Source organism: Myxocyprinus asiaticus, chromosome 2, assembly GCF_019703515.2.
Source record: "Myxocyprinus asiaticus isolate MX2 ecotype Aquarium Trade chromosome 2, UBuf_Myxa_2, whole genome shotgun sequence".
NCBI lineage: Eukaryota > Metazoa > Chordata > Actinopteri > Cypriniformes > Catostomidae > Myxocyprinus > Myxocyprinus asiaticus.
The window spans coordinates 49,861,696-50,004,233 of NC_059345.1; the positions used below are offsets into that span (position 1 = coordinate 49,861,696).

At 38.2% G+C, this 142,538-nt stretch overlaps 4 protein-coding genes across 9 annotated transcripts; 2 read left to right on the plus strand and 2 right to left on the minus strand.

Annotated features, from left to right (window-relative positions):
• Positions 1–25,785: 25,785 nt before the first annotated feature.
• On the plus strand, positions 25,786–82,408 carry LOC127451449 (potassium voltage-gated channel subfamily KQT member 1-like). Of its 3 annotated transcripts, XM_051716190.1 has the most exons (19): positions 26,305–26,330; positions 27,272–27,432; positions 32,999–33,089; positions 43,195–43,321; positions 43,433–43,511; positions 43,623–43,719; positions 44,783–44,923; positions 45,060–45,170; positions 45,262–45,357; positions 45,474–45,584; positions 46,461–46,599; positions 46,812–46,835; positions 48,398–48,451; positions 48,601–48,730; positions 71,408–71,483; positions 73,897–73,991; positions 74,218–74,264; positions 74,467–74,528; positions 80,718–82,406. In XM_051716190.1, exons 2-19 carry the CDS (start codon positions 27,347–27,349, stop codon positions 80,937–80,939), a joined length of 1,788 nt encoding a protein of 595 aa, XP_051572150.1. In that variant the 5' UTR covers positions 26,305–26,330; positions 27,272–27,346; the 3' UTR covers positions 80,940–82,406. The 3 variants fall into 3 exon arrangements, with proteins under 3 accessions (XP_051572134.1, XP_051572141.1, XP_051572150.1); XM_051716174.1 differs by lacking the exon at positions 27,272–27,432 and having other exon boundaries at positions 25,786–26,330; positions 80,718–82,408; XM_051716181.1 differs by lacking the exons at positions 27,272–27,432; positions 46,812–46,835 and having other exon boundaries at positions 25,786–26,330; positions 80,718–82,408.
• A 5,496-nt stretch (positions 82,409–87,904) lies between these two features.
• Positions 87,905–89,365, minus strand: LOC127411502 (cyclin-dependent kinase inhibitor 1C-like). 2 transcript variants are annotated; one of them, XM_051647151.1, is made up of 3 exons: positions 88,705–89,365; positions 88,510–88,603; positions 87,905–88,300 (listed from the first exon to the last, which is right to left on the minus strand). In XM_051647151.1, coding segments are annotated over exons 1-3 (633 nt in total). In that variant the 5' UTR covers positions 89,243–89,365; the 3' UTR covers positions 87,905–88,299. The 2 variants fall into 2 exon arrangements, with proteins under 2 accessions (XP_051503111.1, XP_051503101.1); XM_051647141.1 differs by having other exon boundaries at positions 88,510–88,624.
• Positions 89,366–94,306: 4,941 nt separating this feature from the next.
• On the plus strand, positions 94,307–115,891 carry LOC127455812 (transient receptor potential cation channel subfamily M member 5-like). The gene is made up of 26 exons (XM_051723959.1): positions 94,307–94,384; positions 96,502–96,569; positions 96,935–97,085; positions 97,208–97,388; positions 97,910–98,076; positions 98,549–98,726; positions 98,828–98,895; positions 99,039–99,224; positions 99,959–100,055; positions 100,226–100,344; positions 100,706–101,035; positions 101,200–101,328; positions 101,725–101,848; positions 103,157–103,302; positions 105,178–105,290; positions 105,382–105,480; positions 105,579–105,840; positions 107,513–107,631; positions 107,712–107,844; positions 108,274–108,448; positions 108,900–109,068; positions 109,261–109,439; positions 111,058–111,190; positions 112,425–112,497; positions 112,589–112,679; positions 113,469–115,891. Exons 1-26 carry the CDS (start codon positions 94,358–94,360, stop codon positions 113,576–113,578), a joined length of 3,627 nt encoding a protein of 1,208 aa, XP_051579919.1. The 5' UTR covers positions 94,307–94,357; the 3' UTR covers positions 113,579–115,891.
• Positions 115,892–121,418: 5,527 nt separating this feature from the next.
• On the minus strand, positions 121,419–135,333 carry LOC127411867 (TNF receptor-associated factor 6). Of its 3 annotated transcripts, XM_051647718.1 has the most exons (8): positions 135,282–135,324; positions 132,865–133,285; positions 131,623–131,909; positions 131,354–131,504; positions 124,283–124,435; positions 123,985–124,056; positions 123,766–123,843; positions 121,419–123,626 (listed from the first exon to the last, which is right to left on the minus strand). In XM_051647718.1, the coding sequence occupies exons 3-8, from the start codon at positions 131,829–131,831 to the stop codon at positions 122,757–122,759; spliced, it is 1,533 nt and encodes a 510-aa protein (XP_051503678.1). In that variant the 5' UTR covers positions 131,832–131,909; positions 132,865–133,285; positions 135,282–135,324; the 3' UTR covers positions 121,419–122,756. The 3 variants fall into 3 exon arrangements, with proteins under 3 accessions (XP_051503678.1, XP_051503669.1, XP_051503686.1); XM_051647709.1 differs by lacking the exon at positions 132,865–133,285 and having other exon boundaries at positions 135,282–135,333; XM_051647726.1 differs by lacking the exons at positions 132,865–133,285; positions 135,282–135,324 and adding an exon at positions 135,115–135,251.
• Between the last annotated feature and the right edge of the window lie 7,205 nt (positions 135,334–142,538).

A 142,538-nucleotide genomic window follows, 5' to 3' on the forward strand; every position in this document is an offset into this window, starting at 1 on the left:
GATTTCAATTCAGCCTCCCTCATCCCCCTAGCTATTTTCACATACTGTGAGCACTGGGTTGTTTCTATGCATGTTGTCCTATTTTCATTCAGTCCTGTCTTTTCCATACCCAGTAACGCATGCTCATTTTAGTGAAAGCTCCCAGATGCTGAGATTGCAAGCATCATGAAGCAATGACAAGCACATCAGTGTGATTTCCAAATGCCTTACTCGCTTCTGTTTTCTTCAAATAAAGCTTTCTTCTGCTAATAATATGTTGGCAAGGAGGAAGCCTCTCTTTTTCAGGAGAGATTACATGCTTAAGAGTGTTGTATGGCTTGGTAAGTGGTGTCTTTCTGGGATTATGCCATTACATCTGTGTGTGTCAGTTGATAAATGAAGTAGCTCTTCTGTGCATGTCTGATAAAATATCCAATTAAAATGAATCATGGGGCAAAAATTTACTTTCTGTCATTACATTACAGTCACATGTGGGTATGTAGGAGCAACCTGTGAACTGGCAAGTTACTATAAGAATCTTATTGTGCCCTTAAGCAAGGCACTTAAAAGTAGGTTGCAATGAGTTTATGCCATTTTGTATGGAAAGCCGTGGAACATCATATTTTTCCAAAGTTTCTTATGCTTTATATATCGTCCCCATGTTTTGTTCTTTTTTGTTGTTGAATGAATTGATACCAGCCATTTTTATTCTGACTAGCCCCAACAGTGACTCCCATAACCCACACAGTATCTTTCTTATGAAAAATATTCCCTACATTACAGAAATACACTTTCAATTTGATTTATTCACTGTTGCAGAAAATGGAATGCATTTTAACTCATCATGCCTCAGATTCCATGTAATCAGGCCATTGATTTGAAGTTCTGATCTTGTTATTAAGTTGTACTCTTACTAAGTTTAGAGATTTTTTTTATCCTTGAGGGATAAAATAAAAATTTTCCTCAATATCTTAGAGGATTCATATGATGGTTCTTTCTAAACACACTAATCACAATATCTATACATATTTTTTAACGTAAATAAGTATAAGATGTTGATGTTTTCATGCTTGTATTAAACTGAAAGATTTACATGATTTATAAGAGTATCAGGCTACTGTGCGTCCACATTCATCTGGATACATCTGAAAACAGCGTTTTCGTTTTTGCAATGCTCTCCATCCACACTGCCATTTTCAAGCATTAAGGTTGCTCATCCAGACTGAAACGTATGAATACTCTTACTGTGCATGTGAAAAATTGCTGTAAAATGTACGCTCAAGTGCAATTGTCGCTGGGCAGCAATTCTGAGTAAACTTCCTGTCGCCTTTGAAGGAATGCAATGTGAAGGTTGTACAAAGTAACTTTTATCTTTACCAATGCTATCAAAGTAAATATCAGGCACAACAACACCACTACAACATGGGCCACCATCTTGATTTTTGGGGGGTGAATAGATCACATGACAACAAAAACGTCATTATTTCCGTTTTCCCGTGGAGACGGCTTTTTTTAGATGTATCCACTTGGGAGAGCTTTTGAAAAGCTCAGATTTCACTGTGAAAAACACCATTTCAGTGTTTCTGTAAGGCCAAAACGTAGAGAAAAAGATATTTTCAAACAAAAATGTATTAGTGTGGACATGGCCTCAGTGTCAAAGATCACTTTTGGGATGCCTGCAACCCTGCAAAAATTACATTAAAATTGCATAGTCAGGGCAGAATGATCCCATGTCGAGTATTTGGTGTTTTAATTCTGAGTGGTGCATCTTTATGTATATTAGACAGCACTGAAGACACAATTGATGAGTGTTGTAATGTAACTCTGAGAAAATATTGAAATAAGAGATCTTTAAATATTATTGTAACAGGGTAAAAGGGAAAGGAAGAGGCGACAACCGGCTTGACAATATAAATAATAATTTTATGATCAACTTAAAGCAAAAGACATAAAATACAAATGCATCCAGGGCAGCTGCCTGTAGCTCTCTCTCTCCCGAACTGCCGCCTCCGGCCGCCTTTATCCCTCTCGTCGGCTTGACTGGTCCCCAAAATCCTCCTTGCCACACTCCTCCCTCCTTTGCTTCAAATGGCATGACGTACGGACCTGGCATGATGCTGGCAGGTCTTCCCCGCCTACTCGGACCTGGGTGGGAGACAAGGGGAGGGAAAAACAACAACAAAAAAAGAGAGGGAAAGGCCAACATGGAGCGACAGCGAGAGAGAGAGAGGAGAAAGCTGCCCCTGGTCCAGGCGGTCACAGTGAGCCCCTCCCCGCTCGCAGACGGCGGTCTTCTCTTTGATCTCACCACGTTTTAGAGGCCAGTAGGGGTCTCCTCCGCCCCTGGCAGCGGCCTGACCACTGCAGGCGGTCGGTAAGGAGCCCCTCCTCCCCTCATGGTCGGCAGTCGTTCCTCCGCTTCCAGGTGGCCGGGTTCCTCCGCCCCTCCGGGGATGGCCGTGGCTGCTCCTTTGGGGTGGATGGTAATGGCGAGGCCTCTACTACGGCGCATCCCTCCTCCCTCCCAGGCCTCGGCACCAATGTAGAAAGGTTCTTAGTTCGGGGCAATGGAGGAGTCAGGAGACAATGAAGAAGGTTCAAGGTCAGTTCTTTAATTTGCAGTTTTTCTTTCACACAAACGACGGTAACCGTCATTATAAAAATAAAGGTAATAAAAATGTAGAACACTCTCAGATGCTCTGGCTGTTGTGCTTTCTGGTTACTCTCTCTCTCTCCTGAACTGCTGCCTCCGGCCGCCTTTATCCTTCTCGTCGGCTTGATTAGCCTGATTATGGGCCGGGCCGTGATGACACCCTCCTCCTTGCCACAATTATAAAACAGCAAGCTGAGTAAAATTGCATTTTACGAAAGCAGATAGCACTGACTATATATTCTGATTGGATGAGCCGTATTCTCCCCAATTTGGCTTGCCCAATTCCCAATGTATTCTAATTCCTTGTGGTTGTGCAGTGACTTGCCTCAATCAAGGTGGCAGAGGACGACATCAGCCCACGCATCTTGTCACGTGGCTTGCTAAGCAACACCTATCGCGTTTGAAGGCTCACGCTATTCACCGCGGCATCCACGCACAACTTACCACATGCCCCACCAAGAGCGAGAACCACCTAATTGCGACCACAAGGAAGGTATATTGGTTGCTTTGGAAGCATGGCTGGAGTCACTCAGCACTCTCTGGATTCCAAATCGCGATTCCAGGGGTGGTAGTCAGCGTCTTTGCTTGCTGAGCTACCCAGGCCCTCTTGAGCTGCATTCTAAGCCATTGTATAATTACTGTAAATGCACACATGTGATCGCACATTCAGTTTAATACACCAAGATATGATGTTGCTTGACATCCCCAAAGACTAATTTTATGTTTTTTGAATATTGGTGTTGTTCATCAAATTGCCTTTGCCACTGTTTTATATAAAGGAATAAGCTATTTGTGTCTGTCTGTTACAGTGATTTTACCACAGGATACAACCTGTAACACATGGCCTCTAATGGCTAATTGCTTTATTATAGGACTGCCACACTCAGCAGAATTATGTTAACAATATGTTAAGAGAATGTGTTTTACTTGAAAGGCTGAAGTCCAGTTGTGTAGCAGTGTCCTAGATGTGTTTCATAAGTCATGCAATAGCAGTGTGGGAGTTCCAACAGTTCAAGGAAAAAGCCAAGAACTGACTAGAGTTGTTTGTCATGGTAGATCAGTTTCTTCTCATGTTTTCACAAGGGAGTTGACAGGACTGGGCTAATTTGCATGAGTCTCATCACTCACAAACACACATTCTCAGGTAAATGGATGTATAGAACACAGCACCCTGAGGTTTCATTAATAAAGGGAATGATAGGAATAGCCATAGCCTAGAAATTACAAATCTAGGCTGCCTGTTGTAAACAGATCCCCCCTGCTGGGTAACGGGAGTGAGCCAGCAACTGGAGGGTTACGGCCATCATGATCCATCTCCACTGTCAATAAGTCTTTGAGAAAAGCACTTATATCTAAACTACTCCATGGAGACTGTTCATACAATTAATCTAGTGCAAGTTCCATTGCAAAAGTGGCTGCTAAGGCAACATCTTGCATTTGAAATGACTTGGCAAGAGGGGAAGCTCAGATTTGACAAGGTGAAACATCTGGTGTTCGGTGGGTGGTAGGAATACAAGTAGCTACTGGCGGGCCAGTAAAACTCTCCCTCTGTGCTTTCAGTGCATTCTGGTTTCAGTACAAATTAAGCTCAGTCGACAGAATTTGTGCAATAATGTTGATTACCACAACTATTCATTTCGATTCGACCATCCTTTCCTTTAAAAAAAGCAAAAATCTGGGTTACAGTGAGGCACTTATAATAGAAGTGAATGTGACATATCCGTAAAAATACTTAAAATACTTACTGTTTCAAAGGTATAGCCATAAACAATATGCATGTCCACATGATTTTAGTTTGATAAAATCGGTAACTACCCATGACCCTACATAGGACAAACGGCTTTAGAAGATGGATGGATGGAAAATTGCTAACTAACCTTTTCTGCATAGTTACCTATATCCAGTATTAAAACTTTCTTGCCATGATGATGCAATGCCACAAACTCTAAAAACTAGCATAAAAGCGACTATTTAAAAAAATTTGCAGCTCAAATAATACACACGTTTTAAAAGAAGAATTAATTTAAGAGCTTTTATACAATTTTAATCTTCACATTTCTGCCTTTAAACCCTCCATTCACTTCGAATGTAAGTTGTCATTTTTATTTGTATAGCGCTTTTCACAACACACATCATTTCAAAGCAGCTTTACAGAAAATTATGCTTTAACAGAAAAAGCTGTAATATAGTAATATCTTCGAGTCATAATAGTGCAGTTTAATAAAAAAAATAAATAAATAAAAAAAAAAAAAAACATGATTGTAAATTGCGCCTTAAAATAAATAATAAAAAATAATTGTATTTAGATTTAGACCAGTGAGCAAGCTTAAGGCGACTATGGCAAGGAACACAAAACTCCATAAGATGGAGAAAAATAACCTTGAAGGGAATCAGGCTCACTGTGAGGGCCAGTTCCCCTCTGGCTAAACAGTATGAATATAATGCCAATATTAGTTATTTATGTGTAGTACATGTCAAGATTTAAAATTAGTAAACTACGTAAGTGTTAGCCAATGTTTAAACAAAAAGTGCAAACAGATTGTAAACGAATGAGGATGGTATCCATTCAGCCGACTGCCAAAGGGAGCCCTCTCCCGAATACTAGCCATGAACTGTTTCTTTTACGGTTACTTCCTGTTTGCACTGTATATATAGCCATGCCTTTCCATACCTTGCGAAGTATTGCCAGTTAATTCACTGCCTTACCGAGTGTTTTTCCATTGCCTGTTTCATTGCCTTCTTGTTATGACCATTGTGCCTGTCTTATTGGATTACCGATTGCTGGATTACTGTTTTGCTTTGTTTGCCTGGTTGGACTGATTACTTGTCACTACTACTTTGCCTGCTTCATCGACTACGTCTCTGCCTTGTGTTTTGGATTTGTCTGCTGATTTTATTAAACTTCATGCATTTGAATTCTACCTTCGCCTCTATGTCGAGTCCCTCACACAAATGCATTGTCTTTTGTTATTTGGCTGATGACGGCTTTAAATGGCAATTCATTTATTATCTATGTATTCCATTTTAAGAGTGTAGTCCATCCTTTGACCAAGGTGATGCAGGCAGGGGTCAGTAAGGTGCACTGCAGTTTGACTGTAAACTTGCGGTAAATTAATTTCCGGTGGAGTCCATATTAAGTCCAAGTTTCAGGCAGTGTCCAGTGAAGTATCCTATGTCTGACAGTGGTGCTGGCATTAGTTCATCCTCTGTGAAGTCCATCATAGTAGACTGAAGTGATATCTGGCTGGCACAGGCTGCAGTTAGTCATCATCACTCAGCAACACGTAGTAATAATAATGTTAGTTGTTACATGACTAGGCAGTAAAGAAAGCCATGCTAAACAGGGAATAGATTTTTGGTCACCAAAGTAAAAATATTTAGTGAATTTGAGAATTATGTGGCACCAATTTGGTTTACAAAATAAACAAAGTATATCCATTAAAATTGCATAATACAGTGTGAAACAAATACACCACACATATTACAAAGTATATCTTTGGTATAAATATTCTTCTAGGTTGCATGAAAATCTAAACAGCTCAACAGCTTATGACTGAGTTATGAGTGAAAGAATTGTGGCATCACTCCAGAGGACCTGCCAAGACTATACAGTAGCAAAATAGTTTCTAGCCCAGTTTAAGGTTTTAAATATTAAATGGATTATCTATTATTCACCCATATATCTGAGAAAAAAAAATATTGTTTATCTGGGTTATGCATCTGTACCAGAAATAAACAGCCAGTCTCGTGGACTTTGCAAATTCACTTTGCAAATTTGCTCCATGTAATGCATGTACCCTGTCGCCAAACATTACTCTGTGGGAAAAGCATAAACTCTGGAATGAGGGAAATAGCTGTCTTGGAGTATTACTTTCTGCTCATGCCAAACTATGTTTGTCGGAGGTCAGCCTGGGGTAGCAGCTCACCCTGGTTGAGGTTTTAAACAGTGCACAGAAAGATGACAGACATAATTACCACTGCTAAGTTTTCAGTGTTCCTTGTTTTCGCTCACAAACCAACAGCGTTTGCAAGGTCCTTGGCTTGACTGTCAGGCCTCACCATTGTTTCCTGGCTCTGCCCTGAAGCAATGGGCCTGAGCAGTGCATCACAGATGACATGGTCCCCTCTGGGTGCTTATTGAGGGAGAGAAGTGCAGAGAGAGAAAGAGAGACCCTGGGTCTCCATAGCCAGTGCAGCCTCCAGGCATAGCAGCAATATGGTATCAGTAATGAGAGTGCTTCAGCAGAGCATGGACCAGCCACTCTCTCTTTTCCTCTGCAGCAGATGTCACCGTAGGGACAGCTGAGCAGCAAAAAGCCATCAGACAGCCTCCTTGTCCTGTGCTGCTGAGATACAGATGTTGAAAGAGGATGGTTCTGAGCAGTGGTTAATAATGGGATAATTGCATGAGTGTTGTTAGCAGGCTTGTGATAAGTTACAGGCTATTCTGAAGAGGCTGAAATGGAGCAAAGGGATTTTACCCCATAGTGCTGGAGAGTCCAAAAGAGACATGTTCATCACTCAGACTGTTCTATGGATGGCGATAAGAAATAGTCCTTTGACTGAATGTCACAAGAAAAGAAGTCACTAGATAAAATTGTGGTTTGACGTTATATATATACATATATATATATATATATATGCTTGCTATGGTATTTTGCTGTTGTAGCCTATTCACCTCAAAGTTCAATGTGTTGTGCATTCTGAGATTTTATTCTGCTCACTACAATTGTACAGAGTGGTTATCTGAGTTGTCGTAGCCTTTCTGTCAGCTCGAACCAGTCTGGCCATTCTCCGGTGACCTCTTTCATCAAAAAGATGTTTCTGTCCGCAGAACTGCTGCTCACTGGATGTTTTTTTGTTTTTGCCAACATTCTGAGTAAACTCTAGAGACTGTTGTGCATGACAATCCAAGGAGATCAGCAGTTACAGAAATATTCAAACAAGCCTGTCAAAAATCACTGAGATCAAATTTTTCCACATTCTGATGGTTGATGTGAATATTAAATGAAGCTCCTGACCTGTATCTGCATGATTTTTGTCACTGCACTGCTGCCATACGATTGGCTGATTAGATAATCACATGAATAAGTAGGTGTACAAGAGTTCCTATTAAAGTGCTCAGTGAGTGTATATACACTGATCAACCATAACATTAAAACCACTGACAGGTGAAGTGAATAACATATATTATCTTGTTACAATGGCACCTGTCAAGGAGTGGGATATATTAGGCAGCAAGTGAACAGTCAGTTCTTGAATTTCATATGTTGGAAGCAGGACAAATGGGCAAGTGTAATGATTTGAGCAACTTTGACAAGGGCCAAATTGTGATGGCTAGGTGACTGGGTAAGAGCATCTCCAAAACAGCAGGTCTTGTGGGGTGTTCCCAGAATACTGTGGTTAGTACCTACCAAAAGTTGTCCAAGGAATTACAACTAGTGAACAGGCGACAGGGTCATGGGCGCCCAAGGCTCATTAATGCACGTGGGGAGCGAAGGCTAGCCCATCTGGTCCGATCTCACAGAGGAGCTACTGTAGCACAAATTGCTGAAAAACGTAATGCTTGCCATGATAGTGCATCGCAGCTTGCTGCGTATGGGGCTGCGTAGTCGCAGACTGGTCAGAGTGCCCATGCTGACCCCTGTCCACTGCCAAAAGCGCCTAAAATGGGCACGTGAGAGTCAGAAATGAAGAAGGTGGCCTGGTCTGATAAATCACATTTTCTTTTAGATCATGAGGATGGCCGGGTGCGTGTGCATCGTTTACCTGGGGAAGAGATGGCAGCAGAATGAACCATGGGAAGAAGGCAGGCCGGCAGAGGCAGTGTGATGCTCTGGGCAATGTTCTGCTGGGAAACCTTGGGTCCTGGCATTCATATGGATGTTACTTTGACATGTACCATCTACCTAAAGATTGTTGCAGACCACGTATACCCCTTCATGGCAACGGTATTCCCTGATGGCACTGGCCTCTTTCAGCAGGATAATGCGCCCTGCCACACTGCAAAAATTGCTCAGGAATGGTTTGAGGAACATGACAAAGAGTTCAAGGTGTTGAACTGACCTCCAAATTCCCCAGATCTTAACCTGACTGAGCATCTATGGGATGTGCTGGACCAACAACTCCAATCCATGGAGGCCCCACCTCGCAATTTACAGGACTTAAAGGATCTGCTGCTAACGTCTTGGTGCCAGATACCACAGGACACCTTCAGAGGTCTTGTGGAGTCCATGCCTCGACGGGTCAGAGCTGTTTTGGTGGCACGAGGGGGACCTACACGATATTAGGCAGGTAGTTTTAATGTTGTGGCTGATCGGTGTATGCTTTATAAATAGTGCAAATTAAAACTGAGGGTTAAATGCATGTATTAATTTAAAATTCAAGTCCCCCTTTTTAAATCGGATTTGACAATGCACATAAAATAAACAGTTTCCAGTCCTGAATGCTGATTGGTCAATATAGCATTCCAGCCATGCTAACATTTGTTTTTTTGTTTTATGAGGGTCTAATTAAAACTGAATTGGAAACTTTTTACCAGGACTTCATCATTTATTTTTTTTACTTTTCAAATGCCTTTTATATTAATCAGTGCATAGCTTTCCCCTATTACTTTCTTTCCAGTGTAGCACAATCTTTTGGTCTAATTTCACAGGCATACTGCGTAGAGGACGTGGTTCCGACCAGAACAATACGGATCTATCCGAATCAGAAACCTTGGATTAATAGCGATGTTCACGCGGCACTTAATGTGCGGACCTCCGCTTTTAATTCCGGGAACGCGGAGGAGCATAAACAAGCCAGTTATGCCCTCCGAAAAACTATCAGAACCGCAAAACGCCAGTACAGGAGCAAGATTGAAGGACAGTTTAACACCACCAACTCTAGAAGCATGTGGCAGGGAATTAACATCATCACGGACTTTAAAGGGAATAAAAACTCCGCCATAAACACCGCTGCCTCTCCTCCGGATGAGTTAAATACTTTTTATGCTCGTTTTGAGGGAAATAACACCACCCTCGCGGAGAGAGCTCTCGCGGCTAAAGCTACAGAGGTTAGTTCACTCTCCGTCTCTGTAGCGGATGTAACCCGATCCTTCAGACGGGTGAATATCCGCAAAGCCTTTAAAACATCCACCATTGCGCCTGTTCCAAAACAATCAAAAATAACTTGCTTAAATGACTGGCGTCCTGTTGCTCTAACCCCCAAAATCAGCAAAGGCTTTGAGAGACTAATCAGAGATTACATCTGCTCTGTATTGCCTCTCTCTCTCGCAGTTTGCTTACCTCAACAACCGCTCCACTGATGATGCCATTGCATCTACAATACACACTGCTCTCTCCCACCTGGAAAAAAAGAACACTTATGTGAGAGTGCTGTTTGTAGACTACAGCTCAGCATTCAACACCATAGTGCCCTCCAAGCTAGATGAGAAACTCCGGGCTCTGGGCTTAAACAGCTCGCTGTGCAGCTGGATCCTGGACTTCCTGTCAAGCAGACGCCAGGTGGTTAGAATAGGCAGCAACATCTCCTCCTCACTGACCCTCAACACTGGAGCCCCACAGGGCTGTGTTCTCAGCCCACTCCTGTATTCCCTGTACACACATGACTGTATGGCAACACATAGCTTCAATGCCATCATTAAGTTTGCTGATGACACGACAGTGGTAGGTCTGATCACTGACAATGTTGAAACAGCCTACAGAGAGGAGGTGCACACTCTGACACACTGGTGTCAGGAGCACAACATCTCCCTCAACGTCAGTAAGACAAAGGAGCTTGTGGTGGACTTCAGAAGAAAAGACAGAGAACACAGTCCCATCACCATCAATGGAGCACCAGTGGAGAGAGTCAGCAGCTTCAAGTTCCTGGGTGTCCACATCACTGAGGAACTCACATGGTCCATCCATACTGAAGTCGTTGTGAAGAAGGCTCATCAGCGCCTCTTCTTCCTGAGACGGCTGAGGAAGTTTGGAATGAACCGCCACATCCTCACACGGTTCTACACCTGCACTGTGGAGAGCATCCTGACTGGCTGCATCTCCGCCTGGTACGGCAATAGCACCGCCCACAACCGCAAAGCACTGCAAAGGGTGGTGCGAACTGCCAGACACATCATCGGAGGTGAGCTTCCCTCCCTCCAGGAAATATATACAAGGCGGTGTGAAAAAAGCTCGGAGGATCATCAGAGACTCCAGCCACCCGAGCCATGGGCTGTTCTCACTGCTACCATCAGGTAGGCGGTATCGCAGCATCAGGACCCGCACCAGCCGACTCCATGATAGCTTCTTCCCCCAGGCAATCAGACTTCTGAACTCTTGATCTCCCACGATCAAATACATCAGCACTGCACTTTATTACCCTTACTCATATCTCACACCGGACTGTCATAAATTATATTATTATTATATTATATTCTCTCTTAACAACTGACTATCAACCGACAGCCTGAATGTCAATACAGTACAATACTGTACATTCTATATATACTATATATACTTTTTTATATATTTTTATTTTTTATTTTTATTGAATAATGTGTATCTATATAGTGCGTATTGTATACTGTACAGTGTATGTTATTATTTGTATATTGTTGAGTGTAATTACGTGTATATTAGATTTTAAATTGTGTTGTAAATCTGATGTTTATTGTAAATTAATATATGTCTCATCACTGTCAAGACTGCTATGTTGATAGGAACTGCACCCAAGAATTTCACACACCATTGCACTTGTGTATATGGCTGTGTGACAATAAAGTGATTTGATTTGATTTGATTTGATACGATACAGGTGAATGTTCTGTGTACCGATTGTGCTAAAAGTTGAATTTAAATTTTAAGGCACATTAAGCTTCTCTTGTGCCTCTAAGGAAAGAGAATTGTCTTTTGTTAGTCTTTGTCTCCCCCAGACTCTCTAACCATGTTATTTTAGTCCATGTCAATCCTTCAAGATGCAAACCCTATATCATTTCATGCCTCTCAATCATTAAGCCTTCTAAGAAATTATCGTGATCCTGGGCTGAGAGCAATGAATTTCTTCTTCTCATTATCTGTGACATGACATAGCTTTGTCAGTGGAAAGTTGCTATAGGCAGATAGAATTCAGTGTCTGTCCACTAAAATTTGCACAATTCTGTTTTAGCTTTCTGTGGGATGTTGACAGGTTCATCTGCTCTTCTTTGGCATATCTCACAATGACTCTTTCATGATGAGCCTCACAACTGTTCCCTCACTAGAATCCATTCAACGGTGCATATCATGGTTTCAACAAACAGTGCAGCCTTTGTTGTGTTTACTCTGGGGTTTCCTTTCCCCATTGATCTGTCATTTTCTCCATTTAGGGTTTTATTGATGCTCCCTCTAATAAACAGAACAATAGGAAAAATAGAGTTTATGATGCTACTTGTCTGCCAAAAATAATTTGCATGTACCACAAGAGATCATTTTATGTATTAATTCAAGCGGCATGCATGCTCAAAGATGCCAAAGCTCATTTGCTATTCATCAGCAGTCGCTGACATTGGCTTCCTGGTTTAGAATCCAAAAGGGCATCACAGAGCACAATATGTCTATTCACTCATTATCATTAGTGGGCCACTTTGGTTTTTATTATAGTCTAAAATTGGAGGCAGGCTTGAATACTACCCAGGCAGCAAGATATCACTGCTGTACTGATAGAGCATTTAAATGCTGAAACGTATTTTATATTATATGCATTTATATAGGCTACATATGTCTCTGATAACATGTTAAAATGAATCTTGCTGAGGCAGGCAAAGAATAAAGGCATGTTTTCAATCTAAATGTGTGTAGTTACTTTCAGAGACACATTTAGAAGAGGTCTCTAGAAGGGCAATGAGCACGACAAACTCTGTCATGTGCTAAATGTCACATCTTGCCCTTATCACAAGATCACCTCAGTGGCAAGTTATCTATCTATCTATCTATCTATCTATCTATCTATCTATCTATCTATCTATATATATATATATATATATAGATGGAAATTATTCAAGATGTTGTGATATGCATTGCAACTAATTGATCTGCTGTCATATTAACGTGACTACTAATTACCTAATTTATAAATAATTAGCTCATTTTCTGCACAGACTTCAAATGTTATTGTTTGCCATTCACTTATTCAGATATCACAATTTAAATTTGAATAAACTGTTCACCAAACATTGGAAAATGACACACTTTGTTTCTGTCTGTTAGAATCTCAGATGGCAATCTCAGATCATCGCAATGATGGTGAAATCAGAACTTCAATAGCATGTCATACACAGTAAAAAAAAAATTACTTAAAGGGATAGTTCACCCAAAAATGAAAATTCTCTCATAATTTACTCACCCTCATGGCATCCCAGATGTAAATGACTGTCTTCTGCTGAACATAAACAAAGATATTTAGAAGAATATTTCAGATCTGTAGGTACATACAATGCAAGTGAATGGTGACTAAAACTTTAAAATTCCAAAAGTTCATAAAGGCAGCATAAAAGTAATCCATAAGACTCCAGTGGTTAAATCTATCTTCAGAAGCGATATGATTTGTGGGTGAGAGACAGAACAATATTTAAGTCCTTTTTACTATCAATTTCCACTTTCATTTTCACTTTCACGTTCTTGTTCTTTTGTTTTTGGCAAGTCACATTCTTCGTGCATATCGCCACCTACTGGGCAGTGAGGAGAGTTAATAGTAAAATATGGACTTAAATATTGATCTGTTTCTCACCCACACTTAGCATATCACTTCTGAAGACATAGATTTAACCACTGGAGTCATATGGATTACATTTATGCTGCCTTTATATGCTTTTTGAGCTTCAAAGTTTTGGTACCCATTCACTTGCATTTGTATGGACCTACAGATCTGAGATATTCTTCTAAAAAACTTTGTGTTCTGCAGAAAAAAGAAAGTCATACACATCTGGGATGGCATGAGGGTGAGTAAATTATGAGAGAATATTCATTTTTGGGTGAACTATCCCTTTAAGGAGGTATTGCTACTTGATCTAACCCATAAAGTTAGTTTATTAGTTTTCATTAGTTTTGTTGATGTAACCAACTAGAATAAAACCAGTTAATTTAGTTAAAGCTATGTAATTGTTTGCCCTTTAGTGGTTGGAGCATAAAACTGCAAGTTACTTGCGGAGGAACATTGTTTTGTTAATTACGTGAGTTGGGCTTTGGGCTTTTTTTTTTTTTTTTGCGTGGATGAATCTGATGGTTTGAGAAGTACTGGTGCAACCATGGTTACAGGTGATCATCTTATCAGAGGGAATGTCATGAACATTGCGAATGACAACAAATATGCAAACGACAACAAAACTCGACCCATCCCCTAAAAAATAAAATAATAATAAATAACAAAAGGAAGAAAAAGACAGATATCCAAAAAATATGTCTTTTGAGCAGATAAGTAGCATATCTTCCGCTGTTGTTTTGACTTATAGAAAACAGTTGTTTGAAAAGCATTACAAAAGGTAGGCAATGATGACATTAGACATAACGACTGCTAATCATATCAGATAAAATCAAATGGTGAAAATTATTATAACTTAACTAACAGTTAAATAGACCAAGGTAGGAGCTGGTTTAGAGATTGGCATTGTAACCAGCATAAAAGTAAAAATATTTCCATTGTCCTTCCTTCCTCGAAAATTAAACTGAAAGCACTGCAGTATCACAATCCATAATAAAATGCCCCATTAGATTGGCTAATGCTATCTAACGAACTTCAGCGCTAAGAGAACTACCTGGCTAACTATCGGTCCAATAAATTATCCTACCTGTCCAGCAAGAAAAACTCCATATATGGGACGGTTGTAAATTCTTTTAAGATCTCTGAGTTGTTGTCACCTCTGGAAAGCCAATCAATGTTGTGTTGTGTTTTATAATGGGCTCTGTCGCTTTCCCTTTTTGCTTGCAGACTCTTCTCGCTTTGAGGTTTCTTTATTTTGAAAACGGTGATTCCCCAGAGGGTTGCCTTTTTGAATGATCCATGGTCAATGTTGCTCATTTCTTGTGGCTACAAGTTTTCAGCTTCAAACTACTACCACACCTATCACCGCACATACTGTGTACACGCGCTGTAGTAGCTGGACATTATTTTCTTTACAGACATGACATAAACACGCACGGACAAATGATGGAAGTATTCAATTTTCTGCCAAATCCATGTCGATCGCTCTAAATATAAATCATTATTATAGGCTTTCCATATTGAATCGAGGTAAGGCAAAAACATTGTTCGGAAGATGGATTGTTAGTGTACTTGCTCATTAATGAAATGTTCATTTCTAACCAAAAAATCTAACATAGTGTAGCATTAGTTTAGTTATTTACCACACAAAGCACATTTTTGGTTACCGCAGTTGTTACCTTAATGAGCTATTTCTGCTTGATCTAAGCCATAAATTTGGTTTTGTTGTAACCTAATGCATTCGGGTTAATTCGACAATAATTAGACAATATACAGTACACTGATCAGCCACAACATTAAAACCACTGACAGGTGAAGTGAATATCTAATGTGCCATAGACTTTTGCACAGTACTGTACAGACAGACAGACAGACAGACAGACAGATAGATAGATAGATAGACAGATAGATAGATAGATATAGATAGATGGGTACAAGGCACATACATTCCCATAGGGCAATCATACAAGACACTGCAGGAAGGAACATGCAGTCCAGTAGCATTACATGCACAGCCAGAAATGTTATTGGTTAAAGGTAATGGGTCCTTGCATGGGCAAGAGTGACCTTGTTCAAAGTCATTACTCCTGACTGGGAAACCACTGGAGTAATATGTGGGCACACACATGAGGAGACAGTATTGTACAGCCTATCGGCAGCAGGCAGGAAGGATTCCCAGTAGTGCTTCAACAAGCCAGTGGCTAAAGGGATAATGGATGATGGAATGGTTATGAAGAATTGTTTATTATGAATTTTCCTCTTTTCTACCATTACCTCATGTGAGTGCAGAGTTTGAGTCTGGTAATGGATCTGGCCTCCCTTACAAATTCAAGCAAAAAACAGTTTGTTTTGAATGAAACTAAGAGCAAATCCATGTTTCTTCCTATGCAGATTAGTTTACATGTTGTCATAACAGAAAGGATTCAGAGTACCTCTTATTTGTTATGCATCACATGTTGTTTATTTCAAATTTCCTGAGGCATAAACAAAACAAAGGCTACATTTGCATGGATCTGGTGATTGATCACAACACTGCAAGAATTCCATCCTGGCCACATCAGACAGGATGTTTAATTTGCCAGCCCCTCCTTTGAAACCCATAAGTCACCTCGTGCCATTGCCTGATGGCTTCTGTGACAGTAGTGCGAGCTGAGAGCCATACCCTTGATCTGTCTGACACTGGCATATTCAGTTGCTGTAGTTGTGCTGTGTGCTGATCCTATTAGTTTAACAGCATGGAATAAAAAGTGTCTTGGACGGAGAGTGACTCACTAATCTATCCATGTCTCTCCTCAGCCATTACCGTGTGATGTCACAAAATGGTAAACTCTTCCATTTCACACCTCATGGGAGGTAAAGAGTCCCCACCTGCATGTCAACATGAGTGTGTTGTTGGTATGTGTATGTGTATGTGGGTGGATGTGTGTGTAACCGAAAATACTTACTAGACAGTGAATCTAAAGAGTATACAAAAATCAATAGAAACAAATACTGGAAATCAGTTAAAGTTTAGATGAAGCCAAAGCATTGCTAACAACACAAATTATATGCATACTCAGCATTACCAGATTTCACAGTATAATATAATGTTATATATGTGTCAATGACAAATAAGATTGTTCGAGATGATTTTGTGTCCATGTTCATCTTTTGTTTTTTTGATTTTTAAAAAACATTTATAGCATTTTTTATATTGCAAGATTTTTTTATTTACTTTTTAAATGTCAAGTGGTGTAACCATCAAGTAAAATGTATTAAAATATGTTACTTGCCTCTTGAATACACAACTTAAATGTATTAAAATATGTTACTTGCCTCTTGAATACACAACTTTCAAAAAAGTTTTCAAACAAAGTTTTTTCTTTATTTTTTAAACAAAATGTGCCCTATCATAACATTTTTTAAATATATGATATTTTTAATAATCTTTGTGTCCATGTTGGTTTCATTTTTTTTTTAAACGTGTAGAATGTCGCCCATGCCTAAATCCGCCACTGTTTAGAGGTGTATTCAAGTAATTGTTTTGTGTGAATTGCAAAAACAAAAAATTTGCGTCACGTCATTGACCACTTTTACACAAGAAATGTACCAGGTTAAGAGCAAAATAAACAAACATCTCATTGAATATTTGGTTGCACTTTATTTTACAGTACGTGTATTTTCAATATACTTAAGTGTATTTTCCAAGAAAGTACTGAGTAATATTAGGTAACTACATGTACTTATCTGGGTTAAGGTTAGGGTTAGGATTAGGTTTAGGGTTAGTACATGGTAATTACTATAATTGTTGTAATTATATAGTACGTAAATGTAGAACAGTACTGTAAAAAAAAAGTGCTGCTGAATATTTATTAATATACTGTATATAAACATTAAAGTAAAAAAAAAAAAAAAAAAAAAAAGGTAAAACATACTTTCCCGCTACTCTCTCTAGATGTACTAAATCTCTTCTCTAATGGATTCAATGAGAAAGTATTTTATTTGCATTTCAGTTTAAGAATAGTTTTTTGCTAAACAATGGTCTGAGACAACAGTTTTATTTTTGCAGACATTCGCTTATCATCTTTTTTGCTATTTTCCTGTGCACACTTTACACTGTGACTTGCAGCTAAGACCATTTATAAGTCATTAGTCTGGATGTATTTTGTCTCGGCAACATTGAAATGTGAGGAGACGTGAAACCACTTACACTGCATGAGGAAATAGATGAGCAAGGGCGCACCAAAAACTATTCCATTCCAATTCATTGCAGGTGTAAAACATCTTGAACCACATTAGTATTCCTGATGTTAGCAGTGAATTCTCTACTTTCAGTCAGTAGCTGTTCAAGGTTTTGTACAGCTTCACCTACCACCCCGGGGACTGTATCCCAGCCAATCGTTGACATACTTGACATGAAATGCATTGAAGATCAATGATTTCTGGCATGAATGGCAGACGCCATTGATTCCCAAGCAAATATGCTTGTTCCTCTCAGGACAGGAGATCTGTTCATAACCCACCAACTCATTCAAAGACGCTTTTGGGAATTTATCATTTATAACAAAACCTCTTTATCTCATGAGGATGTTTTCATAATTCAGTCCTAGCCCATGCTGTTTTAACCCAGCACTGTGGATAAAAATATCCAGTAATTATTATTTTTTTTCACTTGACTGAGCAGCGTCTCAACACAACCCAGATTACACTTACAAAGTTGTATATACCAAGGGGTTTGGTTTAGGTGTGAGTGAGTGAAGTGAGATAACTGCACTTGAGGGCTGGCAATGGTTAATATTACGTGACTCAAAAATGTGAAAATTGACAGTGTCTGCATCTTCTCATTTGGAAAGAGACACTTTTCTAGGTAATACATAAAACATGTTATCAAAAGCCACTTCAATTGTAATGAATTTGAGCGCTGCAGGACTCAATAATTAAAAGAGTCAATACATGCACCCCAATAGGTACTTTATGATACAGTTCATTGTATGGCTAGTGCACAAAGGCATTGCATTAAATCCACCATAAAAAGGTGTTAATGTCATTTCAGCAGCCAGCTCTTCTCTTCAGCAAGTAGGTTTTTGTAGCACTAGCATCTGACATCAACTGACAACTACCTGACATCAAATCAAACCACATTAAAGAAAAACAAAATGGATCATTACAGATCCATACTCTCTCATTTAGATCCAAAGTGGCAGATGGGCCTAATTAAAGCCTACAGCCAGTGTTGAAATCATGTTTGCAAGCTAAGGGAATTACATTGCCATTCTGCAGCTAAGATTACCACTGTTTGGTCTTTGGGGTCAAAAAGTAGGTATTTTTATTTACCTATAAAAGGTCCAGAATTAAACAAATTGGGAAAAATACTAACTAGTAAAAGAATCTCCTGTTACTTATGATGAAGATCTTTAGACAATCTGTTTCACATTCATGGTTCTTTCTAAGAAGTGCTGGAAGAAGGAAGAGAAGTCAAATCTGAGCAATTACATCATAGTGAGGTAGTATGTGCAATTTCAGTTTTCATTAAACTGTTTAATATGTTGGTTATTGCAAATAACTTTCACTATTGCTGTCGATTATAAGCACATCTTAAATGAACAATAGCAGGTCCCTATAGCTGCCCTATTACTCCTAGTCTCACGTAGCCAGACCTATGATTACGGCAAAGGTCTGGGCTCTATAGCAACTTCGATTGGCCAAGAACCGCCCATTTAGACAGGAAAAGCCATATAACTGACATGTTAAGTGAGCAGTTCAATCACAGTCATTTTTGTCATTACGGGGTGTTTAGGGGCAGGTTATCGGAGATGCATCACACCATAATAAAAGCCAATACAAACCAGGGGAGACATTTTTTTTTATATAATGGCATGCGAGTCTCCATGTACGATTGCTCAGAAAACACACGATAAAATAGTGGAAAATGTGTAGAGAGTCTAAGTACAGCACAGAAAACCTCATTATAGAGAATCTCTCAGACAAATAAGTAAACAAAGCAGAAAATGCAGCTCTGCTCGCTGATATCAGCTTCACTTTCTGCTACGTGCCTCAAATGAAATTCTGAATATCTTTAAAAGATTTGATGTCACTAACCTGGCAAACTTGGGCAAATTCTGTGATTATTTTGTCCTCTAAAGAGCTCACTGTGTTAACACGAAACCTTGTGAACACAACTCGCTTCCAGACGGACTGATAAAACTGTCAGAGCCGGGAATCAAACTTGGGTCTCTGGCACAAGAGTCTTAATTTCTACCACTGAGCAATTTCTTACTGACAATCACAAAAAAACAGAAAAATCTTTAGTCCAGAAAAGGATCCGAAAGGAGGGAAAAATAATCTCCAAAAAACTCAGGAAAAAGACATCAAAAAACAGCAAAAAATAAACACGGGGAAAGAACAAACCAAAAGGCTTACAAAGTTTAGTACTTGGAACTAGAGCAGCCTTACGGCAATAACTGGCTAGGAACATCAATAACCAAGCAAAGAAACAAAGGGAGTGATCAACTTAAATACACAGTCCAGAAGGAAGCACAGATGAAAACAATAGCACATGATAAAATGGCGGGAAACTGAAATGAAACACAATGAGGGCCTCTAGTGGCCAAAATAAAACATTAAAGCAAAAAACTCTGACAAAAATGTCCAGTTTCCATCAAACTAGCCAATCAGATTTGCGCTGAGTTGATTGAGAAAGTGTTTTCCAGTTTTGTGTGCTATAAGCATCAGACGGTTAGAGAACAGACTGTGGGACATCTGAGGCTGAGACTATATTAATCCTATCCATTACATTATGGGATGAGTGGTGCTGTGAATTTCTTCTCTTTTTTTTCTTTCTTTTTTTTTTTTTTTTCAGAAAGAAGGTTTTGTGGAGCCTGTAGGTAGAAAGAACATGTGTGACTTACCCTTTTATGAATCTTCATTTCTTACTGTTCCAAAAGAGAAATGTTCAGGATAGCCCCATCCCTCTAGGCTGCAAACTTTTTTTTTTTTTTTTTTTTTTGTGACCAGCATGATGTTGTAATTACATTAAATTATTTGATGTGCGTGAATGTTTATGTGTCACACTTGTATCTCAAACAATGTACATATTCACACAGTGTGGAGTGATGATAAAGAATTCTACTCTCATTTGTAAGGTGCTGTCTCCACTTAAGTTTTGCTAGTTGCTACATTCCCCATTGCTTACAATTGTTTTGTCAGACCAGCATCACACTTCATGAGTGCATGAACTGTCCAGGATTTATTTATTTTTTTATTTTTTTATTATTATTTATTTATTAATTTATTTTGCATTTTCAGTGTTAGTATACTGCTCAAACTACTTACACTTAAAAATGATGTAGAATAGTGCAGAAGTGTGCAGTTTGGGATGTACCTAACAAGTGTAGGGTAGTCTCACATAGCCAGACCCCGAGTTGAGAGGGTCCCAAATGCTTAATTATTAGTGATTTGCGTAACTAACCTAAACATACCTTTAAAAAGAACTTTTAAAGCAAGTATTGGTATATAGTATCTGTCTTGTTTTGAAGGTACTGTATCTTCTGTTGCAGTATAAGGCCTTGAGTATTCTTGAGTAGTTGAGTAGACTAGACCTGCTCTAGTCTTTAAAAACAGGCTGCATTGTTACATGAAGGATTCAGTATTTAGTCTCTATTTTGATTTGCTTACAAGCTGATGCTATTTTCACCTATGGGTTAATATACTGGTATATACTGCTCGAAGCAACACTGCATTGAGTCATTAATTCACTATAAGCATGTAAGTGTCAACTCAAACTAAGCATTATCAAGCCAGTGAGAGATCAGATGAATTGCTAGATCTGTCAATGTGTTTCTGTTTTGAAAGGAGGGAGGGAGGACAGGTCAAGGCTCACTTCTAAAATGCTGCACTCTGCTGTACATTGTAAGACACTGCAGCTAAATTTAAAAACAACGTGAATTGCCACATTCAGGGGTCTGAGAACCTGAATTTACTTAAAATGAAAAAAGTGATTTCATGTGTCACTTTTAATGCATCCAGGTAAACCTTTAAAAACCAATTGATCTTAACCTAAAACCTAAAAAGACAAGACCTTTGCCGAGACCAGAGCCTGTGTGACTCAGCTTTAGAGCAATCCACAATACTTTTGAATCACAACATAACAGCAAAATAGGAAAAGTTATTACTTTAAGGTACACTCTTTCATACAGTTTTTCAAGCTTTGTTCATTATATGAAATGCATCTTATAAAGTCTAAAACTTGATTCAGTTATTCCCTAAATAGAAGCTTTGTACTGGTAATCCCTTAGATCAGGTATTTTAAGCCTGTGGGGTGTGAGAACCTATCAATGGGGCAAGAGATTACAGGGATTTTTGTTCATCCCACTGACTCAATTCTTTTGAATACAATTCACCAAAGAGATTCGTTCAGATTTGTCTACTAATGCGTATAATAACATCAATTTCTTTACGCCAGTAGGTGGCGACAAATGTGTGTAATGTGTGATTATTCAGTCATTAGGCGTTTTTCCACCATCAGGCCAAACAGTTCCTATTGCAGGACCATGTATGGCAAGCCAATTTAGCTTTTAATGCATCCAGCATTACTTGTTGTAATTGTATTTGTACTAGTAATATTTCAATTAGAGAGCTCTACAATATATTTTCTACTAGTAAGAATTCCAATTACAGAGCTCTGTAATGACATTTACTATGTTTCCATCCAATGATTTTTTGGCAAAAAAAAGTTTTAGCGCATCAAAATAAAGCAAATTATCGGTAAAATTTCACGAGTGTCGACATAATATTTTTCCGTTTAACTCTAGCGCATAAACTATAGGTCGATACTTCAAATGTCACGAAAAACTGGTTTGGAAACACTTTTTGTCAAGAAAATTGGCAGTAATGCAAAAATGATACATGACAGAATTTACCCCAATCGTTAGCCTGTGTTAATCATGACGACGGTATACATCATTGAAAGCCAATTTATTGTACATGATTATGGACTGATCTTAAAGGCATAAAGATCCGATGCTGCAAACATGACACTTCCAGGAGTGCCTACACAAATATCTTGTATCATGCACATCGTCAAGTGCACGGAGAACAAATGAATGGCCACTCTTTGTGATTAATTTAATCATGGTAGACATCCATTTATTAATGAATGTTACTTTTTCACACCATTCAAAATATAGACGGCAGTCATGGAATTAGCCCACAATACAAAAAAAATAAATAAATAAACATGTAATTTCTGTGCACAAAGATGTTTTAAATTAAAAATAAATGCACAGTACTAGGAGAAAAGCATCAGTGTGCTTTTTTGAACACTATATAGCACCAATTCTATGAAATTATTGTTTAACTTACTTTTGAAAAGATGCTGGCAAAATTTCCTGTATTAAATTAAATAAGTTAGCAAAAAAAAAAAAAAAACAAAGCATTACATTAAAATAATTTGTTACCAAATGAAAAAATATATATTTTTAGACCTATATATTATTTTTCTTTACACAAACTTAAATTAGCCTTACCCTGTTCTCTGTAGATGAAAAAAGTCGGCTGAATGACATTCTCAGAATGTTCTTCACTTTTTTCAAGACTACAAACTAGCTATTTGTCCAATGCAGAGTTCTCTTTCAGAAAAATAGCTTTTGAACATTTTAAAACGTTTAAATATTTTAAATCTAACCCTCTTTACCTCGGATCGCATTTGCTGAGCTTCTTCAGAAAATGTAAATTGCATTATGACGCTAAAATTAATTTTAGTTGACAATCAAGTTCAGCTGGTCATTAAAAGTTGCTGGACAAATATACGGGACATAATGCAGTTGTGATGTCGATGCTTTAGATTAGATGCTTGTTCAAAATAGCCTATTGAATATCAGGAATGTATCATATATGTAAAACCTGATATTACACTGCATCAATATTTCTTTAATAGCTGTGCACACAGCATATACACATTGATTGATGGTCCTTATCCTAAGTCCGAAAGTTTCCCCCAGCTACTTGGTGTAGGTTGCCAGCTTGAACAGGGCGATGAAGATTTGCTTTCGGGACTGTAAGCACAACATCAGGACCAATATTACAGTCCTATCAGAAGGGCAACTGTTCCCTTTTGATTGCAATTCCTCCTCTTCTGATTGCATTTATTTGTGAAATTAAAATGACAGTAAGCTGTCTAATTTCAATGAATTGTCTCAATACTCTCCCCATTTTACCAAAACTTTGAAGGGAAAAAAAATTAGGGACATTTTGGAGGCTAAAGGTACAAAATTAGTGACATATGCACATTTCTGTATGGAAACGGCTTAAGAGCATATATTTTTTATTTTTTTGCGATAAAACAAAACATATGTGACAAAGTGGTTTTTTAGGCATGACGTCATCACGCACACCATTTTTATCAATAAAAGGCCATTTGAATGGAAACAGGCAGAAGACGGCAAATTCCCCAAACATTTTTTTACGCATTTTCAATTTGTTGATAACAAAATAGCGCAGAAGTGGATGGAAACTAGTTACTAATTATTGTTACTAGTAAGAATGCAATTGCAGAGCTCTACAATTGATTTACAGAGCTCTACAATGGCATTTTACTAGTAAAAACTCAAATTAAAGAGATTTACAATTGATTTTTTACTAGTAAGAATTATAATTACAGAGCTCTGTAATAACATTGTTACTAGTAAGAATGCAATTGCAGAGTTCTGTAATTGGAATTCCTGTAGTAAGAATGTAATTGTAGAGCTCTATAATTGAATTACAGAGTTCTGCAATTACATAATTACTAGTAAGAATTGCAATTAAAAAGCTCTGCAATTGCATTCTTACTTTTTAGAATTCCAATTAGAGAGCTCTACAATTGCATTCTTACTAGTAAGAATGTAATTGCAGAGCTCTGTAATTCAATTACAGAGCCCTGCAATTAAACATATCATTAATGTGATTTTTTACTAGTAAAAATGGAATTACAGAGCTCTCTAATTGGAATTCTTACTAGCAAAACTTCAATTACACAGCTCTGTAATTGGAATTCATATTAGTAATAATTCAATTAGAGAGCTTTTTGATAGGAGATCAAATTGATAGTAAGATTAATTCTTACTAGTAAAAATGCAATTATGATGAGTAATGCAGGGAATATTATTGGGGATAATTTGGCTTTTCCATGCTGTTCGGTACCGATATGGGCCTGTTGGCATGGTTGTGCTCTTTTTTTCCACTGTGGTGCTGCGGGACCAATCATGACCACGTCACTAAAGACATTCCAACAGCACTCTGTCCTGAGGACAGTTAGCTAACCGTACTGAAAATTCCAGGCCGGGAGCGGTTTGTAACCGTACCGTACCGAACCGTGCTCAGAACCATCTGGCCTGATGGTGGAAATGCGCTTATTGAATCTTTGATCAACTGGTTCATTTAAAAGTCAAGAAACATCTTGAGTCGAAACAATCTAGTGAACTAGAAAGATTTGTTCTCTTAAAATATTTGCTCAAAAACACTAATTCCTTTGTTCACATACAACACACAGTTTTAGCCACACACTCAAGTGAAGCAGGAAAAATAGTCAAAATGACAATGAGAAGCCAAACCACGGTGCCAAGCCACGTTACGGTTACGGTAAACGTCAAAAACAAGTAGACAACTACTCACGTTTATTGACAGTGGAGGATGATTTATGACTAGGCTACTGACTCGTTTTTACCACGAATTGGCATGATGGGACAAAGAGAAACATCAGTGTAGTTCTTCCACTGTCGTTCATGTAAGCCCTGAAAAAGCACTGCAGAATTTTATTTTGTGGCAGCTGCATGAATTAAATCATCTTATTTGACCTTAGAACAAGTCTCGTCATTGACTTCAGTGAATATTTGAAGTTTTTGAGAGTCGGCTATACGCTCTGCTCAGATGATCTCTGCCTATATCTCTTCCTGGCTTCCTATCTTAATATCTACTTGACAACAGTATCTGTCACCACTTCACTGCCACACGACAGCAATTGAAACCTGCATCTCAGCGAATCAATACCTTCCTGAATACTCAAGGGTGAGGCAGCAATTCAAGGTCATACGGAATGAAACTGCACCTTCACCTTTTGCAAAGACAAATGTTCTCTGATATAACTATTGAACTATTTTTTTTCTTTTAACACATTTTAGTCTTTATTATTGTAGCTGTTTGTTTTGTTTGAAAGGTACTCTAAAATATTACTAGCCTTTTCAAACCTGGCATTTAATCTACAGAAATGCACTATAACATATTAATATTGAAGCTTCATTAAACAATATTCACTAATTTCGCCTCTATTGTTTGCACTGGCATGTTCAAATGGCTGACTCTGCTTCCTGGTATGTCACTGTTGGGTTATGAATATTGATGCATGGAGTTTCATTTAGACACAGTCATGTGCCATGAGGGTTGATGCGTTATGATGCTTACTCACATGTTAGCTGCACCTACAGTATAAGATGCTGCTGTTCATTTCGAAAACACGAAGGAAGCGATGCAAGAAGTGTTTTTATAATTGTTTTGAGCGAAAGAGAAGCAGAGGATAAAACCAATCCTAAAACAAAGTTATCATTTGTTTCTGTTTCCGTCTCATTCAAATTGTGACAAGTTTGTTTTGGAGTCGCGTGGGAGATTACGCGTGAAAGTGTGTTCTCGGCAGCAGCATGGCCTCTCCACCTCAGAATACAGCCACAGACCCTTCGTGGACTGTTAGACCTTCTCCTCAAACAGAATTGGAAATGAGCGAAACTCTACATATGCAGAGGGACAGTGTACGGTTCGGCAGGTCCCGCAACGTGACTGTGGACGGCAATAGTCGCAATGAGTACCCGACTGTCCAGACAATAATCACTCAGCGCCGGGCATCCCACTTCCATCACCGCATGTCCGTGCACAGCAACACCCGTCCCATCCTCTCTAGATCCTTCTTTCAGGGACGTGTATATAATTTTTTAGAGCGACCATCGGGTTGGAAATGCTTTGTTTATCATTTCACAGTGTGAGTATATTTTCTGTGATTGCTTCAGAGAATGGAAAAATTTAAGAATGTCATATTTGCATTTTCAAATAGGTTTTGTTTACTTTTGTTAGAAAACAGAGGCAATGTATCCATCCAAAAAGTTATTGATAAGAATAGTGTTATGCAAGCTGATTGCTCAAGGTCACTTTTCATTTAGCAGGAAATAATTTGCCTTTCAGTGCAACACTTCAGCATACTTTTATTATTATTATTATTATTATTATTATTATTATTATTATTATTATTATTAAACTTAGCCGTCACATGGTACATTTTTTTTCTTTTTTTCATATAGAGTACATATTAATTTAAATAATTAAGTAGCTAAAGAAAGGGAATGTGAATGGTGCATGATGATTAATAAAGAAAACTGTTGCATGGAGATCTCTTTAAAGGAATATTCCAGGTTCAATACAAGTTAAGCTCAGTCAACAGCATTTGTGGCATAATGTTGATTACAACTAAATTATTTCGACTCGCCCCTTGTTTATTAAAAAAAGTGGTTACATTAAGGTGCTTACAATGGAAGTGAATGGGGCCATTCCATAAACACTAAAATACACATTGCTTCAAAAGTATAACTACAAGACGTAAACATTATACATGTTAACAGGATTTTAGTGTGATTAAATCACTTACTAACCTTATCTGTAAAGTTACCTGTAAAGTTAGATCCAATACCATTATTAGAGGGTTTTGTTGTCATGACAATATAGTTGTGATATTGCATACAACTTTACACAGATATGGTTAGTATATGATTTTAACACACTAAAATCATGTTAACATATATTGTTTATGTCTTTTAGCTGTACTTTTGAAACAATGTGTGTTTTTTAATGGTCTGACCCCATTCGCTTCCATTGTAAGTGCCTTACTGTAACCGCAATTTACGAGTCTTCATTTTGTTTTTTTTTTAGAAATCAACATTATGAGCTTAACTTACTGAACCCGGACAAAGTCTTTCTAGCAAGACAGTACACTGGCGGCCAACAATGGAATGCTCCCGGGAAGCTATTTCCAGTCATGAAAGTTCAGCACCTATCTACTTGAACAGGGAAAGACTGAAATTTCCAAAACGGTTGGTCAAAATTATGATCAAAGAACATATTTCAAATCTCACATCACTGGTATCATACAAAAATTGTGCTTCTTTACCTCAGATTAGGGCTGCACAATTAATTGAAATAATAATCGAGATTACAATTACAGCTGTCGCAGTTATATAATCACGAAAAGTGTCAATTACAGCATTCCAATTAGGTGTACTCTTGTTGCACCAAAATGTTCTATTTACAGCATATTCTTTGGGCAGTTGTGTGCATGAATGCAGAGGTAAATCTGACGCATTTAAAATAGTCTGAAGGCATATCAGTAATGCTCACTAGCTAAATTATACTGGGTGTAATGTTTTTCAAAATGTGAATAATGCTTTTTGCTTTACATGCAGTTAAAATATTGAAGCAATTCAGGAACACAGTTCTCAAGTTGTTTTGATGCACAGCCTATATAAAGAATATGGCATGCACCTGCCCCACACAGTATAAGTATTTTAATGTAAAATCTATTAATCGAAATTACAATATCAAAGGAAATAATCGGCAATCTTGATTTTCATCATAATTGCGCAGCTCCACCCCAGATTCCGTTAAAAATCTAAATTTTCCTGGCTTGTATAGCTAATGCGCATGTGCATTCTTGAGTTGATTGACAGGCGATGTCTGTATCTAAAAGGTGATTGGCCCCTTTTACCTGTAAGGCGGGACCTCTTTCTACATGACCGTTGGGTGTTCCAATTTCTCCATTTATTTTAATAAAAGTAGCCCGTCTCTGCTAAATAATCTCTTACCCAAAATATTCCTTTAGTATCTCAGATGTTTCTCCTAGACACTCTTTGAAATACAATGGAGAGCAAATGGAGACTTTTGCCTAAGGTCTGATTCTCAGGTGTTTCTATAGAGAACCCCCCCCCCCCCCCCACACACACACACACACACACACGTCACATGTCTTCTCTAGAGTTTTTCTCAGAGGAGATCTCAACATTGTCTCAAATAGTGCTCAGATTTGCCAACGTACAAAAAGACTGCAATAAAAAAAAAAAAACAACAAAAACGAAAGATTTCCATGTGAACTCAAAGATTCCTCATCAAATTCATCAAAAGAGCAAATTATTAGTTATGCTATCCACATCATTTTATAGCTCTATACTCTTATTGTATGTTAACAATTGACTCATTAGTGTCTTATTTTTATGTCTCCTAAGAGAGTTTTAGGAGAAACATCTAAGACAAAGTTGATACTTCAATGAAACATGACTGAGAAGTCTCCTGAGCTATAAAATTCACCTCTGGGAAGCTTTGCAACTGGATGCTGTTTTGCAATTCTTAAAATGACAGAACACACTCCCTTGTATGGTCTGTATCTCTAACTGTAGAGGAGGTGATAGCGGGCAGCTAAACTTGGCTGCAGAGGTGGCTCTCTTCAACAGGGCCCCTGTGGGTTCGGTAACCCTGTGACTCAGTGGTGTTGGGTAGAGATGCCAGGAGTACATGAGAATCTGAGTGTGAGAGTGTCAAATACTGTACAGAATCTGCAGCAAGGACATCTCTAATATTGGACTATTTAACTGATAATAACTGATACTGTACTTCTTACATTAGACTGAGGGTTGGGGTTTACTCTGTAATTAACTGCTTGCTTGTCATTTAACAGATACATTCAAAGTTTTCAAAGTGATTTGCAGTGCAATAATTTTGGGGATAGTCCCTATGGAGACATTTGTGGTTAATTGCCTCGCTTAAGGGCATAACTGGGCTCCTTAATGGATAATTCATCCCCACCTGTTACTTTACTAGCCCAGGGCCTTCACCAAGAGTCTACCACTCGGCCACAATGTTCAGCAGAAAATTGAGGGGGGTCTCCACTGAATTGATTCTTCTATTTTTTCTTCTTTTTTTCCTTCTTCTCCCCAATTTGGCATGCCTAATTCCCAATGCGCTCTAGGTCCTCGTGGTCGCGTGGTGACTTGCCTCAATCAGGGTAGCGGAGGACGAATCTCAGTTGCCTCCGCGTCTGAGACCGTCAACCCGCGCATCGTTAGCGCAGAGACATAGTGCATGTGGATGCTTCACGCCATCCACCGCGGCATCCACGCACAACTCACCACGCACCCCACCAAGAGAGAACCACATTATAGTGACCATGAGGAGGTTACCCCATGTGACTCTACCCTGCCTAGCAACCGGGCCAATTTGGTTGCTTAGGAGACCTGGCTGGAGTCACTTAGCACACCCTGGGATTTGAACTCACGAACTCCAGGGGTGGTAGTCAGTGTCTTTATTCGCTGAGCTACCCAGGCCCCCAGTGTGATTCTTCTCTTGAATGAGAGTGTAGGAAGCAGGGTACAGTAGGTTAGCCAAGAATGTGCACATGCTTATCACTGCTTCAAAGGCTCTAAAGCCTGGAGGGAACGAAAGGCACTTATCGTCAAAGCATGACCCCTGTTTGTGTACATGTGTATATGCTGTTGGTAAAACTAGTAATTGTGCTCTGTGCATTTTCATTTTTATCTGTGCACCAGAGTGTAATATGTGAGCGAGTGAAATTGTCTTTGGCTGCCATTCAAGGTCTTTACTAAGCACAGAGGGTGTCTGAAGACAGCACAGATATGCAAAACAAAGATACAAGTAACAATAGTGTATAGCAAGAGAATAACCAATTAAATCATACAAAATAGAATTCAGTTACAAAACTGTGTAAACTCGAATCAACAGTTAATGCGAAGTACGATGAATCCCTAATTGAATATGGGTTTATTTGTCCATCATACCTCTAATAAACAGTGAGAGGTGAAAATTTTAATTATAGAGCTCTGTAATTGGAATTCATACTAGTAAAAATGCAATTCTGATGAGTAGCGCTGGGGACATTTAAAGATAATTTGGCTTTCCATAACCATGCTGTTCAGTACCGATATGGGCCTCTTGGCATGGTTGTGCATTGAGAGATTTTCAGACCCGCAGGTTAAGTCCTACTTTCAGTTGTTTCTCCAGGTATGAATGTTTAAATGGCTGATGAATCAAATTTCTTTTTAAGGCCTCTCATCAATGTATTATTTCACATTGTTTTGATTGCTGATATTTCACCTCTAATTGCTGTGAGCAACATAGTCATTTGCAGTGTTTATTATCCCTGACTAACCGCTGTGGATTGGGAGATCAATTATTCTAGCCACTAAACCCTAGCATCACTGAGCTGATGAGTCTAGCTGCATCGTGACATAGCCTGTGGCATGTTTATTGACATGTAACTTCTCTCACAGATTGCTTGCAGCAGATTCAAGGTCATTCAACAGTAGTGATTACATAATAAGATAGATATTTGTCAACCAGCCATCTTACCCCAAGGATATGCTTGTTTACATCTCTGGCCCCTCCCTCTGAATTTGTGATGACAGACAACAGCTGGGCTCTGTTTGTTTGTGGCAGCTGGGTTTCATACCTCTTGGTGTTTCATTTTTATTGTTAATACAATCAGACTAATTAATTATTGAGATGATAGAACAGTTGTACAATTGGTTCCAAAACCAAACACTGACTAGCAATAGCATTTTATGGTAAACAAAATGCTGTTTTTCTTCTCTCCTTTATGTGCTGTCGGACAATATGATCATTTTAGTTAAAAAACGTAAGGAAAAAAAGTGTGGAAAGCCATAATGGAGGTTTTAAACACAGGAGCCATCTTGCGGTTTGTAGAGTTTTCCCTGTCAGATTAATAGTGTAGTTGTCTGTGAAGTACTCTTATCTCTCCAAAAGAACACATTTATCATTTGTCTTAAGAGTTACAACAAAGCCTTGGTTAATCCAGTCTGAACAAAGAGTAATCAACCTTGCTTGTGCTTAAAGGGATAGTTCTCTCATGATTTACTCACACTCATGCCATCCCAGATATGTATGACTTTCACTTCTTCTGCTGAACACAAACACATTTTTAGAAGAATATTTTAGCTCTGTAGGTCCACACATTGCAAGTGAATGGTGATGAAAACTTTGAAGCCCCAAAAAGCACATAAAGGAGCACAAAAGTAATCCATAAGACTCAAGTGGTTTAATCCATGTCTTCTAAAGCAATTCAATCAGTTTGGGGTGAGAACAGACCAAAATGTAACTAATTTTTCACTATAAATCTTGACATCAGCAGTCTCCTTTGTGATCATGATTTCAAGCTCGATTACACTTCCTAGCGCCATCTACCACCTTGTGCATGTGTCAAGCACTAGGAAGTGTTTCGAGCTTGAAATCATGTTTGTGCCTAGAGACTGCAAAACAAGATTTAAAGTGAAAAATTAGTTAAAGTTTGGTGTGTTCTCACCCAAAACCGATTGGATCGCTTCAGAAGACATTGATCAAACGACTGAAGTCATATGGATTACTTTTATGCTCCTTTTATGTGCTTGTTGGAGCTTCAAAATTTTGGGCCCTATTCACTTGCATTGTATGGACCTACAGAGCTCAAATATTTTCATACAAATCTCTGCTTATGTTCTGCAGAAGAAAGAATGTCATACACATCTGGGATGGCTTGAGGGTGAGTAAATGATGAGAGAAATATTCCTTTAACCTTAAACTCTACTGTTACTGAAGCTTTTTGATTTTGCTGTAGATGCTGTTACAGGGGCTTAAACACTAACCTGTACCTTTTACAGACCTGAGGTATTATTGTTTTACTTTATAAAACATAGTCTGGCACAAATATCTGATTTCTCAGAATAAATATTACTATTAATTTCTGTGAATTTGGAAAAATAACAATCCTGAAATGGAATGAAGAATCACTGTTTTTATGGCTGCATTTTCTTTGTTTACACATTACTTAAGATAAGTTTATTTACACTGCCAGTGTTCAGTTCACCCTGTAGATCAAGTTTTGCATTTCAAGTTAAGTGGAGTGGGTAAATTGGTAGCCAACCTGATTGTCCTAACAGTCCATCTACATTCACAGTATTCTTAATGCACTATACAAACCAAATCTGACCTAGCTCTAGGCCTAATTTATTTAATAATATTTTATTCAAGATAAAGTGGGACAATGAAAGTTGGTCCTGTATCTGCACTACCAGTCAATAGCTTGAACATACATACTCTTCAGGCCCAGCCCCGGCTCTAAGATGTAAGGTGGGCAATAGGACCCCTCGGGAGGGCCGAACAGCTGGAAGGGTGGGTGTGGTTGTCAAAATGGGATATGCTCATGAAGGGCCCCCTGTGGAGCCGGTCCTGATACTCATTCTAAGTCATAAAACACAAATGGAAGTATGGCAAATAAGACCAAAAATTGTTAAGCAAAATCAAAACTATCTATTTATATCTTCTTCAGAGTAACCACTCTTTGCCTTTGCCAGGGTATTCAACCAAGGGGCGCGAGTAGGCTACCTGTCAATCGGAGCACAACTCGTCCATGTCGTTTGAATCCTGTAACAAAAAAGATTTGTTTAGTCAACATTTCTGCAGTTGACTTCTACACGCCAGTAGGTGGTGACAAATGAGAGTGTTGGTAGTGTATTTAATTGATGTACTCATACTCACGTGAACATTTATATGCATCTTTATATAAATGTTAAAATGCTGTATCTTCCTTTCCTTCTGCAGATTCCTCATTGTGCTTTCTTGCCTGATCCTCAGTGTGCTGTCTACCATTGATGAGTATCAAACACTGGCTAATAAAACACTATTTTGGGTGGTGAGTCACACTGCTTTAGACTTAGAATTTGTTAAATAAAATAAATACATTTGTAAAATGTAATAATTTTTCAGGTTGTGCCCTAATGTAGATGTAGGTTAATCTAATGACATTTTCCAGCAGAGGGCATCAGTGCATCATTTTTTATGTTCCCTTGATGGGTTTGAGGCTTGAAAAACACGGGAAGAATTATATTATTTAGCAATCTCCAAAATAACCTCAGAGGATAGTAATCACAAAGTCTGTACTACACAAGCAGTTGAAAACCAGAGTTACTCATGATGGTGCTTTGTTGTCTACTGGCAGCTTACAATTATTAAATCATTCTGTTTACTTTGTTCAATAATCCATTGCAGCATTTCTGCAAACCCTCAATTGCTTGAGGCTACCTTGTTAGTCTATCTAAAGTTTTGTTTTGATCAGTACTCAGATCACAGTCTGTCAAGTAATTAATGTGCTTGCTCAAGCATTTTCTATCGACAGAGGCCATGATAAATATGAACATAATCAATACCATGTTCAAGACAAGAGGGTCCAGAGCCTCAATGCCATATGTCCAGATTAGTCACTGTCCCCTATGCAATATTATGTCTGTTTGCAAGCTTACACTGCCTTTTTACAGGCTGTGGAACAGAGACAAAAGGAGGAAAAAGATCAATTGTCTAAGACCAGCAGAAAAAGGGGAAAGGGAGGGATAGAGATTATAACGTGGTGACTGGATGTCAGAGGTCAACCCTGCCACCGGCTAATGGGATTAAATCTGCGCGCTGTGTTCATTAGACAACGCCTCACATCACAAGTTAATTCCACAGAGTCTAGGGCTTGATGCAGAAAAAACCTTTTGGATTAACTATCCGGCATGACTAGCTAAAGCAGCCTAGGGCTTAACCAAGCTCACAACAGGTGTTGTCTATTGTGTGTCAAGGGTAACTTTGCCATCAACAATCAAATACCATACTTTAAGCATGAGTGAATACCAATGTCAGAAATTATATTTATATTTAAATATATATTTTTACCTATATGAGAGCATATTTTCCCATAAACATTCATAAACACGTCACCCATTTATGTCAGATACATCAGTTAAATCAATTCATTTAATTAAACCACTTCATATTAGCAAAGCATTAGACAACACTTGCCTCAACACTGCAAATGCAGGTACTATCTTACCAGACTGATCTTACAGGTCACTACAGTGTGTGTAAAGTCACTAAACCCACTAGATAGGCCAAGAGAAGAAAATAATGAAATATACCAAATGTTAATATGAAAGAAAATAAAAAAATCTGAGGAATTCACCACAGGGGCATTTTTGCATCTACATTTTAAATATATTTTTGCAGAGGTATAAAACGTACTAAAAACCTTTAAAAAATAATTGTTAAGTTAAAGTATTGTATGGCTGGGACAGTAAAATGTATGTTTTTCTTAGCTTTAAGAAAAGAGTGATGACATCAAAAGACAGTGACAGATTTTCTTATTAAAGTAACTTTAATGCATTGATTAAGCTGATCAAACAGATGGTTAAACTTTAAATTGAAATGCTGATTTTATAGTTATATAATATTTGAGTATATTGTTTTTTGACTGGTCTCCAGTCCACATTCGATTCAAGTTCATCCATTTTACAGTGATGTGGAAAAGTCCTGATTTCTTCTTTTTCTGTATATTTTTCATACTAAATTGTTTTAGATCTTCAAACGAGATAACATAAAACAAAGGCAACCTGAGTAAACACAAAATATAGTTTTCAAATATATATATATTTTTTATTGAAGCAAAAAAGTTATCCAATACCTATATCACCCATGTGAAAAACTAACTGCCCCTTAAACTTAATAGCTAGTTGTGCCACCTTTAGCAGCAACAACCGCAACCAAACACTTCCGATAACTGGAGATCAGTCTTTCACAACGCTGTGGTGGAGTTTTGGCCCACTCTTCTTTGCAAAACTGCTTTAGTTCAGCCACACTGGAGGGTTTTCGAGCATGAACTGCCTGTTTAAGGTCCTGCCACAGCATCTCAATCGGGTTCAAGTCAGGACTTTGACTAAGACACTCCAAAACTTTCATTTTACTTCTTTTGAGCCATTCAGAGGTGGACTTACTCCTATGCTTTGGATCATTGTCTTGCTGCATAATTCAGTTGCGCCTGAGCTTCAACTCACAGACTGTTAACTGGACGTTCTCCTTTAGGATTTTCTGGTAGAGAGCAGAATTCATGTTTCCCTCAATTATTGCAAGTCACCCTGGCCCTGAAGCTGCAAAGCATCCCCACACCATTACATTACCACCACCATGCTGCCAAAATGATGTTTTTTTTTTTTGTTTTGTTTTTTATTCTGTGTTTGATTTACACCAGATGTAATGGGACCCCTGTCTTCCGAACAGATCCATTTTCGACTCAGTCTAACGAACATTCTCCCAAAAGCTTTGAGGATCATCGAGGTGTGTTTTGGCAAAATTCAGTGGTTTTTGCCTCGCCACTCTTCCACGGATGGAATTTTTGGCCAGTGTCATTCTGATAGTGGAGTCATGAACAGTGACCTTTATTGATGCGAGAGAGGCCTGCAGTTCCTTAGATGTTGTCCTTGGCTTTTTTGTGACTTCCTTGATGAGTCGTCGCTGTGCTCTTGAAGGAATTTTGGAAGATCGGCCACTTCTGGGAAGGTTCATTACTGTGCCAAGTTTTCTCCATTTGGAGATAATGGCTCTCACTGTGGTTCTTTGGAGTCCCAGAGCCTTTGAAATAGCTTTGTAACCCTTCCCAGACTGATGTATTTCAATCACCTTTTCCCTCATAATTTCTGGAATTTCTTTCGACCATGGCATAGTGTGCTACTGGGTGAGACCTTTTAGCCAACTTCACGCTGCTGAAAAATTTCTATTTATGTGTTGATTTGAACAGGGCTGACAGTAATCAGGCCTGGGTGTGTCTAGTCCAGCTGAACCCCATTATGAATGCAGTTTCATAGATTTGGGGATTTAGTAACTAAGGGGGTAAATACTTTTTCACACAGGCCCAGTTGATATTGGACAACTTTTTTGCTTCAATAAATATTATTATTATTTAAAAACTGTATTTTGTGTTTACTCAGATTGCCTTTGTTTTATGTTAGATTTTTTATTTTAACAGTTTATTATGAGATATACACAAAAACAGAAGAAATCAGCAAATACTTTTTCACAGCACTGTATGTGATGGTATAATCAAAAGGCTTTGCCTTAGATTAAAGACTGTGCTGTAACTGATTAAATATTTCTATAAAAGGACGAATGATCATAGCAGAGTCCAATTCATTAACCCTTATGCACAGTTCTGTCATTTTTGACCGAAATCGATTTTGTTTCTTCAATAAACTGGTTTCCTTTATCTGATGGGTACGAGACGAGAGTTGATTTGATAAATCTAAGTGATAGGGGGAAAAAAAGTCTCACTTGTACTGTTCCCGGTCAAAAATTAATTGCATAATTAATTATATAACATAAATCAAAAAAAAAAAAAAAAATGCAGAAAAAACACACACAGACATGAAAGGGAGAGACTACCAAACATCAAGTGTGCAAAACACCCACACACAGTCACACACACACACACACACACACACACACACACACATAAAGCCTAACTGGTCATACTATAAAACAAAACAATTATTTGGAAATTTGTCAAAAAAAATAAAACACTCAGCCACAATGCAGAACACACACACCAAAATGAATTGGTGAGTCCATAACACATCTACAATGCTGAACACGCATACACACACACACACACACACAGATCAAAGACATATACAGATCAAAGGGAAAGTTTACACTTTTTGTAACACCATGTTCAGGGTTGACTAATAATAATGTGGCATTATTGCAAAAATAAATATACAAAAATAACCTCAAACAAACCAAACAAAATGCTCAACTTTGGCAAAAGTATTCTTTGATAATGTTTAAATATGTATCTAAATGCAGAACTTGACAAAATCTATAAATCATCTTTTCTTCAACCAGGGATGAATAAGTAGTTCTCTGCGGCCACCTGGTGTTTATACTTGGAATTTCATCTGGTTTTCATATATTTTTATATTTTTAAAAATGGACTCCACAGTTTGATTCTTGAGACATTAAGCTTTCAAATTGTTTAAGGTTTATGAGGATTGGATCAGTATTTGAGAAAATTACACAGAGTTGTTACATTTCTTTCATAGCAATTAAAAAAATTACACTTAATGTTTCCGGTCACTTTTGACCGGGAACAACTGTAATGTGATTAAATAATTAAAAGGCATAAGGGTTAAATAAAAATTACTTTTGCTGGATCACATTTGATTGGCTTGTTAACTTTAAAAATATTTTAAAAAGGAAAAATTTCAATATTCCAGGTACATTTAATGTCTAAATAAAATTAGGGAGGGAGCAAAAATTATTAAATTGTTTTGTCTTGAACACATAGAAAATGTGCAAGTCTGAATAGTTAAAATACTTGAGTAAAGTAAACAAATTCCAAAAGAATTATTTGTATAATAAGTACCTAAATATAATAATCAAGCACAATAGCATAAGTTTATTTTGTCACTTTTGGTTGCATTTTTGTCTAAGCCTTGGTTAATTTCTGAACCTGATAGATACTAACACAGTCACATGAGGGAGAAAGATGTTCTCACAGGAAGTAGAACCCCTGATTAAGACCAAAGTGTACTTCGGTTTTGATGCGAGTGCTTAGCGTCTGCGTACAGTGAACGCTCAGCCTTTCAAAGTATACTTCATTTGACTGTGGGAACATACATGCTGCAACTGTTATAAGAGACTGGACTATTTCTCTTCAGGAGTTTAGACCAATAAAAATGCCTTTTTATTCCTTCAAAATCGAGTTATACAAATTCAGGTATCTCCTGTCTTCCTTACACATCCACTGTTGTTGTTTCCACATTTGTCTCCTGTTGTTTACTGGTGATTTCATCTTCTTCTAGCGCTACTTTGTGACAGAAACGGCTCAAATGTGTGTTGCCACCTTGTGGACCCACTAATTAGTGCAAATAATTCCAGGCACATGCGCATACATTCAGAGTATGCGTGGTTGGAACAATCAGGCTACAGGCATTGAGTGCACGAGCGCTCTGCTGAAGATGAAATTTGCATCATGCTTCCTGTATGCAGACGCCTTGCGTTCGCATCTGAGCTAAGTATACTTTGGACTTTAAACCTAACCACCATGTCACCCCTTCCCCTACCCGTCTGTTCACACCCCTATTTTAATGAGACATGGGCCTCTACATTGCGTCTCACAGCTGTTGAGGCAAACAAAAGCAGACATGCCCCTTTTTTACATCTTTTCTTGATGGTCAAACTGCTCGCCAAGCCATGATCAAAAATTCTTTGTACAACACAAAGATTTTTATGCTACTTGGCTTTAGCAATGGAAGCGTATCATGATGTAGTTCCCCCCAAGTCCCCTTTTGAGTGCTTTACATTGAGTAAGTGAATATGTAAATTAAGCTAAAGCTTATTAGGCAAGTCTTGCTAAATGCAGATTAATCATTAACATGGATCAGTTGTTTAGCTCCTTCTCCAGTGTCAGCCAGTAATCGTCTTGATGGGCCCTGTTAATCCATATTAACATGTCATTGTTTCACCGTGAGCTGGGAGTGCTTCTGGACATTAGCAGTACAATCAGAAACACATATGCCTCTGCCACTTATTAACTGACCCTATTCTATGGGGGAAAAGCATTTTGTGTATGTCACACTTCTGGGGGTGAAGCCTCAGAGGTTGATCATTACCTGTGCAAGAGCGGTAGGCGGTGGAAGTCACACAGGATGTTACACTGTGCATAGGTACTGGAATTCACACAGGACACTCTACGCTCTTTGTGAAATTCCAAACTAAATGGTTGTGATTTCACATGCTTCCCCTTTCCCCATGAAGAAGCGTCAAAACCAAATGTCTTATATGCTAAGTGTGATAACACATCATCAAGCTCTGTCACAAGGTGCTAACTCCTACTCCAAAAAATGTTCAGCTACATAGAACCCTCCCCTAATTGGACAGAACACAGATGTTTCTCTCTTTGTCAGTAAGAGCCTTGTGTTAACCAAGGCCCCCAGGAATGGCTAATAAAACTGTAAATAGACAAAAGCCCCAATGATTATGAAATGTTTCCTAGTTGAAACCACCACAAATGTGCAATTTGCATTTATTGCTGTATTTTAGCTATTCGTGGTGATGTTTTAACCCTGGGACAATAAGGTTTTTAGCCTTTTTATGATTCATGCAGCTATGGCTAATAGAAACTAAACATTATCCAGCAAACTTTAACTTTCCAAAAGATGGTCCTCTCCTGACAAAGCAGCAATTAGGAATGAGGTGTGGTTATTTGCGTAAAGGTATACAAACTATTATGAGGTGAAAGGACTTCCTAACCCCTGGAGTTTTTAAATATTCATTTCTAATGCTTGGGTTACTCAGGGTGTTAGGACAAATCACCTTAAACCCTTTTACACTTTCACTGATAAGAGACACTGCCGTCAGTCACCCCTCCCCCGCCACAGTAGCTAATGCCTTTCTTTTAACAGGATGTTTAGGCCTGTAGAGAAATAGATAAGACTGTGTATCGTCTCAAACAATGTTTTACTGTGTCACTTTTTAAATCAGAGGAGTTAAAACCTCACAAAATCCTCAAAAAATCCATATAAATCTTTAACACTGCCACACCATTAATGTATTTGCTTTGTGGCTTTCCCTTCAGCAGTGTAAGGAGTTAGTTAGTGCTATAACAGGTATTATTTGTCAGTGGACTTCAAGTGTTTGCATAGGCTAGACTAGAGCATAAGGAGGCTAGCCATTCAGAGAGGCTTAATGATGCAGTTCATAGTAAGTCCATTTTTAATATTTAATGTAATATTATGAGATTAATGACTTGGGGTCAGCTGGCCCCTTGCTGTTACTACAGTGAACCCTTCCGCTGCGCTCCCTGGCGACCGCATTCCACCTGCTTTTTGATGGGATATCCCATTGCTATGGTAACTGAGAGAGGCCCTTGCATCTGGGGTCTTGCTTCCTCTGTCCCACCCCCCACCCCCGAAAAGCTGAAATTATGGCCTCTGTCGCCCACTAGCCGTATACCCAGACCTTCCATGTGACAGCTGGTCAGTGTGATCACAAGCCTAGATTTAATTAGATACCAAGTGGAGGAACCAGGAGCATGGAGTGAACAAAATAGGTACCCCTAATTAGATATATAATTAGAGGGTTAGAAAAGACTATTTAAAACATTGACACAACCTCAGATCATTTTAGTTAGTGGCAGTGTTTATCTGAATATTAATCTGTTTTTTGTTTAGTTGTGATCAATAGAACAAAACACACTGTACGGTAACCTAAAAAAGTTGCATCATCTAAATTAACTATTTTTTTAAATTAACTATAAATTATCAAGTCAAAAATGTGATTAAATGAGGTCATAAATGTTATTAAGTGTAAAGTCATCCTGAAAAATTAGGTTAAGTCAAGTAATGTGATTTTTTGTATAGCACTTTTCACAACACATCTTTTCGATGCAGCTTTACATAAAATGATGCTGTAATGTCTGTAATGTCTTAAAGTCCTCATTAAGTAGTTTAAATGAAAAAAACGTGATTGAAAATCATGCTTTAAAAATTAAATCATTACTTTAATTTCTATGGGTGTTAACAATTGCAGGTTACTATTTTGTTCAGTGCAGTACAATACTATAATACTTAGTGAGCACAAATAACACTAATAGTAATACCTAAATATCACAGTAAAATTACATTATGTAGTACAAGGCAACATAGCAGAGAGATACAGTCATGTTTTAATTCAAAATTACTAGATAGTTGACTGGGATTGTCATCCAGCAATTACAATTTTTTACACAGTAGACAGAACAAAAAGAAGTAAAGGAATATTTTCTATATGGACATTTCTTACATTCCATGTTAGCATAAATTGATATTGTCTCACAAGTTTATAAGAATGAAATGGATTGTATTGAATGATGGGAATGAAAACGAGACTGTGAGGAACTTACAGACTGTTCATTGGGTTGTGCTGTTGATTAACTTGGTGTTGATCGTTCAGCTTACGACACATTTTTAGTACACAAAAAAACTTCAGAAAATACACCTTGTGAAAATTAGATGTGACCTAGAACCTTTATACAGTTTTATACAGTGCATGACATACACTCACCGAGAACTTTATTAGGAACACTATGGTCTTCTACTGTTGTAGCCCATCTGCCTCAAGGTTCGACGTGTTGAACATTCTGAGATGTTTTTCTGCTCACTACAATTGTACAGAGTGGTTATCTGAGTTACTGTAGCCTTTCTGTCAGCTCAAAACCAGTCTGGCCATTCTCTGTTGACCTCTTTCATCAAGAAGGCATTTCCGTCTGCAGAACTGCCGCTCACTGGATGTTTTTTTTTTTTTTTTTGCACCATTCTTAGTAAACTCTAGAGACTGTTGTGCATGAAAATCTTAGGAGATCAGCAGTTACAGAAATACTTAAAACCAGCCTGTCTTGCAGTCAAAATCACTAATTTCACATTTTTTCCCCAATCTGATGGTTGATGTGAACATTAACTGAAGCTCCTGACCTGTATCTGCATCTAATTTTATGCATTGCACTGCTGCCACATGATTGGCTGATTAGATAATTGCATGAATAAGTAGGTGTACAGGTGTTCCTAATAAGGTGCTCAGTGAGTGTAGAAAAGACTGTAAGTCTATCCCTCACAGCTTCGTTTTCATTCCCATCAAAAATTAAATATGGTGCTACTCTGAATAAGGTCTATTGCCTGAAATATCATATTGCATTTTAAACAGGGAGCTGGTCTACTTTCAGTCTAGTAAGGATTGCTTGTGGCATCTTCTCCTTTGGACTCAGAGGTCTCTCTCTTTCTCCCTCATCTGCTGTGACCTCTGCTTGTTCCAATGACTTTTCAGCTACTGTGTGTTGACCTGCCTCACCTTTCTCAGTCCCGTTTCACCTCTCATGCTCTGTCTGTTCCCACAGGCCAGGGCTGTGCCTGTAATTTCATTTCATTTTTTGGGAAGCTTTAGACAAGCTGGACAAGCTTACCCATCGTCTATGTGCCAGGAGCTGTTCCCACCCAGGCAGCTGACCAAGCTCCATCTTAGTTCCTTCTCAAACTGAGACGTAGCCTAGATCCAGCTCTCCAGACTGTGCTGCGACAGAAGGCCTCACAGCCAGCCTCATAACTCATACATGTCTGGTTCCTCACAGCTCTCAAAAGGTCTGCGCTCAGCAGACTCTCAGCCCTCTTTTGTTTTGCCATTTTTAAGAAGGAGACAAGGGCAACTGCTGTTAATGGCCATGACCATGAACCACCCGTCCTGTGTTTTCACACAGCCCGGCCTTAATATGCATGTATTAAATGCATCCCCCCATGTATATCAATATTACTCAAGTTGTTTTGTAAATGAGGTATGTGGTTCATTTTTCGAGCATATCATGTTCCAAAAGATGTATGATCAAATTATCAATTAAACTTGAGCTTCCATCCCCCACAAATGACAAATTCAATGGATTGTTTTCCAAAAAGCTGTCATTATAAATCTCAGTCATGGGATTGCAGCATTGAGCTGCAATATGTGCACGGTACACAGAGGAGAATTTTGTTCTGGACATACCTCATGAATATTTGGGAAAAAAGGGCAATTATTTTCCTAATGAGGTGTTTCTAGATCACTAAAGAACTCTACAATGACAACTGTTCACATTTTCCGCATAATAAAGCTGTATTGTGAAGCCCATTCTCAAAGCAAACTCATTGCTCAAATAAACCTCCCTATATTTAGTGTTGCGCTTCAGCAAAGCATTTAACATTATGTCTTAGTCGCAACTTTTCTCATAGTCAGGAATCAGTTCGCACGGTGTTCACAGTAGTTTCTAATTGTCAGGAGTGCATAATGTCAATGCTATATGCATTTAATTCCCTTTTGTGTAAGCACAGTGTCTCTCTCTCTCTCTCTCTCTCTCTCTCTCTCTCTCTCTCTCTCTCTCTCTCTCTCTTTTCTCTCTTTCTCTCTCTCTCTCTCTGTCTATCGTTTTGCAGGAATTAGTGCTGGTAGTGTTTTTTGGTGTGGAGTATGTGGTGCGCCTGTGGTCAGCAGGATGCCGAAGTAAATATGTTGGAATTCTGGGAAGGCTTCGCTTTGCTCGAAAACCCATCTCTGTCATTGGTGAATGGATGAATTTATGTTCAAAATTCTGGTGCATTCATTAAGAAGTGTTGTTTCACACTACATTTTGCTGTTGCATTTTCATACGTCTTTCTATTTGCTCTCTGATAGATCTGATTGTGGTGGTGGCCTCCATTATTGTATTGGCATTTGGCTCTAATGGTCAGGTTTTTGCCACCTCTGCTGTCAGGTAATGTTATTCAAGTCATAAAAAATCATTTTGCCCTGAAAGCACATCCTTAATCAGACTTTCATGCAACTCTCATTGCATTGTATTGACGCCATGACGTGTGTGTTACAGAGGAGTCCGCTTCCTGCAGATCCTACGAATGCTGCATGTGGATCGACAGGGAGGAACTTGGCGGCTGCTTGGATCTGTGGTTTTCATACATCGGCAGGTGGGGGATCTTAAACAGCACATTTACAAATGACACACTACAGTGTTTTAATGATCGGTAAAACTTCACAATCTTTAAAAGGTTCCAGTTAGAACCTACAAGGTTTTTACAGGACGATGCTTTTGATGTTCTTCGATGTTCTACAAAGAATGTTTTATGCTCTAGTTCTTTTAAAAAAATCTTTGTACTGGTTCTTTGAGGAACCCCGATACCAATATTAAAGGCTTAAGTCCAAAGTATACAGTAGTTAGGTTAGATGCGAAACACTAGGTGTCTGCATGCAGGACGGGTGATGCAAATTTCGTCATCAGAAGCGTGCTTGAGCACTGAACGGGTGCAGCCTGATTTTTTGTAACCGCACATACTCTGAACCCACAGTATGCATATGCGCCTGGAATTATTTGCACTAATTCGTGGGTCCACAAGGTGACAACACTCACAATTGAGCTGTTGCTTTCACAAAGTGCAAGAAGATGTAATCGCCACTAATCAACATGAAACAAATGTAGGAACAACAACAGTGGATGTGCACATAAAGAGCGTGTTTGAAAAGGTCAGGAGATGCCTGCATTTGTATACCTAATTTTGAAGTACCATAAATACAACTTTATGGGTCTAAACACCTGAAGATAAATAGTCCAGTATCTCATAGCAGTCGTAGTGCATGTTTGCCAACTGCCTGTGAATGCACGCACAGTCAAAAGGAGTGTACTTTGAAAGTCTGAGCATTCGCGTCAAAACAAAAGTTTGTGGTAATGGAGAGCGTTTTCTAAATGCTCAATATTCGGTTCTTGTTCCATTCAGTTTGGTTTAGTTTAGAACAAAAATAAGAGTGAGCACATGATGACAGAATTTTCTTTTTTGGGTGAACTATCACTTTAAGAACTTTATAATCTCAAAAGAACCACATAGCCAACACAAGAACCCCATATAGCAAAAATCATTCTTGATAAGAGGAGGGTTCTTTACCTCTAAAGGTGATGATGCTAAAGGCCATTGAAGAACATTTATTTTTAAGAGTGCTGTAAAAAGTCTGTTTCTAGGGACTGTTTCCTCTTTCTAGGAACTGATCACAACTCTTTATATCGGATTCCTGGGGCTCATCTTCTCTTCCTACTTCGTTTATCTGGCAGAGAAGGATGCGGTAGATGATCACGGTATCACAGAGTTCAGCAGCTATGCTGATGCTCTTTGGTGGGGTGTGGTAGGTAGATCCCCACCCATGCCTTTCACAGACACAATGGCTATTGCATGGATAATTGAAGGCACATAGCCTTGAACCGGATTGTGTTGAGTAATGGGTGTTGAATGTCGAATGTCTTTTCTGTGCAAATGCTCAGGTGACAGTAACAACTATTGGCTATGGAGACAAGGTCCCTCAGACCTGGATTGGGAAGACCATTGCATCATGTTTCTCTGTCTTTGCTATCTCGTTTTTTGCCCTCCCTGCTGTAAGTTACAAAGATGTATTTTAATAGCCAGAACAATTGTTCCACACACAGCAGGCCAGTGTATGGGAATAATGACAGTATGTCCCCACAGGGAATCCTCGGCTCTGGTTTTGCTCTGAAGGTACAGCAGAAACAGAGACAAAAACACTTCAACAGGCAAATCCCTGCAGCTGCATGTCTGATACAGGTATGCCTTATGGTTGCCTATAAACGTCATATTCCTTATTATTTGTCACTCATGATTTTCCCTGATCAGAACTTCCAGAGTCAATAAAAAAAAAAAAAAAATGTTTTATGCTTAAGGCCTCCTGGAGGTGCTTTGCCCTAGAGAACGATGATTCTGCTACTTACAAGTTATTTGTGAAGAGGAAATATGTGGCATCCAGCGCTTTAATGCCCAGCCCTAAATTAAAGGTAGGCTACCTACCTATTTAAAGATGCTTGCACTGATAGGCCTGACTCAGTTAAGCAACAAAAGCACAAAACTGTGTCACTCACGAAAAATAGTAGAGAACTTAAAGGGTACAAAAATGAAAATTCTCTCATAATTTACTCACTCTCATGCCATCCCAGATGTGTGACTTTTTTCTTCTGAAGAACACAAGCAAAGATTTTTAGAAGTATATTTCAGCTCTGTAGGTCCATAAAATGTACGTAAATGGTGACCAGAACTCTGAAGCTCTAAAAAGCACATAAATGCAGCATAAAAGTAATCCAAACAATTCCAGTGGTTAAAGCCGTATCTTCAGAAGTGATACAATAGGTGTGGGTGAGAAACAGATCAATATTTAAGTCTTTTTTTACTATAAATCTCCACTTTCACTTTCACATGAAAGTGAAGATTTATAGTGAAAAAGGAGTTATATTTTGGTCTGTTCTCACCCAAAACTGATTGGAATTCTTCAGAAGACATATTTTAAACCACTGGAGTCATATGGATGACTTTTATGCTGCCTTTATGTCCTTTAGGAGCTTCAAAGTGGTCACCATTCACTTACATTGCAAGGACCTACAGTGCTGAAATATTCTTCTAAAAATCTTCGTTTGTGTTCAACAGAAGAAAGAAAGTCATACACATCTGGGATGGCATGAGAGTGAGTAAATTATGAGAGAATTTTCATTTTTGGGTGAACTATCCCTTTAAAAAGATGTATACTGTACCTCAGTCATTCCACTGAAATATTAATATGTAATATGTCATAGCAATAATAGTAATGAAAAAGTTAAATTAAGGTCTGTCAAGGGCTTAGATAAGTTCTTCCTCAATTCTGTTCTGTTTACTTTGGGTAGGTAAAGATGAGGAGAAAGATGAAGAGTTATGAGAGAGATAATGGGCCCAGTTCTCCCACCATACCCACCATAACCTACGATTCTTTTGATGATGCAAAGGATGTCAGTCAAGATACATTGAGCAGCATTCAACAGTCAGGTAGTACCAACAATAAACTGGGATAGGATTTTTGTTTCACATGTTGACCTTTTCTCTCAGTGTGCAATGTGTTTTGCTGAAATTTCACCTTTCATGCTGTTGAAGTTCCTCAAAGTGCATTGTATAGCATCTTTACTCTGACATCTCTACTTTTACACTCTGTCAAATCTTTATCCTCTGTATTTTTTCCCTCTCCGGTGTCTGCACATCAGGGGCAAACACATTCAGAAGAAGTGGTGAGCTTCAGTTAGTGTCTATTGCTACCTGTGTCTTATCTAATCTATGTGCTATTTCCATATTTCTGTGTGCTTTTATTTGTTAATTTTTTTTTTTCACAGATAAATTCATAGTGACCCTTTTATTTAACCATGTTGCATATTCTAACTTTTTAAGGGGTCATATCATATTATTTTCCCCAATATTTTCCTGAGGTCTGCCTATAACATTAGTAAAGGTATTATTTTGTCTGTCTCAAATCTGCTAATAATTTAGTTGTTCATAACCATTTTCCATATAACTTTCTCCTTATTACATCACCTGACTGAGCATGCCAACAGGCATGTAAACGCAGATGGTCGCTTGTTGATGTATTATATCTGACGTCAGAAAGTTCAAGAGTTCAGAATGAGTTGTTTTGGCAGCTCAAGCTCAATAAATGCTCTGTTTTTCAGTGGAAAATAAGTTCTTAAAGTTACAGAATTTTTCATATTACATCATACTCTTTACACCTTTGATCTAGAAAGATCAAGAAGAACTGGATTCCTCATGATATGACCTCTTTAACCCTTAAATGCATTGGTGTTGTAAATACATTATGACATACTCGGGTCTATAGAGACGTATATCCATTGGCACATACTGTATATCTATCACAAATGGATCTGAAAAAATGCCCAGATAGTGTTAAATTTTCAAAACATTTTCAAGACCATTAAAAAATAATAGAATGGAATATATTCTGATATAGTTTGATGTTTTATTTTTTATCAAAGAGATGATGCAACAAATCTAGAACAGGATTCAATACTTTCACACTGACATTTCATGAGACGCAACTGGCTGTCAAACACATATTTAGCTTCACATAACACATAATCTACACATAAGCTACACATAAGCTACATGTATGTATTTTCTCAGGCACTTACTGAGTCAAAATAGATGCACAACTTACATAATTTCAGCAGTACACCCAAATGAAAATAGCCAAATCATACTGTTCATGTGTTACACTTACTATAGTTTACTTCCATGTTGCTTGTCCATCAAATAGCAGTTTTTAAAGTCAATCACTGACACATTAGCTCCACCTTGAGTAAGAAATAGCTTGTATAATATGTATGTAAACATGCATATGGAATACTGATAATTCACCATTGTCTCACAGAAAATCAATGTGATATAGTAGTGATTTGTATGAATATGGTACTCATTTGTCTTGTACTAAACAAAGAAATATATATCCTGTGATAGTAATGTATATAACCCAGATAATATTATATATCTAGGGTGTTTAGTGACCCAATACACTTTTGGTAATTTAGCAGTTACTGGTATACATTTTATTTTATTTTTTATTTATTTTTTATTTATTTTTTTCATTTTTAAATAAATGGATGAGTTTCAGGTGTTGGAATGAGGTCCAGGGTCACTAAAGACCCAAGGTGTGCATTAAAGGGTTAAGCGTGCATGTCCATCACGGCGTAATTATTTAACATGAAATAACATATACATGGACTCATCAGTCTATTTGCAATGTTCAGTTTGAAAGCACTAAGTTAGATCTCTCTCCTCACAGAGCGGGAACAATCATGGAATTCTCTATCCACCTTCCAGTTCTCCCCACCTCCAGGTGTGTAACAGAACTTTGTGGGCTTGTTGAAATTGGAAGAATTCATAGATGACGTTACAGACTTTCCAAAGGAAAATTTATTTAAACAAAAGAAAAGAAAAGAAAAGGGCTCTTTCAATCTGAAATCATGTGTATATTTGTTTGTTCAGGGAAAAAATCCCCTGGGTTTTTGGACGTGCAGTCTCGGCCAACACTCCAGAGGAGCAGCAGCTTTGCAGATGATATGGAGACTGAAGCAGAGAGAGATAGTTCACTTGTTCCAGTCACTCATGTGTCTCAGTGAGTACGAATTTTTAACATAATTTAAACAGAGATTCTCTGCCTACCATAGACGGCAGATAGTCAATTATTATGTTCATCTGTGTTCCCACTACCTACAATCTTTAAGAACCGTTTCAGATGTCATTTCATTTTCGAATAACAGTGTTAGATTGATGGCGTTAGGGTTATCCCACCCCTTTACCCTGCAGTTCACACTCACAGTATTGTCTCTGTGAATGCAAACAGGATATAATCAGCCTGCTAATCTCTTCAATTATTGGATTCCCAGCTCAAATCTTTCTAACAGGTTAACACATATGCGCCATCTCTGTTGGAACAGATCTCAGATTTCCAAGCCCACCCACCACAAGCGCACTAGTGTTTTTGAAAACATGGCTAGAAAATGTGCATATTTCCGGGGACCAAAGCATTCCCATGAAGAGTGGTTATGTGTCAGGCTATGGTTTACCTGAGAGTGGGTCATTATCAGAATCTCTGTGCCCCATTAGCTGTTCAGCATGTGGAACAGCGCTGGGCCTGTACACTGCAAACCATTTATTTACACAAGCAATGGACCGATCCACTCTCTGAAAAGTCTAATGAACCATGCCTCTATTGGGGGTGTACAGTCCATTAGATTATCTAGAGTGTGGACCATTCTATTTTTGATGCTTTTAGCACTCTCCAGTATCTAACCTTAGGCCTTTGTTCTATAACACTCTAAATAATGTGAAAATGCAAACTTTCCTTTTCAAAAATTTGCTTGAGGGGTTTTCCCTGCACAAGCGTTTATTTATTTATTTGGAAGACCACAAGAGGGCAGTGGAGGTGTTTTCATTGAACAAAATCCTTGCTATACTCATAACTGTGTTGAGTTTCTCTTGTGGATTATTGGGGAAATCATAATATTGCTGTATTGTATGTACATAATATGTGTGCATGCAGGCGATGTAGGAGGATATAACATTATAATAAAAAATGCAGAACAAATAGCTCATGATCTGTACCTCAGTTTCCATACACAAAATAACACAAATAAATCTTTTGAAACACAAATCAGTTTTAGTCTGAGCTAGATTTTATTATAGAATTGTTGCACTTCTGGAGCTAATCACAAATTTGTACTGTGCTTGTGCGTTTACAATGACCTTGATCAAGCTGTGATAATAGTAATCTTAAAATGTGATATTTTAAAGTAACACACAATGTTCAAGTGATTACACATTTACATTTATTTACATTTACATTTATTCATTTGGCAGATGCTTTTATCCAAAGCGAATTACAAAAGAGGAATTATATATCATAAGCAATTCATCTTAAGGAGACAGTAGTATGAAAAAGTTCTGCATTACAAAGTTGCAATTGCATTTAAGAGTGCATGGCCAAGAGTGCATAGAAAAGATGTGTTTTTTTAGCAGATTTATTTGTAATTATTTAGCAGATGCTTTTATCCAAAGGAACTTACAAAATAAAGAAGGATATAATGCAAACGATTCATCTTAAGGAGACAGTAACATTAAAAAAAATGCTGCATTACAAAGTTTCAAATGCATTAGAAAAAGTACTAGCCAAAATAGAGATTAGAGTGCAAGAATAATTTGTTATTATTATTATTATTATTATTATTTAGTCTATGGTGTATTGAGTGTATGACAAACTTGCTTGTACACTGAGATTAATATAATCATATGGTTGCTGAAAAAGTTAGGTGTTTTCCACTGAAGCAAGATTAGAAATTTTAATTAGACGGAAGGTATAATTTTTTTCCCCAACATATAGGAGTCTCTTCTACAAAGAAGCCTTGTCACTACTAGCTTCATTTGACCTTTGAAGTTTAATGAGCTGTCATTCACCTCACACTAAGTTGCAATGGTAACAGCTGGCTTGTCCTCATTTTTCTGTCCTGCACTCACTCACTCTCTCTCTCTCTCTCTCTCTCTCTCTCTCTCTCTCTCTCTCTCTCTCTCCCTCCCTCCCTCTCTCTCTTTCTTCTCTTGCTCACTGTGGGTGTGAGTGCATGTTTATTTGTTTATGTCCAACTGAGCAGGGTGGGGACTCAGAAAAGACCAGATCCACAGCGTCCCCTTGTATTTCCTCTCCTCTCCTCTCCTCTCCTCTCCAGGTCATGGAAAACCTGGAAATATCTGGGAATTTTAAAATTTTGATTTCCAGGCCTGGAAAATTCATGGAAATTACTTAAGGTCATTGAAAAATCATAGAATTTTTTTATAGTTCATATATTTGTATTTATTATGCTCTGTCCTAAAATATATTAACCAGGGTGTTACGTTGCACTGGATTAAAAACACATGGTGAAGAGTTTAAAATATTTCATGTTATTTAGATTACCTGGCCAATTAGGGTGCTTTCACTCTAGCACTTTTGGTGCGCACCTGGGTTCGAATGACACCAAAGTTCGGTTCGATTAGAAAATGTGAACACTGTTTTTCGAACTTGGGTGTACACGTTGCTGCTGATATGAACGCAATCATACCAAATCACGGAAGTGAACTAAGGCTGGGCGATATGTAAAACTATGAAAATCTTATAAATAAGCACCTCCCCAAATCCAAACATTCACTGTCTCCAATGGCCGCATTTGCCATCACACAACTATACATCAAGGACAACAGGTGGAAAATTACTAATAGCCTACAGATTAAGAACTAAAGACAATTATAAATGTAAAGATGATAATAATCATAATAATAAAGCCTAATAAATTCCCTTGTGTTCCCAAAATAATGCTGCTAAATGTGAGTTCTTATTGAATTTGTGTTTATATTGTGTTTTGGTAATACAGTTAATGCTGCCTAAAGAAAATAAAATAGAACTAAATTTTAGGTTCAAGGTGAATGTGTCTTGTATTATTTTATGATTTAATCACTTTCATCTTTGTTTCTTTAATACAAAGAAATATATTACTAAACCTGAAGAGATGTGTTCACAGTGCATGTTAAGCGCAAACTGGTCCGTGGAAATAAAGCAAACTAAACTCACAGCACCTCCTGAGATGATCGGAGATCATTCTTATAGACGACATTATTCTTGTAAACAGTTTTCAGATGAGTGAAACGGAGAAAAAAAGAGTGATAACTCTTTACATGTGCTTATTCCACGAGACAGGCTCGTGGTGCACACCTCTGAACAAACAGCGAATCAGACATGAGCATTGATGTCTTTTCTTAGACTGTTCTTAAAAATATAATAAAATGTGTTTATTCAAGCACGCGTCTTTGTGTCTAACAGCATTTCTTGTCATGTGTCACTCTGAGATGTCTTACAGGTCGCCTGCCTGTTGTGGGTAGAAGAGCAAATCTACCCGCGCATGAAATACATTTGGACGAAGAGCTTGCGAACTTGATTCAGCCTCATTACATTTTGTGGGTGCTAGTTTCACACCATGGGCAACTGTTTAATATATTTGCTGACTTCCCAGATCCTTGGTTTTTCCATTTCCCGATATTGTCGATCATCTTCGGTCAATTGAGTATCACAATCAGCATCGGGTTCTTTGTAAGATATCGTCGATATACAATTACATCATCCTATTGCCCAGCCCTAAAGTGAACCGCTTGTGATGACGTATAATTCGCGTCTTTGCAGGCTCCCGATCGCAATTATTATGGTATAATGCATTTCTCACACCTGCTTGGGTCAAAATAAATCCCCTTCAGAGAGCAGCTCACATTCTTCACATCTCTTGCAACGCATCTGCAGGCTCGCGGCAGACAAACGCTAATTTTCATCACATCATTGCACATTCAGTGTATCCTTGGGAGACAAACACAAGTGTCGTTTTGTGCATGTAAAGTTTTGGTTGTAAATCCAAAGAGATTAATTAACTTTAATAACACAGCGAAGCTGATGTCTTCTTGAGTTGTTGCCTAGTTACAGTGGTAAACAGCTGCTGTTTGTACTCACGTTGATGACGTAACATGGTTCGGACCAAAATAATATAATGTGAACAGAGACAAGTGGGGGCAGGGGGAGGAGCGAGGAAACAAACCCAGATGCGGTCCAAGCAATCGAACCAAGTGTGAAATCACCCTTAGAGACAACGATGTGCCATTAATCCCTGCCCATTTTAGGATTCACGCAATGTGTTTGTATGGGTTAAATTTAAAATTAAATGTTTTCAGTTGAACTTTTATCAAACAGTGGTGTGGTTTTGTTTTTTACAAATTTGTGATTATGTGATTTCGGTGCCATTTTCAGAATGGAAGGCTAAATGTTTGGGCATGGAAATTATCTTTTAAGTCATGGAAAAGTCATGGAAATTCATTGGTTGAAAAGAGTGGGAACCCTGCCTCTCCTCTCCTCTCCTCTCAGGACATTTGTCCTGCTCTAACCTTTGACCCAGGCTGTTAACTCAAGAGGTGGGAGAGGCATAAAGCCCTCCTCGTGCCGGCAGCTGAAACAGTTCGGCTGCATTGGGGGTGGGGAAAGAACAATGCCACAGAAACATTTCTCTGACTGTGTACTCCTAACACACACACATTGGAAGGTATCAACAGTCCATGAAACACTAACTAAACACCAAAACAGTTTCTTAAAATGAGTGGTGTAAGCTTAAACAGGATATTTTTATGATACATTGAGATATGGACTGAAGTGCCGTTTTGTACAAAGTAATCATGTCACATCAAACACAAAGTCACCTTTTGTGGCTTTCAGGATCAAAGAATATAAACTCTTGTCCAGAGGGACACAGGTATAAAGCTGAAATCAAAGCAAACGCTGGTGCATCTAAAAGTGCCCATTTGTACTTGCACATATCTGCTGTAGCAGTCTTGTAGTGGTGTGAGGTTTATCAAAGGAGACCCGGCTGAAAAGACTGATTTATTCTCAGTAAACAGAGAAGGATTTCTAGTGGTAGAGGCAAAGCCAGGCCGTCTACACTGGTCCAGAGACAAAGAGCCATTGTCTGCGGCTCTACACACGCCAACAATAGCCTGATTGACAAGCAGCTCTAGTCAAAATGGGCTTTTGGGCTAAACTCTGCAACAGTGACTTTTGTAAGAAACACTCTTATTTTACAGAGCAATAATCTTCATGCTGGCAATTTCACAGATTTTGTATATATTACTGGGTGTATTTAGGATACATAAAATCTTAGCTATGAAATGAACCTTTGTAAGGCAAAGGAGTTGTCAATTTTATTTCAAAAACATTAAAAAGTGTCGTTTCTGTCACTCTCATTTCCACCACAGAATTTTATTAAACACAAATTTTCATTACTTTCAGAAAAAATGAAAAAAAACAAAAACAATGACATAAACCTCCTGTGATGCATGTACATACACTGTTGGACATTATTTATATAAGAACATGAAACTAGTGAGAAAATACAGTACAGACAAGACTTTACTTTCTAAAAGTCCACAGTGTTAAAAGTACCAGAAGTTGACAAAACACATATAAGGCCCAAACATATGTACTCAAAGTATGTGAACGCAGACACATCTTGCTACGCAAGCTCGATTTCACGTTGCATCGTTGCGTTGTGAAATGTGTCAGAGCACAATTCACATCCTAACGCAAGTACGCACTGTATTCTCAGTGTTGCCGCAAAGGGCATGTGGTGATGGGGCCGTAGCCGAGCGCTGGTTTGTGAATGGAGAGCAAGGCCAGGAGGAATGAATGGGAAGGGAATTTCTCTAACAGCTGTTCTGTGTTTCAGTGAGCGACATTGGGGAGATAAAGGGGAGACAAGAAGCCCAGAGGAGAGAGAGAGAACTGAACCTGTGTGTGTGCTATGGCTGAAAAGCCCAAACAGAGTTTAATTGTTCAGAGTGAATAAAGTTTTCGTTGGAGTGTTTAAGATGGCTCCCACTTCCTCCTTTCTACACCTACAAAGGGATGTGTTACAGTGAGTCCTTGCCCTTCGCCGAACCTATCAAGACCCTCGCCAGCATCCACCAAAATCAACATCAGACTCAGGAACAGGAGCAGCACTTCCAGGCCCTCCTGCAAGCTGAAGCGGACGATCGACAGGTGCTGCGGAGCTTGATAATCCAGGCGGATTCTACCGATGCAACCCCAACCGCTGCCCCCGCCATGTCCCACTTCATGCTCATGAAGATGGGACAAGAAGACAACCCAGAGGCATTCGTAGAGTTGTTTGAGCGGGTGGCGGAAGCATCGGGATGGACAGAGACCCAGTGGACGGTCAGGCTGCTGCCACTGCTGTCGGGAGAACTGGCCGCACTCCCAGTCGCCAACCACCTGGGGTATAAGTACTTGAAGCAAGCCATCTTGCAACGGGTCGGCCGGAGTCCAGAACAGCACCGACAGCACTTTCGCTTGCTGACATTTAGCGAGCTCGGCCGCCTGTTCACATTCGCCCAGCAGCTCCGTGACGCCTGTCACCGGTGGCTGCTGGCAGAGGAGCATGACGCTGACGAAGTGGAAGATCTTGTGGTGCTGGAACAATTAATTGCCTGGTTGCCGAGAAGAACTGCGGAATGGGTCCAGTGCCACTGTCCGGCATCACAAGACCAGGCTGTCCAACTGGCGGAGGACCATCTGGCAACGTATCTGGGGGCCTCTCTCTCTCTCTTTCTCTCACCCTTCCACGTCTCCATCCTCCCCCGTTCCTGCTCCCAAAACCTGCTTTCCAGATCCGGAGCTTCCCCAACCCTCCTGTTCCATCTGCGGCTGTCTCCTCTCCCTCACAGGTTGGCGACTCCGCAGCCACTGGGCCGGTCTGGGCTGGTCTGCTGGCTCTGTGGGAAGCCTGGGCATTTCCAGGACCAATGCCAGCTGATGGAGGTGGGGGCGTTGGTTTGGATTCCACAGGCCGCTCAAGATCGAGCTGGGACGTACCGGATACAGGTGAGTATCCAAGGGGATACATATCAAGCCTTGGTGGATTCAGACTGTAATCAAATCTCAATTCATCAACGCTTGGTCCAAGGTGAGGCTTTGGATGCAGCACGCTGGGTGAGGGTGAGGCGCGTGCATGGGGATATTCACAATTATCCTTTAGTGCCTGTCATTATTCAATTCAGAGTTAAAAAGCATAGAATAGAGGCGGCAGTTAGTCCCCACCTCACCTATCCACTAATTTTGGGGTACAAATTGGCCGGAATTTACAACATTATTGAGGTGAATTTGTGTTGATGGGCCCATTAACAAAGTGTATCAGTGTGTGGTGTGCGATTCACTGGCTGGGGATGCGGTGCTGGGGCCATCTACATCAGCTCCACGTCAGGATGATGCAAGGGATGGGGAAGCCGCTGCCCCTGCCCTTAGAGGATTCCCTGCAGGGGATTTCTCTCTGGAGCAGACGCGAGACAAGACCCTTAGTCATGCCTTTGACCAAGTGAAAGTGACTGATGGTCAACATCTCCAGCCAGACATTGCACTCTCATACCTGTATTTTTCGATTATTAAGGATTGGTTGTATTGAGTTATGCAGGACACTCAGACAAAGGAGGATACAACCCAATTGTTAATGCCAAAGAGCTGTTGGGAAATGCTGTTCCAGAAGGCTCATCATAATCCAATGGCGAGTTACTTAGGGCAGGAAAAAACACTAAACCATCTGATGGCCAGTTTCTACTGGCCGGGCATTCATGGGGATGTGTGCAGGTGGTGTGCGGCATGCCGTGAATGTCAGCTGGTGAATCCCGCAGCCACCCCAAAAAAACCTTTGCACCCCCTTCCATTGATCGAGGTCCCCTTCGAAAGAATTGGCATGGACCTCGTCGGGCCATTAGAGCCATTTGAATTATTGTACGGGCATCGAGCGTGCAGCGTGCTCAACGTCCTGCCAGAAAATTGGGAGGAGGGACCTTCAAACAGCAAAAACAATATTCAATACGTTCTTGACCTGAGAGCAAAACTCCACACACTGGGGCAATTAACAAAGGAGAATTTGCTCCAGGCTCAAGAACATCAAAGCCGGCTGTATAATAGGTGTACTCGGCTACGAGAATTTACACCGGGAGATAAAGTTCTTGTATTACTCCCCACATCGAGCTCTAAATTACTCGGCAAGTGGCAAGGACCCTTTGAGGTCACATGGTGAGTCGGGGAAATCGATTTTGAGGTTAAACGAACGGATAGAGGTGGAGCATGTCAGATTTACCACCTCAATCTCCTAAAACCATGGAGAGAGGCGGTCCCCGTTACTTTGGCGATGGTGGTTCCAGAGAGGGAGGAGCTCGGACTGGAGGTGAACTTAAAAGCCACCGATCAAGTCACCTCGGTCACTTGCAGAGACCACCTCTCACCATCACATGTCACGGAGGTTGCCAGGTTGCAAGGAGAATTCTCTGACATGTTCTCGCCTCTTACCGATTTTACAAATCTCATAGAACACCACATTGAGACAACCCCAGGGGTGGTAGTGCGCAGTCGCCCCTATTGGTTACCCGAACACAAAAAACAAGTGTTACGTGAAGAAATCAAGTCCATGCTCGATATGGGGGTAATCGAGGAATCCCACAGTGACTGGTCCAGCCCAGTGGTCCTGTTACCCAAGGCCGATGGGTCGGTTTGGTTCTGTGTGGATTTCAGAAAAGTCAACAAGGTGTCTAAATTCAACGCGTATCCAATGACCTGCATTGACGAACTGCTCAATCGGTTAGGTGCGGCTCACTTTTATTCAACACTGGATTTGACAAAGGGATATTGGCAGATTCCCTTAACTCCCATGTCCTGAGAAAAAACTGCATTTTCCACTCTGTTTGGCTTACACCAATTTGTCACCCTTTCTTTCGATTTGTTTGGGGCCCCAGCCACGTTTCAGTGCCTCAGGGACAGAATTCTCCACCCACACTCTGCCTATGTCGCTGCTTATCTTGATGACATTATTATTTATAGTAATGATTGGCACCGGCACACTCAACATCTGAGAGCTGTCTTGAGGTCACTGTGACGGGCGTGACTTACGGCAAACCCTAAGAAGTGTGAAATTGGACGGGTGGAAGTACGGTATCTGGGCATCCACTTGGGTCATGGCCAGGTGCATCCCCAAATTGATAAGACCGCAGTAATTGCGACCTGCCCGAGTTACACCTACAAAGGGCTGTGTTACAGGGCACTACAGCAGATTTTCTTTTTTCAGTCAACAACTGCCATGGCGGAGCAGCAAATTGAGGAGTGTCTTGCCAAACGCAAACGCATCTTGCTACGCAAGCTCGATATCATGATTCGTTGTGTATTGTGTCAGAGCGCAATTCATAACATAATGCAAGTACACACTGTATTCTCAGCATTGCCGCAAGGGGCACTACTGCAGATTTTCTTTTTTCAATCAACAACTGTCATGGCGGAGCAGCAATTTGAGGAGAGTCTTGCCGAACAAGTTATATTATACAAACATATTTTTCTGTCGTCTTTTTAGCAAATACAAAAGCACAGTCCTCATCTGTTGACTCCACCACATCCAGTTTTGTGGTGCCTAAAAAACTCTTTCACCCCCTTGTGGTCCAATGTTGGCAACCGCCAGAGCAATGCACGAGCGTACATAATGTATGTACAACGGGACCATGCTGTCACGTTTTGGATTCCTGTTATGACTCTTATTTTGAAAGTTCCTTTGTTTCCCTCCATTGTCTCTGTCTTCAGTTCCTTCCTTAATTATATCCCAGGTGTTCCCCATTTATCTTGTTATCCCATGTGTATATATATACCCTCTTATTCCTTGTTCCTTTGCCAGTTCTTGTTTGTATGTAGTGTGTTATTTACCAGCATACTGCTGCTGAGTTTGTGTTATCTTCATTGTTGTTTCCTCTTCTGTTGTTTAATACTAAAGTTCTGCGTATGGATCTTCACTCTCTCATCTCTTCCCTGCATAAACCCTGACACACGTGTTGACCATGCATTGGCAAAGCGCTCACGTCTGCTTTTGCATACTTGCGTGAAGTATGTTTGGGGCCCATACAGTGCATTCAGAAAGTATTCAGACCCCTTCATTTTTCACATTTTGTTATGTTACACCCTTATGCTAAAATGCTTTATATTATTTATTTATTTTTTCACATCAATCTACACTCCATACCCCATAATGTCAAAGCAAAAACCCAATTTATGATAACTTTGCAAATTTATAAAAAAGAAAAAACTGAAATATCACATTGATATAAGTATTCAGACCCTTTGCTATGACACTTTAAATTTAGCTTAGGTGCATCCCATTTCTCTTGATCATCTTTGAGATGTTTCCACACTTTGATTACCACCTGTGGCAAATTCAATTGACTGGACATGATTTGGAAAGGCACACACCTGTCTATATAAGGTCTCACAGCTGAAAATGCATATCAGAGCAAAAACCATGCCATGAGATCAAAGGAACTGCCTTCAGAGCTCAGAGACAGGATTGTGTAGAGGCACAGATCTGGGAAAGGCTACAAACAAATTTCGGCTGTATTGAAGGTTCCCAAGAGCACAGTGGTCTCCATAATTCTTAAATGGAAGAAGATTGGAACAACCAGGACTCTTCCTATAGCTGGCCTCCTGGCCAAACTGAGCAATCGGGGGAGAAGGGCCTTGGTAAGAGAGGTGACCAAGAACCTGATGGTTACTCTGGTTGAGCTCCAGAGATCATTTGTGGAGATGGGAGAAACTTGCAGAAGACTTCTATCACTGCAATACTCACTGATCTGGGCTTTATGGCAGAGTGGCCAGATGGAAGCCTCTCCTCAGTGCAAGACATGCTAAAAAACACCTAAAAGACTCTCAGACTGTGAGAAACAAGATTCTCTGGTCTGATAAAATGAAGATTGAACTGTTTGGCCTCAATTTCAAGCATAATGTCTGGAGGAAACCAGGCACCGCTCATCACCTGCACAATACCATCCCAACGGTGAAGCATGGTGGTGGTAGCATAATGCTGTGGGGGTGTTTTTCAGTGGCAGGGACCTGGGGACTGGTCAGGGTTGAAGGAAAGCTGAACGCAGCAAAATACAGAGATATCCTTAATGAAAACCTGGTTCAGAGCACTCAGGACCAAAGGTTCATCTCCCAACAGGACAATGACCCTAAGCACACAGCCAAGACAACACAAGAGTGGCTTAGGGACAACTCTGTGAATGTCTTTGAGTGGCCCAGCAAGAGCAAGGACTTGAACCAAATCGAACGTCTCTGGAGAGACCTGAAAATGGCTGTCCATTGACGGTCCCCATCCAGCCTGACAGAGCTTGAGAGGATCTGCACAGAAGAATGGCAGAAAATCCCCAAATCTAGGTGTGCAAAGCTTGTCGCATCATATCCAAAGAGACTTGAGGCTGTAATCACTGCCAAGGGTGCTTCAACTAAGTACTGAGTTAAGGGTCTGAATACTTATATCAGTGTGGTATTTCAGTTTTTTCATTTGAATAACTTTTCAAATGTATCAAAATTCTGGTTTTTGCTTTGTCTTTATGGGGTATAGAGTGTATACTTTCTGAATGCAATGTATACCTATGCCCAACTGTACTGCATAATTTTAAACTTATTTATTCCTTTTAGTGCACTTAATTTTCAAAAGTACAGTTTTGGGGAAGTTTCTGAAATAACTTTTAATTAAACAATTTCATGTAATTTAAATAAAATATCTCTTGGTCATAATAAGATTAAGAATATATATGCCTTTTACTTTTGCCTATTAGAACTTAGTATAATATGTGTAGGAGTATGTGTGTGTGATTTCGGTGTGTGGAGGAGTGTGCGGCGTGCTGAATGGGCATGGGACAGAAACATTGGCTCACTAATGCCTCTTCAGTGCGGCTTGCCAGCACAAGTTTCTTTATTTTGCCCGTCACGGCCCCTTTTCTTCCCCCCTTAACAGTAATTGTGTTTCGTTACAGTGTGTTAGAGCTAACGAGGGACATGGAGTGAAAGTCAGCCAAGCAGTGAAAGACAGAGAGACAGACAGAGAGAGAGTGAGTTTCTCAGCAAGAAAGAACACATCCCAGATGATTCTCTCATTTGCTGTCAGACCAAGAGCACAGCAAGACTCTCTGTAGAACTTTGTAACAGAACACAATGTACTTGACAAGCATTCTGACAAATTCCAGTGATCAGCAGTTGGCGGCAAGCTTTCAAATGCACAGTAATTTTGTTTTCAACTACTCAATTGAAAACAATCAGTATTGCAGTTTTGTCAACATCATTTTCACAAATAATACTTAAGCTAATAATTTGTTGCCTTAACAATACAAAAAGTGTTTGTTGTCTATAAACATCAGTATTTCTGCTTTATTTAGTGAAATTAATATCAATGTGCCATATCAAGTTACTTTCAAAGGGCCCGGTGAAGTTAGTGTCTTTGTTAGTTGGCAACATGATATGACAATAGGCTGGGAGGCCCCTAGTGATGTCTGAGAAGCTGCACTGAAATGAATGCTGTCACTTTTTTTGGCTGCTGTAATGTTTAGGAGTATATAAGGCCACAGGTTTGGGACATGAGCCATTTAGTTATGGTATAAAGCAGCAGCGGACTCAACGTCAGAGTGAATGCTGCATCCCTCTGTGTCACTCTTAGTAAGGATATTTAATACTCTCCGTACTAGCCTGGCTCTTTGATGATCAGGATGAAAGAGATCTTTGCTTGGCCATAGCCACAGGGACCCCTGCTGTGTGTGTGTGCATGTGTGTCTTGCGCTCGCACGCCTTTGTGTCCACATATGTGTGTGTGATGGCTTCTGGCCAACAGCCCAGACCGTGCCCCGGGCTCTTACCATTGTGCAATGTCCGGCCTCTGGTCAGTGATTATCAGTCATTACAGCCTCAGTGGCCCTTATCTCAGCTGACCACTTATTAAAATGTCATTGAGGCATTTGAGCTCAAGGAGAAAGACGGAGCCGATACTTGTGATAGTGTCTTTGACTGCGCTGAACCCCCTAAACCTTGTGATTCCCAGACTGTGGCTAATCATTATGCTCTTCCCCTCCTCTTCCAGAGAGCTATTCTTAGAAACACAGGGCCCCCGTGAGCCTTTTAGTGCCATAGTGCCACGATCCTGCAGCCTGTGGCGCAACACCACCACCACACAAAGGTCCTCATCTTTTGACTCGCTGTGATGAGTCACGAGCGCACATGGCCTCTGTGGGGGACATTGTGGTAATTGACATGTGTTTGCCATTCATCATATGACGTAACAAAATGTCAAAACAAAACATGCTGTAGCATAAATGTAGCATAAAAGTAATCCACACTACTCCAGTGGTTCAATCTATATCTTCAGAGGCTATATGATTAGTGTGGGGGAGAAACAGATCAATATTTAATTTCTTTTTTACTATAAATTCTCCTCCCTATGTAAGTCACCAAAAACAAAAGAAAAAAGTGAAAGTGAAAGTGGAGATTGATAGTGAAAAAGGACTTAAATATAGATCTGTTTCTCACCCACACCTATCATATTGCTTCTGAAGATATAGATTTAACCACTTAATGTGCTCTAGTACTATATGAACCAGTGAACTTGTGAACTGTTATTTTGCACACCCCATACTCTCATTATATATTTTCACCTCTGTCTGTGTGAGTACCACTCAGTATGTTTACATACACAGTTATAATCAAGCTACAGTGGGGTTTTGTGTAGTCGAGATTCAATCATCAGTCTGTCTGAGCATAGAGTACATCAAATATTTCAAGGAAGGATGTTAGCTGAAGAAGTGCCAGTAATACATTTTGTGCATCATTTCTGTCTTTCAGAGCATGAGCACGATGAGGCCAATTGCTGTCTGATTAACGGGTATTATCTAGGTCTGTTTGTCCAACTTTGTAAACATCGGATGATTTCAATTGGACTGAAGCATTTACATGACATTTTAAAAACACAAATTATTGTTCTAGTCCGACTGAAATGTAACTTTTAAAGTGCATATGAATGTACTGACCGAGGCAATGCTAGTGTAAAACAGTGTGTGTGTGTGTGTGTGTGTGTGTGTGTGTGTGTGTGAACATGGATACTGTTTAACGATAAGATTAGAGTGAAGCCCAGTGATTGTTATGTTTCCTGTTTAGCTTCTTTTGATTACACTTAGATTAGCAGGGGCACTTTGAGGAGAAGTTAAATGACGGATCCCTTTTCCCAACTAAAGCACACACATGAAATAAATGATCATTATTTTTCAGATCAGACTGGCAGATTAAATTCTTTTAAAGGGATATTACACTTAAAAATGAAATGTTTGTCATTATTTACTTCTCGTTGCAAACCCGTAGGACTTTTTTTCTGTGGAACACAAAGATAGATATTAGGAATAAAATGTAAGGGAATGAAAGCCTCAGTCCCCATTCACTTTCATTGTATGCAAAAGAGCAGCATCAACATTCTTCAAAATATATCCTCTTGTGTTCCTTGGAAGAAAAAAGTCATAATGCGTTCGAAAGTATATGAAAGTGAGTAAATGATGACAGAATTAGCAGTTTTGGGTGAACTATCCATTTAATGGCACATAGATATTTCTGATTGTACCAGACACAGTATACAAGATAGTTAACCCAAAAACTAAAATTCTCTCATCATTTAACCTCTTTTTGATGATGAGTATGAGTTTCTTTCTTCAGCTGAACACATAAGGTCCATACAATGCAACTGAATAGTGACCAGATCTTTGAAGCTCCAAAAGCACATAAAGGCAGCATAAAAGTAATGCACACAACTCCAGTGGTTAAATATTTATCTTCAGAAGCAATATTATAGGTGTGGGTGAGAAACAGATCAATATTTAAGTCCTTTTTTACTATAAATTCTCCTCCTTGCCCAGTAGGTGGCGATATGCACAAAGAATGTGAAAAGGACTTAAATATTGATGTTTCTTACCCACACCTATCATATCGCTTTAACCACTGGAGCCTTATGAGGAACTTTTACGCTGCCTTAATATGCTTTTTGGACCTTCAAATTTTTGGTACCAGTTCACTTGCATTGTGAGGACCTAAAGAGCTGAAATATTCTTCTAAAAATCTTTATTTGTGTTCAGCAGAAGAAAGAAAGTCATACACATCTGGGATGGCATGAGGGTGAGTAAATGATTAGATAATTTTTATTTTGGTTTGAATATGCCTTTAATTCAGTCAAAAATGTCTCACTCAGTCCTTATCTCTCTTAAGCTTCTCCTCTTAATTTCTGCCAATCTCCCCCCAGCATCTCATCAGTTTAGCTCTAATCAATACAAAAGATGCTGCACATGTTGCTTTTGTATCAGTCCCCATGGGTGCAAGTCTAAGATCAGGTGATCTCTCCTCAATCCTCCACTAATGAGAATTGGTAGATGAGAATTGGTAGATGAGAGATGCACAGAATGGTGGATGTCATTGTTCTGCATTGCATGTGGAGGCCAATCTGAGATCACCTCCTCCGACCAATGTTGTTGAACACACCCTGTTAGTTAGGGTTAGAGTTAATTAGAGGAGGGGAGGTAGACGCTTTGGCCTGAAGTGTTGATGGTACTAATGACACGCCTGTCCCACAATGCACTTCTTTGATCTTTATTTGGTGTAGTCATTGTCACAAGAACAACATCAGTCGCTATTTAGATGACCAAGCATGCAAACTCAGTTCTTTAGGCAATTTATATAATCTATAAAACATAGAAGGGCAGCTTTTGATTGGATCATCTCTTGCCATTAAAACATGCGCAAATAGATTGATTTTGGTTCACAGGGCACAATAAATTCTACAGTTCATGCAGTTTCTGTTCAGATTTTATTTGTGGTCTGTACATTAACGTGTAGAACAAACACCTTAACAAAAGGCAACACTCTTTAATCAGTTTCTCACCGGAAGTGTTGATTCTCATAGGTGAATTATTTTGACAGTTTTTAAAGATGAAAATGTCAGTACATTATGATACACAATGCAGTTTGTAGAAAAGCTGGTTGAGTTATTGGTGGCCCTTCAGTGGATATGCAATTGCTTCCACATCTGGCTCCCATTGTTTAGCAGACAGACTTCACAAAAAATAAGATTTGGAACGGAAGAGAGTGTTGCAGTTGGCAGAAAGAAGGCCTTATACTATCTCCTTTTCTTTTACTCTCTCTCTCTCTCTCTCTCTCTCTCTCTCGCTCTCTGTGTCTGTTTGTCTCCCTCTCTCTCTCTCTCTCTCTCTCTCTCTCTCTCTCTCTCTGTCCCAGTGGGAGCCTTTCTCCTTTTTGCGCAAGTCTCCACCAGTGTTCACCATTAGCCAGGCTTTGTGCCAGCACTAGAGGCAGATGGTGACCCTGCTGAGGTCATGAGACCAGCGTTGCTATGCTGGTAACCATGACTGGAGAGAGGAAGTGGCGCTGCCTCAGGGACAGATGGGGTGGTTCCCATGTTGTATCTCTTGTGTCCTGTCTCTCTCGCTGTGACTGTCTGTTTTCCATGCTCCATTGGAATGACAAACAGCCAAGGAGGTATGATTCCTGAACTCTGTGTAGACTGCTGGATGATTCCAGCTTGAAATGATCAATTTATATTCTGAGGTTTGCATTGACATTCTGCCATTAAATCTGCCGTTAAAGCTGTGTCATAGGTTTTGTGTGAACACTGGTGGAGACATGTTTAAAATCTTTAAAAATCTGCCTTCATAACATAGCTGACCATTGCCTGCAAGAGAAAACACATATTTGGACAACTAGACTTTTAACTCTAAATCTTATCGTTACTGAGATGATTGTGTCAACCATTGTGACAACCTTCACCTGTGACAACTAGCACCGGTCTCAGTATATGCAGTATATACGGTATATATATATATATATATATATATATATATATATATATATATATATATATATATATATATACTGGCAGCCAAAAGTTTGGAATAATGTACAGATTTTGCTGTTTCGGAAGGAAATTGGTAATTTAATTCACCAAAGTGGCATTCAACTTATCACAAAGTATAGTCAGGACATTACTGATGTAAAAAACAGCACCATCACTATTTGAAAAATGACATTTTTTATCAAATCTAGACAGGCCCCATTTCCAGCAGCCATCACTCCAACACCTTATCCTTGAGCAATTATGATAAATTGCTAATTTGGTACTAGAAAATCACTTGCCATTATATCAAACACAGTTGAAAGCTATTTGGTTCATTAAATGAATCTTAACATTGACTTTGTGTTTGTTTTTGAGTTGCCACAGTATGCAATAGATTGGCATGTCTTAGCTTTTTCTAGAAACTCATCAGTCAATAATTGTTTTGAGGAATGAAGATTATTCAGTGCTTGATATTGCCAAAAAAATTAAGATTTCATACAAAGGTGTACACAACAGTCTTCAAAGACAAAGGAAAACTGGCTCTAACAAGGACAGAAAGAGATGTGGAAGGCCAGATGTACAACTTAACAAGAGGATAATTACATCAGAGTCTCTAGTTTGAGAAATAGACGCCTCACATGTCCTCAGCTGACAGCTTCATTGAATTCTACCCGCTCAACACCAGTTTCATGTACAACAGTAAAGAGAAGACTCAGGGGTGCAGGCCTTATGGGAAGAATTGCAAAGAAAAAGCCACTTTTGAAACAGAAAAACAAAAAGAAACGGTTAGAGTGGGCAAAGAAACACAGACATTGGACAACAGATAATTGGAAATGAGTGTTATGGATCTTAACCCCATTGAGCTTTTGTGGGATCAGCTAGACTGTAAGGTGCGTGAGAAATGCCCGACAAGACAGCCACATCTATGGCAAGTGCTACAGGAAGTGTGGGGTGAAATGTCACCTGAGTATCTGGACAAACTGACTGCCAGAATGCCAAGGAGTTTAGTAGTTTAAGAGTTTAAGAAGTTCTGAACATTTTTTCTATCAGATTGTAATAGTAATTTTTCACGTTATTAATGTCCTGAATATACATTGTGATCAGTTGAATGCCACTTTGGTGAATAAAAGTTCCAATTTCTTTCCATAAGAGCAAAATCTGTACATTATTCCAAACTTTTGGCCACCATTGTGTGTATGTATGATATATATATATATATATATATATATATATATATATATATATATATATATATATATATATATATATACACTATATTGCCAAAAGTATTCGCTCACCCATCCAAATAAATGAATTCAGGTGTTCCAATCACTTCCATGGCCACAGGTGTATAAAATGAAGCACCTAGGCATGCAGACTGCTTCTACAAACATTTGTGAAAGAATGGGCCGCTCTCAGGAGCTCAGTGAATTCCAGCGTGGTACTGTGATAGGATGCCACCTGTGCAACAAGCCCAGTCGTGAAATTTCCTCGCTACTAAATATTCCAGAGTCAACTGTCAGTGGTATTATAACAAAATGGAAGCGATTGGGAATGACAGCAACTCAGCCACGAAGTGGTAGGCCACGTAAAATGACAGAGCGGGGTCAGCGGATGCTGAGGCGCATAGTGTGCAGAGGTCGCCAACTTTCTGCAGAGTCAATCGCTACAGACCTCCAAAGCTCATGTGGCCTTCAGATTAGCTCAAGAACAGTGCGTAGAGAGCTTCATGGAATGGGTTTCCATGGCTGAGCAGCTGCATCCAAGCCATACATCACCAAGTGCAATGCAAAGCGTCGGATGCAGTGGTGTAAAGCACGCCGCCACTGGACTCTAGAGCAGTGGAGACGCGTTCTCTGGAGTGACGAATCACACTTCTCCATCTGGCAACCTGATGGACGAGTCTGGGTTTGGCGGTTGCCAGGAGAACGGTACTTGTCTGACTGCATTGTGCCAATTGTGAAATTTGGTGGAGTGGGGATTATGGTGTGGGGTTGTTTTTCAGGAGCTGGGCTTGGCCCCTTAGTTCCAGTGAAAGGAACTCTGAATGCTTCAGCATACCAAGAGATTTTGGACAATTCCATGCTCCCAACTTTATGGGAACCGTTTGGGGATGGCCCCTTCCTGTTCCAACATGACTGTGCACCAGTGCACAAAGCAAGGTCCATAAAGACATGGATGAGCGAGTTTGGTGTGGAAGAACTTGACTGGCCTGCACAGAGTCCTGACCTCAACCCGATAGAGCACCTTTGGGATGAATTAGAGCGAAGACTACGAGCCAGGCCTTCTCGTCCAACATCAGTGTCTGACCTCACAAATGCGCTTCTGGAAGAATGGTCAAAAATTCCCATAAACACACTCCTAAACCTTGTGGTCCTAAGCCTTCCCAGAAGAGTTGAAGCTGTTATAGCTGCAAAGGGTGGGCCGACGTCATATTAAACCCTATGGATTAAGAATGGGATGTCACTTAAGTTCATATGCGTCTAAAGGCAGATAAGCAAATACTTTTGGCAATATAGTGTATATATATATATATATATTAGTGCTGTCAGTTGATTAAAAATTTTAATTGCATAATTTTTTGTAGTTAATCACGATTAATCGCAGATTTTGAAAGTGCTAAAATCTGACACTATATATACTTATTTTCTTGTCAACATTCATTTATTTACATTTTAGGAAAGAAAACAAAACAATATGTAACAATATAATGCTTTATTAAAATTTTCTAAACAAAGCCTTCCACAATATAAAGATAGAAATGCACTAAAATAGCACCAATTCAAATAACATTAAACATTTCCCAAAGTCTTAGTGGGAGTTGACAAATTAAACGAACTAGCCCCCAAATAGGTTGCATATTCATTGCAATGGCCATTAAATACCTTACAATCTCATCCTCCACAATAGTAATCTGCCGGTAGACTGTGGTTATCCACTTTGTTAGAGCAATCGTGAAGCCGCATTCATGATTCGCATCAGAGCGTCAATGCCAGCGTTGAGCGCCGCTTTGAACTCCACATGAAAAGCACTTGCAGACAAAAAGCCTCATTCTGCATTTTAGTGATAGTTAAGACTTGATGTGCTTCTGCGGTAATTAAAATAAGCCTTACATAGGTTGGAAAATACTTGATTTCTATCACAAGTCCCATCTGGACTTGTTTTGTACATCAAATAGAGCTAAGAGCTCATTTCTCCATCATTTTATCACTGACAGGGAAGTACTGTCAGAGATTCTTTTATTTACTGAGATAACAACCTCCATGGCTCTATCATAGAAGAGAGCGTAACAGTCAACTAGTGTGTTACAACAGTACCGCCCATAGAATGTCTGTGGGACTGCCACGTTATATTGTTTTATGCTAAGCTTGCAGGCTCCTCTTGGTAGAAGGGCTCTGGTGCCGTGTTGTTTATGTTTGTGGCATGTGAGTCAGTGTAATGACTCCGGGCGGACACATTACAAAGGTTTCGCCCTTCACACCAGTGTTTATGCTGTATTAACGGCAAATGCGTTAATTATGATTAAGAAAAATTTAATTAGTTCTGACAGCCCTAATATTTATAAACACTCACTTAGTACTTTATTTGGAAGAGTATGGTCCTAATAAAGTGCAATACATGGTCTTCTGCTGTTGTATCCCATCAGCCTCAAGGTTCATTCTGAGATGTTATTCTCCTCACTACAATTGTACAGAGTTGTTACCTGAGTTACAGTAGTCTTTCTGTCAGCTTGAACCAGTCTGGCCATTCTCCGTTGACCTCTCTCATCAACAAGGCTTTTCCATCCATATATCTGGCACTGACTGGATATTTTTTGTTTTTGGCACCATTCTGAGTAAACTCTAGCGACTATTGTGTGTGAAAATCCTAGGAGATCAGCAGTTACAGAAAAACTCAAACCAGTGTAGATATATAGTATATTGAAGGCAAGACTGTGTAGTAAAGAAAAGCAGCCATCAAGTGTTCACCTTACACTGCAACTCCTTCAATACTGTTTAAAAAGCATCCCTGGTGGCTTCTCATGAACTTGGTTGGGAGAACAAAGTGCAAAGTGCAAAGCTGTTATTATATTTTGAATAGTCTAAAATACTGTATAAGATAGTTCACATAAGATAAATAGTTAACATTTTTGGTCACTGCATAATTCCCATTCTTCCATTAGTTATTTCATAGCTTTGATGACCTAAAATAGTGATAATAAAGAATGAGTGTGTCTTTAATCATCCTATCGACACAAACATAGCTTCAGTTGGAGTTTTTGCATTACCTTCTTTTCTCCTATTTCAATGCAAATTAATAGACATCTGCATTGCTGAGAGTATGATAATGCTGAAAGGTAAGAAGGCCTGCACTTTAACCACTGGCAAATAACCCAGAGGGATTTTGGTTGAAGTCTTGAGTAGGGCACCAAAGAGCAGTAAATTGGCAGTTGCCTGAAGCATGGCATATGCCTTATCTCTCATTTCCCTGTAGCCCCCAGCCAGGGAGAAACCAGAAACTGTCAGCCAGCCATGTCCATTAAGTCAATGAGGCTTGATAGCCTGCAGCCAGTCTACAGCTAATGCATTTAAAGGAACTTGTGTGAGTGCACTCAGTCCTTTGTCAGAGTGACGTGCAACAGACACGGGCCTTAGCATGCTAACATGATACAGGCACGTATCACATATGCACGTATCACATATAGACTGCCACGCAGTAGTCTGCATGCAAGGGAAAGTGCACCAATTATAATTTATCCCCTAGATAACCTTGAGTCTCCAGAGAGGCAACCCTCTTCCCCCACCCAAATCTCATTTCAGTGTTTTTTTTTTTTTTTTTAACCTTTGAAAAGCAGAGAGCCTAGTATTTTCTCTCAGACACTATGTCCTGGTCATGACCCTCATGCTCAGTGGCCACTTGCAGAAGTCCTGTCCACATGACCAGCATCTGGAGTGTCTTTGAGCTTCACCTGAGGGCCTGCTAGAGACTGATAGGATTGTTTTGCAAATGATATTGAAAATGTGAAAGGTCATGGTATTGATTGTGGTAAATTAGGGATGTCTTATGAAAGCATGATGTCACTGCTGTGATCCTATAAAAAACAAATATGTTATAAGATTAGTTATCATTTCCTTAATATGTACTTTCACAGTTATATTGTGATGCAGTATTGTAATTTTAAAATGTGGTTTACTTAATATAAAATCTAAATCAGTGTTGAGTGTAATCTAATTACAAAGTAATTAATTACTGTAATTGAATTACTCTTTAATACAAAAAGTAGTGTAACACATTACATTTTAAATTATTGTAATCAGGTCACAGTTACTGACTTTCAATTAAGTTAATTACTTTTAAGAACATTACTGGGTTTGTAGATATTTCTAAAATATTTGTATTTATGTAGAATACATGTAAAACATGTTTGTGTTTCTGTGACAGTCGAAAGGTGTGCGGCCCCTAATTATTCATTGTAAGGGAGATACCCATGGTCCTGAGGGTGTGACTTGTGTGCTAAAATAAACCAGGAGGAAATATAGACATTATTTTGAATTCATTGGGCCTCATTCATGAAACACAAGCAGAACAAATTTTTGTGTAAATCGTTCGTAAAACCGTTCTGACATAAATTGTCAGATTCGTGAAAGTTTTCATATTTTCAAAATGATGTGAATCTGGCGGAAATTTTTTGGGAAGGTCCTTTTTATGCGCAAATTACTCTGAATTTACTAAAATATTTACAAATGTTTCCTGAATGAGGCCCATTGAGCGAAAAAAAACTATTTTTTTTTTTTTTGAAAATAACTTAATTAGTAATGTGATTATTTTTCAATTAAGTAATCTGTAAAGTCAATAATCTGATTGCAATTTCATAGAAGTAATCAGTAATTTGTAGTGGATTACTTTTTTAGTTACTAACCCAACAGATCTTGATTTAAATCAATAGTGGCTTAAAGTTTCTTTCTCTGTTTCTCTCTCATCTTGATAATAATCGCAACACACATATAAACACACAGGTTGCGTGATTCCCACAGAGCAGCCATTCGTGTGATCCAGAGAATGCACTACTTTGTGGCAAAAAAGAAATTCCAGGTAAGATTATTTTTTTATTTGCAAACAAAAACAAATTCTCAGCAAATCTGAAGTTTGTATGATGTTATGGTACTACTAAGAACATAAATGCTTTTTGGACAAATGTTTTACTTGATTGTGGTATGAGATTTACTTTCAGCCACAACATTAAAACCACCTGCCTAATATTGTGTAGGTCCCCCTCGTGCCGCCAAAACAGCACCAACTTGCATCTCAGAATAGCATTCTGAGATGATATTCTTCTCACCACAATTGTACAGAGCGGTTATCTGAGTAACCATAGACTTTGTCAGTTTGAACTGGTCTGGCCATTCTCTGTTGACTTCTCTCATCAACAAAGCATTTCCATCCACAGAACTGCCGCTCACTGGATGTTTTTTGTTTTTAGAGTTAACTCTAGAGACTGTCGTGCGTGAAAGTCCCAGGAGATCAGCAGTTACAGAAATACTCAAACCAGCCCGTCTGGCACCAACAATCATCCATGCGATTATCTAATCAGCCAATTGTGTGGCAGAAGTGCAGTTCATAAAATCATTGTGATGCAGATACGGGTCAGGAGCTTCAGTTAATGTTTTCATCAACCATCAGAATGGGGAAAAAATGTGATCTCAGTGATTTGGACTGTGGCATGATTGTTTTTTGAGTCTAATCAGGGATTAACATGTTTTTTTATACATTTTGAGTGGAAGACGTTGAACAAGTTGAGAAGAGTAAGTTGGTTCTCAGTCACAGCAGATGCCCTTGCTGGATCCTCCAAAATACATGCTAATGTCAGAGGATTGCATTAATTGCTGTCCTACACACTTTCTTCTCCGTTTTTTGCGATTGTGCGTCACTTGATACTCGTTACTGCACTTTGTTTGTCTTTTCCCTTTACCCTCCCATCCTCTCTGCATCCTTTCATTTCACTTGCTTGCCTCAGTCCTCAATCTTCTTATTTTCTTCTTGTCCTTCTCCCCTCCTCTCACACACTCTTGTGACGTAGAACACACGCTTGGAGTGTTTGTCAGATGCTGCTGGCTAGATTTGCTGTGCCTGATGTTTACTCTCCTTTCAATGGCTCAAGTTTATCCTGAATTGGTTCATTTGTGCCAGAGATGTGTGAATGTTTGTATATTTTACTGACACTGATCAAACTGAGCTTAAGTTCTGTAGCAAAAGTTGAGCTTCACACATCTTCCACATGTTAGTTAGTAACTTCAAGTAAAGTCAAACAGCCAAGAGCGTCATCACCTGTTTGATCAGAGCGTACGCTTGGTGTCAGCAGATGTGAGTCATTTTCTTCAAAGGTGACAATCAAGAGAAAATCTTAGCCCTCTGGGCTCGTTGATCTAGGGCTGGTAATATCACAAGTTAAGAGAGTTCATCTTTGTGATGATCTGATTCTTTCCGACTTCATTGATCAAGGGGTTCACTCACATCTACCAACTGATTCATTATTTAAGGATTAATTCACCCAAAAAATTAAAATGATGTTATCATTTGCTGACCCTCATGTTGTTTAACCAGTATGATCTTCTGTGGAACACAAAAGGAGATGTTAGGCAGAATGTTAGCCTCAGACACCATTCACTCATGGCACCTTATTTCATACAGTGAAGTGAATGGCGACTGAGGCTAGCATTCTGCCTAAGGCCCTGTTTACACTTGGTGTTAAAATGCACTTTGGCCGATCTAATCACAAGTGGAGAAGTGAGATATATCACCATTTAAAATTGGTCATAATATGCATCTCTTTTGACCACTTGTGTTTGGATTTCGAGGGGAATGTCTCTGATTTCATGACAGCATACATCAATCATTATGTTCAGTGTATTTACTGCATGATAATAAAGCACAAAAAAAGTAAAAGAAGAAATATAATGCACTAAATATATGCTGCACAGTCGTTCTTATTTATACTTGCATTTAATTTATGCACAAACATGATGTTTAGAGCAGAATTCTCAGTTATTTTAGTACAGTGCCTGTATTAACTGAGCTTTAAATGTGTGTGCTTCACATCGGTGTCTCTGCACATTGATATCAGACACACCAAAGGAGTTCCGTGAAGTGTGCATGCACATTCGCTTTTTCAAATTTTCAGATCGGATGGTAATTCCCTTTTAAAGCCACAAAGTTTACCACCTCTGAGTGTGGTTGAAGTGGACAATTCTCAAAAAGCTTTGGACCCCATTTGTACCTGTTTTTAGCGTTGTCCCGTTTCAAATTGATTACCCAAAAAACATTTTAATTTAATACCAGGTGTACAGGGCTTATCGTCTGCTTTTGTGTTCCACAGAAGAAAAGAAAGTCATACAGGTTTGGAACAATATGAGGGTAAATTATAATTTCTGATATCCAAAGGTCTTTAATAAAACTGTTACTGATGAGTGTACATTACATTAGCTGGTTTGTGTATGTGTTTCTGCAGCAAGCACGTAAGCCTTACGATGTGAGAGATGTAATTGAGCAGTATTCTCAGGGTCACCTCAACCTCATGGTGCGTATCAAGGAGCTACAGAGAAGGTGAGATGAGAACTCAATTTAGGTCATGTGATAGCAAGTCATGAGGAAATTGTTTACCTTAGCATGACTGTGCATATATAAAATTTCATTGAAATAATAGCTGTTTAGATTACTATTTGATGACCTTTGGAGTTCTAGGTACATCCATCTCTTTAACTATTCCTCTCACATTCCATTTGCCATTTCTGTTCATGAACATTTCATGTGCTGCAATTGGCTCTGACAGGCTGGATCAGTCCTTAGGGAAGCCGTCTCTCTTCCAGACAAGTTCAGGTAAAGCTGGGTCATTCATTACACTCTCTGCTCGCTTATCCCTCCACCCCCACAGTGTTTTGCTATTGTGCAGCAAATCAAATTGGACCCTTTCTTTGCTTTTAATGTTGCTGTTTAGTGTTGTCTTGTAGTCTTAGTACACATTCATGGTTGTGGAGTATTTTATTATGTTTTAACTTGCCGATGTTCTTGTCTTCTGTAGAGCGCCTGAAAGACAAAGGCACGAACACTATTGGCTCCAGACTCAACAGGATGGAGGACAAGGTAAGCTCTTGAATATTTGTGCTACAGCCAGATTCGAGTTTGGCTAAATTTACTGAGAAGGAGATTTATGGCATTTTTGTGCTGGGGATAAAAAGTATAGGAATAACATGCCTTATCTTTAGAAACTTTTGAGGATTCATACAATATCACATACTCTTGAATTTCAGTAATCAATTTGGTCAAGATTGGTCATAACCAAGCCCTTCCAACAAGGTATTCATCGGTATAACGAGATCAAGCTCCAGCTCTTGAAATAACCACTAAATGCATGCAACAAAATTAGATTTACTGCAAAGACTCCATAGATAAAGATCTCTAAGCTTCATTCATCAAGACTTAACCTAGATGAAGAGTGAACCTCTCTTTTTCTCTGCCTTCACTTAAACATCACTTTTTGATGACTTTTTAAGCATTCTCTGTGAGTGATGTGTGCTGATAAGGGTGTTAAGGCTCTAAAAAGAACAGCATTCGGGCTTGTGTGTGTGCATGCTAAAGTAAGAGGTCTATTGGCCTCCCAGAAAGACGAGGATTAAGGAGCTCTACAAACACTCACTCTGCTCCTGTTCATTTGCCACTCCAGCCATAAATCCTTTTACAAACAGATCTCATCCTAGACATGAACTCGTAACAGCGCACACACTCTCTCTCTCTTTCTCCCTCTGCCTTTCTGTTTCTTGTAGATGTTTAACTAAATTGCAAATTGTCTCTTTTTATGGAAACCCTGTTGAAAATGTAAAAAAAAAAAAAAAAAAAAAATCTTTAATGAGAGTGTTTTGAGGCCATTTTAAGAGGAATGTTATCTTTTTTGCTGTTTAAAACAAAAAAAATGTGTGGATCAGATTACATTAAACTCATTTAGAAGGACTGGTTGTCAATACTGGTTGACACATACATATATAAATTGAACACCTCTGATTTGCCACTTCATTTAGTTGCACAATGAACATATCTGTGATTGGTTACATTTAGGGCTGTCGATTGAATGCGTTAATTCAACACGATTAATAATCTAAAAAAAAATAGTGCATAAAAAACTATATAATTACTCAATTAAAAACTGAACTAATCATGTCCTCGACTGTAATAAGGAATATTCCTACCATCAATTCAAGCAATTCAAACCTGTTTTCAGCAGGGGGCAGTAAGCAAAACTCAAGCTGTACATGCAACGCACAGCTGTGCTGAGAACAAACCACAATCAAGGTCCTGGTATACTTTGTTGTTCTGTGTTCCAGATCGGATCGTGCACGGCCGACCGGGTTGCCTTCCAAAGTATACTTTTCTGACCACGAGTGAATACGAACGCGTTCGACGCATGCACACTACTATGGTTTGTGATACTCTTTTAGTACTGTCAATGGCCGGCGCATGCGGCGACAATATGCACAGACAAGGACCGTGTCGGCGGGTCAAGAAAATCCGGGTGGGGCGCGGTCAAGCCGCGCGGCTGCGCTGATGACTAAATTTGCGTCACACATACTGTGCACGGAGTGATCAGCAACACGAACAACTGAAGTATACTTTGGCCTTCAGGCTTGCTTGACACTAGCGAAAGCACAAGATGAGATAGCGTCCTTGCATTCAAACACAGCTGGACGTCCAATTCCGAATGCAGGGATGTCTAAAAGTGTTTTTCTAAGTTTCAAACTACATTAAAGAGCCACGCTCTCACTACATGACTACCTGAATCACATTAAACAACAAGGTTTCTTGTCATCTGTCATCTTCTTGTCTTAGCAGCGCACATACTACAGATCCCAGACAAGGTGCACAAGTTACAATATCTTTTGCCAAGAGGCATCCCGGGCCAACAGTGAACAAAACGTTTTCTCACATAAATCACACAAGTTTTTCCCAAAATAAATGGTTATGATCAGCTCGCTGTCCAAATTTTTTGTGTACTGATTTTGTCTGAAAAACAAATGGAGAGATGAAAAAAGCAAATATGGCAGAAACAATGATTGGGAAGACATAGGCAGGATGTCTGTGTCTGTTTTGTAAAAAAAAGTTGGAGGTAAATAAAACAACACAATGTCAAGTAGAGTGCTCAGACCATATATTTAATAAAACACAATTATGATCAAATTGTGGCTTTTCATTCCTGTCCAAAGATGCATGATAAGATGTGATTGGCTGGAGCAGTTCGCCATTGTCACTGCATCACTCACACTACAAGATTATGTGGCGATAATATCAGATCACGTCGCTGAACTGTTATGTGGCTCAAATCATGTCACAAAATTGCTCATAATTAATGAGCATGGCCAACCATAGCAAGCACCGATTTAGCTGCAATCCTGGGGTTTTGTCACATTGTCCCCCATGGTGCAATAATGTAAATATATCTCATGTACATATGTAAATACACATATTTAATTCAATAACTGTACATACCCCTTGCACATATATTACAACTTGCACATGTACATACGCCATTCTGTTAAATGTCCTATTATTTGTATGTCTATTTATACTCTTACCTTGTTTTATATTGTGTCTCACTGTAATGTTCTGTGTGGACTTGTTTCTTCTATCACCAAAAAAAAGAAAATCCTTATGTACGTGAGAACACTTGGCAATAAAGCTAATTCTGATTCTGATTCTAATTAAATATAATTAAAGCTGCACTATGTAACTTTGTGCTATCTAGCAATATCTGTGGTTGAAATTTAAAATTCCAAGCAATTTGCGGAAGAAGACATTATGTCCCTTTCGACACTGCTCTTCTGGCAGATGAATCTCATGATTTGAGGTTACCTGGACATCGGCTTTGTGTAATAATGACTGAGAGATATTTAGAGCTAGAGTTATAACATGCTATTTTCATGTTGATATAAATATATTATACGATTAAACATTTAAAAATGAAATATTTCTTGCTTTAATGAAGATAAACAACACTCTTATTTACATATTTTGAATGAATGAATTGTACACTTTTCTGACACTACACTCTACACACTTTTACATAGAGAAAAGGGGACTCACCACCAGATGCAAGTATATTTTAATATGATTATTCAAGTGTTTTATATACTATTAATGTTTGTATTGTATTGTATTATCAATTTAAGAGGTGAAACTCGTGATACTGCTGATTCGAGTTCAATGTAAGACTTAATTATTTTTACATTATTAATCTTTTCAACGAAATCAATGAAGAAAACGTTTGATGAAAAAGGCGCATCATGAAGATTATTAAATATTTAATTAAATATTTGATATTTGATTTGATTAAAGTTTGGTATGTTACAGTTTGACAATTTTTGTCCATTTTGCACACCATCAAGTAAAATATATTATTTTCGTTGATTAAAATTTTATGTCATTTTTGTAAAACTGACTAAAACTAATGAATATGACATGATGAAATACTGCCTATTTTTAAGGACATTTTTGTCAAAAGAAAACTGTGACTAAAACAAAAAACTGAAAAAACACGGCAGTTGATAAAGCAAGTGAAACTGTAGGCCTAATAACACTGTAAACTAAAAACATAAAACGAGCAATAATGGGGATAAAACCTACTTTATTAAACATGAAAATAATATGTACAAGGAGTCAATTTCAGAAGTCATATGTATTAGTAAACATGCACAGTAACTTCCCCTGACAATGGATTGCGATCGGTAAACACGAGTAATGCTCGATTCAACACAACATACTGTATCCAATTCCAAGCATTATAGCAGGTAAACAACTTCGCCAAACGGATAACAGATAAACATCCATCCAGACTGCAGCGATGCTGTTCTGAACTGAGTTGAACAGTGTCCTCAGCTGGCACTTTTTCCTGTGTTTACGGACATAACGTCATGACGCAAAGAGGAACGACATAACCCAGCGATTTCGCACCAAATCCGACCCAACAGTTCAAAATAAAAATAAAAATGTTTATAGGCTTACCGAAATAAATCCGGGGTAAGGTAAGGACATTGTTTTGAACAATGATTGTTTATGTACTTAATCAGTAATGACAATTTGTTCATTTATAACCAAAAAAATCGTACATAGGGCAGCTTTAAATATAACTATTTATAATTAAAAATTGTAATCGATTGACAGCCCTAGTTACAATGCTCAGGCACCACAAAAAAAAAAAAAAAAAGTTTTATATTGAAAGATTTGATGCATCTGCACTAGATCTAAATGAAATACTGTAATTTGACACTTTTCACAATTAGTTATTTGCAACAGCTGTAATCTCGATTATTTTTACGATTAATTGTGCAGCCATAGTATGATACTATTTTACTGAAATAGTGAAAACGTAGAAGACTGTAGATTTCATTGATCTCATTTATTGTGCCAGGCATCTTTCTGTGGCGATAGTACTTGATGTACTGAGAAGCCACATTTCCCTGTGCAAAACCAGTGGGAAGCACAGTGTTTGACTTTTGTCTGTATGAAACTGTTTGAATCTACTTGCCATTTGTTGTAGATTCTGTGTTGACAGCATTCAGTTAGGACAGGATGCCCTGCCCCTTACAGTGTCATTCTTTTTCCCATAATTCTGTGGTAAACAGGAAGCAGGCAGTGTCTAGCATAAACAGGAACAAATAGCCTTAACTTTTTTTGCAAACACCCGCCTAAGCAACTCATCAGTGTACTGTTAGCACCGTATTCTGCTTCCATGCGTCCTTTTCTGATTTAGGACAGAAAAATGTATTTTTGATATTCCATTAAAATTTTTAAACTAAGTAACAAAAATCAAATACATTTATACAACATGTATATTCAGGCAAGAAAAAAATGAACATCATTTATGGCTCTTTATAGTTTTAGTTTTGATAGATAATCGTTCCATGATTTGTAAGGACAAAGCTGTAAATGTTACCTTTTCTAGGATTACAACAAGCTTTTACGTGATTTTTTAGGATGGATGTAACATGCTAGTTATGGATCATGTGTGCTTGGTCACATCTAATTGCTTTAAGTTTCCACGCAAGTTTTTTTTCCCCCTCTTTGTATAACAGTGTGCATATTTGCATGCCTCTCTACATGGGGAGTGACTATATGTTTACATGCTGAAATCTGTGTATTTGTGCATGTGTACATGTGTTTGTGTGTGACTGTGGTGGCACTATCATTGTGTAAACTGTGGTTCACCAAGGAGACACTCGTCTGGTTATTTCTAATGGGGTGTAGACAGCCCTGGCTCCACACATCACTTAGCTTAAACCCAGAGGAAAGAACCTCATGACATTTGCCTCCCCAACTGTAGAAGAATTGCAAGTATGCGTCTGATAATTTTCTTCCTCTCAAACAAGAATCCCTTAAATATTTAAAACAACAATCCCTGCATGACTTCTTCAGGCACATAGACAATTGCTCTGCCATGACTTTAAATAGTTCATATATGGACTAAATACTTAATGATAAGTTAGTGGAGTCCTGAGAGGATAGATTTGCACCAAAGTCTTTCTAGCAAGTCAGTCCACTGGCGGCCATCTTTGGAACGCTCTTGAGAAGCTATTTCCAGTCATGAAAGTGCAGCAACTATCTACGTGAATGGGGGAACACTGAAATCTCCAAAACAATTGGTCAAGATTATGACCAAAGAACATATTTCAAATCTGCAGTCAAATCTGACAACAATGGAACCATGAATTGTGCTTCCTTACCTCAGATAATGCTAAAAAAAATTACATTTTATCTTTGTTTTATCTTATCTTCTTTATAAACGAAATATCATATAGATAATGCACATGCCCATTCTCGACAGGCGAGGTCTGTATCTAAAAGGTGATTGACTCTTTTACCTGTAAGGCGGGACTTCCTTTCTACATCCATTGACCATTGGGAGCTCAGTTTGTCCCATTAATTTTAATAGAAGTGGCCCATCTCTGCTAAATAGTCTTTTTTTGCACTCAACAAAATTATGTGAAATCACCCTTCAGTTTAAACAAATCAGAATGGCCTGATCGTTTTATTTAGCCGAAACTCTTTAGACTATTCATCATCATCTCTTTGATCAAACCAATTCATGTTGCCTAATCCCATTCACAATATATAGAAGAGTTGATGTGTTTGCCTTTGCTAGTCCATTTATACAGATGGGACATTTTATCATTTGTTCTTTTATGTTTGGTATTGGCAGATTGTCTGAAGTTTATGACATATGTAATTATGCAGGCACTGTAACTATGTTATTTTAGACAATGTTGTCACACACTCGTTTCTCCACAGATCACACACATGGACATGACACTCAACCGCATTGCTGAGTCTCTGAACCTCCTGTTGGTGAGAGAGAGAGAGTCGGATTTAGCCAGACGGCAGGAACGGGGTGGCAGCATCCACAGACAATCAGAAAACCAGGGCCTGACAGTGCCAGACAGGCAGGACAGCCTAACTTGCTACCAGCAACTCTCCACAGAGACCTTTAACCTCTCCCGTGAGGACAGCTGAGTGACTTAAGTTCTACAAAATCACAAAGTGCCTGATACTGGCTCAGTTTTGGCTTGAATTAATAAAGAAGGTTTTATTTTGGGTATAGGAACATATGAATAAAGCTCATCTCAGGTTCAGAGTTGGCTGTCCAGAGAATGTACCAAATAATCCTATTGATTTTACTGTAATTTTGTTGGACAGTTGGATTCCTTCTAAAGCAACAAGGCATGTATACATATTTTAGCATACAATTATGTAAGTATTATGTTGGCTTTTTGGTATTATCCAATTGATGCTTTCCTTTTATTTTTATTTTTTTTTTTTAAAAAGAAGAAAAAAAAAGAAGAGAATACTGGGCTCAACAATAAGGATGTCCCGCTGGCCCAGGGCCAGTGTGAGAGAGTTTCGGGCCAGTTGATGGAACTGCCACTTGCCCTGTTAGGCCAGTGCTGCAATGTCACTAAATATTGCATTCGCTGATCTTACTGTTGTTTTTATTATTATTATTATTATAAATTATCGATATACTGAGTATTGTTCTATTCAGTTTTAGCAGCATTGTGAGAGTCTTAGAAGCGTTAGAATGGGATGAAAATTATAAACCAGTCATTAATGTTTTGATTTGTATATTGTTTTCCAGCAAAGCTAGTTTTTGGTAAAGAAAACTTAACTTTAATGAAAAATATTATTCCTGGCACACATATACAGTACATTAGAAAAAAAAAAAAAAAAGAAAAGAAAAAAAATATATATATATATATATATATTGTGGAGAGGCCAGTGAAAATGTTGGCAGGGCAAGTAAAATCTGAACTACTGGCCTGACAGGGCTAGCAGAAAAAAAAAATCCTTACTGTTGAGTCCTGGAAAATATAATTTTGTGACTAGTTTGCCCTCTACCCTCTATATACGAATGTTACAAAGAACACATTATTCTGAAGTGTAATGAATTGACGTTTTTATTGGGTCAATGAATACTACTGAAAATTGACAGGAACAAAATATCCGATCCTGTTTATAAAATGCTAATAAACTGTTTAGAGGAGTATAGATCTGTGAATAATATATTGAATTCAGCTTCTTTTCACTTACCTCTGTCCTCCAAATTAAGTTTATATTTATGTCAATTCACAGATGTACAAATATGAATGTGATTTTTTTAAGTATCATATCTTTCAAGCAATACTACTGATTCAATTCTCCAGTAAACAGTTTCATCCAAACTGTGATTTTTATAAAGTACTGTTTTTGTTTTGTTTATTCACTTTGGCAAAGATGCAATACTGGCAAAAAAAAATTCTGGTTTTATCCTGAATAAATAACTTGTCGGTCCCTTCCGTCTCCTGTTTGCGGTGCTTTCATTTTCCCCATGTTTCCAAGGGGTCAAACATCTTCAGTATTCAAACACAAGTGTGTGGGCAACCCAGGTTTCCGCTCTTTACCTGCACCATCAGACCAGAATGGTGCTATTTATGCTTGTGTGGAGGCATTTATGGCATTCAGGAGCAGTTGCTACCCTTTTTCTAAAAGTCTTTCAGTGACGCTTTCATAATTCCTTTAGAGTATACCGACAGATCAATGACTTATGCAGCACACGACCATATGGGGAGCACTGTGACCTCTGATCTTATGACAATACATTTGCTCTCAGGGGTGAGGGGCGTTGTTGCTATGGGGATGACAACATGTGCACCCTCTGGCCTTATCTTGGGCAGGAACACGGCTGTCCACTCTGCCTTTGTTCACGCACAGCATCTCATATGGGCCATTGTCACCTGTAATATGTGCAACAAATCCGACATTCCATCACATACGCTCCTGAAAAGCATGACAATTTTGTCTTTCTTGACTTACCATTATAATTGAGTTCTAAGGATTATGCACCAGGAAAGGCAAAGTAGCAAACCAGGATATCCATTCACTCATAACCGTTAATGCTGACTTAATCTTTAATTGAAATAACCAGACATACCATGCCACTTATAAATGGTCAACCATAAGTAGACTAAAGTCCCAAATGGGAAGAGGAATAAGAAGAGTGCTTTCTACTCTTTAAAATATACCTCCTCATGGTAGGACAACAATGGAATCAACAGGACAACAGTATTGGCAAGCAAAACAGAGAGCAGGCCTGCAACAGAGGGGTCGGGCCCATATGCCAGCAGATAAATGATAAGCCTTTGTTATTCGTTTAAAAGGATGTACTGCTGTCACTGTCTCTGAGACTACTGAGCAAACTTTGGGACCAAATGCCATTAATTCAAGCTAGTGAACCCATAGAGGTGTATCCAGCCTTGAAGACACAGCTTGTCAGTGCCGCCACTAGTTTTATGGGGTTTTTGAGAGAAAGAGAAGCAGCTCAGAATTGGAAAGGGCTATAAAACAAAGATTGCAGGTGTTTATGTGAAAGAGGGAATAGCGATGTTGGGAGGGTCATTTCCTTGTTGTAGAAAAATAAATAAATCAATGAATAGCAATGGAAAGTAAAAACGTGTCTGTATTTGATTTTCATTTTTAATATTATTTTAAAACTGACACTTTGTTATATATATGTTGCCAGTTCTAGTTTGACTCTTTTTTTTTTTTTTTTTTTTTTTTTGGATAAAAGTTTTGGGGGGAAAGTTAGAAAAAACATTCTTTAGAACTGGCTCTGATAAATGAACTACTCAACAGTTATCATATTTATGTTTTTATCAGCAATACTTATAGTGTGTGCTAATGCAGTTCTTATATTCAGAAGTTTGCATTTACATCATTGCACAGAAAAGGAGTCAAAATCTCAAATTGGACAGATTGTATGGGCTGAATGAATGTGTCTCGCTGGGATTTCCTGATAAAAGTGGAGGTCCCATGAGCCTGACGAGGTAATCCATTTTCTCAGAAACCCAGCTGAGCTATAACCGAACATATTGGAAACCCTGACAATCTGGACATAATGATTTTAGTGTAAAAGCCCAAATAATGAGGTCCCATTTAAACCCTGGGGGATCCAATGTCCTCACATTACAAATCGGACAATTACGTTTATTAAAATCGTTTTTCATTAATAATTATGAGGGGTAGTACAGGACGTGGTGTCTAATAACATTTGGCCAATGATCGATGCTGTATAGTTACATGGAGATGCAGCTTTCGCAAACGCAATACCACATTTGATACAAAACTATTTAACAAACGGAACGCAAAAAAAAAGTCGTTTAGATCAATCGAAGCAGTTTAAACTGCTTGATAATGTTTAATGTGATGTCAAATTGCTTTCGCATGCTTACTATGTAGACCTATTTATTTTGAATGCCTGCTTCTAAAAAAAAAAGCCTTCGTTAGTGTTATTACAATTGTAGTTAATTATATGTACATGCATAGACGATGTTTACTCTATATTGTGCTACCCAACAATCTTTTCTGCGTTAAATTTGTTTCATCGTCTGAATTGCTGAATTGTGTTCAGTCGCTGGCATGACAAGACAGGCTGACGGATTGGAGTATCTCTGTTTTCTTGCACACGACTAGATACGGACTAGAAACAAAACCAGACAGGATTTGTGAGCACCGAGTGCTTCTGTTAGAGCACAAAGCCTCATTTGCAGGTGAATGCGATGGCACTCGCTTCGCCTTACGCCTTTAGCTTCCTTTGTTCCATTTCGCCTTTTTTTTTTTTTTTTTTTTTTTGGTGCCAGATGGTCATGGAAATGGGAACTCCTTTAAAGAAAGGCTATATCTGGAGAATCACTGGCACTTTTCACTATACTCTAAACGAAATTAGAGGAAATATTTGGGAGTATGTAAAATTAGTTAATTGTGCATATAATCTTATTTTATCAGCCCTTCCCGGTTTATTATGATCATAGTTCCAAAGAGTATTACACTGTAGAGAAAGTGATCTGCAGTTTTTACACTGAGATTTATTTGGTTTGATATATACAAGTTGCTTTCATTGGTGTAACCTAACGTGGTCAGGCTGATTTCCGTCATATTAAATAAGCTAATAATTTTGACTGAACAAAACTAGTTAACTTAAATGATACTGCGTGGAGCACTTTTTAAAACCTTGTTACAGTGTAGGCCTGCTTTAATTACACGCCTGTGATTGTTCCTAACAGTATTAGGCTACACTTGTAAATACTAGTTGTATCAAATTAATACAAATAAAAAAATAGTTGACTCAACTTAAGCTTTATTTTGACTATTCTTCAGAATCAGAATCAGAATGAGCTTTATTGCCAAGTATGTTTACACACACAAGGAATTTACACACACAAGGAATTTGTCTTGGTGACAGAAGCTTCCAGTGTACAACAATACAAAACAGCAACAAGACTTTTAAAAAATATATTAAAATTGAATAAAAAATAGATAAATATTGAAAAGAAAGTATATATAGAATACACAATAGACAATATATATATATATATATATATATATATATATATATATATATATATATATATATATATATATATATATATATATATATATATATATACACACATATATATATATATATATATATACATAAATATATACACACACACACACACACACATACATACATACACACACACATACACACAAACACATACACATATACACATATATGAATATATATACATACATACACACACACACATATATAATATATATATATATATATATATATATATATATATATATATATATATATATATATATATATATATACATACATACATACATACACATACACACACACACATACACACACACACACACACACACACACACATATATATATATATATATATTCATACATACATACATACACACACACACACACATACATAGTACAAATCTAAATACAAATATGTTATATACAGATAGTGCAAGGGAATGTAATGGCAGAAGAGATAAGATGTGTTGGATAATATAAAAAAAACTAAGCTGTATATTGCACATTAATTATTGCTCAATGGGGCAATTTAACTGTTCATGAGATGGATAGCCTGAGGGAAAAATCTGTTCCAGTGACTGACGGTTCTGGTGCTCAGAGCTCTGAAGCGTCGGCCAGAAATCAACAGTTCAAAAAGATAGTGGGCTGGGTGAGTGGGGTCCAGAGTGATTTTTCCAGCCTTTTTCCTCACCCTGGAAGTGTACAGTTCTTGAAGGGGTGGCAGGGGGCAACCAATAATCCTCTCAGCAGTCCGAACTGTCCTTTGTAATTAAAACTTACTAGTTTTAATTAAGTTACGTTACCCTCTAAAACTAAAATTAATAACAGAGACTATTTATTTAGGAGAGACAGGCCACTTCTATTAAAACTAATGGGATAATTGGAGCGCCCAACACTCAACGGATGTAGAAAGGAAGTCCCGCATTACAGGTAAAAGAGCCAAATCACCTTTAAGATACAGACATCACCTGTCAATCAACTTGAGAACGCGCATGCGTATTAACTATTTTTCATTTATTTATTTTTTTTAGCATGAGGTAAAGAATCACAATTTATGATACCAGGAGGGCCGTAGCTAATGGGGTGAAAGGTGATAACGATTCTAGGGACTCGTAGGTCCAGGGAGGGCCCACAACAAATTTTAAACTGTATATTTTCATATGAAAGGGGCCCAGAGCAAAATACAGTCAGGGGTCCCAGAATTCCTTGCTATGGCCCTGGATACCAGTATGTCAGATTTTGCTGCTGATTTAAAATATGCTCTTTCATCGTAATCTTGACCAACCATTTCTGAGATTTTGGTCTTTCTCCATTTAAGTAGATATGACTGGAAATAGCCTCCCGAGAGTGTTCCAAAGATGGCCGACAGTGGACTGACTTGCTAGAAAGACTTTGTTAATAATCAAGTGTTCCTAATTAAACAGTACTTGAAATGTCACATTTTGGAATCATAATTCAAATGTATACGTTTTTAAACTTTTGGCTTCAAGTACAACTTACTCAAAATTATCAAGTACAAAATTGCTGCTCTGTGGGACACCAATAAGCCCTTGTGCTTGAAGAAATGATGTATGTTCGCAAGGGAACTTGCGGAGAAATATATTAATTGTTATTAAGAAATAAATATAGCCTAGATTTATTTCTTATGACTCTTGTTGTTGTTTTGTTGTAGCTGGTTGATATGTGACTGGTTGAAAGTCACCATTACTTGACATGTAATTGTGATTGCTGTTATTCGTTAGCCTAAAGTAAAACTTGATGGATACTACATTGACGGAGGCAATGACATCATTTAAGAGCTATTAATATGAGCAAGTAGACATATGGCTACTCAACAACCAAATGAAACGAAATGTATTTTGTCAACCAAAAATATATATATATATATATTGTATTGATATCAAAGTTACATATACCTAGATTTTGAGCACAATTACATTTCATTTTGTTCAATATATTTGATGTATCTTTTTGTTCTTGTCTCATTTTCCATACGCTTTCCCCCTGGCTCAGTGACATTAAAGATTTGGCGTGTGGTGGTATATCTATAGTAAATGTTATTCACTGATAGTGTGTAGGTAGGGGGAGGGGAGGCAGGTGGTTGGCGTGTAAATAGAAGGAGCCCATTTTGTTCAAGTCTTGGTAAGTGTTTCATTAGCGGGATAGCTGAGAGGGTGCTGAAAATGAAGGTCTTATGTGGACAAAGCGGGGTTCCAAGGGCACCTGCCTCCTTCATAATGGAAAGAAAATGGCATTTAAATCCTCCCTATAGCACGCAGCTGCCCGCATATCCCTCCCCACAAACACTGAGGGCGGAACAGCTGAGGCCGTCCCGTTTAGAGGCCAAACTTTACACTTTTTGTCACCGGCAAAATGCTGACGCCCCAAAAGTGTTGGGCAAACATTTTTCTGTCGTTTACCCACATCCCATCCATTATCTCATGCCTCTCTGTGTTGAAATGTACTGTAAGAGTACATACACAAACACAAGTGAATACGACCAGGTTAGCAAAAATATAATTTAATTTACATTTTGATTCAAAGATACAATGCGAGCTACAGAATATATTTTCGAAACACGGCTCAAAAATATTCTTTACATGATGCTGCAAATTAAACACAACATAAAATATGGGCGAAATAATCAAATCAATAACAATAGCTGTAAATAATAAAGTGTAACAAACTATCAATGAAACATAAATAAAATAAGTTAGTAGAATATTTCAAAAGAAGAAAATTCTAGTCTATTTAGAGCAGTGTGGCCTAGCTCTCTACACAATTAAAACAAAATAAATATAAAATTGCACCGTTTAGATACTGTAACACTTCAACAAAGTCTCTTATTGCTGCATGCATCTGAGTTCAAGTTTCGTCCACTTAATCGTTTCCTTTCATCCGCTCTGCAGATAAACTCAGGTGGACTGCTGTATTTTCAGTGGAGTGCAAACATCTGTAAAGCAAATAAAATGACACAAAATTAAAAAAAATAAATAAAATAAAATAAATTCCACCCCAAAGAAACAAGCATTTGACATAGACGTTAAAATGTTAATTCAACTCTTGAGAAATGATCACGACATTTCGCGTCATCAGAAAAATACAGACAAAACGATCACTACTAAAAAAGGAAAATCACAATATTTGATAGCCTATACGTACCATCTTATTGTTTTACGTGGCGTTACTTCGCGGCTGGCGGATGTGCGTTCATCCTGCTTGGACTCCAGGGTCCTTTTTCTCTTCGGGAAGAAGTCTGATGGCAAATCATGATCTGCTGTTAGACATGCAGTTTACATTAAAATGAAACCCATTTGAAAAAGCTGAGACATGTAAATGCAGTTGTAGGGTATTTACCTGTAATTGGAGGTGGGCTGTTTCTGGAGGACTCTGGCGTGAATGTTCTTTTTCGTCTATTTCTTACGAATACAGAGGGAGCAGGTCTTGAGTTGAGAGCACCGGAGTGATTCTCCTGGTTAAGCTCGTTGGATCGACTCGGCATGTCGGCAGATTCTTGAACCGGACCGCTATCCGTTATCGATATCGCATGAAATCCCCAGTCAACGACGGATGCATCTTCTGTTGCATTCGCAGACACCGCGGCCCGCGCTCTCTTATTTTGCATTGTATCCTTATAGAAAAATGGCAAACTGTCCTGTGATATCGCTTCCCATTCGTAATCTCCAGGCAATGGCGAGTTGGTCTCAAAGTTAAAATTCCACCGGCTCTGGTCTCGCTCGGAGATCTCCTGCAGTTTGAGTTTCATTTCACAGTGCAGTTCCTCGTGGTCTACGGGTCCGAAAAGGTTGCGACAAACCCTTGTCCGGGCGAGAAGGGGAAAGGTTCTCCGTGCAACATGACGCTCCGGATTGTTAGATATGTCCACGTTTGCCATGGTGCCTTTAAAACTCAGTGCGTGGAGACGGAAAGCGACGTTTGTTTGGTACTTGTTGTTTGTAGTCTGTTTATATCGGTGCCGGTGGTTAAAGCCCAGGGTTTGTACGAGCAAAGGCCTCCGATTGGCTAGATGGACACCTCTCCCTGTGTAATAAACCCCCCACCAGCATCAGCACTGTCACCTTCCCCTTCGAGTAGTGCATTTGGAAAACCAGAGTGCGAAAATTACGGCCCATCCACGAATACCAAGAAATAAGCTATTTTTTTTTTTAAAGTAATAATAATAATAATAATAATAATAATAATGTTAAATTTGTATAAACCGGGATATGTAATTACTGATGTTTAAAGTGTAATTTATATAGAACATAGAGAGAGCAACATCGATATAACAAAGCTGTCTTATTTAGAATAATCTATTTAAAACAAAGGATATAGATGCTTTGGTTTATCTATGTATTGCCAGATTTCTTACAAGTCTTGGCTATAAAAGAACTATTGAACATTTCCCCCGTTATTGACCAGTGGGGGGGAAATGAAAACCTTAGTGTGTTTGTAAAATCTTATGGGGTAAGTTGTCACTGTGGAACCATTAAACAGCAACATTTAAACAGAAAACAATTATAAAACACAAAACAATTCCTTAAACAACCATGTAAAATGTAGCTAACCTACAGAAATATAAAACCATTGTTTTTGCCAACATATATTGTAACTATATTTGTTTTGAATATTGTAACACGTTACAACTTGCCCCGACCTAACATTTATGAAAAATACCCCTGTTTCGGTTCAAATCTACCTTAACCCTTAAATGCATGGTAATTTCCCCAAACACTCTTACATATTCAGATCTTTAGAGACACGGCACTTATATCTAACTGAAATGGATCTACAAAATGCCCAGATAGTGTCAAAATGTAAAAATATTTAATTAGAATAAGACAATTAGAAAAGAATCAAATAAAATATATTTTGATATATTTTGATGCTTTATTTTTCACAAGTTAAAGACATAATGCAAAAAATCAAGACAAATCAAGAACAGTATTCATTATTTTCACACTGAAATTTCATGAGATGCCACTGGCTGTTAAACACATATTGAGCTACACATGTGTAATGTGTGTGTAGCTTATGTGTAGCTTATGTGTATCGTATATGTATTGCACTTGTTGAGTCTAAATAAGATGCACAACTTACATTATTTCAGCAGTACACCCAAATGACACTAGTCATATCATACTGTTCATGTGTTGTACTTGCTATAGTTTACTTCAATGTTGTTTCTACGTCAAATAACAATCACTGAAACATCAGTGCCACCTTGAATAAGAAATAACAAGTATATTATTTATGTGCATATGCATATGAAATACTGATAATTCACCATTGTTGATAATTCATTGTTGCACAGAAAGTCAACATGATATAGTTTATTTGTATGAATATAGTGCTAATTTTTCTTGTAATAAACAAACAAACAAGAAAATAGATATCCTGTGAAAATAAACTTAAATAGATATGAAATAATTATAACAAATATAATTTATGGAAGAGCAAAAAAAAAAATAAATAAAAAAAAAATAAAAAGTCACTCTTACACACACCTTGGGTCTCTAGAGATTTTTTACACTTTTGGTACTTAAACCATTATTACAAAATTTTCATTTTTGCAATTTTGGCATTTTTTTCCTGTGTCACACTATTAATAAGACATAGACTGAAGAATACTAATGAGGTGTGGGCACAACTGCAAAAAAAATGGATGAGGTACAGGTGGTGGAATGAGGTCTGGGGTCACTAAAGACACGAGGTATGCGTTTAAGGGTTAAATAATATAGTTGACACTTTCCTGAATGTACGCAAGTGTGGTTGTATTGTGTTCACTTGTTTACCAGACAAAAAATAAATAAATAAATAAAAAATAAATAAAAAAAATTAAAAACAATTATATAGCAAAAATTTGATAAAACTTGAACTTTTGAATTATTTTTTTGTAAATAAATATTGCATGTAGGCTACTTCACCCTAATTTATTTATTTGTATTTTTTTGCTCCAATAGTAAAAACATTCTGTGGCGCAAATGTTGAACTTTATAGCCTATGCTGTAGTCTATAGAACTGCTAAATACTTTTAGCTCGAACAAATATGGAAAACCATATGTTGTCAAATACCAAACTTCAAAAACGTAGAATTTGGTTATATTATATTTAAAAAATAATAAACTTTAAATTTAAATTGAACACCTAAATCTAAATGATAAATATAAATCTATGCGTTTTATCAGAATTGAGAGCAAAACGCCAATTTTCTGATACCCTGGGCGGAGTCAACCTAATTGCGCGCGAACCTCCACCGACGCGATGACGCGTGGATGACGTCAGGCTCACCGGCGAGCTAAAGAAGCGATACTCATCACTGTTGGACGATGAGAATGCGTTTAAACGCCCATTGAGTGTGATATATGTCTCTCATTTGAATAATGATTAAGCGAGTGATTTTAATCATTTTACTCATGTTTAACCACGATTAAAGGCTCGACGTAATGGCATAGCTCATGGAGAATCCCCCCCCCCCCATTATACTGTATATAATATAGTGTCTTATTATAGCAACGGAAAAGTTAATGATAATATCGCTGCACACAAACGTGGCCGCTTAAATGTAGTGTCCAGTGCAGCCTTGCATTTTAACTCTACGTGTTTACACTGTTTAGGTATTTATAATAACAACATTTCTCTTTAAATTGAATATATGGTTCTTAAATAATTAGATCACCCTGAAAGTTTAAAATATGTTTGAAAAATTCCTTTTAAAAACGATTAGGACCTTGCTGCCTAGTCAGTCATCATGGATTTCAGATCTGCTTCAGTTGCCTTCATGCCTTCCCACCTCATATACTGCATATTGCCGTATACTGCCTCCTAAGGTAGCATGTGCCCGCTGCGCATTCGTGTAATAGTTTGCTATGAGTTGCTGACACCCCGTGGCTGATACAAGTAACTACAATCGTTGCCACTAAAATAAACTCCGTAGATGTTGTCTTCAACCGAAAACGAGGCATCTTACTTGCTGCTCTGCTGCCTAATCAGTTAATGGCTTAACAGCGTTTTAACTTGAATGAAAGTTAAGAACAGGTTGAAAAGCACCTTATTTTCATCCTGCCTTCGTACACAGCCTCCCAAGGCAGCATTTTGCAGTTTTCGGACGCAACCAAGGTCTCAAAAACACCATCTCCATTTGGTGACAAAAGTTAATTTTTATGCCTTCTTTTAGCTTCTAATGTGTCCAAAATTGTAGTTTGTCGAAATCGGAGAATTCTGAATCTGTTAAGAAGCCTTCATCTTAACAAAAGCTATTTTTAGCACATCATGGTGCGTTAATCACCCACATTTGCTTTGATCAAGACCTCCGGAGGATTTTTAAATCAATCAAATCAAATCAAATCAAATCACTTTATTGTCACACAGCCATATACACAAGTGCAATGGTGTGTGAAATTCTTGGGTGCAGTTCCGATCAACATAGCAGTCTTGACAGTGATGAGACATATATTAATTTACAATAAACATCAGATTTACAACACAATTTAAAATCTAATATACACGTAATTACACTCAACAATATACAAATAATAACATACACTGTACAGTATACAATACGCACAATATAGATACACATTATTCAATAAAAATAAAAATATATAAAAAGTATATATAGTATATATAGAATGTACAGTATTGTACTGTATTGACATTCAGGCTGTCAGTTGATAGTAAGTTGTTCAGAGAGAATATAATATAATAATAATATAATTTATGACAGTCTGGTGTGAGATATAAGAGTAATAAAGTGCAGTGCTGATGTATTTGATCGTGGGAGATCAAGAGTTCAGAAGTCTGATTGCTTGGGGGAAGAAGCTGTCAAACAATCAAGCCTTTTAATTTTTCATGATTTTTAAAGTCAGAAAGCAAATTCTCGCAGCATGAACTATACAAAATAATAGGCCTGTAAGCATTGAAAATAACCCTAAAAAGGCTTTTGTATTGTGGGGGAGACAAACATTTTAGAGGCTGGGGAGAAAAATATTGAAAATGGATACCTGCAAATACTAAGGACATGTAACTTTATAAAGTTTGGCATGAACTCACAATCTTTATCTTAAAGTAATATGGCAGCATATATATATATATATATATATATATATATATATACACCAATCAGCCACAACATTGAAACCACCTGCCTAATATTCTGAGTAAATTCTAGAGACTGTTGTGTGTGAAAATCCCAGGAGATCAGCAGTTACAGAAATACTCAAACCAGCTTGTCTGGCACCAACAATCATCCATGCGATTATCTAATCAGCCATTCGTGTGGCAGCAGTGCAGTCCATAAAATCATGCAGATACAGGTCAGGAGCTTCAGTGTTTAATGTTCACATCAACCATCAGAATGGGGGGGGATGATCGCAGTGATTTGGAGCGTGGCATGATTGTTGGTGCCAGATGGGCTGGTTTGAGTATTTCTATAACTGCTGATCTCCTGGGATTTTCACACACAACAGTCTCTAGAGTTTACTCAGAATGGTGCCAAAAACAAAAAACATCCAGTAAGTGACAGTTCAGTGGATGGAAACCCCTTGTTGATGAGAGAGGTCAACAGAGAATGGCCAGACTGGTTTGAACTGACAAAGTCTACAGTAACTCAGATAACCGCTCTGTACAATTGTGGTGAGAAGAATATCATCTCACAATGCTATTCTGAGATGCGGGTTGGCGCTGTTTTGGTGGCAGGAGGGGGACCTACACAATATTAGACAGGTGGTTTTAATGTTGTGGCTGATCGGTGTATATATAAAGGCCTATATTTTTTATATTGGCATATTTTAACAGTGTCCTTTTTGCTCCATTATATGTTTAGGGTATGGTTTGGTAATCAAGGGGAAGTCAGACTGAAGCAGGTGAGTGGTTGAGCTCATGTAGCAGCGGTTGGTTAGGGAGTGGTTTGTTAGAATAAACCACCTGTTTCACTTCCTGGTGGCACTCTAGAGCTGCCCAAGGCCTACAGTAGACTTAAAGGATCCAAGAGCAAAGCCAACATCCAGATATGCATGGGCTTCAGGGCACTCCTCTGGTAAGTGACCTCTTTCAGCACAAAATATGGCATCAGGTTTTAGAAAATATCTGGAGGGTTGTTAGAAACTTCTAAAATTTTCTTAGAAATATAGAAAATAATAGAAAAGATGCAAAGAAGGAATCACATGAATATAGGAAATAATTCCTTTAAGACTTAAATCATTTATCATCTAGTCAAAATAGGAAGAACTGTTTATAGATTTAGTAGACATAACATGACATTTTGATTTTAAAATAATTAGTAATCATTAGTAATCATTTGTACATACTTACATAACCATAGAGTTCTCTCAAATGTATAGATAATGTTTAGGACCTCTATTTTAATTTAATTTAGTTGTTTTCCAGTTAATTGGCTTTTGCTTAAGTACAACCATTAGACACTTCTCACTAAATATTTATGACTAGAAAAATTATGATATTTATAATATTGATACTAGTAAAAACATAATTCATTGATGTAGTGACACAAGAAATAGCTTATTTACACATGTGTTACTGTGTTGGCAGGTCTGTTTTCTGACAGATTTAATGTCATTTTGATGTATGTGATCTTTAATGCAAATATTTGTGTTTGCGTGCTTCATTTTCTATGGCATTTCCCTCTCTCATTTTATCCATCTTATCCCCTAGTCAAATCATGGCCAACTCCTGCACCTCTCTCTACACACACACACACACACACACACACACACACACACACACACACACACACACACAAAGATTCCTTTTGCATAAAAGTCAATGATACTTATCAACACCTGACAAAGTTCTGTCCCCCTTGTGGAAAAAGCTTGTATTGCCATGTTTTATTTAAAAATAAATAAATAAATAAATGTGTTTATTGTTGTAAATACATTTGCAATTTCTTTTAGTACAAAAAATGCCGAATTAGATTTATAACATAAGAATTGCATGGCAGTGTTGGATTAGAATTAAAAAAAATATATAGATGAAGTTAATTGGCTTAAGTTTACAGTAAAAACTGGGCAACATCAGGATAAGACTTCGACAGAAGTTGGATGTCCGATTAGAAAAATGATTTATTGTAATCTAATTACTTCTTAGTTAAAAAGGGTAATGTAGCCCATTACATTTTTAATTCTGGTAATCAGATTACAGTTACTGACTTTCAGTTAAAGTAATTACTTTTAAGTACATTACTTGCACTAAAGTAATATGTACTGTATTTTACATTTAAAATATTAATTCATATTTACGTCTGTTAGCGTTTCTGTGACAGCTGAAGGGTGTGGGTCATTGAATGAGGGAGGAAATATAGACATTTTAAATTTGAATTTAAGTGGAAAACCAAAAACTTTTCTAGGAAAAGTGATTTAGAAAGTAACTTAAAAGTAAAATAATAAGTAATGTGATTACTTTTTTAGATTCATAGCATCATCACATATTCTCTTGTTAGGATAGCTTGTGTTTTTATGGCTATGAAGCACTGATTGTATCACAACTGAAAGATTTTCGAAAAGTGAAAATAATGAAGCTATATATTATTCTCATTAACTGAACATCAGTTATAAACCATTCTGGCTTGAAAAAACCTGATAGATTTTGAATAAAAACTTGTTGATTGAAACAAAGTTAATCATATTGTTAACTGCCTGAGATACTATTTTCTGCATTATGCTTCTGTTCTAGACTTGTTTTACTATTACCCTATCTGTCTGTGTGTCTTCAACTGCATGAGGGAAACTGACCTAGAATCACTGTTGGCCAAGATGCAAATAATCAATAGTTGGCAATTACATAGACACATTGTGTGAATTATCATCTTTGCCTGCTACGAGATTGTTTTACTGTATTATATTTATTCATATTTGCATATTCAATACATTTCAATGTCTGTCTGTGCACCTCCTATCGATGCATATCAAGTGGGTTAAAAGCACATAGGTTTCCCAGAACATCTGTGCCTCAACCTCCTGAGGAGGAAGGGCTTTTTGCATTTGTGTAAAGAATGAAAATTAAAATGGTCTCTGCTTTACATAAAGACATTCAACGATTTAAAAGAGCCTGAACCTCACTCAATAGAACCGCAGCGCTTTGCTAAAATTGATTGGACTGTGATGCAGATGTATTTTATCGCAATTCTGTTCCTAGGGCGTGTTACGGCAGGGCAGGAGATGTGGGCGATGTGGAGAACTGGTGAATGAGTCCCAAGAACACAGGTGAGACCAAGGGCGTGTCCAGGATTTTTTGCCCGTGGTTGCAAAGGGGTGGCAAGAGTCGAGTAAGTGGTGGCATCCAGTAATTTCGTCTTGGAGGGTGGGGGGTGGGGGGAGGTTTGGATTGGGAATTGCGGGATTGTCTGCAGCGGAGGTTTGCTTGACACGAGCGGGGTTCGACTTGGGGTGGCAAAACTCATTTTAAGGGCGCCAGCTGCCACCCTGTGCCACCCTTATGACCCCGCACCTGGGTGAGACTAGTGGCATCACTTATTCAAAAAATAATGAGGGCAATTTCTGCTGTGGGTTGGTGGTCTGCAATGAAGTAGAATGTAGGTATGACGTCTTGTGTCACTGTAAATTTGCAGTTCTCTGGCGAGATGTCAGTGTTACGCCCCACTCACTGAGTCTGTTGGTCGTGTGGGTGAGAAGGGGGATGAGAGATTTACTAAACCCCACTGGACAGCTGGACGTTTGGGAGATATTGATTTTACCAGTGCCAGTCGGACAAGAGGCAAGGTATGTTAAGAAATATTTACATAACAAAATCATTTGCAGGAGAGCTTTTTTTGTGAAATGTTGCTGTTCTTGATGAGCTAGAGCTTATGCACATTATTGACAGACTTTATTTGTCAGTTCAGTTTGTCAGGGTGCCCGGCTCCACAGATCCAGCTGAAATCTATGAGATTTTGACCAAGAAGTGGGGTCTTGCTCCTCCTCATCTGGTGGTGGCACTAGTGGGAGGTGATGAGCTGGCTCAGATGAAGCCCTGGCTGAGGGACACAGTTAGGAAAGGCCTTGTGAGGGCCGCACAGAGCACAGGTGGATAAATTCTGGATAGATAAATAAGTGAATTACAAAACACAGCCTCCTTTTGGCTGTCACCAGTGTTGGGTGTGTATCTGATAACAATGTAATTAGTTACTGTAATCAAATTACTTTTTAGTCGAAAAAGTAATGTAACACATTACATTTTAAATTCTAATAATCAGATTACAGTTTCTGACTTTCAGTGAAAGTAATTACTTTTAAGTACATTACTTACACTAAAGTAATATGTACAATACATTTCATATGTACGTCTGTAAGCGTTTCTGTGGCAGATGAAGGGTGTAATGCAATGAATGAGGAGGAAATAGACATTTTGAATTTGTAGGAACTTTTGTAGGAAAAGTAATTTAGAAAGTAAAACATTAAAGTAAAATAATTAGTAATGTGATTACTTTTAGATGAAGTAATCAGTAAAGTAATCTGATTGCATTTTAAGAGAAATAATTTGTAGTGTATTACTTATTTTGAGTAACTTACCCAACTCACTGACGTCTGACTTTTGACCTACATAGGTGCGTGGATCCTCACCAGTGGTTTGCGTTTTGGCATCACCAAGCACCTGGGTCAGGCTGTAAGGGACCACTCACTTGCTAGTACTTCCTCCAAAGTGCGAGTGGTGGCCATTGGTGTTGCACCCTGGCACATGATTCAGAACAGGGAACTGCTGCTTTCTGCAAAGGTGACGACTTCCTGCCTCACATTAATTTATGCCTAGTCAGTTCTTTTCTTCTCAAAATATGTAAGCTTCGATATAATGTTTTCCGTTCTCCCACATCTACATGATCAGCAGCATGTGGCATGTTAGCAGCACAGAAAAATTAAAGGCATAGTTCACCCAAAAATGAATATTCATTCTGTCATCTTGTTCTAAACTTTCATGGAACACAAAAGGAGATGTTAGGCATTATGTAAGTCTCAGTCACCGTTTACTTTCATTGCATCTTTTTTCCATACAGTGAAAGTGAACGGTGACTGAGGCTGTCATTTTGCCTAACATCTCCTTTTGAGTTCCACAGAAAAAAGAAAGTCATACAGGTTTAGATGAGGGTGAGGAAATAATGACAGAAGATGTTCCTTGAACTATTCCATGTCCTAATAACTCACTGAATTATAACATGCATTAAGATTTGTTTATTGTCACTTTTGTTTAGCCTGATCATCCAGCAGCATACCCAACTGAGGATCTCCCCCATGGTGCAGTGTATTCCCTGGACTGCAATCATTCTCATTTTGTCCTTGTGGATGAGGAGTCCCAAAGACCCGGAGCCACTGCTGAGATGAGAGTCAAGATGCTTAAGCACATCTCTGAGCAGCGCACAGGGTATGGAGGTGGGTCGAGATACTTTTTGCTTCAAACTGTCTTTCAATATTTAGCTAATTTTTTTCTTCTTGTGGTCTGAAATCTTTATCAAATGTATTATATGTTCTAGAAGGTACAGGCAGTATAGAAATCCCTGTTTTGTGTCTTCTGGTTCATGGAGAGCCAAGGATATTACAGGTTACTCTTAAATTTTTTTTTCATACAATATAATTGATACAGTGTATTATGTTAATTTAGAGTTTTAGGGAAATTAAACTATGTTTATTGTAGCAAGTTGTGCTGACATTGTGGTTAAATCCTCTTTTATTCCATTCTTACAGAGAATGTACAAGAATATTCAGAATTCTATACCGTGGCTGATTTTGGCTGGTTCAGGAGGAGTTGCAGACATTTTGGTGACCCTGATGACCAGAGGATGCTGGGATGCCAATATGGTCCAAGAGCTGTTGATTAATACCTTCAACAATGGCCAACACAGCACTGAAATCACTTCCTGCGTTAAATTGGTAAAGAACAACCTTTGTTTACAACAGCATTTAAGATACTATACAATATGTACATTGGCACAATTAAAGGGATAGTTCACCCAAAAATGAAAATTCTCTCACCATTTACTCTCATGCCATCCCAGATGTGTATGACTTTCTTTCTTCTGGTGAACACAAACAAATATGTTTAGAAAAATCTCTCAGCTCTGTTTTTTGAATGGTGACCAGACCTTTGAATCTCCAAAAATCACATTAAGGCAGCATAAAAGTAATCCATTCGACTCCAGTGGTTTAATATATGTTTTCTGAAGTGATACAAGCAATTTGGGTGAGAAACAGATCAATATTTCAATCCTTTTTTTACTATAAATCTCCACTTTTACTTTCAGAATGTGAAAGTGGAGCTTAATAGTAAAAAAGGACTTAAATATTGATCTGTTTCTCCCACACACCTATTATATCGCTTATGAAGATATGGATTTAACCACTGGAGTAGTGTGGATTGCTTTTATGTTGCCTTTATGTGCTTTCTGGAGCTTCAAAGGTCTGGTCACCATTCAAGAAACAGAGCTGAGAGATTTTTCTAAAAATCTTTGTTTGTGTTCAGCAGAATAAAAAAATTAATACACATCTGGGATGGCATGAGGGTGAGTAAATGATGAGAACATTTTCATTTTTGGATGAACTATCCTTTTAACACAAAAACAGTTATTTGTGTAAAGACATTTGATAAATACAATTTTGTCCATTAGATCCAGAGAATTTTGGACCATGGTCACTTGTTGACAGTGCATGACCCAGAGCAGGACTCAGAAGTGGACACAGTAATTCTTAAAGCCTTGGTTAAAGGTGAGTATGAGTTACCATGACTTTTAACTAACAACTATAACCCACCTATTTACAGACACATATGGGGGTATCGTTTCTTTCCTTCTCATTTTAATGCTTTGAGAGGTGATAGATTTCTGGACAACGATGTCAGTGAGATTATTGTTGTTTTTGTGGTTGTCTGGGCTCAGCGTGTAAGAGTCAGAGTCAAGAAGCGCAGGACTTTCTGGACGAGCTGAAACTGGCTGTGGCCTGGAATAGGGTTGACATCGCTAATAGTGAGATCTTCAGTGGAGACGTGGCATGGAGTGTAAGAATTATACTTGTGTTTTACTTGATTATAAGCTGATGTAAGCGGTTAATGCATAAAATGTCCCTATGTTTGACACTGACATCACTGAAATAGGTATCCTGAGAAATCACACCTGTGTCTGTGACAGCCCTAGGCTTTTTAAACAGCATAAAAAGAACCAGGGGAGAACCCAAACAATCCAATCATAAACACTCTTTGCCTGTGAATCATTTTGCACATTCAGGTTTGCTGACATTGGGGTTGCTCAGTTTTGTTCAATTCAATTCATTTCAGAAAGCATTGTAGATTAGACTTGGAATGAATATTATGAAATTAAATTAATCAGTAAATGTTTCATCTTTTTTTAATGCTCTCTTAGGCACAGGACCTGGAAGAGGTGATGATGGAGGCATTGATAAACGACAAGCCTGACTTTGTGCGTCTGTTTGTGGATAACGGAGTGAACATGAATGAGTTCCTAACTTATGGCCGTCTTCAGGAACTCTACTCCTCTGTGTCTGAGAAAAGCCTCCTTCACACGCTGCTCCTAAAAAAACAACAGGAGAGACAGGTTAATCTGGCCAGCACACGGGCGTCTGGATACCCCAGCACTGAATTGGGGCCTCGTTTCACCTTCCATGAAGTCTCCAAAGTCCTAAAAGACTTTCTACATGACATCTGTAAGGGTTTCTACCAAAAACTTCCAGTGGTGAGTGGGTCTTTAAGATCTTTTTATGGAGTGGATCAATATTAAGATATAAGAATACCTAAAGCATTTTCCCCCTTAAATCATTCCAGTGGGTGAGCTACTATGTGATGTACTCCACTTAGACATAGCCCAACATACAACTATATTATTTGTATCTGCTACAGGAGCGGGTGGGGAAAGGCCAGAAAGACCTCCCAGACATGAACAGATGTTGTGAGTACCCTTGGAGAGACCTCTTCCTTTGGGCTATCCTGCAGAATAGGCAGGAAATGGCAAACTACTTCTGGGCTATGGTGAGGCTATAAACCAGTTTGAGTGATGAGTTAGTTTTCATAATCCAAGTCCATTTACATGTTCACATTTTGCTCTTTAGATCCACTCTTATCAGGAGGCTAGTACCTAAAATCCAATGGGTAGTAGTGTATCACAAATGACCTCAGTATCAGGGTTTACAGATTAGACTTTATAAACATCAATGAACGAAAAGCCTACTCTCTACTGCTCTTCTATATCTGCTGTTCCAAGTTGCATGACCAAAACAGAACATCTATGCAGACACTAAATAAATCGACTTATATCGTTCTTATGTCTTCTCTTTCTTCCTGTTCATAATTGTGCTTATTTCTAATTTAAGTACAGTACTTATTCAGTACATTATTCAGTGTTTAACCGCTCTTCGTGTGCCTCAGGGCCCGGAGGCAGTGGCTGCTGCTCTGGTGGGCTGTAAGATTATGAAGGAGATGGCTCACATGGCTACTGAAGCAGAGTCTGCTCGCAGTATGAAGAATGCCAAATATGAGCAGTTCGCTATGGGTGAGAATCACATCCCTAACAGTTGTCTACTTAACAACCACAGTACGCATTACTTAAAGTGCAGTACCCAATTTTATGTCACACCACTTAAGAGTTGACTAGCTAGGTGATGTAGTGACGTGTCAGTGTAACTCAAATAAATCTCTTTTATTTATTTATGTGCTAACTAGTGTAAGTAGATGTTAGCATGCTAAATACATGCTGGTTGGAAGCACTACGGAGTGTAGTTTAGTAATTATGCTATGGTTAGCACAGCAATTACTCAAAGAAGTGAACAATACATTTATTGTAAAACATCTACCTGTCCTCATTGTTAGATCAAGCTCCACTCCACCATAATGGTAACCCCAAAAACTCCAACATAACAAAATATTATACACTAACAATGAGGTGAGAAGATGGGGAAAGACCATCTTTTCCACAGCCAGAAAGACCTCCAGGACATGAACAGATGTTGAGTACTGCTTGTGACTTCATATTATCTTGAACAAAAACACATAAAATAACACTAAATTTTAACATTTTATCAACTTATCAAGTCCCATTCAAAGCATGCTGGTGAATGGAAATTCCCTTCCCAGTTTCATCAATGCTACATTAACATCACAAAAAAAAAATAAAATAAAATAAATAAATAAATAATAATAATAATAATTTAAAAAAATGTAGTCCCAACTCAAATGGATTAAATAAACTTTAAATTTACACATTTAAATGGATAGAATGCAATGAGATCAAGTTGTGAGAAAATATTATAGAAGTGTGTTGCTTTAGTTCATTTTAATTCAGTAACGTGAACAAGCAGCAAAAATCCATTTTGTTTTTTTTTGTTTTTTTAGTGTAATCTGTTTTTAAATGACAGTGTCATAGTAATAGTCTATGACATATTCCTTAAGGAACATATTCATAATATATTACAGTAGTTATACACTGTCTGAAGTGTGTAATTTCTACTAGCGTCATCAAATGGAATTGCAAAAATTCACAGTTTTCACCATGATTTCAGAATATTCATTGGTTGTACATACAGATAGTCCCACCCCAGACTCACATCATTGGTTGAGCCAATGTTGCTGTTTCAGGCTTGACAGTTTGCCCAAACAGAGGAATATTTTGATAGAGCCAGTGTTACACTTTAAAGTGAAATCAACCTACAAATGACTTAATTAAGCTTAACTCTGCAAATTAAATTTTAACATTGGAAAAAAATGACACACATTAGCAGGGGTTTTCAAATTTGACATTGTTAACCCAGGGTTCGGTGTAGTCTGAAAAGCCATACTGATACCTGCAGTATTCTTTTGACAGATCTGTTCAGTGAGTGTTATTCCAACAGTGAAGACAGAGCCTACTCTCTTCTTGTGAGGAAAACATGCTGTTGGAGCAAAGCAACTGTCCTGAATCTCGCCACTGAGGCAGATGCCAAATGTTTTTTTGCTCATGATGGGGTTCAGGTAATAGCTTATATCTGTTTCTTACATTAGCATCCACCTACCAGTTATACCTGTTGACAAGACCAGTATTGTTGGTCACCAGCATATGTTGTGTTTTAGAGGCTAGTCCCAGGCATGGGATGCTGGTGTACTGCAAGACTTCCTTGATTAACTAGCTTCACCAGAAAGACCATGCTGGTTCACTTTAAAACTGTAAAAAAAAAAAAAAAAAAAAAAACTGAGCTCAAGAAAATTAGACTACTTATTACAAGCTATTTTTGACAAAACTGTCCAACTCAAACTGCTGATCAGCCAAGAAATCTGACAACTTGTTTGTTCAGCACATTTGTCATGCTTCATCCAAGATTAAGAGAGCTTTTAGATGATGAGAGTTTTTGCCTCTAGAGTCTAGACAAAGTAGAAGAAACGCATCCTATTTATACATGAGTTTAATCACTATAGTAGCCTATATCCACAACATATACAGTATGTAATATAACAACTTACATCTGCAAAATGAAGCGAATGAATCAGGTGAACTTGAAATAAATGATGCGCTAGTCAGAATATGCATAATTTGCGTGGCATAACTTGCATTGTGAATACACTGTTTCCATAAGAAACATGCTAAACATGAAGAATTCAGAGTACAGTAGGCTAACTTCTAAAAAGGAGCTATTACTTCAGTCTATTTATTATTATTTTAGGAGCTCAGGTTTTTTCACAACAAGGATATAAGCCCTATGTATAGTTATATGTTTGATAAATTTTTAAATTAGAAAATGTTTATAATTTTTTCCCTAAATGTTTGAATATTTTATTAAAGTTTGGTCTGTTACAGTTGCAGTTGCCAAAAGATTTCATTTTCGTTGACTAAAATTGACTAAAACTGATAAATATGGGATGACGAAATACTGACGAACTTTAAAGGACATTTTCGTCAAGACTAAAACTGTGAAAAAATTAACACGGACTGTAATCAAATTACTTTTAGGCACTAAACGTAGTGTAATGCATACAATTTGTAATTATTGTAATCAGATTACAGTTACTTTCAGTGAAAGTGATTACTTTTAAGCACATTACTTGAGTTACAAGTCTTTTTGCATTTCTGTGTGCATTTCTGAAGGGTGTGCGACAATGAACAAGGAGAAAATAGACATTATTTTGAATTTGTTGAGCGGAAAAACAAAAACAAAATGTTTTAGAAAGTAACTTAAAAGTAAAGTAAATAGTAATGTGATTACTTTGTAATGAAGTAATCCATAAAGTAATCTGATTATAATTTAAGAGAAGTAGTTAGTAATTTGTAGTGGATTACTTTTTGTAATTTACCCAACACTGAAACCATCAAATGTTATGAAGTTAAAAGATCAACTCGGAATCATGTGACAGGTGACTTGCAGGGACAATAAAAAAAAAACAACAGCAGCAGCAGCATAGATATAGCCAGCATTAAAAAAAAAGAACATTAATCCTTACAGAAACCACATAGTTTAACTGCGGTGTTGACAACTTGCAAACCAATTTGTTTAGTGTGAAATTGCTTGTGCTGATGACTAAGTTTGGCAGGTTGGGACAACTTTTGAGGAAATAGTGTTGTGTTACAACATGTTTTTATGTAAATTTAATTCCAATGCTTCCACTGAAGCAAACAATTTGGTATCTAAGTTACACAAGTACTACTGAAAAATCTTTGTTCAAGCTAGCTATATATATATATATGTTTTTTTTTTTTTTTTACTTTTAGTTTTTGTAACTTGGATACACTAACCAGCATAAAACAGCCTGGACCAGCCTATAAATTCATGTTGGCCTAAGCTGGTATTTTCAGCAAGGTCATCCCCATGGTAACTGGCTTTATTATTTTTGTGTGTTATGAATAATCTTGCACAGGCCATGCTAACTAAAATCTGGTGGGGTGCCATGAGGACTGACACTTCTATCGCCAGACTCATGCTCACGTTCTTCATCCCTTCCCTCATGTGGACCCGTCTCATCAAGTTCAAGTGGGCATATTTGTCATTATTAATTCACATGTTAATTGCTAAACTGTCTTTTGATTCAGTGACCATCAGTATGTATGTCTATGTGTCAAAGTACGGATGAACAAGAGAGCAAAGGTGAAGGGGAGCCATTTGCTGAGATGGACAGTTTGGAAACAGAGCAAGCGCTGTTGCTCACAAACGAGAATCCAGTGTAAGGCTCTAGTTCATATTCAAAAAGATACAATCTACATCAAAGTCCAAAGTTCATTTTGAAAGACATCAACAAAACTGATTTCATCTTTTTCTCAGCGCTGCTGAAGGTGGAAGTGACCCTGCAGTGCAATGCTGCAGTGCTACCTTGTTTCGCGTCGTACTGCGGCGGTGGAACCATTTCTGGAGCGCTCCAGTCACTGTGTTCCTGGGAAATGTCATCATGTACTTTGCATTCCTCATTCTATTCACTTATGTGCTCCTCCTGGACTTCAAGCCCCCACCACCACAAGGTCCATCTGCAGCTGAGATCATCCTCTATTTCTGGGTCTTTACCTTGGTGTTGGAGGAACTTAGACAAGTAGGATAACATGTTTTGTATGAGTCTGTCTTTTGACACAATTGTTTTTGGGGTTTTCTTTTGATTTAACTTTAAACATGTTGTCTAAGAGAGAATTTCTATTGGTGAAATTGCTCCTGACATAAACACAATTAAAAATACATTGCAATATAAAATCCAATATACAAAACAGTGCAATACAATACACTCATCATACAATACGGTACAATGCAATATGCAATGTAGGCCTACAATACAGTGCAACATAATGAACACAATACACAATACACAATACTATTAGCTACGTAAAACACACATGTAGGGTGGAGTACTAGGAAGAGAGAGCTCATCTGAAATAACAAATACATATGCATTGCGGTGAAGTGGCCTGCGTACTCAAGCAGCTGAACAAACAGTGCCAACAATATTAGGAACGTTGTGGAGGTGCATGTGCAATCCTGGGAAGATGTTGTTGTTTACATGGTTGTTGTTGTTGTTGTTGTTTATTAGAGTGATAAGAAGATACTGTTCTTGTTTGTGTTCTTGTTTTGATGGGTCTGAAACTCTTCATTGATGGTGGAGATTCAAAGATATGGAGACCAGTGTGTGAGGGATCATTGATGGATCACTTCCTAGATTTTTATTCATTGTCCCAATGACTCTTTCTGCTGGACTGACAATGTTCAAAGGTGTGGCTTGTGGTGATGCTAGATATGTCATACCAGACAGTTGAGGATGACGTGAGGACAGATTTAATGATAGAGGTGAGGGACTGGTTGATCAGGGCCTGTGGAGATTTCTTTCGTTGATGTGATGTTAGTGTTTGCTTCCTACTAGAGGTTTCTAGGAACCCAAAGGACAGTTAAAGGAATGTTCTGGGTTCAATACAAGTTAATCTCAATCGACAGCATTTGTGGCATAATACCTCAAAAAATAATTACGACTCATCCCTCCTTTTCTTTAAAAAAACAAAAAAAGTAAATGGGGCCAATTCGTAAACGTTAAAATACTCACTGTTTCAAAAGTATAGCCTCAAAATGTTAACCTGATTTTAGTGTGATAAAATCACTTGCTAACCTTTTTTGTGTAAAGTTATATCCAATCTTACAACTTCGTTGCAATGACGACATAACGGTGTGAAAACAAAATCCTAAAACGACCGTAAAAATGACGATTTAACAACTTTACAGCTCAAATAATACAGGGTTTTAAACAGAAGAATTAATGTAGGTACATTTATAAAATTATAAACTTCACATTTCTACCTTTAAACCCTTTAAAAATTGGCCCATTCACTTCCGTTATAAGTGCCTCACTGTAACCTCGATTTTTGCTTTTTTTTTTTTGTAAAGAAAAGGAGGGACGAGTCGTAATTATTATTCAACTGCTGTCGATTGAGTTTAACTTGTATTGAACCTGGAATATTCCTTTAAAAGGATAGTTTACCCAAAAAAACTGACATTTTAGTGGGTCCAGTAGGGGTTCTACAATAGTTTGAGGGAGGCCAGCACAAGATGTTCCAATGATGGGTCTGAAGTTATCAAGTTTGTTGTCTTCTGTTTTGGGGGGAATGGAAAAATGGTTGAGGTCGTTTAAAGTATGTAGGAACAATGCAGAGATCAAACTGTTGTTTGGTTCAAATCGAGTATGCAATTTATCAGGTGAATGATTTACAACACTCCCTATAACACAGAGCTTCTTTACGGATGAGGACATGAGTATTCTGAAGAAGTTCAAGCTATATGTGGAGGATAACTGGAACAAGTGTGACATGGTGGCCATCTCTCTCTTCGTGGTGGGGCTGTCATGCAGGTATAGTAATCAAATAGTGTGTGTATAAACAACACCAAGAGTCGCATTGAACTTTATCTTAATTCTTATTTTGTCCATAGGATGGCAAATAGCACATATGAGGCCGCACGAACAGTTCTCGCTTTGGACTTCATGGTTTTCACCTTAAGGCTCATTCACATTTTTGCCATCCACAAGCAACTCGGACCCAAGATTATCATTGTGGAGAGAATGGTGAAACTGAACGTCATCTCATTTAAAATTATGAGCCATAACCATAAGAAACATTGATAACACTTTACAATAAGGTTCAACTGGTTAACATTAATTAACTACATTAGTTAACATAAACTAACAATGAACAATACTTACAGCATTTATTAATCTTGGTTAATGTTAATAAAAAACAATAGTAATACATTTTTTAAATTAAAAGTTGTATATGTTAACAAGTTAATGCACTATGAACTAACATGAACTAACAATGAATAATTGTATTTTTATTAACTAACATTTACAAAGATTAATAAATGCTGTAAAAAATATTTTGTTCATTGTTAGTTCATGATACCTAATTCATTAACTAATGTTAATGAATGGAACCTTATTGTAAAGTGTTACGAATTATCTTTTAACCCCATATGTTTGTTTATGGTTTTACAGATTAAAGACGTGTTCTTCTTCCTCTTCTTCCTGACCGTGTGGCTGATAGCATATGGAGTGACCACGCAGGCCCTCCTGCACCCCAATGACCCACGCATCGACTGGGTCTTTCGCAGAGCACTTTACCGCCCATATCTCCACATATTTGGCCAGATTCCTCTGGAAGAAATAGATGGTACACTGTCAATAATCCTCTTGCTTTAAGCACAATGTAATGCACTTTTTGCTAGAAAGGTGCTGTATAAGTAAGAATTTGTTTGCTTGAAGCTAATACCAGTAACTGAACCAATTTGTCACTAGGATATCGGTTGTGTTTAATAGTATTGTGCTCAGTGAGCCCAATCAGACAATGGACCCTTTTCACAGCTTGTGATGACATTTTTCCACCTTGATTTAGCAGGGTATATGCAAATATGATATTTGATGTGGCCTCCCATGTACCTCTATAGAAATTTACCCTGCTATAGTTTACTTCCGTGTTCCAAAACCAGAGATGTGAAAAAGGTCCATTTGTTTGTCATTCAAATAAACTTAAGATATTGATGGATTTTACCTCTAGGTGGAGCTATTGCACTTGCAATTGAGGGTTAATGTACAGTACTGTATGTTCCTGTGTATCCTCACAGCGGCCAAAATGCTAGATGGAAACTGCACTAATGATGTGGAGGAGATTGTTGCAGGCACTCTGCCACCCTGCCCAAATGTCTATGCCAACTGGCTGGTCATACTGCTGCTCGTCATCTATTTGCTTGTCACGAATGTGCTGCTGCTTAACCTCCTTATCGCCATGTTCAGGTCAGAATGTCTTTGTGTACATGTATGTATGTGAGTATACATGGCTATCATGTGTTTTTGTTTTGTCTTGTTTTCCCTTGGCCTGTTACTGTTTTGCAATGTGTTTGAAAAAAAAAAAATGTTTAAAAGTTTACTTTTCATTAAAAATGACATGTAATTTGTGATTGAACCACACATATCACCTCTCCACAGCTACACCTTCCAGGTGGTGCAGGAGAATGCAGACATCTTCTGGAAGTTTCAGCGCTATAACCTTATTGTTGAATACCACAGCCGTCCTGCCTTGGCCCCACCCTTCATTATCATCAGCCACATCTCTCAGGCTCTCCTCAGCCTAGTCAAAAAGACAGAAGCCAAGCAGGATCTTTTGGGTAAGTCAATCTTTACACGGTCGTGTAGCTTCTGCACAGATTATTTTCTTAAAGTGATAGTTCACCCAAAATTGAAAATCCTTTCATCATTTACTCACACTCATGCCATTCCAGATGTGTATACATTTCTTTGCTGAACACAATGAAGATTTTTAGAAGAACATATTAGCTCTGTAGGTCCATACAATGCCAATGAATGGGCACCAAAACTTTGAAGCTCCAAAAAGCACATAAAGGCAGCATAAAACTAATCCATACGACTCCTGTGGTTAAATCCATTTCTTCAGAAGTGATATGATAAGTGTGGTTGAGACATTGATCAATATTTAAATCCTTTTTTTACTTAAATATCCACTTTCAAACAGCCCTCCTAAGCGTTCTTCTCTCTTAAGAGTTCTTCTTTTGATTTTGGCGATTTATATTCTTCGTGCATATCGCCGCCTACTGGACAGGGAGGAGGACTTAAATATTGATCTGTTTCTCACCCACACCTATCATATCACATCTGAAGATATGGATTTAACCACTGGAGTCTTATGGATTACTTTTATGCTACCTTTATGTGCTTTTTGGAGCTTCAAAGTTTTGGTGCCCATTCACTTGCATTGTATGGACCAACAGAGCTGAGATATTCTTCTAAAAATCTTCGTTTGTGTTCAGCAGAAGACAGAAAGTCATACATACCTAAGATGGCATGAGGGTGAGTAAATTATGAGAGAAATTTCCTTTTTGGGTGAACTAGCCCTTTAAAGGGGTCAAATCGCAAGATATCAAATTTACTTTGAACTTTTGAGGAAAATTGTTTATAAAAAACATACTTAACTTTCAGAACTCCTCCCCAGTCCTAAAAGAGCATTTATTCATACTGCAAAAATTACTCATTCTGTACTTCCACAACTTTGTGAAACTTACAGCGATAAATGCATCAGCACATGACCGCCCATGTTTACACATAAATGAGCCTATTTGGTGGTCAGAAACTTAGCCTAATTACTTCACTCATCACAATGAAGTAATTAGGGTGAAAGACGGATAGATACTATTATTCCTAAACACCAGAAGAATTATCAACAAAATGTGGGAAAGTTTGCCTAACCATGTGCTGTTTCTGGCTGTGTGTAGCATCTGCTTTGCATATCCTTCTGAAGTGCGGCTGAAGTTTATTTTAAACATGGTTCCTGATCATTATCATCTGATCTTATCGGTTTGTATGGCAAATTTCACTGCGGATTGTTTTTTGATCCTGGAGGCTTTGCAAAGAGGCTGCTCTTGAAGGATGGGGCAGTTAAATCAGTTGAATTGGACACGAAAGCAAACTCGTAGCCAGTGTATGTGCATTGGAGAAAAATGCTATTTTCTGCTGTTGCTCATTTTATATGTAAAACGGAACAGCAGAAAAAAACGTTTTAGTTTATTCATAATGCATATAGTGCTCATTTTATTTTGGAGTCAAGTCAAAAGAAACAATGAAAAATGACCAATCAAGGACTAGAAACAAGAAAAGAAACACAGGACCTCACTGGGCGAAATGGAACAAGGCAGGAAAAGCAAAGATACTATTTAAAAAAAAATTGTGGTTAAATGTTTGCTCCCCCTTTTTTTTTTTTTTTGTGGTCAGAGAGGGAACTGCCAGTTGGCCTGGACCAGAAGCTAATGACATGGGAGACGGTGCAGAAGGAGAACTACCTGGCTAAACTGGAGCGAGAGCATAGGGAGAGCAGTGGAGAGAGACTTAGATACACTTCCTCTAAGTGAGTTACAACTTGGTTGCTTAGCAGATATAGGAGGACATATCATTAACTTGATGTACACATTACCTTGTAATGAGATGATACTTGTGCTACAGGTGAGAGTGTTAACTGCAAACCCATGCTGAATGAGCATATGTATGTACAGTGTAAACACCTCTTTTAAAGGAATAGTTCACCCAAAAATGAAAATTCTGTCATAATTTACTCATCCTTATGTCGTTCCAAACCCATATGCCTTTCTTTCTTATACAAAACATAAAAAGAGATGTTTTAGTGAAGCTAATAAAACACAGAAGTCCTCATGTGAATGTGGGAGCCACTGCTTTTCTTATAGACATTAAGATTTTCTTTGAGAAATTACTTAAAGGATAGTTCACCCAAAAACGAAAATTCTCTCATTATTTACTCACCCTCTTGCCATCCCAGATGTGTATGACTTTCTTTCATCTACAGAACACAAACAAAGATTTTTAGAACAATATCTCATCTCTGTAGGTCCACACAATGCAAGTAAATGGGTACCAACACTTTGAAGCTCCAAAATCACATAAGGACAGCTTAAAAGTAATCCATACGACTCCAGTGGTTAAATCCATATCTTCAGAAGCGATATGATTGGTATGGGTGAGAAATATATTTAAGTCCTTTTTCTTCTTCTTTTGTTTTTGGTGATTCACATTCTTTGTGCATATCGCAATCTTCTGGGCAGGGAGGAGAATTAATAAAAAAAGGACTTAAATATTGATCTGTTTCTAACCCACACCTATCATATCGCTTCTGTAGACATGGATTTAACCACTGGAGTCTTATGGATTACGTTTATGCTGCCTTTATGTGCTTTCAAACTTTTGGTCACCATTCACTTGCATTGTATGGACCTACAGAGCTGAAGTATTCTTCTAAAAATTTCTGTTTGTGTTGTGCAGAAGAAACAAAAATTTTCATTTTTGGGTGAACTATCCCTTTAAATATCAGGGTTGTTTCTCTACAAAACCTATTGTATGCCTTTAGAAGACTTGAAATATGACGCATGAGTCACAAGTACTACTTTTATGATGCGTTTGGGTCCTTTTTAAGCTTTAAAGTGAGGCACTATCCATTGTTGTTGTATTAAAAAGACAGGCCAGAATATTCATTAAAACATCTCCTTTTGTCAATAAATAATGACAGAGTTTTAGTTCGAATTTGGGTAAACTATTTCTTTAAGTTCCTTTTTGTATGTAACACTTCATAGGGTGCAGAGTTTGCTGAGGACAGTTGGGGTTTTGAAGGAGCAAGAAAAGCGCATGGCAACAGTAGAGACTGAGGTGAAGTGAAGGAGTAGCTGCTGATTTATTATCTGTTGTGACTCAGAGCCAAATGACTTCATTAAATTTGTACCTACAAATTCATCTGCAGGTGAGGTATTGTGGAGAGGTGCTGTCTTGGATGGCAGAGTGTTTCAGCAGAAGTACTCTAAAGTGTGATAGAGATGTGCCTAAAATCCCACGTGAGACTTCCTTTAATATTAATTTTGCTTCTTTCTCTCCTTCTCGCTTATATTGCCTGTTCCTCCTTCTTCCTTTTCTCTGTTTCTCAATTGTTCTCTCTCTTAAGGCTCCTACACAATAGAGAAAGTTCAGGTGAAGCATTTGCCAATAGTAATGCATTAAATTAAAGAGATAGTTCACCAAAATTCTCTCATAATTTACTCACTTTCATGCCATCCCAGATGTGCATGAATTTCTTTCTTCTGCTGAACACAAACGAAGATTTTTAGAAGAATATCTCAGCTCTATTGGTCCATACAATGTACGTGACTGGTGACCAGAACTTTGAAGGTCCAAAAAGCAAATAAAGGCAACATAAAAGTAATCCACACGAACCCAGTGGTTTAATATATGTCTTCTCAACAGAAGAAAGAAAGTCATACACATCTGGAATGGCATGAGGGTGAGGAAATGTGAATTTTTGGATGAACTATCCTGTTAATTTTGAGGGTGTAAAGCTAAATAAATTTCACAAAACCACAACTGGACCTGCCTCTCTGACATTCTCCATGATCAACGGACTTTTTACGTCAAAGACTTTTGGTCACATAAAGGTGACGTCACTATTGCAGCCCTCACGTTTTTCCTTCTATGTCCTTGGTATGCGTCATCCCCATGGAAATCAATGGACTCGTAGAGTTTTTAAAGCAGTACACTCTAGTGTGTAGGCGCCCTACTCTGGCTAAGTTTTCTATTTCCATTATCACAGTTAGGCAAGAAGGTAACATCACAATATCTGTGTTTCACAGGCTCCATTGCCAGCAGCTCCAGAAACCCTCAACCTCAGGAAGCTAAGCGACAGCAGCCATCAGGGCAGTCAGGGTATGGTGCAGAGAAGAAACTGCCCTACACTGATTAGTGATGAGACAATATTAATATGCAAATGTTTTACAACAGAAATTGGATTTTTACAACAGAATTAAGATCAAATAAAGTTTTGATTTTGCAGTGCTTCCATGTGCATATCATTTTCTAATGTTTTAGTACTTATATATCACTACATACTAATTATAAAGTTATTTATAATGTTTACTATACAATCAAATAAATAATAATATAATAAATTATAAAAATATATATATACTTTGTTAATGCACTAATTTTTAATAATAATTTTAATATTTTTAAATCTGAATCTATGAGCCCCCAACTTTCACCATCAGGTTCCCTCAATTCAATATATATAGCAGATATATCGTCGTATTCAAACTGTACGAATGCATCAACTGAAGTGTTTTGTCTTATTAATGCAGAGGACCCAATCTAGATTAATTAGTGAAGGTCAAAGGAACTCTGCTGATGTAATATTCATTTCTGCACTACTTTGTGATGGACAGGCTCGGTATGTATTAGAGTTGCTTTGTTTTGCATTTGTATGCAGGTGAATATTCCACTTTGTGGATTTTAGACATTTGTAGTTCCCAGTATTTGATGTTTATTTATTTATGTGAGGTGCAAAAACAATATTACCATATTTGATTTCATATTCATTTTTATAACACTTTGTATAGTTGACAGAACAATGAATGGGAATAAAAATGGTTTAGTGGAAAACTTATCCTGCTCATTCATAAGGCGATGTGTAAGTTGTGTATGTGTGTTTGTATGTAATTGCATGTGTATACGTGTGTAATGTACAGTAGATAGTGTTAGTAGGGAATATTACTTTTTAACCTTGATGCACTGATGATAATTTTTTCTGAAACAAGTCTTATGTTGTCAGTCTGCCTGATCCTCAAGTTCACAAGATTCATTGTGTTGAGTGAGTTGATTTGAGGTTAATGAGTTTACAGATGTTAACAGAACAGGACACTTGGTAACAGGAAGTTGGTGCACCACAGGAAGTAGATACTCGAACAGTATGTTGTCAGATCCACCTGTCTACTTTCACACGGCTCTGAAAACCTGGAAATGAGCCTGTAAGTGCTGTGAACTGACACAAATAGCGCTTCTCGCAATATGCATCGTTTTAAAGCAGTTTTACAGAAAGTCATGCTGTAATTTTTAAGCCCTCATTTAGCAGTTTCATAGAAACATTTTTGTCTTTAGGCCGCCAGTGAGCAAGCCATTATTTGATGTTAGTTAGTGGAGAGCAAAAAACCTTGGGAGAAATTAGGCAGTTCCTCTGGCTATACAGCATTAGCCTAATGTGGTATCAGTTAGCTAGGTGTACTGGGTTGATGTTTTTGGTAGGCAACGTTTAAAACTGAAGGATATTGATAGAACTGTAAGATTAATGATTTATTGTTTTTAAAGTCCATCCTGAATTGACTCTGGAAGTGCACGTAGATGCAGCGGCCCCCACTGTTTGTCTGGTAAAGGTAGCAATTCAATGTCTATTCCATTTCAAGAGAAGTGATGCAATCTGTGGTTAGTGAAAGTGTTACTCGCTGTTTGATTGGATTGCAGCTGACAGCAGTTTATTCTCTATGGAGTCCATCCTATGATCGAGATGATGAGAGTTGGCAGCAGTTCATCCTCTTAAGTCCTCATGTCTGAGCCTCTGTAAACGCATGCTATTCTTGTATATTAGAGAAAACCCAGGAATATTTGCAAAATCTTACACGAGCAATGAACACTTTAATTTTGTAATCTTTATTGCTTTAGTAGACCTTCATTTAGCTCCTTCAGCCTCAGCCTCTGATACCACTCTACCATATAATTATGTTCCTGTAACGCCTGAGACTCTAGGAGTTTAGTGACTTAGTTTGAAGTTTTGTGTTTACCTTCTTGTGTCTCTGTTCCTGGTTCCTGCCCTGATTGTTCCCAGCTGTTTCACGTTTACCTTGTTTGCCCCAGTGTATATAATGTCCTTGTGTTTGCTCAGTCTTTGTCAGTTGTTGTTCCTATTACCCTTCATGGATGTGACGTTTGTTTTGTTCCCAAGTTTTGTTTTTGTTTTGTTCCTGTGTTTTCCAAATGTATCTGGACTAGTTTTCTTATTAAATAAAGCTGTGCTTAGATCCTGCTCTCTTGACTTCCTCCAGCAATCATTATAGAACAACTGACCACGCAACTATCGATCTAGCGGCTTTGTAACTGCTGTCTCTCAAACAGGGAGACTTAATCATCAAGCAGTATACTGAGCGTTTCTGCAGTCTTGCCCAGGATTTTAATTGGGGAGATATTTGTCTCAAGGACATCTACTGTTTTGGCTCAATGAGCCGGTGAAGTCCTGCCTGCCTAGAGGCATGTGTGAACTCTCTTTAGTATAATTAATTGACTATGCTTTGAGGCTCACATTCTCCCATTACATTGTGGGGTATGGCAGGAACCCCTTGCTGCTGCCGGCGGCCATGCCTGCCACGGCCCACCAGCCGGCATCCACGAGCCAGCGCCTGAAGCTTTGACAATTTTTTTGGTGTTGTGTTTAGGAGCGCCAGGAGTCACTCCTTAAAGGGTGGGGGGGGGGGGTATGTAACACCTGAGACTTTTGCCCTAGCGGCCACCAGAGGTCACTAGGAGTTTAGTGACTTAGGCTGTGCATCATTTGGAAGGATGCGTCCTCCAGAGGTCCGCTGCATATGTCATCGAGGTTGTCTCGTTTCAATAAAAGCGAGTAGGACACTTCGAATGCGACCTTCTTTCACAGGAATTTGGAGGATGCATGAGGTGTATACTCGTGGGCACTCACAACCCACAATTCTTTGCTTCAACGGAAATGTCTAAAAAAAAATTACGCCAATTTGCCCGTAAATATGATGTTCAAACGCAAGTAAAGTTAATTCCCAAGTTGAAGTACCTCAGTAGATTGGTGCAGAGTATATAGTATGTATAATTATATTAATGTATAATTAAAATAAAGTATTAGACTAAAAGTACACCTGTAAAATCTATTTTCTTTTCTCTTTACATCATAACTCTCCTAAAATGTACCTCATGCATTCCCTTCCAGAGGGACTTTGTTCCCTTCTCACTCAAAGCGCTCGCGCTTGTTAAAGAGTGGCGTGCTGTCATAGCAACCATGCTACATTCCGTTTCCATTTGTCCTACAAAGGCCGTCTCGTTTAAATGAGGCTTGTTTAAAGGAGGACACTCGGTATGCAGCCTTCAAAGGACACGTCCTACCTAGCACGCAGCCTTCCAAACGAGACACAGCCTTTGTTTGAAGATTTGTGTTTACCTTCTTGTGTCTCTGTTCCTGGTTCCTGCCCTGAATGTTCCCAGCTGTTTCTCGTTTACCTTGTTTGCCCCAGTGTATATAATGTCCTTGTGTTTGCTCACACTTTGTCAGTTGTTGTTCCTATTACCCTTCATGGATGTGACATTTGTTCTGTTCCCAAGTTTTGTTTTTGTTTTGTTCCAGTATTTTCCATGTTTTGTATCTGGACTCATTTTCTTAAATAAAGCTGCACTTAGATCCTGCTCTCTTGACTGCCTCCAGCAATCGTTACTGTTCCTACTATAAATGTTATATTCAAAAACATCTAAATACTGAATATTACTGTTTCTTCTTTAATAACAGCAGCATAGATACTAAAGTAGTTTCAGGGAGAGGAACTAAAACGAATGTGCTGTACTTATTGAATGAAAATACCAGGTATAAACATATTTAATATGCATTACGAAATAATTTATTAATAAATAATATTATACTTCATTAAATGTATAATATTACCATTACAATTTATTAAGTATTTATTAATTTATAGTTATTAATTCATAAATAATCTATTAATATTTATTATGAAAAATGTATATTAATTTGCTGTGAAAAATATTTTATTTTATGGTATACTTTTGTAATTAATAATAGTATATTTTCTAAAAGTATATTATTTTAATTAGACTGTCAGAAAAAATAATTGTGCAAAAATGGTACCTTTAGGTGTTCAACAGCTTGTCACCATTTCTTCAGTCACATTTGAGTTGTAAAGTTGTTTAAATCATAATTTTTGTTGACATTACATCATCATTGCAACGAAGTTATAAAATTGGATATAACTTCAAGTTATAATATTATGCCACAAATGAAGCTGATTGAGCTTAACTTGAATTGAACCTGGAATATTCCTTTAAGGTATTAATATACACTTTAGGGACAAATAAGATGCTTGAGGTACTAATATACCTTTTAGGGACACATAAAAGGTACAAATATGTGCTCTTTAGGGACAGACAAGGTACACATACCTTCTAATTGATATTTAAAGAGAGCAGTAGGTGTACCTTTGAGAGGACTGCCCCAGTGACAAGCTTTTGTACACCTAAAGGTACAATTTTTGCACATTTTCTTTCTAAAATTTTATATTTGTTTGTCTTCTGTTCCTCTTTTGCAGGTGGTTTCTAAGGGCAGATATGTGCTCCTTTATCAAAGAGTATGTCCAGGTGCACTTGCTTGCCATTACCTAGGGCCACAATGTTTTTCTGAAATAAATAAATAAATAAATAAAAAACTTGAGGAAAAACATGCTAACATTTGTTCACATGATTGTTTCCAGAATCAGATTTTGATCAAAGGTCTATCAGTCATTTTGGGTGGCATACAGCAACATGAAGGTGAGACGCACACTCTGGTGGATCTACTGTGTGTGTGTCCATCATGATGTTACATTGTCTTTGTTTTCTCAGGGGAGAGACAGCTCTTTGTTTTGGCCCATGTGTGGGAGAGATTTTTCTTTGAGATTCTGCCAATTGTTCAGGGCTGCGTTTCCCAAAAGCATTGCAAGCTAAGTTGATTGTAGAGACCATTGGTGCCAATGGTTTCTACAATCTACTTAGGCTTACGATGCTTTTAGGAAACGCAGCCCAGGCAATTTTCTGTCCTCTGCAGGTAAATCTGCCTACGAGGTTGACGCTGATTTTCACATGTTTGCCCAATGCGATCATTTCAATTTTGGTGAGGTCTGTTCTCACTTGAGACATCAAACGTCTCTCTGTAATGCCAGAAGTTGCACACATCAAACTTTCTCAAAATGTAACAGGCTGGAATCTGTTTTACTCGTCTTTTATGCTAAATACAGATCTACTATATGGCTAAAGTATGTGGATGCCCTCTTCAAATGAACAGGTTTTGTGAGGACAAATCTTAATGCTACGACATTCTAGAGAATTATGTGCATGCTCTTGAATGGAAGCAAATCACTGCAGCCATGTTCCAACATCTACTAGAAAGTCTTCCTTAAATAATGGAAGCTGTTATAGTAGCACAAGAGCATCAGTGAGGTCAGGCACTGATGTTGAGCGATGGGTTTGCTGTTGTCATTTCAATTCATCCCAAAGGTGTTCAGTCGGGGCTCAGTACAGGGGATTTGTACAGGCCAGTCAAGTTCTTCCACACCAGCCTCAGTAAATTATTTATTTTGGACCTTACTTTGTACACGGGGCATTGTCATTCTGCAACAGATAAGGCCCTTCTCAAACTATTGCAAACATGGAAGCACAGAATTCTTTAGAATGCCATGGTATGGTGTAAAATTATGATTTGTTGTCCTGGAATTACTCGAATAGCCAAACCTGTAAGTGAGAAGGCAGTTTCCACACTTGTGGTCATATAATGAACCTAGATAGGGAGAATCTTTAATGGTAACATGTAATCTTGTATGTTAGGGTATGTAACCTGACTGCACAGCATGTACAGTTGAAGTCAGAAGTTTACATACAACTTAGCTAAGTACATTTAAACTCAGTTTTTCACATTTCCTGAAATTTAATTGTAGAAAACTTTCCCTGTCTTAGGTCAGTTAGGATCACTATTTTAAAAAATAGTAGAGAGAATGATTTATTTCAGCTTTTATTTCTTTCATCACATTCCCAGTGGGTCAGAAGTTTACATACACTTTGTTAGTATTTGGTAGCATTGCCTTTAAATTGTTTAACTTGGGTCAAACATTTTGGGTAGCCTTCCACAAACTTCTCACAATAAGTTGCTGGAATTTTGGCCCATTCCTCCAGAAAGAACTGGTGTAACCGAGTCAGGTTTGTAGGTCTCCTTGCTCGCACACACTTTTTCAGTTCTGCCGACAAATTTTCCATCCGACTGAGGTCAGGGCTTTGTGATGGCCACTCCAATACCTTGACTTTGGTGTCATTTTGCCACAACTTTGGAGGTATTCTCGGGATCATTGTCCATTTGGAAGACCCATTTGCAACCAAGCTTTAACTTCCTGGCTGATGTCTTGAGATGTTGCTTCAATATTTCCACATAATATTCCTTCCTCATGATGCCATCTATTTTGTGAAGTGCACCAGTCCCTCCTGCAGCAAAAGCACCCCCACGCATCACGGTTGGGATGGTGTTCTTCGGCTTGCAAGCCTCACCCTTTTTCCTCCAAACATAATGATGGTCATTATGGCCAAACATTTAAAGTTATGTTTCATCAGACTAGAAGACATTTCTCCAAAAATTAAGATCTTTGTCCCCATGTTCACTTGCAAACTGTAGTCTGGCCTTTTTATGGCAGTTTTGGAGCAGTGGCTTCTTCCTTGCTGAGCAGCCTTTCAGGTTAATGTCGATATATAGGACTCGTTTTACTGTGGATATAGATACTTGTCTACCTGTTTCCTCCAGCATCTTCACAAGGTCCTTTGCTGTTGTTCTGGGATTGATTTGCACTTTTCGCACCAAACTACGTTCATCTCTAGGAGACAGAATGTGTCTCCTTCCTGAGCGGTATGATGGCTGCGTGGTCCCATGGTGTTTATACTTGCGTACTATTGTTTGTACAGATGAATGTGGTGCCTTCAGGCATTTAGAAATTGCTCCCAAGGATGAACCAGACTTGTGGAGGTACACAAATTTTTTTCTGAGGTCTTGGCTGATTTATTTTGATTTTCCCATGATATCAAGCAAAGAGGCACTGAGTTTGAAGGTAGGCCTTAAAATACATCCACAGGTACACCTCCAATTGACTCCAATTAGCCTATCAGAAGCTAATTGGCTAATTGCCTAGAGGCTCTTCATCATTTTTTGTAATTTTCCAAGCTGCTTAAAGGCACAGTTAACTTAGTGTATGTAAATTTCTGACCCACTGGAATTGTGATTTAGTCAATTAAAAGTGAAACAATCTGTCTGTAAATAATTGTTGGAAATATTATGTGTGTCATGCACAAAGTCAATGTCCTAAACGACTTGCCAAAACTATAGTTTGCTATAATGAAATCTGTGGAGTGGTTAGAAAATGAGTTTTAATGACTTCAACCTAAGTGTATGTAAACTTCTGACTTCAACTGTAGTAAAGATATGTGCCAAATATAGTCACAAAGAATATTCAGTAGAAAGGGGAAGTGTGAGATCAATTTAAAATAGCCGATTTAGTGTTTATGTGTAGTGGACTGTTATACACACGTGGTTTAATTGTGGCATATTTTCAAGTTTAATTGTGTTCCGCTTGCATGAAATGTATTCTGCTTATCTCTCCGTCTGCAGGGTCAGAAGTTGACAGTCGGAGAGATGGCTCTCCTCAGCTTTAGGAATCTGGTCCTAATGAAGCTCTCTCTAGGTGACCTGCTGCGCGAGAAACTGTCTCTCGTCCCAGCATCTATAACTGCAATCCCATGCTAAATGACTATCTGTTTTACCATCTCTATTAAGTCCTTTCTGTATGTATGTGTGTGTGTGTGTGTGTAGGGAATCTAGGGACCCAGAGGCCCCTCAAAGGAATATTGCCAACTTGAGAGTATGGTGGCGCTAATGGTCACCCCCTATCTATGGAACTGCAGGTATACAAGTAGGAAACCCAAAATTCAGGATAGCCTAATCTGACCAAAACATTTTTATTTGTCAGCCATCATCATAACATACTTTAACTTGTCAACAGAAGGTACAGTCACTACCCCAAAAACAAAACAATTCTAGAGTGTAATATGTAAACCATACAGATTTCTATGCGTTCAATTACAAATTTGACTCCCTCACATTCTTCAAGGCTGCACTTAACAAAGCAACACAAGAGCACAAACCAACCACCCTGAGATAAGGATTACTCATTACATCTCTGAAAGCTCTTTGCTGTCCCCCGTACTGGAACAGGAAGGGGATGTGTTCCTAGAGTGAGTGGGAAAACTACGATGTCTGTGTGACAAATGCCCATTCTGTCATCCAGCTTTCTTTCTGCTACAAGTTGGGTGTATTCTGGTATGGCCGATAGCTGTCAGACTATTGATGTGACATGGACACATCTCTGACAAATGTTCTGTGAGGTTTTGGATGAGCTTTTTTTTTCTTTTTTTTTGTCACAGATGAAGCATGAAGCAGAAAACATCTGACAATCATTCATTACAATAACTTATAAATTCAAATACAAACGCATGTAAGAGCAATGTCCAGTGGAGGATAAAAAAAATAAAAAAATTAAGTAAAATTATTTTGTCAGATTTCCAGTGTCAACACACATACCATGCAAGATTACCTTACATTATTACATCCGATAAAAAAGGATATGCATTCCTATTGATGTTATCCTGTCAAAATTGTACAAGTACACAGAACATATGCACATGTAAGAAATCCAACCATGAAACCATATCTTGGTTCAAAGTCTAAGCTTAAAGAAGCACAACTTATAGTGAAATTGAACATTGGTGGTAAGACTAAATGAATTTTAACATTGTTCAAAGAACATGATGCACTGGATTTAGTAGAACTGTAGTACTGTGCTCTGCTGATCTGTCCTTATGTTTAAAACTGGTCATGACTACACAATATGTATTTCCTGCATAATTTACAGCAAAAAGTTTATTTTATTCGAGTCTCATTCAAATAACAAGACCTACTGTTGAGTTGCTGGGTCAGATGAGATTTGCAGTTTATTGTAGTATTGTGAAAAAAATGGGATATAACACTTCGCAAAAGCAGCACCATTAATGTTCCTACATCCTTTAGCTTAGTTTTTAAGCAATTCAGTGATTTTGCTGATCACACAGGTGGTTGTCCATTGATTGCTTTGCACTGAAATGCTTTTGAGAAACATCTATATCAAACACTTTTCACAACAGTAAAAACTAAGTAAAAACATTGGTGTGCAACAGAGTCTAAGAAAGTTTGGCAGTGTGTTTGTGTATGAGAACTTAAAAATGCAGGAGGACAGTGTAGGAAATTAAAGTGAGGGTTCTGGGCCCCGAGGTTGCACGCCCTCTCTCCTGAGGCTGGCGTCGAAGTGTGGTGTAACCTCACAGCGCACTAAGAGTACGTCCTCTTTCACAAAGCCACGCTGCCGCAATACCTGTAGGTGCAGGAAAGTGACGTAGCCAAACCCCTTGGGGTTGCGCTGCATGGTGGGCCTTTGGAAGGCCTGCAGGTCAGGCTTGGTCTCCATCACTTCCACATGGTGCTGCCCCTCGACCTGGTCCAACACTGCCAGCCGGATCGTGCCCTGGAAGGGCCAGGAGAGCTGGCTGTCAAACTCACCCTGCATAGTGTGCACGAAAAGTGAGATATAATTGGAGCAGCGGGGGGCGCTGGGGGTTTGCAGGTGTAGCCGAAGGCAGAGTTTGTACCCCGGCCGGCCAGTGTAGAAAGGTGGGCTGTGAAGGACTACGGGTTGACCAGCTTCCTGGCTGCGCAGGTGGGCCGAAAAGTTCTCCAACCGCCACACGTAGACGCCTTGGTACTGCTGGGCTTCCAGCTCTCGGGTGGCCTCCTCCAGTGAGCTCAGCTTACGACGTAGCTCCGTGAGCTGGGTTTTCTGCGTCTCATTGTGAATACACAGTTCACGGATCTGTTGGTCTTGACGCACCAGCCGGCCTTCCAGCTCCAAGACCGTCTCCCGCAGGTTCATTAGCTCCTGGTTGCAGTTGCAAGGTTCTACAACCCTGGAGGATGCGCCACGTTCATCTGACGAGGAGCTGCCAGCAACTGATGACGTTAGGCAGCTATTCAGAGTCTGGCTGCGCAGAAACTCGGCCATGTAACGCATATGCATCTGTGTAAATTCCTGCATGTGTTGTGCCAGTTCATTTCTCGGCATCTAAAACAAATACATGTGCAAAGAAATCACTTACATTCCTAAATGATATGCAGTGACAATAGTGTACTGACAAGTAAAAGTGGTACTTCACTGAGAACTAAAAGGGAAGTAGCTTTGGAACATGAATCACGTGCCCCACCTTTTCACGACAACCAAAAGTGCTGAAAGTACAGGCTACAGGAGCTTTGAGACAATCTGTGTCACAGTGCAACGCCAACTGAAACCAATACACAAAAATTACATTCAGCTACATAGTTCCACACTGCCAGTTTTATTATTATTATTATAATAAAAAAATAAAAAAAATAAGAAAATTCATTTACAGGCACAATTTATAGTGATATTTCCTCTGACGCACCTGATCCCGAATAAGCTCCATTTCACAATAGTTACACACTGTACTGGCAAAAGGACATGTCTGTTCATGAATCTACAAGGAAAAAATAAAGTTTCAGACACCAACGCAACATCCAACAACACCAAACACAAAAAAGGCTACTTACATCAAATACATTCTACTAAAATATAATCAACTAAAATCCCCATTAACAATTTTAAAATGCCTACTAACAACCCAATAACCTAGTCATTAGGCTGTATTTTTTTAAGTCATTTTAAACAAATCCAGTATGTGAACATGAAACAAAGGTTTTCACCTGTTTGTCAGCATATACAAAGCTCCCTGCGCAGTTAGGGCAGGTCATGAGTCGCTGTAAGCACTGCTGGCTCTTGTGTTCATCCAGATGGCTCTTCCGAACAAACTCCTGACACTGAGGGCATGGCACCGTGGCAAACTTACACAAGTGTTTCTGAGGGAGAGAGTAACAACACAGATTAAAAATAAAATAAAAAATGACACCATGACAACTGCAATTCAGAAAGGTAGTTCAAGACCACTGACTTATGTGTTTGAAATGTCTTGCGAAAGAAGATCAATTTGTGACCTGCTCCAGCATTTTGGCCCCATTTACACTTTGCATTAACATTATTTTCATATACGGATAGTATCTGTATAATTTTTAACTGTATTGCATTTACACCTTGCAGTCAAATGCATCTCCACTGTGATCGGATAAAGATTCAATCAAGTTACATATGCAAAATAGAAAACGCTACTTACATATTACATCTGAGTCTGTGGTAACTGAAAATTCTCCATCTTCAGGCTAATTTTAAAATGCTGATGGATAATTCAAATACTTTCCATCACTTTAACAGTCAGGGTTTCTCCTTCATTGAACATTTCTTGGCATCCACCAAAGCTAAATTTCAGGTCGACGAAGCAAATTTAATAATATTCATCTCTCGTTTAGCACTTTGTAAGTGCTAAATATGCTTCTCATATAAAACCAGGGTTCGCACAGCTTTTTAAGAGTGAAATTCAAGCACTTTTCAAGCATTTTCAAGGTACCTAAATCTTCTTTTTCAAGCACCTCGAAGCTTTAAATATTATCCAGTCTAAAACTTACTTGACAAAAATGCAAGGATCAAAAAGCATCCTCTGTGATTTAAAACATTGTCCAATCTATACAAATTTAAGTTTCAAGAATTATTTTAATCCCACAGACAGCTAAGACTGGAATCCTTAAAGGTGCACTCAGTAATTTTTCCTCATTAAAAACGTTTTACTCCTAAAGACATGAATTGTAATTTTGCAGCATCTCTATATATTAAATCATAACCACTAACATGAGATAAAGACTCCAGTTATATCAGTCACCTTATAAAAGCTGTTTTATTCTACGTGGAGAGGGTCCCTTCATGGGGGCTGCCATGTTAGAATCACATGACCAGTCGAATACTACTCGCTTAATCTCAGTAACAGAACTCTTATTGGACACTTTCACTCATTGATTAAAGAAATCATGAATGACTGTGAAAAGTACATTTCTACAACGGCATCTAAAAGGCTGAAAACTATTGATTTTGAATGATGCTGCATCCAGGCCACAAGGTGTCAGTGTAAGTCCAAGATGACACAAACACAAAAGTTACTGATTGCACCCTTAATATGATTACAACTGGTAATCTATAGGGCGTGCATTACTATGGGGGAAAACAAGTTCTGGTTTCTGTAGTTAGTTATTCATTTCCATGTGGAAAATAAAAATAAATAGGTCTGGCTATTTTTAAAGAAAGCTTGTTTGTGTGTGTGAGTGTGTTTACTTCAAATAAAAGCAAAGATTCTACAACTGATATTTTGTGGACTTCAGTTCGGCTTTCAACACCATCATCCAAGCTATTCTCCGGACTAAATTAAACCAACTCTCTTTTCCCACCTCTATCTGTCAGTGGATCACCAGCTTTCTGACAGACAGGCCTTTGAACATATAACACAGCTTATCAGCAATAAAGGATTTCTGCAAGTATAAAATAGTCAAATCATGTTTTCCACTTAATGAGTTCATGGAAGAATAATATTCATCATAAATATAAATTAGTGTTAATTCTATTAAAATCGGTATAAAATGTACCAACATATCAATCCATAGCTAATGAATAAACAACATTTACCTACAAATTACACTAAATGGTTTAATGTAAAATGTCATGCAGGTACGTCCGCGATAACTCTTAAGAGATTTAATTAGCAAACTGTACTATTTTACTGTAATATAATATTGAATAATTATTATTGAATATGTTAATTTTATTGTAGAGCAACAGCAGTCGTAATTTCATTACATTCACGCAGCATTGGTCCTACATTTTTTTTTTTTTTACTGTAAACTGAAGACATTTGTATTTCTTGTATTTTTATTTATTTTGTTTTTTAAATATGCTGATTTACAATGTGGTGAAATGCCACCTCCTCCTCTTCTGTGCCCCAGTGTCACATTATTACAAGAATGTTTTGAATTACGTAAACAAAGTGTTTTTGTAGCACTTTGCATACTCAGTGCATGTTATAAGAAAAACGCACAGCAGACTAATAGCGAACCAAACTCAGAACACTCCAGAGAAGGATGGAGTTTGTGTGGGTTGTTCGCTGTTTGTGAGCCGCTGAGACTGTTGAAAACACTGGCCGTGCTTGAACCATCTTAATCCAGACAATACGTAGGCCTACATTTATTTAATGAAATTGCATTCTTTTGGGGGGTTTAATAAATTGCACTGGGCCATATCGCGGTTACTATTTTATTTTGAATTATTTGACTTTGGATTATTTTGATTATATTCTCAGCCATACATTTAACATATTGAATTTATCACATTCGTTGACTTTCTGCCCTACTTTTAAGTATTCATGCGATACAAGGCTACATATTGATTGTAAATGATTCCAAAGAAAATTCAAGTTAACACAATCTTTGTCTCAGCTTATACCTTCAGAATGTCTGATAAGTGCTAAGCCAATATTTCCGATATGGAGCTCTAAGTAGGGCATCAATTTGGCCAGTACCAGCCCTTCTCCTCCGCATAGAGATATTTTAAGTCTCTCTTTCAGCCAGCTGTCAATGAAACTGCACTCCTGCATTTGGATGGAAGCAGTAGATGCAGGTACAATTTCTTTGGTGCCAATCTACCACAGTGGAGACGTGCAGTACTTCAGTGTGCGCTCAACAACAAAGCAAGATGCGGAGCAGCGCATGTGTTCTCCCGCGCTCACGAGACACCCCAAATATAACTGTATAATATCTGTTTTAAATTAGAAATAATTGTAGATCTTTTATGACTGTCAACAACCTAAGCATTTTTAAGGAGCATATTAAACATTCAAGCATATTTCAAACTGTGAAAATCGAGCATTTTCCAAATTTTCAAGACTCTGTACAAACGAAAATGAAGCCTGGTTTTACGCGAGTTCCGTGCGAGCCACAGAGTGATAAGAAAACAGGAGCGAGTGGGGATTTCAGGAGAGAGACGAGATATTCCAAGTGTATTCTACTGGAATAATTAATGTGATATTGTTCATTGTTCGGGTGACAAGATTGCAAGATGGCAGTGTCTGCGGTGTTCTTCAATTGCAATTGCAGAATAAACAGAAAAAGGCAAGAAGAACCCACAACACTGCACTTTAACTACAGATTACTGGTAACAGAGGTAGCGTAACCTCATCACATAATTAACCCTTTAAGCTCTGAAGGTGTTTTTAAAGTTTTCCTGTTTCAGTGGAATGCCCAAAATTAAAGGCTTCTAACTCATAAAAATAAAATAAAAAAGAGGGTCAACTGTTTGGTATCATTTTAAAGAAGACTTTTTAATGTTTTTAATGATATAGATGGTGATAAATTATGAGAATCTTGGCCTAAGAAACTGCTGACAAATCACAAAACAACTTGAGCAAAAAATTTACTTTTTCTGATTTGACATTATAAATCTCAGGGTGTAAATAAGGTAGCTCCGAAAAACTAGCTCCAAGTGTCCTAAAGCCTCTCCAAACAAATAAAACATAATAATTGTACATAAGAACAAATTACACATATAAATACAACACATGCAGTCATGAGTAACGAGATCTGATTCAGTTCCATTCTGTCATTTGAGTCATCATGTTACTTGGTGCTATCTCCTGGTAGCCAAATGTAATTAGAGTGAATGATCCTCTCTGCCCATATTTGGATGATTTCCACCTCTAGTTGCAACAACCTGAATCCTAATACAAATAGTTTAGCATTTCATGATGCTGAACAATGTACTACATCATTTCCAATGAAGTCATCTGATCCAGGAAAGCTAACGCGTTTTTAGCCAGATAGCACATTATATGCGGTGTGCACATTGTGCTTTGTGTGGATTATCTAATGATCTATGTATCCAATTACATTGTGTGTGGGCTCATTTTAAGGGGAATCCCCTCCTCTAAGTAATTTCATGTGATATTTTGCAGTGATGTGATCTGATTTCTTCTATTTTTCATACTAAATTGTTTTAGACCATCAGACAAGATAACATAAAACAAAGGCAACCTGAGTAAACACAAAATACAGTTTTCATATATATTATACACAGTACTGTGCAAAAGTCTTAGGCACTTAAGATGTTTCAAAACAACATTTGTCTTAAGATGGTTATTTATATCTGCTACTTTAGTGTGTCAATAGGATACACACTAAAGTAGCAGATATAAATAAGGAACATACATTTTATACTCCCAAACTTTACTTTTGCAAATAGAATAGAATAGAATGAAAGAACAGGGAGCCCTGCAACAGATGTCATGTAAGTAGGAGAACTGGTGCTGTTTTAAAGGCAAACATGTTCACACCAAATATTGATTTAGCTCTTTTTCTGTTTACTGGACTTTGTATGACATGAATTGATTAATGAAATCTATTTATGTCATTATTTTTGTAAGAAATCCTCACTTTGAAAGTTTTTCACAAGTGCCAAAAAAAAAAAAATAATAAAATATATATATATATATATATATTATATATATATATATTATATATAATGTTTTTTTTTTTTTAAGAAAAAAAGTTATCCAACACCTATATCACCCATGTGAAAAGCTAACTGACCACTTAAACTTAATAACTGGTTGTGCCACCTTTAGCAGCAACAACCGCAACCAAACGCTTCCAATAACTGGAGATCAGTCTTTCACAACGCTGTGGTGGAGTTTTGGCCCACTCTTCTTTGCAAAACTGCTTTAGTTCAGCCACACTGGAGGGTTTTCGAGCATGAACTGCCTGTTTAAGGTCCTGCCACAGCATCTCAATCGGGTTCAAGTCAGGACTTTGACTAAGACACTCCAAAACTTTCATTTTACTTCTTTTGAGCCATTCAGAGGTGGACTTACTCCTATGCTTTGGATCATTGTCTTGCTGCATAATTCAGTTGCGCCTGAGCTTCAACTCACGGACTGTTAACTGGACGTTCTCCTTTAGGATTTTCTGGTAGAGAGCAGAATTCATGTTTCACTCAATTATTGCAAGTCACCCTGGCCACCATGCTTGACCGTAGGTATGATGTTCTTTTTGTGGAATTCTGTGTTTGATTTATGCTAGATGTAACGGGACCCCTGTCTTCCAAATAGATCCACTGTCGACTCATCAGTCCACAGAAACATTCTCACAAAAGGTTTGAGGATCATCAGGGTGTGTTTTGGCAAAATTCAGACGAGTCTTAATGTTCTTCTGGGTTAGCAGTGGTTTTTGCCTCTGGATGTCATTTTTGGACAGTGTTTTTCTGATAGTGGAGTCATGAACAGTGACCTTTATTGATGCGAGAGAGGCCTGCAGTTCCTTGGATGTTGTCCTTGGCTTTTTTTTTTGTTACTTTCTGGATGAGTCGTCACTGTGCTCTTGGGTTGGCGACTTCTGGGAAGGTTCATTACTGTGCCAAGTTTTCTCCATTTGGAGATAATGGCTCTCACTGTGGTTCTTTGGAGTCCCAGAGCCTTTGAAATAGCTTTGTAACCCTTCCCAGACTGATGTATTTCAATCACCTTTTCCCTCATAATTTCTGGAATTTATTTCAACCATGGCATAGTGTGCTACTGGGTGAGACCTTTTAGCCAACTTCACGCTGCTGAAAAATTTCTATTTATGTGTTGATTTGAACAGGGCTGACAGTAATCAGGCCTGGGTGTGTCTAGTCCAGCTGAACCCCATTATGAATGCAGTTTCATAGATTTGGGGATTTAGTAACTAAGGGGTTAAATACTTTTTCACACAGGCCCAGTAGATATTGGACAACTTTTTTGCTTCAATAAATAATATTATTATTTAAAAACTGTATTTTGTGTTTACTCAGATTGCCTTTATGTTAGATTTAGTATGCAATATACACAAAAACAGAAGAAATCAGGATAGGGCAAATACTTTTTCACAGCACTGAAGGTTCTGTTTATAAGTTATAAGCAAAACCGTGGCTTATAAGCAACACTGGTTTACATGTAACTTGTATTTTAAAGACATGTACTTGGCTATTACTCACTATATTTTTGTCTGCAAGAAAAGCAAATAAGCTGTATTCTACTCTTTGAAAACTTTACAACAACATATGACACAGTTATTTGATCAGTTTGATGTTTTTACTGATTACAATAATATGTACAATGCAAAATTATTAATAAATTATCAAAATGGATCACTTCTGATTTGTCTGCATATTTCAAAGCACTTGTTCAGTTTTGGTCATAATGCCTGCATGCATTATAAAGTAGAGCTTCTAAGCTTTAAAACGATACCTATTTTGCATTGGTCAAGACAATAGTTATTCATATTTTTCTCTGTGGGCCCAAAGGGTTCATTACTTCCGTAGTAGTATCCGGATAACAAAAACACATCTGCATTTAAACCTTCTTTGAATGTGGTCAGAATACATCCCGACCTCCTCCAAATGTAGTTTCAGTGATCGTATAACGATCCGATCACAATAAATATTGGGTGGATTTACAGCTGTCATTTAATGTGGTCAAGTGCTATCCAATAGCGATCCGATCACCAAAAAACGCATGTTAACGCAAGTTGTAAATGAGGCCTTTGATTCACTTTGTCTAAGAAACACATTGAGTTTTTGCACTAAAGTAAATATAAGAGCCTTCTAATAATATAATTATGTTTCTACTCCAAACTGCTGGCGAGATATAATCAATTAAATGATGGTTAAGACTTTATTTTACTTGAGTGCATAAAACTCAAACTTTGTTTCACAGTCAAAGTGACTCAAAATGATGGAGCAGGTCACATTTACTCCATGTAGATGCATTGCTTTTATTTGGATCTATTTGTAACCCACTGAAAATGTCCAGGAGATTAAACAACAAAGAAGTTCACCTCCAAATGCCGTAACTCCATTTTATCAGTGCACCCTACATTAGGGCACCGGACAGTGAGTGACAGGATCTCTCGATTTGCAAAGTTATCAAGAAAGAGTTGTTCCTCTAGCAGCACCTCATTGTCAACTGGACATTTCTGCCCTGTATCCCTAACAGGCAGAAGAAAGGGATTCAAAAAAACGAATTTTGAAAGTGAAAACACAATGGACAAGTATATGAACACTTTTAATTTGCATGCTCTCAAACGATTCTGCAAAAACCACTAACCTGATAGACTTCTTGATGCACGAGTTGCAAAACCGATGTCCACATGGTGTCTGCACTGCTGACCTGAGACCCATCAGACAGATAGGACATTCATACTTGCTCTCTAGAGGAGGATCAAACTCCACATCATAGCCTTGCTGGTCTGGTGGGATACTAGATGAAACACTGATGGTGGAGGGGTTTTCTGTCGGGGTTTTCCCTTTCTCCATTGCCGCCGCACAACTGGAGTACTCGCTGTCAAAGCAGTCACCACCAAGGCTGGACTTCTCTGTATCACTTCAAGCCATCTGTAATCACATCAAAAGAGTGCCATGGTGACGAGAGAACATATGAGCCATGTTTCACAGCTTCTGGCACATTCATTTTTATTAAACAAACAGATTTCAAACTTTTATTACTTTTTGTTATACACTCACTGAGCACTTTAGTAGGAACACCTGTACACCTATTATTCATGCAATTATCTAATCAGCCAGTCTTGTGGCAGCAGTGCAATGCATAAAATCATGCAGATACAGGTCAGGAGCTTCAGTTATTGTTCACATCAACCATCAGAATGGGGACAAAAATGTGATCTCAGTGATTGGGTGTGGCATGATTGTTGGTGCCAGTGTGACTTGGAAACCAGGCTTTCATTATTTATTTTGGTTCTTTTCAAATGCCTTTTGTGTACAGATGTAACTCTTTTCGCCTTGTACCAGAACCAATCAAGTTGTCCAATCAAGCTGTAATTTTGCCAAATGATGCAAGAAGTGTGAAAATATTATTTATCTGTGTGTATTTAGGATACATAAATGTTACCAATAAAATTAGCCTTGGTATGACAAAGGAGATCATTTCAAAAAATGCTAAATGTGTCATTTGAATCACCATGGAATTCTATTTAACACAATATAGGTGAAAGGTCGCCCCAGAAGTGCGTCCTTTCACCTCGTTTATTTGTGTTGTATACTAACAAGTGCCAGAGCCAATATGAGAGGTGTCACATCATTAAGTCTGCTGACGATTCAGTGATCGTGTCTCTCCTCGGTGATGATCCTGATAATGGTCTTGTAATGTCAGAATTCACTGACTGGTGTAAGTAATCCTTTCTGGACATTAATGTGTCTAAAACTAAAGAGATGACAATAGATTATAGGAAGAATAGTAAGAATCCTACGGTCATCTCTCCTGTAGTAATTAATGATCAGGCCATTGAGGTGTGTATAAATATCTTGGCATTGAAACTGTTGACAAGCTGACCTTTGAGTCTCATGTAGATGCTGTGTGCAGAGAATCCCATCAGCGCATGTACTTCTATCGTAAGCTTCTAAGTTTTAATGTTGACAACACCTTCAAGAAAATGTTTTATTCTTGTTTTATTGAATCTGTTCTCAGGTTTTCTTTTATAAGCTGGTATGGGTCACTCAGCCTCAAAAATAAAAATACATTGAAGGGCATCGTTAAAGTGTGCAGCAAAATTGCAGGCAAGACCTATTTGTACAAGGGCAGGTCAGTGAAGAAGGTCCAGTCAATTCTGGCTGATTCCAGCCACCCCCTGTTTAAGAAGTTTAAGGGTGTGTTCACACTTGTAGTTCAGTTCTCTTGGTCCGGACCAAAAAAGAAAATTAAACATTTAGTCCTGGTTCGCTTAGCGTTCACACTGGCATTTTTAACACCGAACCTAAAGATACAAAACAAAAGGCACAAGGATAAGGTCACAACTTTATTGGACAGCTTTTATGACGTATATTTTGCAACGGAACTTGCCGAACATCCAAAACAATGCTGGCTGCTGGGCTAAATACGCTCGTTGGATTTATATATGTATATATGGTGGTATTTTTACCAGCTGAGAACAAACGAAGAGCTAATAAAACGTGTAAAGGAGTCAAAACAGCGCCAGGAAGTCCTCCGCTGCACACACAAACGAAGATATGCTGCAAGGACGGCTGACGGCAGTTCCGATGCCTATACCAAACTGTAATCGGCAACATAGCTCCTATGATGAGAAGAACCAGGTATGCTTGAGGCCAGTATTAGGCAAATTACTTCCTGTTTTTGGTCCATTTAGACGTCTTTGGTCCATGTTGCGTTCATAAACTATATGGCCAAAAGTTTGTGGACACCATATGTGCTTGATGAACATTTGATTTCAAAACCTTAGGCATCAATTTCCCCCTTTGCTGTAATAACAGCTTCCACTCTTTTGGGAAGGCTTTCCACTATACTGTATGTAGTAACATGGCTGCAGGGATTACTCTCATTCAGACACAAGGCTATCAGTGAGGTCAGGAACTGATGTTGGTTGATGGGACCTGACTTACAGTTGCTGTTCCAGTTCACCCCAAAAGTGATCAGTGGGGTTCAGGTCTGGGCTTTGTGCAGGACCAGTCAATTTCTTCCACACCAGACACAGTAAACCATTTCTTTATGGACCTCACTTTGTTCACAGGGGCATTGTCATGCTGGAACAGAAAAGGGCTATGCCCAAACAGTTGCCACAAATTTGGAAGCACACAAAGCCCAAGCCATTACATAAAGAAACATTAAGGTTTAATGGAGTGACCAAATTTGTTAATTAGAAGGGGGTGTCCACAAACTTCTGGCCATATAGTGTATATCAATTGATCCGCACCAGAGTTCGTTTGGAAACGGGCTGAGACCCACTATTCAGGTGGTCTCAGTCCGCTTGTTTGGGGCGCACCAAGGTTCGGATGGCAGCATTCAAATGAACTGCAGTAACAGAGCAATCGCACCAGAGTTCGTTTTAATCGAACCAAACCTGCCGAGTCTGAACACACCCAAAAACTCTTTTGTTCCAGCTGCCGTTGGTTTCTCAAATAATTCAACTTGATTCATATGTTGTAATTAATGTTTATTGGTCTTGTAATTATCATTTTCTTTCCCTGTTGTATTTATTATTGTTTGTCTGATGGCTGTGTGTAGTTACTGCTGTCTGTCCAACAAATTGCCCCTTGGGGATAATAAAAATTACCTTGATACAGAATGTGAGATGTGCTGGAAATGACACTGTGGTGGGAATTTTCATGACTTTCAAAAAGTGACAACAACAAATCACATGAATCTCCTGAGATGAACATACACTGTTGCACATTGTTAGAAGAAAAAATGTTTTTTTGTGTGGAATTTTTTTTAAGACGTCCACAGTGCTAAAAGTGCCCTAAATGGAAGAAACACAAAACGTTAATCCGAAGTGAAACATGATTTATTTCACATTAAACTGCTCACTGCTGGGCGGGGCTGAGTCGTGGGAGAAACTTCACTCTTCCAACAAGTTATCAGAATGTTATTTAATATATATATATATATATATATATATATATATATATATATATATATATATACACACACACACACACACACACACACATATATTACTGCAAAACACCCGAATCACAGAGGACAAAAGTAATGAAACGTGTACTTTTTAATGCCCCGAGTTAATTTCCCACGTGAGATAAAGTGAGTTAGCAGGCAAAATCAACCAACCAGACACAACAGCCGACGGTTACATCAGCAAGTCCAACTTTCCTGTCGTCGGTGACACAGACAGGTTTCAACCCGACGTTATCAATATCATAAACCCATACACATCTCGGTATGATATACATTTTAATTTGAACCCCGGTCCTTCGTAAAACGTTTCATTTACATACCTTCTGTCGGCCCGGCCTCGCTGTCTACTACCTCTTCCTGAATCAGAGCAGCGTCACTAGGTCAAGCGACCAGTCATAACACTGATCTCAGATCAGCTTTCGTCTAGCGAATCATCGCGAGAGTCAACGCAAGCACTTGGAGCTCAGTGGCTCATCTGGTCGCAGATCGGCGGATACATTTAATAGATTTTAGATTTTAAAGGCGCGTTTTGCGATGAATTCTACTGAGTTGAATATTGTAATCCACAGGGGAGCGCTGCTACCTATGATTTATTGAATGAAATTATATTTTCATTGAGAGGGAAACGAGTGAAAAGTGCTCTTTCTGCAAACGGCAATAAACGTCTCTCGTGATAGAAAGTATTTAGAAATGTTATAGTAACACTTTACAGTATTGCGTTCGTTAAGTAGTACTTTTTTTAGCTGTTGATGTTAATTTCCTTATATATTTACTTTTTGTTAACATTAATGCATTATGAACTAGCATGATCAAACTATAAGAACAATTGTATTTGTATTAACCAACAGTAACAAAGATTAATAAATACTGTAAAAAAATATTTTGTCCATTGTTAGCTCATGACAGCTAATGCATTTACTAATGTTAACAAATGCAACCTTATTATAAAGTGTTTCCAATGTTATTTAATGAGAGATGTTCATATGACATATGAATTGTATTTGGCACATGCACAGCAGTTGTACACTTTCTCATTAAATAATAAGATGAAACTCATTGTTTGTATGTTGCATAAAATTGTAAACGTGCATTTAAAGATACCCGAGGATGCTTGTGAAAGTGAAACTATCACAGTCAGAAGAATGACTTAAAGCGTTAAAGGAATAGTTCACCCAAAAATGAAAATTCTCTCATCATTAATTCACCCTCACCCATCCCAGATGTGTAGGACTTTCTTTCTTCTGCTCTACACAAACAAAGATTTTTAGAAGAATATCTCAGCTCTGTAGGTCCCTAAAATGCAAGTGAATGTTGAGCAAAACCTTGAAGCTCCAAAAAGCACATAAAGGCAGCATAAAAGTAATCCATACAACTCCAGTATTTTAATCCATGTCTTCTGAAGCAATCCAATAGGTTTGGGGTGACCAAAATGTAACTACATTTTTCACTATATCATGACATCAGTAGTCTCCTTGGCGATCATTATTTCAAGCTCGATTACACTACCTAGTGCCATCTGACGCTCTGTGCATGCATCACGCACTAGGAAGTGTAATCGAGCTTGAAATCATGATTTTGCCTAGAGACTGCAATGGCAAGATGTACAGTAAAAAAAAGGAGTTACATTTTGGTCTGTTCTCACCCAAAATCGATTGGATCGCTAAACACTGGTGTCTTTTGGATTACTTTTATACTGCCTTTATTTGCTTTTTTGAGCTTCAAAGATTTAGTCACTATTCACTTGCATCGTATGGACCCGAAGAGCTGAAATATTCTTTTAAAAATATTTGTTTGTGTTCTGCAGAAGAAAGAAAGTCATACACATCTGACTTGGTATGAGGGTGAGTAAATGATGAGAGAATTTAAATTTTTGGGTGAACTATCCCTTTAACGTGCTTTGTGACAACCCAACTGTTTATTTACTGTAATTTTAAGATGTCACATGTCACACTCAAATGTGGGAGTAAATCTCACCAGGACTTGATGTCAGACTGCTGAAATTAAACATATTGTAACAAAATTAGAAAATGGGGAAAAAATATTTAGATAACTATAATTGAGCCTACTTGTTTATTATATGGTGTGCTCAGAATGTGAATCACTTTCTTGAGTCAACCCTTACATATGTATTTTCTTAGGTAAGTGTCCAGTATTGAAATGACAAGAGCATTGACCAGGAGCTGTGATGCACGTTGAGACAGGTATAGTCAGATTTTTCTGATGTTGTCAAGTGTGTATCTATGTGACTGGGCAGACATTGAAATGTAGCTGGTTATCTAATCAAACACTAGCCCCAGTTTTCTAGCTGATGTAAGTGTTGTTGAGCCAAGCTGTATGGTGATACACTATTGATGTTGTGGTCAACTAATATGCTGGGAGGGATGATGACGAGTTTCCTCAGCACAAGGTTGAACTGATTGTAGCTTTCCATCACCCAGGCCAAGATGTTGGCAGGCAGTGATGGATAATGATATTATGGGATCTTCAGGCTTGATTGACAGCTAGTTTTGTATCATGTGAAAAGTAGTAATAGGAAAAGTCAGGGGCCTTTATGATTAGGTCTAGTGAGGTCATGTATATCAAGAAGAGGAGGGGGCCAAGCACTGTTCTGTGAAGAAGGCAAGGGCATAGATTTGGCTTGAAAATTGAGGGGTTGCAGTGTGAAGCATTCACCCATTTTTCCATCGATCATGGTGTAAATTATGGGGGGATGTACTTGCTTGTTTTGATTACTGGGAGGGTTTCCCCACCCCACTGTCATCACCCAAAACCTGAAAACCTTGAAAACCTCTGCCCTGAGGCACCCTGGTGGTTAGTGACTTGGCTGTGTCCCAAATGCACTGGGCACCTACACTATACACTTTGCACTCAGCCATGTAGTGTATGAATTTTCAAAGTGTATACTGTCCCAAATGGAACTGTTCCATTTTACTACATGCAAGCATTCGCCATTTGGCGGACAGGTCTAGTAAGACCTGATGATTTAGAGGTAGCTCTCGCCAACTGCAGGGTTTTAGTGATGGGTTTCCCCTGTTTGCTACATTCTGGTTAAACTACAACTTGCCAGTCTATATATCTAGCTATGAGTAATGGCCATTTTTTATTTTAAAATCTTAAATGTTAACTTTTGTCTTTGTGTCGTCTTGGACTTACAATGACACCTAGCAGCTTGGATGCAGCATCATTCAAAATCAATAGTTTTCAGTTTCAGTTGCCATTGTAGAAATGTAATAGTCAGCCATGATTACCAATGAGTGACAATGTCAAATAACAGGACAGTTACTGAGATTAAGCGTGTAGTATTCGGCTGGTCATGTGATTCTAACATGGCAGCCCCCATGCCTCCATGTAGAATAAAACAGCTTTTATAAGATTACTGATGTGGCTGGAGTCTTCATTTTAATGTGAGTGCTCATGCTTTCCTACATATATTGAAAAATTACAATTCATGACTTTAATTAGATATTTCTGGCATGTTAGAGTACATATGAAACATCGGGTAGCCTGTTTTTTGTTTTATTTTTCCAACTTGTGTTGCACACTCTAGGACAATCTAGTATTTTCACTGTTCCGAATGTTCCAGAACTGCATTTGCTCCAGAGAGCCTATCATTCATCTAAACATCCTGTTCCTGATTCTGTGACAATGTGCATAAAGGTACTGGTACACTGTGAAACAGAGTCAAAAGCCATTCACTCCAGAGTGCAAAACAACACCTCACAACTGATGTCAGCACAGTCTTTTTTCTCAGAGGCTTCTGAGCATTGGCTTGTTACATTTTTGCCAGGCTGTCTGTGGCCTGATCACGACCCACATAGAATGTCAAAGTGTGGATAGGTGGGGGTCACAGTGGGCTTCTATGTCAATTATGAAAAGCACATTTTATAAACAGCAAGGTCAACAGCCTGCATACAACAAGGCTGCTTATTGACCAGACTCCGGGTGCAGAGCACACCTTCTTGTTTAAACAGAAATTCTTTGAAATATATACTCAGGCCTTTTCTTTTAACAAACTTCCAATTTTGTTTTGAGCAGGTGATTGCAATTTGGGAAAACCTCAAAATGATCTTGATCATAGATATGACATAATATCCTATTATTCTAAGGATGTATGCAAGCACATGACCATATGACCATTAATGTAGTGGAGACAGCTCTACCTTGTTCCCCACTTCCCATTCTTCCACCCTCAATCTTTCAGTTTATGACTAGTTATTTTTTTGCTCTGTGTTTTTTATTTGTTTTTATATCAATATGTTATTTCAAGTAGAAAGACCAGTGGACAATTGCAGCTAGAGTCTACATTGCCAACATGTTTCACATACACCTAATCAGCACACAGCTGATCGGCATTCTTAACCAGTCATTCTATGAGCAGTCATTCCAAAAAATTCAAATCTGAGGTATCTCTCTGGACTGTATGGAGGGAAGGACAGCATGTTGTGCTACAGTTTGGCAGATTTAATCACTTTAGTTCTCTCACAGCTGCTCGTGCACTTTTCAGGCATATGGCTTTTTCTATCATTGCTATGCCAATGAAACACATCTCTACCTCTCATTCTAGCCTGACGATCCTACAGTAGCTGCACGGATCTCAGCCTGCCTGGCACACATTTCGTGTTGGATGAAAGAACACCACCTCTAACTCAACCCAGCAAAGATGGAGCTTCTCGTTGGTCCAGCGAGCCCATCAGTTCATTATAACTTTACCATTCAACTGGACGCGTCAACGTTTACACCATCCAAGACTGCTAGAAATCTTGGGGTTGTGTTTGACTATCAGTTGAACTTCACAGACCACATCGCAAGAACAGCTCGATTATGCAGATTTGCTCTGTGTAACATTAGGAAGATCAGACCCTTCCTATATGAGCATGCTACACAAATCCTTGTCCAGGCTCTTGTTATATCTAGACTGGATTACTTCAATGCCCTTCTGCCAGGGCTTCCTCTGCAATTGATCCAGAATGTGGCTGCACGATTGGTCTTCAATGAGCCCAAAAGAGCACACGTCACGCCTCTCTTCCTCGAGCTGCACTGGTTGCCAATGGTTGCTCACATCAAGTTCAAGGCATCGATGCTCACATACAGAACAACCACTGGCTGCGCACCCCCTATCTACAATCACTACTTTAAGTCTATGTGCCCTCCAGAAGCTTAAGATCTGCGGGTGAGTGGTGCCTCATTGTGCCATCTAACAAAGGCACAAAATCACTTTCCTGGACTTTCACTTCAACTGTTCCTTGCTGGTGGAATGACCTTCCAAACCCCACCCAAGCGGCTGATTCTCTACCCACCTTTAAGAAACATCTAATGACCCAACTCTGTCGCGAGCACTTGACCCTATCCTACTAACACAAAAACTGTCTTTCTTTAAAAAATAAATAAATAAATACAATTCTCAATTCAAAATACTTGTGCTTCTCTGAGCAATTTTCAACTTTGTATTACAGCACTTCTCTTATTACTGCCTTAGGATGAATAGTTTCTTTTGTATTCCTCAATTTTAAGTTGCTTTGGATAAAAGCATCTGCTAAATGAATAAATGTAAATATAATTACATAAGCAACTCTGATTGACCACACTCAGGAACCAACTTCACATATGTTTCCTAATGAGTAAAACCAGGAGTGTTTAAGTTGTACTGCTGATTGGGTCAGGAGGATACAACAATACATTCTATTATAACTGTTCCCTGTTCTCCACTTTTGGACTCTTTTTGGTACTTTGATAGTGGTCTTATATCCATGTATTTATATATAATCTTCATGATCTTTTTAGCAACTGTGACTTGCACCCACAATGTTCTATGCTGGATTTCTGTACAGCCTTTCTGTAATCTACAACTGTTGACGAGTGCTGGAAACTTAACATCACTGGACTTGTATACCTGCCAGATGTCTTATCTGTCTGTCTCATGGGTTTGCTTTCAGAAGCCGTTTTGTTTTTGTTTGAAAAAACAGAACAGTTAAAACGTAACGAAAGGAATGTCCACAAGTCATAATCAAGACAAATAGTGGATTAGCTGCATAGTGAAAGTTAGCCAGTGCTGATTTTTAACCTTAAAAGGTCTTTGCATTTCTAAAATAAACATGTCTTTCCCTGATTCCAAAGGAGGGCTTCTATCTATCTATCTATCTATCTATCTATCTATCTATCTATCTATCTATCTATCTATCTATCTATCTATCTATCTATCTATCTATCTATCTATCTATCTATCTATCTATCTGTCTGTCTGTCTGTCTGTCTATCTATCTATCTATCTATATCTGTCTATCTGTCTGTCTATCTATCTATCTATCTATCTATCTATCTATCTATCTATCTATCTATCTATCTATCTATCTATCTATCTATATATATCTGTCTATCTGTCTGTCTATCTATCTATCTATCTATCTATCTATCTATCTATCTATCTATCTATCTATCTATCTATATCTGTCTATCTGTCTGTCTGTCTGTCACTTGTTATCTATCTATCTATCTATCTATCTGTCTGTCTGTCTGTCTGTCTGTCTATCTATCTATCTATCTATCTATATATATATCTGTCTGTCTATCTATCTATCTATCTATCTATCTATCTATCTATCTATCTATCTATCTATCTATCTATCTATCTATCTATATCTGTCTATCTGTCTGTCTGTCTGTCACTTGTTATTTTTTATCTATCTATCTATCTATCTATCTATCTATCTATCTATCTATCTATCTATCTATCTATCTATCTATCTATATCTGTCTATCTGTCTGTCTATCTATCTATCACTTGTTATTTTTATCTATCTATCTATCTATCTATCTATCTATCTATCTATCTATCTATCTATCTATCTATCTATATCTGTCTGTCTATCTATCTATCACTTGTTATTTTTTATCTATCTATCTATCTATCTATCTATCTATCTATCTATCTATATCTGTCTATCTGTCTGTCTGTCTGTCACTTGTTATTTTTTATCTATCTATCTATCTATCTATCTATCTATCTATCTATCTATCTATCTATCTATCTATCTATCTATGTCTGTCTGTCTATCTATCTATCACTTGTTATTTTTTATCTATCTATCTATCTATCTATCTATCTATCTATCTATCTATCATATATATATATATATATATATCTGTCTGTCTATCTATCTATCACTTGTTATTTTTTATCTATCTATCTATCTATCTATCTATCTATCTATCTATCTATCTATCTATCTATCACTTGTTATTTTTTATCTATCTATCTATCTATCTATCTATCTATCTATCTATCTATCTATCACTTGTTATTTTTTATCTATCTATCTATCTATCTATCTATCTATCTATCTATCTATCTATCTATCTATCTGTCTGTCTATCTATCTATCTATCACTTGTTATTTTTATCTATCTATCTATCTATCTATCTATCTATCTATCTATCTGTCTGTCTGTCTGTCTGTCTGTCTATCTGTCTGTCTATCTATCTATCACTTGTTATTTTTTATCTATCTATCTATCTATCTATCTATCTATCTATCTATCTATCTATCTATCTATCTATCTACCTATCTGTCTGTCTGTCT

Coding starts and splice junctions, on each gene's coding strand:
- LOC127451449 (XM_051716174.1), top strand. CDS start 25,996: ATGGCCTCTCCACCTCAGAATACAGCCACAGACCCTTCGTGGACTGTT. Junction 43,512..43,622: donor TTTGCCACCTCTGCTGTCAG/GTAATGTTATTC, acceptor TGTGTGTTACAG/AGGAGTCCGCTTCCTGCAGA. Junction 74,265..74,466: donor TCTCTTCCAGACAAGTTCAG/GTAAAGCTGGGT, acceptor TGTCTTCTGTAG/AGCGCCTGAAAGACAAAGGC.
- LOC127411502 (XM_051647141.1), bottom strand. CDS start 89,242: ATGGCAAACGTGGACATATCTAACAATCCGGAGCGTCATGTTGCACGG. Junction 88,625..88,704: donor CAGCCCACCTCCAATTACAG/GTAAATACCCTA, acceptor CATGTCTAACAG/CAGATCATGATTTGCCATCA.
- LOC127455812 (XM_051723959.1), top strand. CDS start 94,358: ATGCATGGGCTTCAGGGCACTCCTCTG. Junction 97,389..97,909: donor GAGGGCCGCACAGAGCACAG/GTGGATAAATTC, acceptor TGACCTACATAG/GTGCGTGGATCCTCACCAGT. Junction 109,440..111,057: donor AGCCAAGCAGGATCTTTTGG/GTAAGTCAATCT, acceptor TTTTGTGGTCAG/AGAGGGAACTGCCAGTTGGC.
- LOC127411867 (XM_051647709.1), bottom strand. CDS start 131,831: ATGGAGAAAGGGAAAACCCCGACAGAAAACCCCTCCACCATCAGTGTT. Junction 124,057..124,282: donor TTGTATATGCTGACAAACAG/GTGAAAACCTTT, acceptor TTTTCCTTGTAG/ATTCATGAACAGACATGTCC. Junction 123,844..123,984: donor TGGAGCTTATTCGGGATCAG/GTGCGTCAGAGG, acceptor TATTGGTTTCAG/TTGGCGTTGCACTGTGACAC.